Source organism: Mustela putorius, unplaced genomic scaffold, assembly GCF_011764305.1.
Source record: "Mustela putorius furo isolate JIRA1106 unplaced genomic scaffold, ASM1176430v1.1 tig00000281_pilon_pilon_pilon, whole genome shotgun sequence".
Taxonomy (NCBI): Eukaryota; Metazoa; Chordata; class Mammalia; order Carnivora; family Mustelidae; genus Mustela; species Mustela putorius.
In genome coordinates, this window is record NW_025421343.1 from 28,892,607 (window position 1) to 29,036,785 (window position 144,179).

A 144,179-nucleotide genomic window follows, 5' to 3' on the forward strand; every position below is an offset into this window, starting at 1 on the left:
CACCACAATTAATTTATGAACTCCATTAGTGATCTACCCTTGGGGGGTTTCAGTTTGGGACCTGACAAGCCACACTGCTGTGATCAATCTTGGACTTCTCTTTTGGTGCATATGTGCATACATTTCCCTTGGAAATGGGAAATGACCCCTTGCTGGGTCAGCGGGCATGTGTGCTTTCCGCTTTTGCAGAGACTCCTAGTTCTCCAAAGTGGTTTTACCAATTTACTTCCTTACCATTATATGAGAGATTGAGGAAATCTGTGTCTTATTTACACTTGAGTTTTTAGTCGTTCAAACACGGGCTATTCTGGTGGCTAATGGGTGGGAATTTTAAAACACACTCATATCCAAGTACTGTACCTTGCCCATGAATATATGCATATATAGACTAAAAATATAAAACAGGAACAGGGAGCATAGATACCAACCTTAGGATACTGATTACCTCAAGGCAGAGAGGAAAGCCTGATGGCTAGGAGATGCATTGAAAGGTTTCAACTGTACTTATAATGTTAATTTTTTTAAGCATGGGAAACAAATATGAGCAAGCAAACATTTTTACAACTGAGTGGGAATTATATATTTGTCTGTAATTTTTCTTGACATTACTTATGTTTGATATATACTATAATACATTTAAGACAAAAGTTCTTAAAGAAAAAAATGGACAAATTCACAGTGTATCTGGTTATAAAATATAACACTTGAAACTTGACTAATAGACCAGATATTCCCCCGTTCCTGTTATGGCTAGATCTAGATCTAGATCTAGATATGAGATCCAGATGTATATATAGATCTATTTACCTATATTTTGCAGGGAGGGTAATTTCTCATGCTGAGTGGATGCCTCTTGAGTGTCCGTTTAGAAATAAGAACTTCTTGTTATGCTCTTGTACTAGGAGGTTTCCATTCTACAAGGAGATTATGGTCACACGCTTGCTACACAGAACTGAAGCCATAACATATAGAGACAACAGGTTGGTAGAAAGAAGAAGCCAGGTTTTAAGTCTGCCACTGCCCCCTCCAGAGCCCTCAGTCACCTCCCTAACCCTAACCCTTTATCAAGGTGATCAGATGGAGCAAGGTTTCTCAACTTCAGCAATGTTGACATTTGGGTCTAAGTAATTTTGGCTTCAGGGGGCTTCAGGGAGCTGCCCTGGGCATTGCAGGATGTTAGTGGCACCCCTGAAATCTACCCACCAGATGCCAGGGTTCACCACCCCCTCCCTGGTGGCGGCAACCAAAGAGGTCTCCGTGTATTGCCAAATGTTCCCTGAGGGACTAATCCCTCCCACATGAGGACCATGTGAACATATAAGGAACCAACCATGGCAAGGCAGACAGCCCTGGTCACTTTTGTGTGGAACTCATCTGCTGTCTTAGGAAAAGAGGACGATTCAGTGGAACAGTAGAGGAAATTGATGATGCTTTGACCAGAGGACATTTTTGTGAGAATGGGGCAAGTGGCCCTGGTTCGTGACAGAGACTCAGGAGAGACTCAAGGAAGCGTTAAGATCAACCAAGCACACACACACCTGATCTCACTTGACTGACTGACTCTAAGCTCCCGTAAGCTGGAAATTCCCAGGCACACATTATCTCGCAAGATGGGTGAGGATTCCCAACCATACAATACCCGGAGGGCCGGGATGCAAGAATGTAATGTGCTTTTAAATGATGCAAGTAGAAAACAACATATGACCTGTCCCACAGTGGGTTCCCGGGAAGCAAGATTTAGAAGAGATTGATTGCAGTGATTTGGGGGGGTGGGGGAGCTGCTCTCAGGACAAAGAGAATAAGTGCCTTCAGGGGGCAGGGGAAGGTGCAAAGCAAGGCAGGGGACTAGCAGGAATCTAAATTCATCCTTGTGCCCTAGACAGCAGCAGGAATCGCACCACGAGGACAGGTGGACAAATCTTGAGGCAAGGGCCCATTCTTGTGCAGCTGCTGACAGTCAGTGCTTGCCTGGGAGCGGCCCTCAGGGGCGGGGGTGTAGAGGGCTTCTCACCCCCCAGGTGAGGCTGCTTCTGTTCTAGCGGAGGGCAGCTCTCCAGGTAACAGGCAGCAGATCCCAGCCACCCGCAGCCGGCACTTAGAGAACCTGGGAACTCACAGCCTAGCAAGAGGATTTCCAACAGCATCTACTACAAGGACACAGTAGAAATACGTTAGCCACTGAACTTACATTTCGTCCAGAGGCTGGGCACGTCTTGCGACAGTACGGAGCAGAGCAGTGCTGGACGCTTTCACAGCTGACCTCACTGAGTGTTAAAATACTGACAGCGGGTCCTGCTACCCTCCTTTTCTCAGTGAGGGAGACTGAGGCTCAGAGGGCGGGGTCACTGACCCACGGGAGGAGAGCTCAGATGCTGTCCGGGTGGAGAGCAAAGTGTTCCTGTGTGGGCCACGCTCCTTCCATTCCAGCCCTGGGCCCGCCCCCAACCTGGCCCTTAGGAAACACAGTGCGCATGCCCTGAGCAAGGAGACCACGTGGGATCTCCGCAGATGGGGGCGGAGCTCCTCGGAAGCCAGTGACCTCATCAGCCGAGGGAGGGTCGGGACCGCAGCTCCCAGAGGTGGCACTCTTGGACCCCAGGGCCGGGTGAGCGCCAGGGAGGAAGCCTGCTGCCAGATTTGATAGGAAAGTACAGGTACAAAGATTTGAGCAATTTGCTCAAGATCACCCAACAACGAAGTGGGAGACCCAAGATGGGACCGTATTCGTGGAGGTCACAGCTAGTGCTCTTGACGGCACCGCCACCTTCTTGTCTTGAGCCTCCCCTTTCGCATCCGTAAAATGGGTACAATTGTAACACACACCTCCTAGGTTTGCTGCAAGAGCTCCACTACATAAGAAAAGGTCAAGTGCCTTGCAAATCGCTTTAAGAATGTAAGTTGTCATTACCAGACAAGATTAAATGGGCAGAGGTGACAGATGTGAAGGACTGTCTCCTTCCAGCCTTTTGATTAAGGCCTGGGAAGAGGCCCGACGTGCTCTGCCCCGACTCCCCCTTAGCCCTCCTCTCTAGGTCGGTGGGCTGGGAAAGCCGCTTCTGTGTGAAAAGCTGAGACAGGCTAATCAATCATTTTTGTCATTTGCACCACGATATAATGACACGAAACGCTCTAAGACATATAATGACACGACATGCTTAAAGACCGCAGCCGTCTGGGTGCTGGCGATTCCCCCTCAGCCCATACCTCCTTATGGTCAGGAGTTCGACCTGACTCATTGCGGCAACCTCCCTCACACCCGTGTTTCGGAAAGCTCACTCAGGATCCTCCAGCAGTCTGTCCCCTTTAAGGTGTGCTCGAGGCCTAGAAAATACAACTGTGCACTCTTCGAAGTGCTTTCTAATCCATTCCCTTTTTCACGGCACAACAGCACAGCAGAGGAGGTATGATAATCCATGCCCATTGCATGGATGGGAACCCCAGACCACCTCGTGGGAGGAAGAACACAGGGAAATACGGGGGCCAGTTTGGTCTTTGTCGAAAGTTCGAAGGTTAGGACAATTGGCTGCACAGGGGAAGGGACCAGGTCTCCCCCAAAGGTAGGATGTGTGGGAGTTGGGGAGGTAGGGGAGGGAGGGTGGTATCTGCTGCTCAGACTCTCAGCAACGTGCTCTGCCGTCCCCGGGCTGAGGCAGGAGCCCATCAGAACAATGGGCACGGCCTGGGCCCAGCCTCCTTATGCTCCCTACTCCCAATATTCAGGGCTCAAGGTGAGGAAAGGGGACCTTGGTCTCACTCTCAGGCTGTCACTGAGGCACAGGACAGAGCTCTGCTACCTTCCTTCCTGCAAAAAGGCCTGTGTGTGGTGGGGCTGGGTGGGGGCAGGGGTTTTAGAGGGCGGCTGGAGGGATGTCCGGCTGGATGGGGGAGGCCGGGCCGTGTGGTATGAGTATTTCCCGCGGGCCACACTCAAGAAAGCTCAGCCGAAGCCATTTTGAGCCCTAGGCATAAGACTGCCCCACCCTCTCCAGGCAGTCCTCCTGGGTGACATCCAGTGGGGCCTTGTCACTGGAGAATGTGGGACTCACTCATGCTCCCTTCCCATTGCTCTCCTGTGGCCTCCGGCTCGTTCAGCTACAGCTTCTCAGGCAACTTTCGTGGCTTGGTCTTTGAGCGGTCCCTTCAATGCTCCCTCTCCAATGGCCTGGCCAGGAAGGCCTTCCCCCCAGAATACAATTTCTCTTTCTCTCTCTCCTCCTTAGCTGAGAGGATGTACAGCTTGCTATCTTCAGAGAAATCCTCTCTCTCCAATTTCTCAAATGCCATGTCAACCCTTTATTTCCTTGGGGTAGGGCACGAGCTGCAGGTGGTCCGGTTCCTAGCCACATCCTCTACGAGCCTTGCTTAGACGACTTAGCATCTCTGTCTGGGACGAGGGGATGTTTTCCACTTACTGTTTTGTTCCCATGGGTGAGGCTTAAGAAAGAAGCCCATTGCAAGATCCTGCCCTAGGACTTTGGGCCACAGTGAGGCGTATGCCTCCTTGGCCGCAGTGTTCGTATCGGGCCCTGAGATCTCTGTATCTTCTTCCCAACCACCATAACTAGATTTCCATCAGACCCCCCAGCAATCTGACCCAATTGCCTAAGAGAAGGTCCACTATGATTTACAGAGTCTGGACTTGGAGTCAGGCATCTTTGTCTTAAGCCTGCCCCTCTCACTGAAGGTCTGTGGGACCCTAAACAAGTCAGTAACCCTCTCTGGGCTTTGGTTTCTCGGCTCTGAAACAAAGCGCTTGAGCTAGATGATCTCCATGCTCCAGAATGCTGAGTCTGTCTTGGGGAATGTAAAGGGCCAGGGCTAGGCCAGTTCCAGGGGGGGGGGGCGGAATTTGCTCTCCCATCGGTGTGGGCTTCTTTGTTCCAGGTGACAAGCTTGTCATACGATCTGTCTCCTGCCTTAGGGGAATGTACTCCTGCAGTTCAGGATAGAGACAGAACAAAGGGGCAGGCCCCCGGGCCTGGGAGCCCCACAGCGATGTCCAGTCTCAGCCAAGGAAGCCACAGTTTCCAAATAGCCTTATCCCAGGATCTAAAATAGGCAGTCTATGGTTTCCAGGCTCCCTTCCACTAAAGATAAAAATATCTTGGACTCAGGGACATTTCCAGTCATAAATCAATAAGCTAGGACTATTTCTGTCCCCATCCTTTGCCTCCTGCACCCTCCATCCATCCTGTCCTTCCCATCCTGGCCTTCCAGTCACCCCAGCTCTGGAGGAGGATGGCAGATCTCCACTGCCTTCACACAACAGTTGAGCAGGCTGGCCACGCCAATGTTAGAACCCAGCCTTGCCTGCAGGTGGATAGACAGCATTCAGGGGCCTCCCACAGCCTCTGGGAGTCTGCTCAGCCCCCGTGCACTCTGGCAGGCTGATCAGCTCCTGGTCTACACCAGCTTCCTGACTGTTCTCCAAGAGTAAACACTACCGGCCGAGGAAGTCCTCTGTGTTGCTGTGGGTCAGGCTTCTCCTTCATGTGGCTGCAGAGATTAAATGAATACCTCTTAGGGCCACAGGATGGGTCAAATGACACCCTGTAGGTAAAGCACTAAATGTGGCACCTGGCCAGTTACAGACATTCAGAAAAGAAGACGAGCCCTCCTCCCTCCCGACACGAGCGGTTCCTCAAGAGTTCAGGCTGTCATGGCTGACCCACATCCTCTGAGGGCTCTTCTGAGATTTTTGTCATTCTGAAACCCTAGGTCAGCTTTAAGTCCAGCTCCTGGAGAGGGTTTTGAAGACACACTGTCTGCACTGAGATCCTCAGTCAGTTTCCTGGAAACTAACCCCAGATGCACTGGGCCCTTGAGGCTTTGGTCTCAAATCCAGTCTTCCACCGCCCTCTGCAGGTCACAGTGGGGTACTGCAGGCAGTGTTGGCCCCATTTCTTGGGCAATATACCAGGAAGACCAAGCACCCTCCCCTTGTGGACTACAGATTGTTTGTTTTTTTTTAAAGCTTTTATTTATTTTAGTTTGACAGAGACAGAAAGAAATCACAAGCAGCGTCAAAGGGAGAGGCAAACTCCCCACTGAGCAGGGAACCTGATGTGGGGCTCGATCCCAGGACTCTGGGATCATGACCTGAGCCTAAGGTGGATGTTCAACCGACTGAGCCATACAGACCCCAGACAGTTCCCAGACTAAGATGGCAGGGGGAGGCCAGCTGTCTGAGAGAACAGCCCGTCAGCATAACACAGTGATGGATTTCCATAACCATTCTGCCTTGCCTCTCTTCCTAAGCTCAGAAGAAAATTCACAGTCATCGTTCAGTCCTTGCAGGCTCACTAATGACAGTGGACACATCTCAGTCCTAGGCTGGTGCCCTAATATCCTGGAACATTCTAGAAAGTCAATGAAATGGATGTGCATGGATCTCCATGTAAACATCAGTTCAATTTCTAATGTTCTCTACCCTTCCCATGCTATAAGGCAGTGGGCGTATCCAGAATACTCTGAGGAAGGGAACTGTGTAAGAAAGTGTGTGGGGCACCTGGGTGGCTCAGTTGGGTAAGTGTCTGACTCTTTTTTTTTTTTCTTAAGATTTTATGTATTTATTTGACAGAGAGAGACACAGCGAGAGAGGGAATACAAACAGGGGGAGTAGGAGAGGGAGAAGCAGGCTCTCCGCTAAGCAGGGATCCCAGGGATCCCAGGATCCTGGGATCATGACCGGAGCTGAAGGCACATACCTAACAACTGAGCCACCCAGGCGCCCTTAGCGTCTGACTCTTGATTTTGGCTCAGGGTCGTGAGACAGAGCCCCAAACTAGACTCTGAACTGGGGCGTGAAGCCTGCTGAAGATCTTCTCCCTTTCCCTCTGCCTCTCCCCCTTCAAAGAAAGTGCGTGTGTGTGTGCATGTGTGCATAGATGAGTGTTTAGTGTGTGAGTTCTCTTGCAATGAAGTCTGGCTACGACATGGCAGATACTAGCACTCGGTGAGATTATGATGATTAGTAAGTATTTCTCACATGCCAAGCAGCTGACTATGTCATTGCTCAGTGCCATCAAACACCAGGCTCAGGTGCATGGCCTCCACTACTCTCTTTCCGTAGCCAGAACCATGGCCCTATCTGGCAGAAGGTTGGGTGTTTGAAACAGTGAAAGCAAAAGACAATGCCTCATCATGCACCTCCACCACACAGTGATGAAATCACATGTTGGAGTGACTAGAGGGATGTTTGCTCCTCTCCTGTTCTCTTTACCAATCTCAGGAACTTGGGAGGAACTAAGCAGGATTCATGAAGCCCAGAAAGTACATCCCAGTAAGGAAGCCAAGCCTCTAATAGCTGCAGATCCCTTATATAACTGGAGATTTCAGGTCATATATTTATAGACTTCTAGAGCTGGAGAAGGCCTTAGAGATTATTCCAGTCCAATCCCTCCATTCTGCAGTAAAGCAGAGAAAAGAGAAATGACAGACCACAGTTGCACAGATAGGCACACAGCTGGCAGGAGAACCCAGGCTCCTTGACTGCTATCCCTCTGGCTGATCTTGATTTTGGCAGCCTGATTTCTAGATGGAAATTACTCTGCTATCCAATGAAGATTTTTCAACCTGATTTTTTTTTTAAAGGTTTTATTTATTTGTTAGGGTGAGCGGGATAGAGAGAGGCAGACAGAGGAAGAAACAGGCTGCCCCACTGAGCAGGGAGCCTGAGGCGGGGCTTGATCCCAGGACCCTGGGAGCATGACCTGTACCACCCAGGCGCCCCAACCTGATTTTTTTTAACATACAAAGGGGAAGAGAAAGAAACCTAGCACATTGTGGGTGCTCAATAATCAGGCTGGTTGGCTTTGGATGGTATAGAATAATTTATTTTCTGCCACTTAACAAGATCAGATTCAATTAACCTTGAATTTGTTTCATTGTTCATTCTGTTCAGTGACCCAAAGGCGGTTGGAGGTTTGAATCTCACCCCACTGTCCCGCTGCAAATTGGAATATGCATCTGAAGTTATAATGTGATGTTCATTGGTTTGATGACAGGGAGGCTTTCTGAGGAAGGCACGTGGATTTAGAATTGAAGCTTCTGGAGGCTTGTGGACACCCTCCTTGAGGGACAGAGACCGTCAGCCCCTGAGATTATACAGCCTGTGAGTTAGGATGTGGCACAAATACTTCTTAACCCTATTGTAAACACATGATTAAAACAGACGTAAAAAGATTCCAATAGCTTATCAGTTACATGGGCCTAACAGTTCTGAATGGGCTTATCGTTAAGTTTATGAAGTGGGTCTTTATCCACATCTTCCAATGGATTCAGTGTTCTTCCAAACACCGTCCCGACAAGTCAGGCAGGGTCATCCACGACACGGACAGACTCATGTCCTGCGGGGCTTTTCCCACACTCCACGGAAGCTCTGGGGTTACGAAGCGTGGCTCTGCTGGGGGCTTTCTCTTCAGACCCTTACAGACCAGGGCTTGCAGTTTTCTGGTATGCCAGTGACACACTAGGAAGGAATGGCAGAGCACTCATTACAGGGGTCTCCCCACGGCACAGGATGTGCGGCCCCCTCTGACGCACGTGCCACCTCCCACTGCTGCCAACCACCCTTCTGAAGTCCCAGCTGTTGGGAACACCCCCAGGGCAGGACCCCTTAATCTCTCAGTCATTCATGTATTTATGCGAAGCGCTCTCTGTGTGGTGGGCACTCTCGGAGGCTCTGAAGGCGCGTGGATGTCCAAATACAGAAGTGGTCCCTTTACAGATGCTACTCACAATCCTGGAAAGCATGACTGGTCCCTAGAATCAGCTATGTGTGCAAAACCACGGCAGGGGTGTTAAATCACTAGATTGTTATAACAGAGTAAAGGGGCCTGGATCGGAATCTTTGCTTTGGGTATGAGGACCTGGAGGGGCTCATTACATCAGTGAGTTCTGCGTCAGACTGTTTGCAAGGAGCTAACCTGCAACCCGTGCAACCTTACGGGAAGCCATGCGACACCTCGCCTCCCAGGGAATGGAGTTTGGGGAACTTGTCAGTGTCGTGGCCATGGTGGGAAGGTTCTGGGCTGTGGGAAAGTCACTGTGGAGCCATGGGCATGCCTCGCCGTCTGGAAGCTCCACACAGACTGGTGGTCTTTACCCCATAGCTAAAGCTATTGGCAGAGGAGAGTGGCCTGCCTGCCTCCTCCTGCCCCCTCAGCCTCCTGCCCCCTCGGTGCTGAGACCTGGGATGGCAGATCCGCCTGCTCTGGAGACTGCTGGGCCCTCCCCATCCCTGGAATGCTTTGGATCCTTCAGTAGCCATTTCACCTCTAAACCCAAACCCTGAAAGGCTTTGGGTCTCAAATCTCCTCTCACGTACCCAGGGGCAAACCCAGCTTGGGCCAGCAGGAAGAAACTGTCCTTGTGTGGTCTCCTTTTTCCAGGCATTGACCACTCTAAGTATCTTCTAGGGGTTCCCCAAAATGATTCCAATGACTACAGAACCCCAGCTACACTCTGCTACGCACACGAGGTAGTAACCCATGACGCTGTAATGCGCTCATCTGGTTTCCTGAAAGATCGCCCAGACTTCACGGATACCCATACACGCTTGTATCCATGAGGCACACAGCAATCACAGAACAAACGCGCTGCCTCTAATTAATGCATTAACACCCATTTCTGTCCCTGACTCTGCAGTCATCACACAGCGGCCTTCACAAAGAAAGGTCTCAAATGTGCCAGGGATGGACACGAGAGATTTAGGCTCTTGGGGACTTTTATCTGTCACACTCATCTTCTTGGCAAACAATGAAATCTGTGCATGATACTGGGCACTGAGGAACCCTCTTCCCTCAAAGAAGGCCCAGCTGCAAGCTGTAGCTTGAAGGGAATTTCTTGCTGTTTTCCAGCAAGGGGCCGCCTCAATGGCAGAAGGAAAGCAACCTGGACCCAAGGCTGCCCAGTGGAGAGAGAGAGCCTGCCATCCCACTATCCTCTCTGTAGTGCTCACGCCTCTGCCCCGGCCTCCCCCAGAGTGTGTGAACACTTGAAGGGCCTCATACCAGGGTGGTGAACTTGTCCACACAGGCATTGCGGATCTTCTCCGGGGTGGCGGGGCTGTCGAGCCGGAAGAGCTTCTCCATCTTACAATCTGGGTTCCTAGCTCGAGCTGCACCAATGGCGTCTTTGATGGCAAAGAAGATAGAGGCTGCCAGAAAGAGGGGCGGCTCCCCGACGGCCTGGATGGACAGAGCACGAGACAGGGAATCAGGCAACGTGACCCCAGCCTCCACAGCCGGAGGGCCAGTGACGCCTGGAACCCCAGCTGGCCCCAGCAGGCTGCTCCCAGTAAGGCAGGGAGGTTGGTCAGAATCCTTCAGGAGCCGAGAACAAGCAACCCTAGGAAATGACTCAACCTCATTGGCATATTTCTTTTAACTCGCACTATGTGATTTTCTCTGATGCCATCATGCAAATAAAATGTACCATGAAAAGTTGTATTAAATAATTATAGTTAAGGGGCATCTGGGTGGCTCAGTCAGTTAAATGTCTGCCTTCGGCTTGGGTCATGATCCCAGGGTCCTGGGATCGAGTCCCACATTGGACTCCTTGCTCAGCGGGGAGTCTGCTTCTCCCTCTGCCTCTGCCTGCCAACACTCTGCCTGTTTGTGCTCTCTCTCTCGGATAAATTAATTGATTAACTAGGTTGTTTTATTTTGTCCCCCCAAAGCATAGATCAGAAACTTCCTGCATCAAAATCCCTGGGACACTTGTTAAAAATGCACATTCCAGGGCCTTACTCCAGACCTACTGAATCTAGGGATGGGTCCCACAGAAATGCATTTTTGTCATGCATCTGCAGTGAGCCCAATGCATGTCCAACCGTGAAAGTCGATGGCAAGGATCACAGAGCGTCCAGACCCAGCCACAGTAAAGTAAACCATGAGATGAGCAAATGAGTGTGTTTCACAGTTACAAGTGATCATCTGTCTTCCTTCTTTGGTCTAGGACTGTATCAGTCAGCTGACTTGATTTTTGACCGTTTTTCCATCCCTACTGGGGACGGCAAGGAAATAGAGGTTGGTTAGAATCCTTCAGGCATGCAGATCAAGTTTAAGGTCAAGTGCCAGCCACTGAAGGGGACACAGGGTTGGCACAGAGGTGTTGCCCAATCTGCAATGAATATGCTATTCTTGTGGGATAACGGGTGGAGGGGGCATATGTGGGATCATCTTTAGGACCAAGCATCAAAATGCACACGTGAGACATGGGTGAAGATCAGGCTTCGACCTTGTAGACTTCGACCGGATTAAGGAATCCCTCTGAGTGCAGCCAAAGGAGCTAGCTTTGACCACACACAAGTAGTATCATCCCAGCTCTGTTTTCTCCGGCAGGGACAGCCCACCCTTCTGCCATCCTCACCAAAGCTAGCGTCAAGCCCTCTGGTCCTTCCAGACCAACCACCAGCAGACCTGTGGTGGAGCCCCTCCTTCCCCCACAGCCTCCCACCGTGCAGACCAGAAGGCAGCACAGACCCAGGGCAACGGTACCTTGGACGCATAGATGGCCTTCTTGTTGGGACAGTCACGGAGCAGGGACACCCTGAACTCAATGGGGATGCTGCCAAATGCAGGGATCTTGTAGGTGCTGGGGCCACGGGTATGCAGGCTCCCCTCTGGGGAGTAGTGCAGCTCCTCCAGGGTGAAAAGGCCGAGGCCCTGCACAAAGGCCCCTTCCACCTGCAAGGCAGACAGAAAGCACGGTCACTCTGCTTCCCCGCCCCGGCCAAGGACAGGTACTGCTTGCCCCATCAGGCACCAGCCTCACCTGGAGTGGGCCCGGAAAGGAGTAAATATCAGCCCTCCACAACCTACCTGGCCCCCGCCCAGCCTGGGATCACCTCTCTGGGCCTTTGCCAGGCACTGAGGTAGGCAGGGAGAAGGCATCAACACTAGAGATTAGTTTTAGAACTTGTCAGCGATTCCAGGAGACTCATTCCATGGTAGGCATAATTTTTCATTAAAATCTGCCACCGAGGGGGTGGAGCTGTTCCCCCCTGTGCCGCCACTGGGGAAATGGGAACTCAGAGCTGAGAAGCAGTCTCCCAGGCTGACGGTTGCTGCGCCTGGGAGACGGGGGTCAACATGACTCCCATGTGCCAAGGGGGACCACGTGCCTGCAGGCAGTCCCGCAAGACAGGAGGAATTTCTGGGATGGTGGATTTAGGCTTTGTGGACTCCCAGCCCTGCCTGGCTCTAGGAAAAGCAGTCACCCCGCTGGGACTTACTCTGGATCTCTCGGAGGGCACCTGCCACACTCTGTGGGCCCACACGTTTGTTCTCCCAGCCTCCCTGCTCACCGCGGAACTCGGGGGACACACCCGCGGCCGAGCCCATCACCCCCCCGGGTCACCCGGGTGCCTTACCTGTCCAATATCAATGGCAGGGTTCAGACTGGAACCGACATCCATGACAATGTCCGTGCGGAGGTTCTGTAGTGGGGGGAGCGGGGGAGAACACGCAGTGTGAGAAGAAAGGAAGGTGTGGGATGACAGATGGGGCTTGGGGACCCTTGAATCACTGCATCAACCGAATGGCACTTTCAGAAGCAGAGGACCCTGGCCGTGCTCAGGCAGGGTGTTCGTGGCCCTGCCGGTCTGCACTGGCATCGTCGATGCTCAGGTTTGAGTTGGGACAGGCTGGGCAGGGGATGGTGGCGGCTACGCTCGGCTGTGATCAGGAGTCACATGCGCACACCTCCGCGTGAGTGGGAAGGATGGTTCCCAGGTCCCTGGGCTCTGAACCTGAGTCTGGGTCGATCGTGTCAGGAAGGAGACAACAAACTACGTTCCCTGGGCTGATTCCAGCCTGAGCCCCGTTTTGGGGGGGACCTGTGAGCCGATAATTGTATCTGCCTTATTAAGGGACTGACAAAAATAAAAGGAATATGACGTGACACATGACAATTATGTGAAATTCATAGTCAAGTGTGCACAAACCGCCTCGTAGGGGAACACGGCCATGCCTGTTCGTTTGCGTTCATCTGTGGCTGTTCTCCTGCTTCCGTGATGGGGGGCAGAGGAGGTGAAGCAGAGTCTTTGGGGGCCCAAAAAAGCCTCAAATATTTGCTCGCTGGTCCTTTCTAGGAAGTCTGCCAGGCTGTGATGTCAGACATTATTTTCCAAGCCAGAAAGTACGTTCTTAGTGTTTGCAAGTCGCTCGATTCTCCACCCTTCCCCCTAACTTAGTACAAAGGTTTTGCAAACCCCTTACTTTGTGATCCCCTGTTAAGCAGTCAATTTCCACTTCGGAGCAAGCCACCCCGTAGGAGAAGTAGTGGAAGGGGTTCCCTGAGTTCGTCTCAAAGCTGTAGCCAAGGTTGGGTGTCCTGGGAGAGAGAGGAGAAATCGTAACACGTGCTAAGATGAGCATTGCCCCTCACCACACACACACACACACACACACACACACACACACACACACACAGCTTGACCCACAAAATCCTAAGACTCCAAAGGTTTTTTTTTTTTTTTTCATTCAGCTGTTCTTCGTAAAAGCCCATGTACTTTTAATATTTTGAACCTGTTAATGAAATCCGGGTGTTCCAGAGCTTTCTGCCTCCTGTCTGCTCAGTTTTGCCCAAGGGTCTTATGAGAATCATTCCGCACAGCTGAGCGGCATACAGAATCAGGATGCTGGCCTCTACGTGGTAGAAATGGGGCACGCTTGTCCAAGCTCACGAAAGACATGAAGGCTGCACTCCTAAAGGATCTGCTGAGCTGGTGTTCGAGATCTAGGAACCAGAGAGCTGGCCTTTGCTGCCTCCTGGGCCACTCACCTTTCTCCAGGTGAGAGCTGAGGTCAGCAGCTCCCGCAGCCCAGGTGCACCTGGAACCACTTGCCTGCATGATTCCTTGGCTATGGGCCCCTTCTTGGTTCCAACAAAGGATGTGAGGAAAGTGTTATTGATAAAAGCAGATGCTCTCTTATATTTTTTTTCTTCTTTAATCCTGAATATCTTACACAATTCCAATTTCACATGAGTCATACGTGTGTGTGTGTGTGTGTGTCTTCTCACACCTGGAGTTTATAGTCTCCCGCACCCGTGTTTTTTTTTATTCATGACACAGAAAATCATGAGCTGATGGGATCGGAGTCTGCATGCACGTAAAACCAGCGCCGAGCTGAGGGGAAAGAATTCTCCCAGGAGAACCTGCCACCTTCTCTGACCTCGGATTTCGCCATCTTCACTTGGGTGTTCCTTTATATTACCCAGTTTTATCAACCCTGAAAACGAAGCAAGAACTTCTGAGAAAATCCGTACATGCACGTGTTTGCACAAGTCAAGTATCACGAAACCCGGAGGCACTGGCAAAATGTTTGTTTGCCTAAAATACATATTGAACTTCTTCTCCAAACCCATTGATGTGCGAAAGAAAAGGTCCTAGTTAAACTTCCCAGAGAAAGCTGGAACATGACGGCCGGTAAGAAATAGCATGACATCTTTTTACAGCCTTGGAATCGCATCTTTTCACAGCCTTGGAATCAGATCGGCGAGGTCTCTAGCTCTTCGTGTTGCTACTGAATTTCAAAGTAGCAGAAGGTATATGCTCTTTTCCGAATCTCACTTTCAGCGCCACTGACGTCTGCATTTTGAAACCAGACCACGTGCTCTAACTCCTCCCGTGGTTCTTTCCAGGGAAAGCCTCCAGGCAGAAATCCGATGCGTGGTACAGAGGAAGGGTCGTAGGTAACTTGGCCCCAGGTTCTAGGAGAACCCCAAGGGAGGGGTGGCTGGGGATGGTCCCACTAGGTTGTTAATGAGGAAACAGGCCCAGCGAGATCCCCAATCTCTCCAAGCTCAAGAAGACGCTTCCAGACCAGAACCAGAGCACAGATCTGCGGATATGACGGCTCATGCTTCTGCCTCCTTGGCACACAGATTGGCGATGCCGGGCACTTTAGAGCATCTTCAGAGTGAAACGAGCCGCAGTCCATTGAAGAGATTAAAGTTTCAGGGGAACTGCTCTTTCCCAGCCAAAGGCTGGGAGCGTCCAGTGCTGGGGGGAACTTCAGAGGTTAGGATGAGAACACAAGGTGAGGCGGGTGAGACCAACTCCGTACTTACTTATAAAAGCCGGTTGCAGACAAGCTTACTGCGTCAACGTAGGCAGCTAAGACCTGAGGAGAGGAGAGGAGACAACAGGAAGTGCTTAGCATGGTTTCCAGGATCCCTGCCCCAGCACTGAGATTTCACGGGTTCACCCTCCTCAGACCAGGTCTGTGTACCAGTGGCTCTCCCCCTGCCCCCACAAAGCTTTGCCTCACATGCTCCTGTGTGAGAAGGCACAGGATGCCTGCAGGCTAGCAGCCTCTCAGGTGGTCTTTGACCTTTGAGGAGCCTCCCCAGGCCACCAGGGAGCTCAGACCAACATAGTGAGCATCCCAACATATTGCCCATGTCACTCCCCAGCCCTAGAGCTTAGTCCCCCCATCATCTCTAAAGAACATGCTTGACATTCAGGACCCCAGGGTTCTCTCTCCCTTCAGGTCTCACACACATCCATGCCAGCCAAACTCGAGGGGCAGCTCTCTCCCAGCCCCTCCATGTCCCCACAGCTCTACACCTTTGTTCGCACGGTTCCTCCACTGTATCTGCCCAAATCCTTTCCCTCCCTCAAGGCCCAGCTCAAGCTTGCCTCTCTGTGTCTCCATGCTGAAATCCAAACTACCCAAACCAACCTAGTTTTGTGTGGTATTAACGTGTGTGGTATCTGTGAGTGTGGGAAGGGAAGTGGACGGGGTCTGAGAGAAATAGCTTGTTTTCTTTGGGTCTCTACAAGGAAGCGTATGCTATCTGACTGGGTCACGTGTGGGCTCACTCTGTATGTTACCATTGTGCCCACTTTTCCCACCCCAATGCTGAAAGATGATAAAGCGGGGCTGCCACTGAGGTGTCCGCTTGTTGGAAGAGATGGAGTCTCCCTCCAGAGAGAGACCTCCCTGCGGCTTCCCTCTGAGGGTCCCTGACACACAGGCCTCCAAACCAGAACCCAGAGAACTGGGCTCCTTCTTATTATGAGTGCTTGCCTGTGACTTCTAAAAACCACAGGAATGGTATAAACTCTTGGGAAATGTCTTTTTCCCCCACTCCTTCACAGATGGAGCCTTGGTGGACTCCAGAGTTGGAAGGGGATGTGCTACTAGGGGCAGCCCTCCCACAGCAGGAGGTTTGAAGAAAACCAGGCTCATCAAGACTGAGGACGAGTGGGGTGTGGAACCAGGCCCAGAGTCAGGCCCATTCAGCAGTCACCCCACCTTCCAAGGCTCAGGGCAGCCCATCTCCCAGTCCTCACAGGTCTGTCAAGATCCTGGATCAAAATTTTTCCTCAGGTGACTTCCCTCAACTATGACAACCACAGAGAAAGGGGCCCAGCAAGGTGGAGCCTTTACTTGTCTTGTGAAACCATACCCACCACTTCAGCTTCTCTGCCTGTGTCTAGATCGTGATCCTATTCCTGCTGCAGGAAGGACAGATAGCCTGCCTTCGACCAGCTCAGACTTACCCAGTCTTCCCAGGTGCCAGTAGGATTCTTTTTCTTGAAGGGTTCCAGCCTTTTCAGGATGGTCTGACAAGCTTCCTAAGAACACATCCACCGCATACCAGACACATTAGTCTTCTGCATTTCCTGGCCCAGGCAAAAGCCCAGGGGCCTCAGCAGGGCCAACTCCAAGCAATGCTGTGCCCATGGTGCCATTCTGACAGCCTTGCCACCCTCTCAGGAATGACTGAGGCCCAGGATAGAAGCCATAGGACCCCATCGAAGAGACCAGCATTGGCCTCTGTGGGAGAACACCCAGTTCTTAGGCTACAGATGAATTATTTGAAGGATCCCAAAGGAGATGACTTCTCCCATCGAACGCTTTTCTTAATTATATCTTCCACGTGGAAAGAGAAGCCTGTGGGTCTGACATGGCCAACCCCCAAATCCAATTCCAACCTTGTCCATAGTCTTTTGATCAGTTCTAACACTGGGGAGTATATCTTTCCAGAATGCTCCTTGTGACCCTCCAAATCTCCTCCCCATCCTACACTCAACCTCCTTGGCTCTGATGGAAGTGATTTCGGCTGTTAGGCCTCTCTTTCAGCTTGGTGTCAGGAGGAACAACATTCTCCTGGATAAGACAGCCAATGCCAAAGAGCCAACAAGAACCATTCCAGCTCCCACCCCAGGGGGCTCTCTGGGACCAGAACCCTGGGCTGGCCCTCAGCTCTGGGGGCTGCCCAGGCTCCTCACATAGACAGCCTGTCCGTTGATGTCAGCGCTGACAGAGGCAGCCGTGGGAGAGGTGTTTGGCACGGTGTTAGTGCTCGTCTCGCTGATGTAAATCTTAGAGGTGGGTATTTTCAGAGCTCTGCTGGCCACCTGGGAAAAGAGACAACATCACTTTCTCAGGGAGGGGTTAGCATGGGGCTTGGCTGCCTTTGCCCCAAGATAGACTCAGGTTCACTCTTGCAGGCAACAAAATAATTTTATAAACTATAATCCTATTGAGACTGGGATGGTCTCATACCTGTCTCAGTTTGAAGCAGAACTTTATGGAGTGACTTTGTTTTATGAAATAAGTCAAGCAGAGGGAGTCAATTATATGGTTTCACTTACTTATGGAGCATAAGGAATAACACAGAGGACATGGGGAGAAGGAGAGGAGAAGTGAGTTGGGGGAAATCGGAGAGGGAGACAAACCATGAGAGACTGTGGACTCTGAGAAAGAAACTGAGGGTTTTGGAAGGGAAGGGGGTGGGAGGTGGGTGAGCCCGGTGGTGGGTATTATGGAGGACACGTATTACATGGAGTACTGGATGTGGTGCATAAACAACAATTTTTGGAACTTGAAAATAAAATAAATAAAAATTTGTAAACCCAATGGTGACTCACAGTGCTTTTTAAAGCTAAACTTAGCTTTCTTTCTTTCTTTCTTTCTTTCTTTTTTAAATTCAATTTGGCCAGTCGGTGAGCCAAGCAGGTATGCCAGCTCTAATCCAGTTCCAATATCTGAGCTCCACTGCGGGGGGGGGGGGGGTGGGGGGGAACTGGTTACCTTCATACCCACAACACACCCACTTATACACAGTTGGGCAAGGGCATCCAAAAGATGTGACCCCCCAGCTGACCCTTGAGCCTGACCTGGTAGACCAGAGGCTCCTCACCCCTCCCCTGTCCTTGGAATGTGGGTTCCACTTGCCTTTCCTACTCCCAAAGTTGGCTCCAAGGTCATGACCTCCAAGGATGATGATGTGGCATTGAGAACACCTGCACATGACCTTGACCAAACCCAGTTAAGACCCCTCTCTCTATAAACTTTTAAGATTCAGTGGAGATCATTCATCTTGCCACCTCCCAAGGCAACCCTCTTACATAAGTTCCCTTTGCTTATGAAAACTGTGACCTGCCAACCTATGCCTGTTTTTTCTGTCTCTGAGTAGAAGGACCAGTGTCTGATCACTCCTGGGAAGCTCCCCTAGGAGCTTGCAACCAACATAATCATAAAGCCCTAGAATGCTGGCAATGGAAGTGACCTTGGGGGTTACCTGGCCAAGCCCTTTGCACAGATGAGGAAACAAAGGCCAGGAGAGGAAAAGACTTGCCCGAGACCACATGTAAACAGACGGCAGAGCCTGGCCAGAGCTGGGGCCTCTTCTGCTTGTGCAGTGCAATGCTGCTCAGCATCTCACCACACTCTCCCCCACCACCCAGCACTGTGGGGCCAGAGAGGGCTCCCAGTGTCTAGGCCGCTCACCTGGACCATCTTGGTGTGCAGGCCTTGGCCCATCTCCATGCCCCCATGGGTCAGCAGCACGGAGCCATCTGTATACACATGAATCAGGGCTCCTGCCTAAGGGAAGGATAACAAACATAAAATTCAGTAAATTCAACCCCGACTTGAGGCTTGGGACTGATGGGTCCAGATCCCAGGAGGAAGAAAACCAGAGGCAGCATTTTGGTTAGAAACCGTAGATAAAACCTGCAGCGGTTGTCAATCTCATGATTTAATCATGTAGCCCCTCAACAGTTTGCCAACATTCTCTGATTCCTCTACATGTCTCCCGTCCTCAGAAAGAAGGAGGTCAGATAAATGTTTTTGTGTGCACTCTACAGAGGAAGCCAAGGATCAGAAAGGCAGAGTGGCTCTCTGTAGTCCTACAACCAGGAAGAGGAAGAACTAGAACTTGATCCCAGATCTCTGAGTCCCATGCTGCCCTCACTGACCTGGGATATTCTGGACAAACGGAAATATGCAAGTTCAACTTCATTTAAATAGCAGAGAGCCCCTCTACTCATCTCTGTTACCAGTGACGATGACCCTTCCTTTGCAATACAGCAGACAGAGGGGGAAATGGGGCCCCAGCCCAGGGCAGAGGGACAAAATTATATAAAGCAATTACCTGGTTCAGAAAAGGAAGAGTGAAGCTTATTCCAAACTTGGTAGGAATGATGCATAATCCTCTCTTCTTCCAACAATTCTCCCTGGAGAAAAAAGAAGATTCTCATAGAACTTTCTCTATCATGTTTGTGTCAGCTCAGACATGGTATCAGACATTTTTGCAAAATTGGAACAAGTCATCCTTGGAACAGGCCACATAGTGTTCACCATAACTGAGTTGTGCCTCAGTTGGGTCAACCAAATAAGAAAGGTCAGATCTGGGTGCTGGGTCCTTCCGTGCAGCTGAAGCAGGACCCACCCCTGAGAGCCTGGACTTAGAAGTATTGTCACTTCCCCCCAGAGCGGAGTTCAGATGGGATCAGGGTGCCCCGGTGACCTTGGACTGTGACTGTCCCAGCGATGAACTGGGTCACACCTTGGTGATGATCCCAGTAACACCTTCCCTGTGCATTCTATTTGGTTTTCTGGGTAACTCAGTGAGGAAACAGAGTCAGTATAATTATCCCCACTTTATAGATGTTGAAACTGAGGCCCAAGTGATGGATTGATGGCAAAGTCGTATTTACAGACTCATATCAGAGGCAGGTATATAACTGTAGTGTTCGGGGTTCTGGGCTGGTGTTCCCCTAAGGTGGGCGAATGTAAAGACAGACCATACTGATGGGCTAGGATGCTGAGGGCCGGCTGTAAGCCCATCTGCCCCCAGGCTCAACATCATTTTAGGATCTTAAAGAGATGGCCATGAAAAGGGCTCCAAACTCAGCCCTCCCGTGTCTTATCTGTTATTAGCCTGGTATTCTGAGTTCAACCAAGAGGCTGCAGAAAATGAGACCCGAGAGATTCCCAGAACATCGGACTCCTCCCCTCCCCATGCTTACTCATTGAACTTGTCTATCTCACTCCTCCGAGCATGATACTGAGAGCTGGCTAGGCATTCATCCCAGCACCTGGACAAGGTGAACCCCTCAAGCTTCTGGTTGAAGTGTGTCAAGTCCCCTTCCTTATACAGGTTTTTCCTCCGCACCTTTGCAAAGAGAGAGACACCGAGGGCTTGCTGGTGGCAATGGATGAAGGGGTTGCAACTTCAAGGTAAGCTTCCGACCCACTCCACAGCACGTGCCTCTCCTCTGCTCCCCACCGGGAGATGCCCAAGACACAAAGCCACTGTCCCCTCAAAATAGGGGTGACTCGTGCCACCAAACTCCCGGCTGACTTACTTCCTCTGCCGGCAGCCCACAGGTCAGAGCGACTTCACTCATCCAGTACTCAGCAATGAGCATCCCCTGAGGCCCCCCAAAGCCCCGGAAGGCTGTGTTGGAGGCCAGGTTGGTCTTGCAGAGCCGCCCAGTGCCCAGGATGTTGGGGATTTTGTAACAGTTGTCCATGTGGAAGAGGGCTCTTTCCATTATCTGCAGCATAAGACACCAAAATGGGAGAGAAGAGTGCGCCGATGTCATTGGCACTTCAAAAAAGGGACTTCAAGGGCTGCACCCCCTCTGTCTTTCCCAGCAGCCCCTGGCTCCTCGGGCCCAAGTTATTTCTCGCATATCAAGGGGTATGCAACACAGGACTCCTTCCTGGGCTCCCGGTGTCTGTGTCTCTGCACCCTCTCACCTAACCCTCAAACAAAAGTACAAGGTCCTTCTAGGTCAACCACTTGCTTCCAAAAGCCACTTACTCTCTTTGGAGTGAAGTCTGTATAAGGTTCAGTGTGGAATTCAAGACTCTTTACAGTCTTCTTCAAGCATATTTTTTATCCTCTCTGTTGACTATACATTCCCCTTACCGGATATGCCTCTCCTCACCTCACCCACCTACCAACATCCCCACTCAGCTCCTCCCTGGGGAAGCTCTTCCCAGACTCTCCAGTTAGGACTGATCTCTTGCCTCTTCAAAAAGAAAAAAAAAAAATAGGTGATCTTATGATGAATTGATTTTACGTAGTTGGTGTTCCCATTAGAGTTGTATGGTAAACCGCTTAAAGAGTCAGATACTGGTGTAAGTTTGTGTTGGGCAGCATAGCAGTCCTCCCTGTTCTCCCTTCTACCCCTCGTAGAGTGCTCCCAGCTCATTTGATCAGCTCTTACACACTAACTTCCACATCTCTAATAATGCCTTACACGGAAACTTTTTTTTTTTTAAAGATTTCACTTATTTTTGTGAGAGAGAGAGGGAGAGCATGAGAGGGGAGACGGTCAGAGGGAGAAGCAGACTCCCTGCTGAGCAGAAACCAGATGTGGGACTCGATTCCAGGACTCCAGGATCATGACCTGAGCCGAAGGCAGTTGCTTAACCAACTGAGTCACCCAGGTGCCCCTGGGTGCCTCAGACTTCTTGATGTGTTCAGTTATAGACTCTTATATTGCTTTCTTGTTACAGAAAAGGGGGGTATCAGTCTCGCCTGACCCCCATTCCTGAAATCACATCACCTTCCTGTCCCCCATCCTCCCCATCTAGTCATATTTTTTTTAAAGATTTTATTTATTTATTTGTTAGAAAGAGAGAGAGAGAGAGAGAACACAGGCAGAGAGAGTGGCAGAGGGAGAAGCAGTCTCCCCACAGAACAAGGAGCCCGATGTGGGACTCGATCCCAAGACGCTGGGATCATGACCTGAGCCAAAGGCAGCCGCTTAACGAACTGAGCCACCCAGGCGTCCCCACATCTAGTCATATTTTGACCTCACCCATAGGCAGTTTGATATCATCCTGTAAACATCTGAATCACCTGGTTACACTGTGATTACTTCTCTCTTTCTTGATAGCAGCCGCCCCTGGAGCTAAGGATTATCTTCACTCTTTCATTTTCTTAGTTTTCTTTTTTTAAGATTTTATTTATTTATTTGACAGAGACAGAGACCACATGTAGGCAGAGAGGCAGGCAGAGAGAGAGGAAGGAAAACAGACTCCCCGCTGAGCAGAGAGCCCAATGCGGGGCTTGATCCCAAGACCCTGGAATCCTGACCTGAGCTGAAGGCAGAGGCTTTAACCCACTGAGTCACCCAGGCGCCCCTCATTTTCTTAGATTTCTGTGCAATTATTACTAAGTCAACTTAAAGTTTTCCCCAGTGCTAGAAATCTGCTCTCAATATGTTGGAACACTTTAAACTTTCTAGCAGTCTTATCTTTTAGAAGAAATTATTCCTGGAGACTTCTGGCTAACTGCAATTTCAATGGGCAGCCCATTTGAGTCCATGTCCCACTGTTACCTTGGGATCTTCCCTCACATTCATCCCAGATTCTCTTTGCCTCTCTCCATACTAAATCTCCCCTTCCTGGAAACTACTTCTTCCCCTTTCCTAGTCTTATACTTTCATTTTGTTGGAGTAAATTCTTGAATATCTTCTCAAAAAAATAAGGGGAGGGGCGCCTGGGCGGCTCAGTGGGTTAAAGCCTCTGTCTTCGGCTCAGGTCATGATCTCAGGGTCCTGGGATTGAGTCCCACATCAGGCTCTCTGCTCAGCAGGGAGCCTGCTTCCTCCTCTCTCTCTCTGCCTGCCTCTCTGCCTACTTGTGATCTCTGTCTGTCAAATAAATAAATAAAAATTTAAACAAATAAAAAAAATAAGAGGAGTATATAGAGAGGAACCTTTTTGAGACGTGCCTGCCTGAAATGTCTTTCTTATACTCTCATCCTTAATTAATGATTTGGCCATATATAGGATTCTAGGTTGGAAACAGGTTTTCCAGTTTCTCTCAGCATTCTGAAGGCATTTTACTGGCAAATGCAATCAGGGTCTTTCAATTCTTGGAAACAGTTCTGTTTTTCTCCTTCCTAAAAATTGTAAAATTGGGGTGCCTGGGTGATTCAATGGGTTAAAGCCTCTGCCTTCGGCTCAGGTCGTGATCTCAGGGTCCTGGGATCAAGCCCCGCATCGGGCTCTCTGCTTGGCAGGGAGCTTGCTTCCTCCTCTTTCTCTCTCTGCCTACTTGTGATCTCTGTCTGTCAAATATGTAAATAAAATCTTTAAAAAAAAATTGTAAAATCTTCTTTACCCCCAGGTTTCTCCAAGTTTGCAGTGATGAAAAACTTAGCATAGGTCTATTGTCCTTCATTGTGCTGCTTCCTGGAAAGGCTCTTTCAATCTCAGACTGTATGGCCATCAGTTTGGGGGGATTTCCCAAGTCACTTCTTGATAGTTTCCATTCTTTCTCTCTGAAACTTTGATTATTTGGATCTCCCGGATGAGTCCTTGAATTTTGTTGTATCTTCTCTCAGATTTTTCTGTATTTTTTTTCTTTACTTAGGGAGATTTGCTCAAGTTTCTTCCAACCCTTCTGCTTTCAGAGTTTTAATTCACCAGAGTTCATTTTTATTCTCTGACTGTTCCATTTTTATGGCATCCTATTCTTTCTTGAAGGTATAATAACTCATCTCTCTGAGGAGCCCAATGGCAGTTTTTATTTGTTTGTTTCGTTTGGGGTTTGGTTTACTTCCCCATGTATAGTCTCTCTTTCCCACAGGTTGCTTTTTGTGTCTTTGGTTATTTCAGTCTTAGTCATCCTAGATGCTTTTAGTATGTCTCAATTAATTCCATTTTTGCTTTCCCTTAGCACTCTATCAACTTGTACTTCTATTTCATTTTGTCTTTTATTATCTGTCTCCCCACCATACTGCGAACTTCCTGAGGGCAGAAACAAAGCCGTATATTCTTCTTTATGTTGCCACTCTAGGCACTCAATAAATGTTTGCTGAATTGAATTTAAAAGCTTCTAAGATCTTTGGGGACAAGCACCGCATCTTTTTCAACCTGATTTTTCCTACAACACCAAAAGGCATGTGTTGCAAATGGTGAGAATGCTAAATGTGTTTCTTTTTTTGAGACGTTTTCACACTAGATCTGAAGTGTGAAGTTTTCTAATTGAGTCAGTTAGCCCCTAGCAAAGAGGAGAAACACAGGCAGTGAGGATTCATGGGAACTTCCGTTTTCCCCGAAATGTGACTTATTTTTACAAGAAGAATCTATGTGTATATAACTAATATGGTTATAAAATAAAGATTCTAAAAATTATAAAGAGTAGTATCACAAAAATAACTGTTAACTTCTAGAATTAACAAAATACATATCTACATTAGACTTATAGGAGGGGCACCTATGCTTGTTAAGCATCTGCCTTCTGCTATGGTCATGCTCCCAGGGTCCTGGGATCGAGCCCCACATTGGGCTCCCAGCTCAGCAGGGAGCCTGCTTCCCCCTCTCTCTCTCCCCTGCACATGATTTCTCTCTCACACTCACAAATAAATAAATAAAATCTTTAAAAAACAAAACACACAGAAAAGACTCATAGGAGAATGTTCAGAGTAGCATTATCCATACAGGCTAAACACTGGGAATGACTCAAAAGTTCATTAAGTGGTGAATGGAAAACAAACCATGGTCTATCCATATGATGAAATACTGTCAACAGAAAAGAATGAAGGACTAACGCATACCACAACAGGGGTGAACCTAAAAACATTAATCTGAAGATAAAAAGCCAGACACAAACTATGACGTAGTACACAAGTCTATTTACATGCATCAACTACAAGAGGAAGATCTATAAAGACAAAAAGTAGATGGTAGGTGTCTAGGCCTGGGCGTTGGGAGGATAAGAACAGGAGAGATGTGAGAGATGACTTTGGGGCCATGGAAATGTTTGAAAACTAGATCATGATAATGGTTGCATGACTCTTTAAATTGACTAAAAACCATTGAACTATATCTGTACTCGAGGAACTACAGAACACTCATGAAAGAAATTGAAGAAGACACAAAAAGATGGAAGACCATTCCATGCTGTTGGATGGGAAGAATAAACATTGTTAAAATGTCTATACTGCCTAGAGCAATCTATACTTTTAATGCTATTCTGATCAAAATTCCACCGGTATTCTTCAAAGAGCTGGAGCAAATAATCCAAAAATTTTTATGGAATCAGAAGAGACCCCAAATCGCTAGGGAAATGTTGAAAAACAAAACTAAAACTGGGGGCATCACGTTACCTGATTTCAAGCTTTACTACAAAACTGTGATCACCAAGACAGTATGGTACTGGCATAAAAACAGACACATATATCAGTGGAACAGAGTAGATAGTCCAGATATGGACCCTCAACTCTATGTTCAAATAATCTTCGACAAAACAGGAAAAAATATACGGTGGAAAAAAGACAGTCTCTTCAATAAATGGTGCTGGGAAAACTGGGCAGCTATATGTAGAAGAATGAAACTCTACCATTCTCTGAACTATATACTTTAAATGAGTGAATTTTATAGTATGTAAACTATACTTCAATGAAACGGTTACTAAAAAAAAAAGAAGAAATTCAATTCATTCTTTAAAATTCAAGCATCACAAAAATGTGTTATATAGGAAATGACAGTGAGTGCCCCCCTTGTCCCAACCAATCACTGTTTAGTGTATATTCCTTTGGGATTTTCCATGCATATCATTATATCTATTATATATACATATATATGTATATGTATATATATATGTGTGTGTGTGTGTGTGTGTGTATTATAAAGGCATACATTAATTTTACATACATATACATGCAATGTCACTAAACCATACATCTAGTTTTGTAACTAACTTTGCTTGCTTGGCAAAGTATCTGGAAAAAGCAGGAAGGGTTTCCAATCAGGAAGGTAATATGATTATTTTGTGCTTTGGAGATGAGCGAAGAGTAGGGAACCCAAGGATGCAGACCGTGGGGAGGTTACCACCATAGTAACAGGCAGGAACTGAGGAGGCCCATGCCAGGGTGGCCGTGGGGCTTGCCCTTGACCCCCCAGTCACCCCCCACCCCCAGGATACAGGGGTACCTTGCACTTACGCTCTGGGAGAGATCCATGGTGTTCCCTGCATTGCTGTAGTGCTCCACCTTCAAAGCCACCACCTTCCCGTTCTTCATGAAGCCGACCTGATGAGGAGAGGGAGTTCTCACCAGGGCTCTTCCTCTGCTAACCCGAGTCATCCCCTCCCACCTAGGCTACCTGAAGGGAAGTGGACGGAACAAGACATCACACCTTGAAAATGAGGTCACCAGAGCTTAACAGGTGAAGCAGAGAGGAACTAACTTCTTTCCGGTGACTTCCATGTTCCTCAACCCTGCAAACATCTTCTCCCCACACCCCTCCCTCCTCCTACCTACTCCTGGCTTCCAGTTGTGTGAGAGGGAGTGAGGAGGCAGAGAAGGGAGGGCCGGGCAGAAAAACTGAGGAAGATACTGGAGACGTCCCTTACAGCAGACACCATGTTACGTCCCCTACAAGCAGGAGTGTGCTTTCACATCCTTGACCTTATGTAGCCATCCATAACTGAGGAACTGGGATTCAGAAGACCAAGTTTCTTTCTTTGGTTACAAAGAAAGTAACCAAAGAAAATAACTTGGTTATTTTCTTTGGGCCCACAAGAATTTGGGAATAAGGGAAAGAGGATCCTTTTGGGGGAACTCAATCGTGAAACAAAAATCAGAAGAGGTCAGGAGATGTACAAAGCCAGCTCATGGAGAGAAGGGCTCCCAGATGGGATCTGGCAGGGTATACTCGTATTTAGGGGGACAGGATGGTTATTCACAGGGACCCAGAAAAGGGGTGGTCTCACAGAGGAAGTGGCAGTGACCAATCATACACAGTCTGATGGGGCAGGTGCCCACCCTAACAACTGGGGCCTGTCCAGGCACTGGGCAGTTTCCTTTCTCATTGTAAATTACTAAGCTCTAAACAGCCATTCTGGTCTTCACCCCAGACAGTGAACGCATGAACATTAGGACATTCTGCAGGACAGATTTACCCTGGGGCTGCTGAAAAGTCATGCCACTCAGCCTGAGTGGACAAAGATCAGATATAGACCAGAGCAAACTTGCAAAAGGCATAAACACCATGCTGGGACATCACTTGGGAGGTGGCCGGCCAGCATCACCCCTCTATGTTACTGTTGGCCAATTTGAATTTTTCTCATGGCTATTTCTTCTTCGAACTTCTACAGGTACTCATGAAAAATGTTCAGAGTACATCCTTGGATTCCTGGATCTTCATCCCCAGCTTTCCCAATGAGAAGCACTGTCTCTCCCATCCCGGAATAGCCCCCAACATCTGGAACCTTGTATTTGGCCAAGAAGGGATGTCTGCCACCAGTTATCAGCATGTCCTCATCGCGATCCAGCATGCAGCGTACAGGGCGGCCAGTCCTGAGGGAGGCATCAGAGGCTTAGAACCCTGGGGTCCTCTGCAACGGCCCATTCCTGTCAGTCCCAGGGATAAAAACAGCACAGGACACTCCTCTTTCCACCAGGACAGGGAGACCTGTGCTGGGCTGCCTCACTGTCTAACTATCTATGCACTGTGCTGGACAAGGCAGGGAATAGAGGATGTAGCGTGGCCCTCAAAGCCAAGCAGGGGAGACAAGACATGAATCCATGTGTGGAACACAGAGAAACAGGTGGTATTACCCTCATCTCAATGCCCAAGAATTCTAAAAACAGAAGGCTGGGAAAAGTCAAAGCAAGGGGAATCTACTTCTAAAAGGGGAAGATCTAGAAAGCCTTCCTGGCAGAAGCAGCCTTGTTCTCCTTCCCAGGAGCTGGCAGGGAGGACTCACTTGTATGCAGCCAGGGCCACTGCTGTGGACACCACAGTGCTCCGTGTCTCTTTCCCTCCAAAGCCCCCTCCGATTCTCTTCACTCGGACCAAAATCCGGTTTGCTGGAACTCCCAGCATATTTGCAACAAAGCTCTATGGACCAAAAAAAAAAAAAAAAAAAATTACTTGCACTTGAATGTATCATCTGGACTTCCTTCAAGCCTGAACTAGAGCCTGCCCAACATCCATGAGCCTAATTACTGCTGTGACTGTGGAGACATTCCTTGATTTTGGAAGCCCCCTGTCCCCCACCTACCCAGGCAGCCCTTAAGCTGGCAGTGCTGGGGTCCAGCACTCCAGACCTTCAAATCCCCTTCTGGACCAGCCCAGATCTCCTTTTCCCATGTCCCACACAGCCACACTTGGTCTGCCTGACACTCCCCAGCTTCCTCCCTGGGTCCCGGAGCTAACCCACAGGATGCCTGATGCCTACCTGGGTCTTCATGGTGTTCTGTGTAGATACAAAAAGCTCCATCTCCCCCTGCTCGCCTTTCGGGACAGCGATGGTACACTGAGTCTCCAGGTAGAAGTGCTCTTGGCCACCAATGTACACCTCACCTAGGAGAGCAACAAGACCCCCACAGTGACCCCGACTTCACTTAGGAGAGTACACATGCCCTGGGCCCTGGGAGGAACTAACTGCTCACAGATAACCTCCAGGTTCCCAGCATGGGTGGAAAGTGGCTCAAAACCTTAGCCATCTGGGAGCCGAATCCCCAACCCCCAAAAAGAAACCAGAATGATACCTAATGCAATGGGTATGTTAAACTAGTATTGTAAAATTTTGGAAAAGTTAAAGAAGGAATTAACAGATGTGAATGCAAAGCCAAAAGTGAGAACATCTTCTGAAACCGAAGGAATCCGGCCAGCTGGAGAGCCAGCTCGCCAGTGACTTAGTGCATGAGGGACAGTGTAGGTGACAACTCCAAAAGGAGTCTGGTCAGCATCCCTGCACCACGTGGGAGCTGTGGGGGGTGGGTGAGGAGGAGAGGAGCCGGAGCACCCTGGCTGTGGATGGGTGAGGACTGACTGTGGGCCCACAGATGGGAGCCAGGATCTGTGGCTGCTACCTTCCCTGACGTCTTCCCAATTCGACACACCCCCACCCCCCAGCTCCCTAGAATCACTTAGGTCTAATCTAGCCTCAAGACAGAAGGGCAGAGATGAAGATGACAGGTGTCTTTCCCTGCCAACTGTCTATTATTTGGTTACAAATGTCAGGAGGACTCTTCTGGTAAAAATTGACTCCCCTGCTCCAGGACCCAAGGTCCAGCCCTTGAATTTAATTCATACACCAGGGCCAGCCCGTGCCCGGGACCCCATGGTAGGTACCAGCTGTACCTGAAACAACATTGTCTGCTTCCGAAAATCCCTTCGTGAGGTCTCCTTTCCCCATCTTCAGCTCAGACCCATAAAAGGAGTTGTTTTTTATAGCATCCTGAGGACCAGAAAGAAGCTTCAGTGACTGGACTTTCCGAGAAGGCAGGTCCAGGAAGAGAAGCTGCTGGAACTCCCTCTCTCTTCTCACAAAGATATCTCTACAAACGTCTTACACAGACGTAAAGTAAGCTTGCCTGTGACCTGGGGGCTTGCATTCCTCTGTTTTCTCAGAGACTGGGGGACAAACTTGGATCTTGAGGAAAAGTAGGGTCCCTCAGGGAACCAATCGGAGCTGGTAATGAGAAGGAGGAACCTCATTTGGCCCCTGGTGAACTGAGTCTGAGACCATGATGGGGAAGGTGTTAGAAGATCACACAGTCCCAGGACTGGAAATCATTTAAAAATCCTCCCCAGGGTGCCTGGGTGGCTCAGTTGATTAAGCAACTGCCTTTGGCTCAGGTCACGATCCTGAAGTCCCAGGATCAAGTCCCACATCAGGTTCCCTGCTCAGCGGGGAGTGTGCTTCTCCCTCTGAATTCTCACCTCTCATGCTCTCTCTTTCTCATTCTCTTTCTCTCTCTTTCTCAAATAAATAACACATTTTTAAAAAAATAAATAAAATAAATAAACAAATAATTAAAAATTAAAAAATAAAAATCCTCCCCAGAGGATCCCAGTGAAATTTCCTCCAGGGACAGGGAGTTCACCCTTTTCCATGCCACCCTTTCTCAGTTACCTCAATTGTGATAATGGCTGGAAGCTCTTCATAGGTGATTTTCACCCCTAGAGCAGCTCTCTGTGCATGTTCTGGGGTGTCGGTGACCACAGCACCAATGATATGCCCAACACAAGTCACCTGGGAACAGAGCCAGACCATTAAAGGATATCACATCTGCCTCACAAAACAAGTTATTTTGGATTGCTCAAAAGGTAAAGCAAGTCTTTGCCCCCACAGTTTCCTTAAGGTACATTTTAGGAATGCCCTGGGGTCTTTCCATGCCTTTGTCAACTGGTATGTTAAACTAGTATTGTAAAATACTAATTATTTAAATATTTAATTATTTTTTGGTTTATGTTTTGGGGGATGTTGGAAGAATATTACCTGTGAAGAAATGAAATCATTAAGTAATGAGAAAATGACAATCCTTATTCTATAAGGATCTAACAAAAAAACAGGTTATGGGTCTATGTGGGATTATGTGCTTCTTCATAAGTGTTTAGAATCAGTGGAACTGGAATAGGACTTGGAGATCACTAGTGTCAGGTGGGCACACTCACTTCATCTCAAAGACCAATCCTGATGATTTACTACTGGCAGTTTGCTGAGAAGTTGCCTGGGATAGAATGTGGCAATTGATTACTCATGTCTGCCATGAGCAGCACAATGGGCGGTATGGCAGCACAAAGTCTCTCTGTTGACTCAGATCCATTCCAACACCCTTGTTCTTCAGGTGAAAAGATGCAGACACAGAAGGCAAGGCACATTCATTGCTACAACACGATTAAATCTTAGTTTCATTTTCTTCTGCCACTTCACTCCCTTTTATCTTGTTTTCAGATTTACATCCAGAAGTTTCTCAAAGGCAGCAATCATGTCTTATACTTCATCTAGATGCCCAGAACCAGTAGTTCCCAAATGCTGGTTCTTTGACTACTGGTTCTTTGACTGGATGACCCATAACCTGTTTTTTTGTTAGATTTATAGAATAAGGATTGTCATTTTCTCATTACTTAATGATTTCATTTCTTCACATGTAATCTTCCAACATCCCCCAAAACATAAACCAAAAATAAAATAAAATATAAAATAAAAGAAAATTTTCCAAGAAATCACTTTGGAATATGAGGTTTCTGACACTGGAAACCCATACTATATCTAATCATCATTTCTTGAGGACCCAGTTAAGTTGTTGACTTAATTGATTAGTGCTCTGGTGGTTATACCTGGCTGATTCTCACTAGCCATTATGCTAGCAGGGGTCTTAGAGGTTCTTGAAGATTGTCAAAGTAATTTGTTCTTCTGTCAAATGGAGTCCTCGTGTCTCATGGTGGTAGCTATGGTTGCTCTTCTTCACTTGTACATTAATACAAGTGAAGTGTATTACTTGTGTATTACAAAGTGAATTTGACCCTCAGCCATAGCTCACTCATCTCCAATTTGCATTTGATCTGTATTGGAATTGTAAAGTGACTGAGAACTATTCTAAAAGTATATTTTTGGGGCACCTGGGTGGCTCAGAGGGTTAAGCCTCTGCCTTCAGCTCAGGTCATGATCTCAGGGTCCTGGGATGGAGCCCCACATTGGGATCTCTGTTGAGCAGGAAGCCTGCTTCCCCCTTCCTCTCTGCATACCTCTCTGCCTACTTGTGATCTCGATCTCTCTCTCTCTATCAAATAAATAAATAAAATCTTTTTTTTTTTAAAGTATATGGATTTTTGTAGCCACCTTCTTGAATGTTTGGAAAGTGTGTGTGCATATAACTCCATATATCAGTAGATGAATTTTCATAGAAGTGAATTATCAATACACATAGCAATGGTATTATGATTTCTACTCTGGTTAGCTTGTTTGCCATATTTTTATTTTCTTTAATAAAGGAACTTAACATTATACCCTTAAGAACATAACTGGTAGTTCAAAAACAATCACCAGTCTTTTTTAACTGTCCCTTTGGCAGGGAGCCATCCTACTGTGTGCAATTAGCAACCCTCAGTTAAAAAAACAAGTAAACACTAAGCAAAAGTTTAAAGTGCCCCCAAACAGACTCTGTCTCCTTACTGGTTGTTCTGCACTCTGGTCAGTTGCGTGATGGCCACAGTAGGTGAAAATATGGAGTCTTTTCAAGTTTAGGGATCTGGAGGCATGAGCATAAATTAAAGCTCAAGCATTCATTCCATTAACTTCACGTCTAAAAGAAATCCAAGACCTACCTCATCCTTTGCAAAGACCATTTCATCATTAAAAATTCCTGTTTTATTACTCCCAGGAACATCGTCGGCAGAGATAAAGCAGACGAACCCTGGCACCTTCTGAGCTTCTGAAATATCTATGGACCTGCAAGAATGAGCACAGTGAGGGCTGCAGGCAGGAAACCAGAGCAGAAGACCCACCACCCCACTCTGTCCTCTGACATTCCTCCCTTCTCCACCTCCTTGTCTATTCTAGTCTATCCTAGCCTATATTCTATATCCTATCTTATCCTATCCTATTCCACTCTGCAAAAACTGATTGAATGTCTAACCTGTGAAGGCCACCATGCTGAGTGCTGTGGGGGACAGAAGATGAGCAGGACTGCCCACCCCCATGGACCTTCTACTAGAGAACCAAATCGTAGTGAGTAGTATTGACTTTTTAAAAAAAATTTTTAAATTAATATATAATGTATTATTTGCTTCAGGGCTACAGGTCTGTGAATCACCAGTCTTACACAATTCACAGCACTCACCATAGCACATACCCTCCCCAGTGTCCTTACCCAGCCACCCTATTCATCCCCCCACCACCAGCAGTGCTTAGTTTGTTTCCTGAGATTAAAAGTTTCTCATGGTTTCTCTCCCTCCCTGGTCCCATCTTGTTTCATTTTTCCTCCCTTCCCCCGACAAACCCCCGCCCTGCCTCTCAAATTCCTCGTATCAGTGAGATCATATGATAATTGTCTTCTTCTGATTGACTTATTTCACTCAGCATAATACCCTTTAGTTCCATCCATGTCATTGCAAATGACAAGATTTCGTGGGGTTTTTAATGGCTGCATAATATTTCATTGTATATACATACCACATCTTCTTATCCATTCATCTGTTGATGGACATCTAGGTTCTTTCCATAGTTTGGCTATTGTGGACACTGAGCAGCACTGAGTGGCTCTTAAAAGCTCAGGCTCAAACCCACATCACAGCTAATTTCCACACAGACTCAGCACATTGGGGTGCTTGCTGTACCACAAACCGAATGGCCCTGAATATCGTCACATGGCCAGCTTTCTCTCCCCACCTTCATGGAGCTATCCCAGAATGGTGGGACACCCTGAGCCCCCAACAGGTATCCCAGGGAGAATGTCTGGAGACTATCACTTATAACAGTCTCAACCATGTACAGCTCACTCTGGCCCAGGCCCCCATGGGGGAAATTGCCCTGGGGCACCTCAGAAAAGTATGGAAACTATTCTGAGTACCAATCAACTTCCAAAGAGGCAATCCACATCAGAACCTCCCAAAAATCATTGTCATTATTCCTAGGTTACATTTGGGGAAACTCAGTGTCAGAGAATTGAGTGGCTGGTCCAAAGTCACCCAGCCAGAGAGCAGCACTGCTGGGGTGAGGGGAGAGATTAGGTTGTGAGAAGCCCAAGCCAGGTCCACTTCCACTGTACCTCCCTGCCTTCCCCATGAAGGCAGCCCAGAAAGCCTGGGCCTTTGCAGTTACTATAGAATCCCCTATCCTCCTACTACAATCACTCACATGTTGCTCGGATAGAGCCAAGTTCTCTGAATGTAGCTACAATGTGGGTCACGGTCAATGCACTCAGTATGCACTCAAGACATGGGCAGAAAATATGAACAGACACTTCTCCCAAGAAGACATACAAATGGGTAGCAGACACATGAAAAATGTTCATCATCACTAGCCATCAGGGAGATTCAAATCAAATCCTCAAGAAATTAAAAATAGAGCTTCCCTATGACCCTGCAATTGCACTCCTGGGTATTTACCCCAAGGATACAGATGTCATGAAAAGAAGGGCTATCTGTACCCCAATGTTTATAGCAGCAATGGCCACAGTTGCCAAACTATAGAAAGAACCAAGATGCCCTTCAACGGACGAATGGATAAGGAAGATGTGGTCCATATACACTATGGAGTATTATGCCTCCATCAGAAAGGATGAATACCCAACTTTTGTAGCAACATGGAAGGGACTGGAAGAGATTATGCTGAATGAAATAAGTCAAGCAGAGAGAGTCAATTATCATATGGTTTCACTTATTTGTGGAGCATAACAAATAGCATGGAGGACAAGGGGAGTTAGAGAGGAGAAGGGAGTTGGGGTAAATTGGAAGGGGAGGTGAATCATGAGAGACTATGGACTCTGAAAAACAATCTGAGGGGTTTGAAGTGGCAGGGGGGTGGGAGGTTGGGGTACCAGGTGGTGGGTATTATAGAGGGCACGGATTGCATGGAGCACTGGGTGTGGTAAAAAAAATAATGAATACTGTTTTTCTGAAAATAAATAAATTGGAAAAAAAGAACATATTGAGATACCACCTTACACCAGTTAGAATGACCAAAACTAACAAGACAGTAAACAACATGTGTTGGAGAATGTGGAGAAAGGGGAACCCTCTTACACTGTTGGTGGGAATGCAAGTTGGTGCAGCCACTTTGGAAAACAGTGTGGAGATTCCTTAAGAAATTAAAAATAGAGCTTCCCTATGACTCTGCAATTGCACTACTGGGTATTTACCCCAAAGATGCAGATGCAGTGAAAAGAAGGGCCATCTGTACCCCAATGTTTATAGCCGCAATGGCCACAGTCGCCAAACTGTGGAAAGAGTCAAGATGCCCTTCAGCGGACAAATGGATAAGGAAGATGTGGTCCATATACGCTATGGAGTATTACGCCTCCATCAGAAAGGATGAATACCCAACTTTTGTAGCAACATGGACGGGTCTGGAAGAGATGATGCTGAGTGAAATAAGTCAGGCAGAGAGAGTCAATTATCATGTGCTTTTGCTTATTTGTGGAGCCTAAGAAATAACACAGAGGACATGGGGAGATGGAGAGGAGAAGTGAGTTGGGGGAAATTGGAGGGGGAGATGAACCATGAGAGACTGGACTCTTAGAAACAAACTGAGGGTTTGGAGGGCACTGTGTGTGATGCATAAACACTGAATTCTGGAACACTGAAAAGAAATAAAAACAAAAAAAGACAAGGACAAAGGCAAACGAATTTACTCTAGAGCAAACAACCATACCATCCTAAACAAACTTCTTTTTTTTTTTTTTTTTTTTTTTGCCAGAGAGCTGGAGGGGTTTACATATCTGTTAGCTTTTATCTATGTCCGTGTGACCTTTTCCCTGAGCCTGTCTCCACGTGGCTGGGAGCAGCAGAGGAAAACCCAATGATGAGGAGACTGGGTCGCTAGTCCCTGCAGTGGCAGCCCCCAAGGAGGCTTTCCCTGCTCAGCAGGCTCTGCGTCTAATGCCCACCCACAAATCACAGTCAGCCTCTGGCCTGAACATCCAGAGCTCGTACACTGGTGGCCGAAGCTGCCTGGCTTCAAACTCTGACTTTGCTGCCGACTCTGGCTTTGCCAGCTCTGGGATCTGAGACAAGTAACTGACCGTGCCTGTGCCTGTTTCCTCACCTGGAACATGGGGGTAACAGGACCTGCCGGGAGGGTTGCTGAGAGGAGTCAACGCGCCAATCTAGGCAAAACGCTCTAAACCAAGCTGCCCTGATATTAAGTGCCATGTGAGCATTGGGAATTATTATTATGATTAGAGAGGTGGCCATTCTTGTCATCTGGGCTCTCCAAGTTCAACAAACAGGTACGAGTGACTCTTCTCTGCTAGGTCCTTTGCAGCCTCTATCACTGAGCTTCAGGAAAACATCCTGTGATGAATGGGGACACTGAGAGCTTAAGCATGACTGCCAAGCTCTCTATGGCAAAGCACTGGGGTGGGGACACAATCTCTAAGGCCATGCTCTTCCCCTAATACTGACTCAGGTGCTCCTGGAATTCTGCAATGAAATTCAGCCCAACAACAAAGTGCAGGTCTAACCTGTTGCTGTTAAAAGCTCCTCGATGCTTTTCAAGCCACATGTAATCTCCTAGTTCAGCATCCACGGCTTCCCTCCTTGGGCCCCTACCTACACGTCCAATGTCATCCCCTCACTCTCCCTGGCACGACTGAGCCCCTGACACCTCCAGCTCCTCCCCCAGCTGGTTTTAAGAGGAATTTCCATGTTCCTCTCCAGATGGGAAGGCTCTGGGGGAGCCTCCCAGGAGCCACACCCCACCCCCCGCCATGGGGTGTATTTCTTAGACTCACGTGATCTTGGCATGGGCCTTGGTGCTGGTGACCAGGCGGAGGGACAGCTCGTTCTCATAGCGGGGGATGTCATCACAGTATACAGCCTCCCCAGAAGCCTGTATGGCCGCGGACAGGTGGGGCAGGGGCCGGCCCACCATGTCTTCCTCAGACTGACCCTCTGGCACCTCCTGGAACAACACGGTCACCAGTCAAGCTGAGCTGTGGAGGACACTGTTTCCCTAAGGGCCTAGGGAAGTGCGGAGAGCTTCAGGCCAAAGCAGACCTGAGGAGTGAGGATTGAGGAGGCAGGAGGGGCCCGGGAACAGAAAGGCAGATAAGAAGTCACTGAGAAGGGAGCTCATAGTATCACTCTAAGCAGGAACAAAAAATAAATAAAGAGGAAACTCTACGTCCATTCATTGTGGGGAGGGGAGTAAAACAATTCTGCTATACGCATGCAATGGAAAAGTATGCAACTGTCAAGACAGACTTTTGAAGAATTTTAATGAGAAGGAAAGAATGCTCATGTGAAGTATTGAAATAGGACATAAAACATGGTGTGTGTGTATGATCATTTGAATTCTGTAGGAAAAATACATACATGTTATAAGCATAGTATATACATGAGAAAAAAATGAAGAGAAGTAAACAAAAATACAATGATTTTCTCATGGAGCTAGGATCTTGGGTGACTTTTGTTTTCTTCTTCATATCTTTCTGTTCTTTCCAAAATGTTCTAAAATGTATTTATAATAAAATTCTGGGTTTTGTGTTTTTCAAAGGAATAATAAAAATAATGGCTGATATTTTATTGAGTGTTTAATATAGGCCAGGAGCTATCTAAGTTATGTTCTTGTACTAAACCATTTAATACTCAGAGCCATCCTATGAAACAGATGCCAACATTATGCACACTTGTAGGTAGGCAGAGTTAACTTGCCCAAAAGGTACAGAGAGGAAATGACCTGTCCCAGGTTACAGTTATAACATGGCAGAGTCTGGATTTAAATCTTGACAGTCAGACCCCAGAGTTCACACTTTGGACCACCATACTCTAGTGCAGGGGTCCATAAATCATGGCCTGTGAGTCAGATCTGGCTCAGTGGCTGCATTTATAAATAAAGCTTTATTGATACACACACACATTCATTTATGTAATGTCTCTGGCTGCAACAAAGTTGAGAGACTGTATGGCCTACAAAATCCAAAATGTTTATAGGAAAAGCTGATCCTTTACCTACTGCTTCTCAAAAAGTTGCTGTTGATAGAAAGTTATTGTTTTGTTTTGTTTACATGGTCAGGAGAAATCCTGGCTTTGCACATCAGCTCTATGGAGGAACCAGAAAAGACAAAGTGGGAAAAAAAAAAATTGTTTGTCTTTCCAGAGAGGTGAAGATAAGAGTAATGCCAAGAGAGAAATTTAAGTAGGGAAGGGGGAAAATAGCTTCACTGACATTAACACGATTCCCATTTTCTTCACTTTATATTTATGCAAAGCTTATGAGAAGTTTTGAGCACCTGTATCCAATCCGAGTCGGACATTCGCCAATGGTTAGCATCATCCGAAATGCCCTGCAAGGGCCTGTGATATTAACCATACATTACGTGTACTCACTTGGAAGAGCTGGACGTTGGCTGGAGGGTCTTTCTTAAAGAGTAAGGTGGCACTGGCGTCGGTAGGGTCCAGCTTTGCACAGTTCTGTGGAGACAAGATAACCACGGTGATCATGACTATTTCTATCATTGATCCCACTCTTGGTTGTCGCCAAGGGTAAAAGTAACAGCTGTTCTAGGGACGCCTGGGTGGCTCGATGGGTTAAAGCCTCTGCTTTCAGCTCAGGTCATGATTCCAGGGTCCTGAGATCGAGCCCCGTGTTGGGCTCTCTGCTCAGCAGGAAGCCTGCTTCCCCCTGTCGGTCAAATAAATAAATAAACCCTCTTTTAAAAAAAAGTTTCAGCTGTTCGCATCATCTTCTCATTTAGCATTCCTTCTAGATCTGGCTGGATCGATGTCAACATCAGCGTGAGGGCTCGAGAGCTCAGTCCTTCATAACAGCCTCAACTCCTCTCCCACCGCTGCAGCCTGCACAGTGAACGGTTTGTTCTTCCTGCAACACACCAAATGGCTTCCCTCCCTCCTGCATTTACGCACTCTGCTCTTTCTTCTCCAGCCCCGCTGGAAAAGGCTTCTTCCTCCTCATTTCTATGGGAAATATTTAATGATATGGGAAATGTGCACGATATCATCTCAACAGAATCGGGGGGGGGCAAAAAACTCTCTATGCAGCCTGCCTGAACCTGTTTAGAAAAACGGTATGTTCCAGATCAAAAGCTAGGAAGATGGTGGGTCTATAGAGAGGTGGATGGAAGGAGAGAGAGGGAGAGGGAGGAAAGAGAATGACAGACAGACGGGCAGATAAATGGAGGAAGAACATCAGAGAAATAAGCAAAAATAGTAGCACTGGTTTTCTATAGGATCTGAGAGAAGAGTAATTTTAATTCTAAAAAACGTTAATTTTAAAAACTTTTTAAATTTAATTTCTTTAATTCAAAAAATGTTTTATTTTTTTCTTTTTAATTTTAATTTTTAACAGGTTTCTGTGTTTTTTTAAGTTTTCCACATTAAGTTTATTGCTTTTATTAATCAGAAGAAAAGAAGTCTTATGAATGTTCTTCAGGGAAGGATTTCAGTCAGCTGTCCCCACATCTGTAGAGCCTTCTCTCCTTCATGCTCCCCACACCACCTTCTCAGTTGTCACTCTAGGCTGGCCTTTATTAACCAGGTTCTCTCCCACATGAGGCTATCCCTTGGTGCCTAGTGCAAGGCTATACTAAAAAGGTACAAAATAAACACTTGGTGAGCCCATGTGGGGGAGGTGGGCTCCTGCTCAGCCACACCCCATCCAGAGCATACACCCTCGCAGTGATGCCTGGCCCTGGCTGTGGCAGCCCCACCTCATAATCCCATTCCACAGTCTACCTTCTCGACTCACTCCACATTCCCATTCTAACTACAAAACCACAGTTGTGTCAGCTAGCCCCTGGAAGGATCATCTGGTCTACCCACCCCCTTTGTAGCTTTCCCATGGGCAAGTTCGAGAGACCTATTCAGGTTCTCAGGTGAGGTCATGACCCAGCCAGAACCAGAACCCATGTCACTGATGCCCAGCCCAGTGCTCTGCCTCTCAGCCACCCTGTGGGCTCTCATCTCCATGTGGCTCCCTAGGCTATGCGTCCTTGGTCCTTTCTCTTCTTCCCTTGGACATCAAAAGGGAGAAGCAAATTTACCACCTGGTCCACAGGACTCCCTCATGCACACTGGCTTCTTACATCCTCAAACAAGAGTCCTGCAGGGAGTCTCTATCTTGTCCCCACCCCCACACTCACATTTTCCAAGTTTCCTTTGCCCAGTTTCTGAAGCACCGTCAGGTAGAACTTGAAGAAGAAGCTGAGGGTGAGGGTCCGCCGGAACTCCACCATGCCGCCCGGGGCATCAGGGGACAGGTGCAGCTCCTCCGCCAGGCCCGCACACATGCCCTGCAGCAGCTCCTCGTTCCAGAAACTGCCAGAGAGCAGATGGTGGGAAAGTGCCCCTGTCCAGCCCTCAGAATCATTCATGTGGGGTGGTAGGTGCAGAGTGATGGTCATAGAAACCTTGGTTCCAAACTTGGCTCAGATACATATCGTTTTGTAACTTTAGGCAAGTTACTTGCCTGAGCCTCAGTGTCCTCATCTTTAAAAAGAGATACAATAAGAAAAAGGACACAAAAATCATAATAAAATCTATTGAGTCCTTATCATATGCACTAGGCAATGTCCTAAGTGCCTTATATGAAACATCATTTTTCATTTCAATTTAAAAGTATAGCAGGGAAAATGTCTATACTCATTTTACCCATGAGAAAACTGAGGCAATAGGAAGGGTAAGTAACTTGACTTCTACAACCCAGCTGGTAAGTGGCGGAGCCAGGAACTGGAACCAAGGAGCCAAATGCCATTGGTAAGCTTTATTTATCCACATTGTATGAACTACAGAGGACCGTCCCAGTGAGGTGCTTGGGTCAGCTGCTCCCCTACCCTAGCTGCGGTCATAGCAGTAGCCAATCTAGTTCCGCAGCAGAAGTAATGGCCATAGAAACCATAGCAATAGTTGTGGAACTATTGTGGAACTAACTAACTATGCAGAGGCAGACATGGTCATAGGAGTAGTGGAAGCAACAGTAATAGTACTAGCAAAAACAGAAGTAATAGTAGAACGAGCAGCAGTAGCAACAGTAGTAGCAGTACCAGCAGCAACACAGCAACAGCAGCAGCAATCCTACAATTAGCTATAGCAGTAGTAATAGTCACGGTTGCAACCATAGTAGCAATGGCATTCATGGTAACAGCCGCAGTCATACAATCAGTAGTAATACCAGGAGTAGCAGCAGTACTAGTAACACTGGCAGTACTGGTACCAGAAGTACTAGTAGTGGTTAGCCACAGTGGGAACGCTTGTCAGAGTAGTGATGGTAGTAGGAAGAGCAAGAGTCACAGCAGGAGTGCTAGTAAGAGTAGGAGCAGTAACCGGAGGAGTATCACTCGCTGTAGTAATTGTAGTAACAGTAGCACTACTGTTACTGGAGTAATAGCACTAGTAACCGTCGCTGTGGCTATAGTCATGACAGTAACAGTGGTCATAACGGTAGCAATGGCAGAGCAGCAATGGTAAGACCAGCGAGGCGACAATGATGCCATGAGGAACCATGCCACTAGGAGACGTGGTAACCATGGCAACAGCAGGCGCAGCACCGTGGTCACAACAGTGGGACTACTGGCCGTGGGAGCGGCGGTGGTGGTTTTCTTTGGCTGGTAGCTCTTACTTGTCCGTCTGCTTCCGTGTGGTCTTGAGGGCTGAGATGGTCCTGTCGGCCATTCCACCATAGCACAGGGCCAGCTCCTTCACCTGCGCGGTTCCCGGCTGGAACAGGACCCTCATGCCGCAGGTCACCTTGGCTATGTCATCTTCTCTCCGAGAGGCCTGCTTGAATGCTGAGAAATACTCACCCTAAAAGAGAACAGAAGGGCTCTTGCTGCCCACTTTGTTTGGTGGGGCCCGCAGAGGGTGAAGCTGGAGCACGGGGACACCGGGCCGGCTGAAGGGACACCACCATCGCAAACCCGCAACGGGCCGGTGCGAGGATTCAGATATCCAGGCAGAACTGACTCTCACATTCCCGGTAAGATTCCCAGAAGCTAGGGAGGGTTGGCATTTCTCCCTGGCAGTCAGGAAGATTGAAAGTCAAGGACAAAGGAGAACGGGGTGCTCTCAGTCAATAGCTGAGAAGAGGAAAGACATTTTCAGAGGGGGTCCTCAGAGACCTCCAGCATCCACACCTTCCCATCCTGGTGCCCAGCATCCGAGCCCACCCAGGCTCTATGGGGTGGCCCGACTGCCTCTAAAGCTGGTCCAGTGAGATGCCAGAGGGTGTCAGAAGCAGCCCTTAAGCGGGCCGCCTGCACACCTGCTCTCTCTAACTTGTGCCTCCCACGTCTATTGTCTACGGTTAGAAACCTTGCTTCCCGGAAGAATGATTCACACTAGAAAGCAGGAGCCACCTTGGTGCTTTGAACATCTGTTTCCCTCTAGGCTCAAGCCAGGCTCTCTCTTTCCAGATAGGAGGGGAGAATGAGTAACTTTCCAGGTAAGAACCATCTGATATCCAGCTCTTTGGGGGTCAAGTTCTGCTCAAGGTCTGAACTCACCACAAATTCCAATTAGCATGATAGGTAGAAGTTTAAGGGAAGGCTTATTAGAGAAAACACAATGAGGCCCATTGTGGAGGTCCAAAGTGGCCACAGGCTTCTGTTCCAAGAAACCTCAGGGACTCCTGCTGATCATAAAGCTAATCCAGATTCCTGATGTTGAACATGGCCCTGAGGCAGTGAGCCCAGAGCCTGAGCTTGGCTGTGGAACAGAGTTTCTAGCTGCTCACTTCCAGGACCGTACCAGTCCGTGGGGACATTTCCTCTGGGGTACCACGAAATGCCGGTGGCAGATTGGCAGCTGTTCTTTCTTGAGAAATCCTTCCTAATTCTGGGTATGAAGATCTCCTTTCTTTTATGAAATGTTTTTGTCGTCAATGTTCCTCTATGGCAAAATAAAAACTGGACAATGCTATGCCTGTTTCCTCCTTTTTCCCTAACTCATAATTAAGCAGAAGAAAAATGTCCTGGTCCGTAAAATACAAAACTTCTTGGAATCACTATTCAATGGTCTGTAGGGACAAGCTAGGAAGTCACGAAGAAACCACCTCAGGGATGAAATGGCTTTAATTTCATTAGCATTCTCATTAAAGAGGCCAAAGTTAGCAAGAGCAAACATGTCTTGGAACACTCGCTCAAGCACTAGCTGGGGTGAGACCCATGATGCTCTCCATGACGGCTGGGTTCCCGGTCTCGCACAGATCACTTTTTAGTGAGGCCCATTACGGAATGTGTGGCTACCAAGGGAGGAGAGAGCCACACCAGGTGAGGACACATGGCCCCCATGGAACAACACAGCAAGGCAGCCAGAAATGCCCAGACCTGCCTGAACAGGGCAGGGAAACTGCCCATGAAGCAGAAATCCACCAAGCCAAACCAGAGCAAAGTCAGTGAACACCTCATCAGCAAGTGAGGCCCTGACTCACAGGGAGCGTCTACACTCAGCATGCAAACCCGTCTCCTCCAACCGCCACAGCTGGATGTGTTTTTTGCGAAACCGTGTGGCTAGCTATTGCCTGCAGATCCCTACTGGCTCCCAGACATCTGCCTGGAACCTTATGAATTCTTGATTTCAATCTTCACAGTAACCTGCACACTGGGTAACACTGTGCCCATTTTACAGAAGAAGAAACTGAGGCTCAGAAAGCGGACTTGATTTGCTCAGGATCCCCTGGCCTAGCTGTTGGTTTCACAGTCCAGGGCATGCCCTCTGTCCCCTACCTTGAAACGCCTCATTGTGCAGAGAGAAATAGGGTTGGTCAGAGGCAATGTTCAGAGACCATGTCAAAGCTGAGTGATGCTAAGTTTGGTCCCCAAGGCCGACTCTGGTCTCCTTGTCTGGAGTCTAGCCAGGGTAAGGGTAATTCGGGATGCTCCTGAGCAGCTCACCTGCCTGCTGTAGGGGATCTCGATGGAAAGCAGGATCTCCTCCGGAGCGAGCAGGGTCTTCCTGTAGCTAGGGAAGAAGGTGTGGTCCATCCGAACCGTTCTCTTGGTGCCTGAAAGAAGGCCAGAGGCAAAGTGGAGAAAGTAGCGTGAGAAAGCAGAGAACGATCCACCAGTGACTCCCCACCCTGGTCTCTGGCGCCCATGGTCAGGGGGATGGGGGTCACGGCCACAGCTGGGGCCAAGGTCTTCCATCTGAAATCCTAACTCAAGGATGTGCTGGTGTGTGTCTAATAAGGGATGGTGTATGGTCAGGGGCGGGGTGGGGCGGACTTGGGAGGATTTGCTAATTTCTACAGCATCCATACTCCTGCTGCTAGTTTCAAGCTATCAGGGTGACATCAGTGAACATGAAGTTGGAAAAAGGGTAGCAAAGAGTTGACCCAGAAGGCCTGCCATCCTCCGAAAGTCCTGCTTAAAAGGTTGGCCAGGGGCTGTCCTCTGTGAACTTGGATTTCAGCAGACTTCCCACCATTCCCTGGTGAGAATAACTCAGCCTGTCTAAACTGTTCGTACAAATAGTATGGTTTATGCCGAGCAGCTGCTTTTCTTGTGGGTGTCTGGGCTTTGGTTTGCGCCAGGCAGAGCTCCATGACCACCCCCAACAGAAGCCCTGGCTCTCGGTCTCCACAGGGCTACCCTGGCAGAGAGTACTACACAGGCATTATCTTGGTGCAACTTGTTGCTGAGGGAATGAAGGACATCCCGTATGACTCTCCCAGGAGAAGGCTCTGGAAGTCTGTGCCTAGTTTCCTCCAGATGGTACCCCATGGCCTTTTGTACTTTGCTGACTTTGCTTTGTATCCTCCCCCTTGTAAGTCATAGCCATGAGTATGACAATATGCTGAGTCCTGTGAGTCCTCCTTGACCTCCTGTGAGTCCTTCCTGAGCTCCTGTGAGTCACCAAAGCTGGCGGTGGTCTTGGGGACCCTCAGACAAGGGGTATATGGCAGCATACCATTATATCGCATTTCCAACCCACAGATAGAGCAGATGGAAAGAACCATAAGAGCATGGGCAATAGTGAAACATTCAAATAATTAGGAAGTGATGAATTTTGAGTATTTACTACCTTTCTTTTAATGTAATTTATTCTCTTGTAAGTTTAGATAATTCAATTTTTAACAGTGGCCATGTTTAACAAACACTCACAGACTCCCTAAAACCATAGCTATGGGCTGCAGCAAGCCTGTGCCTCCCAGCTCCAACACACCATTAGATAAGTAAGGATCTGCACAACAGATCCTGTTGTGAATTCTTTATAAAGAAATGGTCCAGCTCTGCTGGTCCCCAACTGGGTCCATCTCCATTGCAGTTTCCAGGGATCCAAACCCTAGGACAGCAGGATCACTGAACTTTGGGCTGGCTCTGTTTCTCCAGAAAGTGACCTATCTTGTGAGACTTCTCCCCACCTGGCTCTCTGTTCCAACTTTGACATAACGTTGCTCTCACCTGTGGACACGATGGTCAGCTTGGCTCCACTGGCCATGAGCACAGGGTTGAGGTCAGAGATGGGGCTGGCAGTGATGATGTTCCCTCCAATGGACTAGAACAAGCAGAGAGTGTGTGAGAGCCCAGCCTCCCCAGGAAACCTTGCTCTCACTGCTGCCTCCCAACCACAGGACACATGGGGGACACCTGCTGAAGGCACAAGACCAGCCTCACTTGGACTTCTAGAACAATATGCAAAACTTGGGATCCCAACACTTGGGATTGGGTCTCAGCTCTGACATTTAGCAGACAGTCATGTGGGTCATCTTCTTTAAATTTGTTCAATTTCACCCAAATTTTTCTGAAAGAACTGAGGTTGTTTATTACACAGTGAAAGCAAAAGTCTCTGAGTTTCTGCCTCCTCATTCACAATCAGAGGTGGCAGGGGCTTGGGGTAGGAGGAGGAACTGGGAGTGGGCTGGTAGCTTCGGGTCGTGTTCTAACTGAGAACATCAACAACAAAATGGAATGGAAGGGGTGGCTTTCCGCCGTCGTGAGCCCCCAATGGCCCCAGGTGTGTGAACACAGCGAACAGGGAACTTGGGACTGGTCTGAAGTCTGGCATGAACAGTCAACGGCTGGGCCTCTACCTTCCCCTCAGGGGGGTCTACCTCTCGTTCTCCCCCAATTCTGAGAGGCAGTCCCCGTCCCGATTTGGTTTCTCCCTAACTTATCTCTAACCCATTTGCTGATAGCCTCGCCAAGTCCAAGAAGAGACACGCCAGCCTCAGGCGTCAAGACTGAGTCACCAGCACATGCTTCCCAGAGCAACCCACAGGCCTCCTTCCTCAGCAGAAGCTTCAGGCTCCCTCCCAGTCCCACTGAGTCAGAATCTCTGGGAGTGGAGCCTAGGAATCTGCATTTTAACAAGCACCCCAGCCAGTTCTAAGCACTGACAGCTGAGGCCTGCTGGGTCTTTAGCAGAAGCCACACTAGACCCCTCCGCCCTTCGCCTTGTGACAAAAGGCCTGGTGCCCTGAGCCTTGAGGGCCCCTGAAGAGGGACTCACCGCCACGGACTTGACCTGTATCCCAGCAAACCAGCGGAGCTGCTCCAGGACACCTCTGAACACCTCTGTTTTGTATTCAGGAAGTTTGTCAACCGCTTCACGCAGTGTCTTTTCCACAGAGCTCAGGGGGCACGAGGCTCCAAAGGAGATACCTGGAAACACAAGCTCAGAATAACAGCGAATCCCCTCACAGCTCAGAAAACACCTTCACACACAGCCCCTATGGCACTTTACTGGTCCCTGAGGAGGGCTGGACCAGATCACACATCCTTATATGGATGAGGAATTAAGGCCCAGAGAGGTCAAGTGACTTGGCCATGCCACACAGCTAATAAAAGAGCTAGGACTCATCATAGGTCCCTTGGTCTTACAACTGCTCTCTTTCAACGCAATAAAGTCAGATCTCTGAGGGTGAAGTCCTGGCTTTTTTTTTTTTTTTTTTAAAGCCCCCAAGACCTCCCCGCACTGACTCCCTGCCCCATGAGTGATTCTAACATGTAGTCAGGATTGAGAATGAATATTGAAAAATCACACCGGCCCCCCTCGCCCCCTGCACCCTACCGTGGATGTAGGTGAATGAAGGCAATGAGAAGGCCTCCTCTCCCCATGCTGGGAGGCTTTCCTGGCACCCAGCATCCCATGGGACCCATCCCCAGCAGCCCAGCCCCTCCCTCCGGGGGCTCATGGCACACCTCTCCTTACCCTCGGGTCCGTGCTCCACTGAATTCAGCTCAGGGATCCAGGCTGGGCAGACGATCATAGGAAACAGTTTGTTCTTGAACTTCATCTCAATGCCTTGAGAAACGAGACACCTGAAGTTAGAGGCTCCTACCAGAGCAGGCCTTGGCACTTTCCTGCCACTCACACAGGATCTATGACATGTTCACAACAGCATCACTCTCCCTGGGTGGGCCTGGGGGGGGGCGGGTCTCAGGATTAGCAGACACAGGGGACAAGATAGGGGGCTCCATGTGGTTTCCACACTATCAGCCTGAACACCGTGTCTTTCTCCCCCTCCCAGGGAAAAGCTCTATCAGAATTCAAATGAGATGAACTCTTTTTTTGTTGGACCTTTGATTTTTTTATTACTCAAAAACCTTCATTTTTTCTCACTTAGCCTGCTGACTCTGTGCTTGTACCTTCGACACCTTCCCAACGATTTCTGCTCTTCAATAAGGAAGGCACACTTGATCCTGTCACAAACACAGCACATGCGGAACCACCACAGATCCCGCTGAGGTGACTTTTGGTTTTAAATGAGATGGACCTGGGTGCCTGGGTGGCTCAGTGGGTTAAAGCCTCTGCCTTCAGCTCAGGTCATGATCCCAGGGTCCTGGGATCAAGCCCCACATCGGGCTCTCTCTGCCTCCTCTCTCTCTTCCTGCCTCTCTGCCTACTTGTGATCTCTGTAAAATAAGTAAATTAAATCTTAAAAAATAAATAAATAAATGAGATGAACCTGAATTATGTGTGTGTGTCTGTGTCTCTGTGTCTGTGCGTGGGTGTGTGTGCACATGTGTGTGTGTGGCAGGGGAGGAGGAGGTAAAATACAGAAGCACAGCATACTAACATATGTCAGGACCCCACTGAAACACCTCACATATTTAACTCACTGTATCCTCACAATCGCCTTGTGAGATATTGTGATTTTTCTGTTTGTAGATGAAGCAGCTGAGGAACAGGAAAGTTAGGCTCTTGCCCAAATTACACAGCTAAGAATAGGCATGTTTCGGTCCGTGAGCAATTCTTACAAGTTGGTGTATCATAGTAACAATAGCATGAACATCTCGCACTCAGACAAAAAGGGAAACGGTGTCAGAAGAAAACATCAAGTCTGCTTCCCCATCCCCAGCATCCGCCTACACGCTTCCAGGTGCGTGGCTCTGTGGGGCTGCACATCTGTGTCCAGTTTCTGGTCTCGGCGAGTCGAGGAAAAGGGCTCCGTGAACAGACTCAGCCCTGGTCCTCAGGCCCAGCCCGCTCGGCACCTCTCCCAGCCCATCCCACAGAGCTCCAGACGGGAAGGTTCAAAAAGAAGAGTCTGCGCATTGTCCCACCCCCTGGTGTGCTGTGGAGAGTCTCCGAAGCGTGGCCCGGGCTTTGAATGTGGGCTCCAGGGACAAAGAATGCAGGTTGAGGGCAGAGGTGGCCCGTCTTCTCAAGGCTCCCTCTCTGCTCAGCTTCCCCCAAATCCCTCTCAGGTGTATATATAAGGGAGAAGGGGTGAGCCGGATGAAGTCATCTTCAGAAGTTATTTCTAACTTGAAGCTTATAAAATGTGTGTGGATTCATTCCCTTCCATTAGAGTCTAATTGTGTCCAGGATGTTCTGTTATGAACAGAATGTTATGTTATGTTATGTTATGTTATGTTATGTTATGTTATGGACATGTCATGTGTCAAAGGAGCTCAAAGATTTTTCCAAACAGTCATTCTCTACTTTAACTCATGCCACCCTGGACCCCAGGGCCATGGCCACACAGGCTATCAGGGTCACATCACAGGACGCACAGCTCCTAGGCCACCCAGCCACCCTGGTGTGTCACGTTTCTGCAGCTGGAGTCTTGGTCGCACACCTGTGCTCATGAGGGTGGGGCCTACTCTGTCCCCTGTCAACCTGAAACCAATCAGACCCTCCTCTCTGTGTCTACAGATCCAGCAAGAATCCAGGGCCCAGAGGCTCCTTCCAGAACCACAGCCAAGAGCCCCCCACAGGACTGCCTAGGGCTGCTTAAAACCATGTCAAGCTCCCCCCACCCCCAAACACCAGAGGTCCTCAAGGAAGACCTCAGCTATACCACAATCCTTTCTTCAGAGCCTTGCTGGACTTGGGACCCAGCAAAGAGGAAATGGGCCAGGCCAGCTCCAGAAATTCCTGGATTTCTGTCCCTTCGAGCACCGGGGAGTAAAGCAACACAACCTGAGTCTCCTGGGCTTATTTGCATATGGTGAGCCTCACGTCCCAGGTGCTGGCACCAACAGGGTCAGTGGCCACATCACCCCCAGAAAAGGGGAGAGGCAAGAGAATGACACTGCTGGAACCACTAACGTCTCTCAGGCACCGGCCTAGACACGTGACCCCCTTCACTCCCTCCTCTCTGAGACGGGGAGGTACGTTGGGGAAGGAACAGTGACAAGTGATCTTGGTACCCGAGCTCCTCCCATAGCACCTGGCACAGAGCCGGCGTGCGACGTGCCTATGGAGAGTCAGCAAGGGTCTCCTCAGGACCCCTTGAGGAGATACCAACCCCCCCGCCAATAGGTGAAATGGGAAATGAGTGCAACGCAGGGGAAGCCAGTGTTCTGAGGACACACGGCCAGCGAGGGGCCACCCCCGGGCACACTGTCCGCCCCGCTCTCACCGATCTCCGTGTTCCCCACCACCAGCTTGGCCTCGGGGTACTGGGCTTTGAGGTCCAGCAGCTCCTTCAGGGTGGAGGCCTGGATCCAGGTCACGCGTTCGCCTTCAAAACGCAGCTGCTTCTGAGGAACATCCTTCAGCCTCTGGAAAATGTGGCTCCTTACCTCCCTGTCCCCTGCCCACTGCGGCTCCCTGATACGCTGAAGTCTGCGACGGGATCACCTCTCCCACGGGTTTGTTGAATACAGAATTCGGGATGAAGAGACAGGTCGGGGAGAACGGACGGGAACGTCCTCGTGTTGAGGCAGGGTGTGTGTTGCAGCTCTTAGACACATTATCTCGCTTAGTCCTTAGGGGACCAGGAGGTGATGGGACCTTCACCTGGCACAAGGGGACCTGAACTGTCCTGACCAAAAGCCCGAGTTTCGAGCAGTGCCCCACCCCCCGCCAACGCCACTGTCTCCCAGAGGGGCAGTGGACAAGCTGCGGGGAGGGGCGGAGGTGGCCAAGGAAGGGTGTCAGGAGAGAATGCAACAGAAGCCGGTTCTAGTGTGTGAGGGGTGATGTGGGGCTAGGAGAGAAAACCTCCCAGATCAGACTGAGAGGGCTCTCAAGGTTACACCATCCAGGGAAAGGTATGCTGGTGGCCTGCTGCCATGCCGTTTCTTTGGGCCCGCTGGACTCACTAGGCTGTCCTCATGTGCTCAGCACCCCCCAGAATCTGCACTTGAGGCCCTGGAGTGAGGCCTGATTCTTCCCCTGCCATAAATGTTGCAGCGAAGAAGCAGGATCCCAGTGAGAGGGTGGGTGTGAGACGGTCCTCAAACAGAGCAGCAAGCCCAGGACTGTGCCCTTTGAGCACAGCCTGGTTTCTTTGTTAAATAAAGGGACTGCTCACAGGGAGGAGAATGGGTTGCTTGGGGGCTTCTACGTTAGATGTAGCCAGGAGGTCGGCAGATGCTTCTGGAACACTCCACATGGAGTAAAGTGCCAGGGAGATCCACTCTCAGTGCTCAGAGTGACATGTGTGAAGGAAGTGTGGGTCCCTTTGGAATATGTGACAGAGGGACTTGACCTCTGGGTGTCAGAAAAAGGACAAGGCCACATAGGTCCCAGTTGGTATGAAATAGAGCAGGCCTCCAGAGGCTCATGGCACAGAAACTGAGTCAGGCCTCTCCCTGGGGCATCACCTACCAGCAACTCCGGGGGGAAGATGGGCTCCTGGGTGGGATCCAGGGGCATGAACTCCTCCGGGTTGAATAAAGATGGTGAGAGAGTGACCTGCTGGAAAAGGGAACAGCTGGGTGATACCATATCTCCTCCTTTAAAATGTCCTGTAGGATCTACCCAGGCCCTTGTGCAAGCAAGCCTGTTTGCAGCCCCCTTCAGGCTTAGTGGAGGGCCAGGAAGCTCCTGGAAGGCAGGATAAAGAGTCTTGCCAGAAGACATTGCACATTCACCACCCTCACGGTCTGGGCATAACCATTTCCTCTTCTGGCCACACTGTTGGGAGTGTGAAAAGAATCTATTGCCTCCTTTAATCTAAGACTGGCCCCCAGGCTTCTGTGGAGAGGAGGACCCACTCACTTTGGAGTCTGTCTTCTGGTTCATGCAACAGTTCGGGTTGTCGCGACTTCCTCCACAACACCCGCCATCCTAGAGAGATGACAAATACACAAAATATATTTGCAAAGAGTTTTCCCAGAAGCTTTAAAAAACCTGGGTCACTAATATCCAATGAAGTCTAGCTCTGCTCCTACCCCAGCACCAGGGGGAACAGCAGATGTACGCTCCCCATCCCACTCACGTCTGCATGGACGTAAGACCTCTGCTTTAACCACTTCCCCTTTCTTGGTTGATGGAAACTAAGAAACTCATACAGAAGCAGGAGGAAATTTTAATTTTAAGAAAATTTCTCTCCAGGGGCACCCGGCTCAGTCAATTAACCATCAGACTCGATTTCACAGGGTTGTGAAATGGAGCCCCGAATCAGGCTCTGTGCTGGGTGTGGAACCTGTTTAGGATTCTCTCTCTCTCTCTTTCTCTGCCCCTCCCAGCCCTGTTCATGCACTTTCTCTCTCTTTCTAAAAAAAGAAAATTTCTCTATAAAAGTTAAGTCCTACTTTATCAAAACATATCTTTATGCCCATTTTCGCCCCTCAGGGCTTCTTCCTTGGGAAACCTCTCTGAGAGGAATCCCCATGGGTGCTCTCGGCACTCGAGAGCCTCTGCTTGGGCATCAGTCAAGTTCTAGGAGGCCTGGCTGGGCTCCTTCCAAGCCCCGGTCTTTGTGGGGCTCCTTCCAAGTAGGTCCGAGACCAGTGCTAGCTTCAGAGAGGTGTGCAGCCAGTGTGCCCGATATCCCCACCACTGCATATCAGGTCCTTCTTGCCAGAAACCTAAACACTCCTCTTTCCTCACTGAGACCCTGTCCTAAAGGGTGGGTACAGGTCTGATGACCCACCACCCCTGGGCAAGAACTGACTCGGCACTGCTCTGGGTGCCAATGGCAGAGCAGGGAGTAGTGTTCGCTGCCTCCCAGAACCGAGGCGCTGAGGAGGGGAAGGGTGTGTTCTCCTGACTGATGTGTGCCAAGAAGGCGGGAGTCTCTGCTCAGGATCTGGGAGATACTCCAGACTCCCGGAGTTATGCTGAGAGGCAAAGGTGGGAGCAACTCCCAGGCATGGGTCCAAGCCCATGTCCACAGCGGCCAGCTCCTGCAGAAGACAGCCCTCCTGCCCGTGAGTCACAGGAGACACATTGCCCAAGGAATGAATCACACCGTGACGAGTGTGCCCAGGAAAGCCCTCAAAGGGCCCGGAGGCTGACAGGATGGCCTCAGAGCATCTGAAAACACCGTCAGCCCTGTCCTCAGGAGAGGAGCCTTGGCTGCCTCAGCCCCCTGCCCACGCCACCCCATGGGCCGACCCCAGCCCCCTCCTACACCCTAAGCCCTGCCGCCGGGTCTCCAAGCACCCTACTTTGGACCTTCCCACCATGGCTTTGGCCTTCTCCTCTGTGTTAAGACAAAAAAGAAGAGAGAAATAAAGTTCCCCTAGTGTCTCTTCTCATCTTTCTTCTTGGAGACGGTGACACAGGGGACTCACTGGACCCCACCTGAAGGGAGGGAAGCCTCGTCCAGCCAGCCGTCAGCCTCCCTCACCCAGTCCTTGTGGGGAAGGACATACTTCACGGAAGTACATTTTCCAGATAAAGTGTTGGCACAGTCTTCCTTAGATCTTTTTACTTGATACTTCATGGACGTGGCCATGACACAAATTACTGTGATGTACAATAACGTGCCACTGCCCTCCATGCCCACTGAGGTTGGATAAAGCTGGGTTTGTTTGTTTGTTACCCCCTGGAGAGATTTCTCCTTTTCTCAGCAGGCTGGATGGCTAGGCTTGTGTTCATTTTTACAGTTCCTCCATGCCTTCTTTGCTCCTAACCAGACATCATCAATTCTTGCTGTGAACAGCGTGCCTCCTTCTAGCAAACCCTCCCCACTTTCCGAAGATGCATGGCGGGCTTGAGAATGAGCTAAGCATTAGAGCTGTATGTAAACTCAGAATGCAGAGGCTCCAAATAAGACCTTGGGTGGAGGGCATGTCTCCAGGGAGTAAGGTGCATGAGCTCTGAGCACACTCTCTGTCCCAGTCACTTTGGGAGCTCTGCTCTGCTCCTCGAGGCCCAGCAGCTTGATCCAGGGAGGCAACACCAGCACAGTGGAACCGGGAACCCTTTCAATGATGATCAGACTCCAGCCCGGCAAAGGACCATACCATGGATTACATTAACAAACCCTTCTCTTTTCAGAAAGTAGGAGGGCTGGTGAAATTGTATCTTTCGAGAAGCCTCTTGAGAAATAAGTACATGGACAAGATGAACAATCCTCTGTTCTCAGGAAGCCTGAGCAATGGACGGAAGTCAAACAGCGAGGAATGGAAGAAACATACTATCATCGTAATTTAGAGTTGCCGTGTATCTAATACTTAGGCTGTGCCAGTGTTTTAAGGGCTTTAGGAGGGAGGAGTACTTCCCACAAACACCATAAGAATAATTATAGGTATTATTACAATTCTGTGATATTATTTTAATTATGTATGTTTCATTACAGTTATAGCTGTATTAATATAACATTGTAATATTGTATTATTATAATCCCATTTTAGAAACAAGGAAATATACCTGAGGTCATGCATCGGGTCAGTGCAAGGATGAGATTTGAACCCGGGTCTGCACACTCCAGGTCTGTGCTTTTTGGTCATTTTCCCTTAAATCCATACCTCCTCATTCTCTGTCATCAAAAGCATTCAGCAAGATGCGCTGCCTTCCCTCCCTGTAGACCCCATCCCTGTGGCCACCCTCTGGGGTTATCTGGATACAACGCTCCTTTTCAGAATGGAGCAACCCTCAAGGTCCATGAAAGGCACAGGTGTCTGTGACTCTCCCTTTCAACCCAGAATCAAACCGAGAAGAGATGGTTTGATTAGAGTCAGGGCTAACTTGCCCCAGTTGGAGAATCAGGTGAAATCTGGGGAGACAAGCCAAGAGGGGAGAGGCCAGCCCTCTGTTCTCCCTGCAGGATGGCAGTGGTCAGGACCTGTGCGGCCAGGCTGTGGCTTCACCCCCAGAGATGTACAAACACGGCAGGGAGGCGCCAGCTGACTGGAGATCTAATTAGCAGTTTCACAAGCCCCACAGAGTGCCACCTGCAGACTGCGGCTCCGGCTCCGGCTCCGGCTCCGAGAAAGGAGAAGCTCAGGTGCTGGGGGCTGTTGTTATTTAACACCAGGCTCAGCACCTGGGCCACAGGAGCGTGTCAGACCCGAATGCCCGGGGGCAGTTAGCTCTGGGACTGCATGCCTCTTCCAGGAGCCAGCCTTCCCTGGAAGGAGGCTCTCGGCACTCCTGCTATTGCCAAGAACCCTCTGAACAAGAGGCGGGGTCCAGTGCCCGTGCCAGGTACCAAAAGAGGGACAACGGGCCAGGTGGCCCTCCTGTCTTTCTTCTCTTTCTTCCAGAGGCCCTTGGCATCTCTTCCACTGTGATTCCTGAGTGTTGCTGCTTTAGGAGCAGAGCCACAGCCACGCCGGGGCCCCCCACTTACCCTGGCAAAGGTCCGGAAGCCCTGAAGGATGGGTCTGTAGCCCGTGCAGCGGCACAGATTTCCTGGGGGCAGAGGAAAAAAGCTGCGTTGAAAGCACAGGCCCCAGGGCAGGGGAGGGGCTTGTGGCTTTGCTCCTGGCTCAGTAAGACGCTCAATTTGCTTATTCTGTTTTCTCTGCCTGGAACACCCCGTCCTCCTTTTATTCCTGATTTCAAAACTTCTAATGCTTCTTCCAGGAAGCCTTCCTAGACTGCCCAGATTGAATCAGGTGCTTCTTCTGGGCCCTCCCTTGATGCCTGATCATACATTATAAACTCTCTTCTCACTTAGAGTGCAAACTCCTTGAGGGTAGAGACTGTCTTTCATCCCCTGGGCCATCCCTGTGCTCCCTGAGCCTTGCATGGTGCCTAACACGATAGGACCCAATACAACAAATTGAATAAATGATGAATCGAAATGGTGAATGGATGGGGAACCTGTTCAATCCAGTGAACAGATACCTTATCTAGGCTCCCGGGCCCAGGAGGCAAGTTGGGAAACCTGCTCCAGCCCAAGGCTCAGAATCATGGCCACCCTCTTCCTCGTTATGCGGCCTTTGCAGAATCCTGCTCTAGTACAAGGGGAGGAGAAAGGGAGCCATGTGACTAGCCTCTGTGGAATTTCCCAAATGATCTCCTCCACGCCCACCTCCCAGGGCCACCCCATCCCAGGGCAGGAGGACACCTCAGGAAGAGAAACACTAAGGCAGGAGACCCCTGGAGGTCTCCAAACCATGCAAGTGTTCTTTAGACCGAGAGAGGGCTCAACTCCAGCCGACTGGCACCCCCAAATTGGGGCAGTCTGAGTCTTTCCTCTGGAGGGCAGTGCCTCGCTCTCTTAGCCCATTCCCGACTTGGGCTCTGGCCCTGCCCTAACCCCCACCACGCCCCATTTGCCATGCCCCCTCCTAGGTGGCGTCTGAAGGCCCCTACCTTGGAAGGCATTCTCAATCTCCTCCATGGTGGGCTCAGGCTGGTTCCGAAGCAGCGTGTACATGCTCATAACAATGCCGGGCGTGCAGAACCCGCACTGGGAGCCGTGGCTTTTGGAGATTCTCTCCTAAAATGGACAGAGGACATAGACCCACATGCTGGCAGATGCTCTCTCAGGCTCTCTGGATGACCCACAGGAAGCCCCAGCATGCCAGCAGGGAGGATGGGCGAGCAGTCCCTGCACGAAGTCGGTCCTCGGCCCAGTGGTGGCCTTGGCCAGCCACCAAGCCTCTCCGGGGCCATGGGTACCTCGCCTGCACGATGAGGGCCACCCTGGTACTTATCTCTGGAGCCGTGGTAAGGATTTAATGAGATAAGTCACGTTAAACTCCTAACTTTATTCTATCTGGCACATAGCAGGTGGTCAACCAACGTTGGTCATTCATAGGAAAGTCTCGTCGAAGAACAGTGACCATTAAAACCAGAAGGGCTTCTCACCCTCCATTCTCTGCACTGAACAGTGGAGGAAGGAGGCCCAGAGATTTAAGATATTGAACCAAGAACACGCAGAGTGAAAGGAAGAGCAGTCTCACGTTCTTTTCATATTCTAGCCTGCAATCCAACAAACCAGCATTTATTAAGAAATAAATGAACGTTTGTTTTTTCCCCAAACTAGAATATCACTACATTCTTAAATGAAGGCAATGCCAGGAATCCATGGGAACATAAGAATCTGGAAATGTACCATATAGAATTTGTTATATGCATTGAATGTCACAGAATTCTCCTTTAAACTCTGCCAGATTTTTCGTACCAGGAGATTCACCATGTCCACATTATTATTATTATTATTGTTATTATTATTATTATTTTGTCTCCTGGGAGTTTCTCTTGGTACTTAAGTAAAATTACTGAAGTATTGTATTTCCAGTGCCTAGGATATACAAATGTTCCTCCACTTTATAAATATTTACTGTGCCAGGTGTGGTAAGGGCACTGGAAACAGAGCAATGAAGAAGAGAGACAAGATCTCCAGTCTCGTGAAGTTAGGAGGAGAAATACTGACAAAAGAAACAGGAAAATTCCAGGTGGACATCAATGTTTTGCAGAGATTTAGTAGAGGCTGATGGGACCCGGAGTGACCAGTGGGCCTTTGGGAGTGCTCCGAAACAGCCTCTCTGAAGAGGTGTCTTTTAAGTTGAATTTAATAATATGACTCGAACCAGGGAAGAGTATATATGATCTAATTATGTTAGTTAAGAATCACCCCAGGGGGGGCCTGGGTGGCTCAGTGGGTTAAGGGTCCGACTCTTGATTTTGACTCAGGCCACAATCTCAGGGTCATGTGATCGAACCCCATGTCAGGCTCTGCGCTGAGCACGAAGCCTGCTTAAGATTCTCGCTCTCCTTTTCCCTCCGCCCCTGCCCTGCTCTCTCTCCCTCTCCCTCTCTGCCTCTAATTCTCTCTCTCCTTCTCTCTCTGTCTGATTCTCTCTCTTCCTCTCTCTCTCTCTGCCTCTGATTCTCTCTCTCCCTCTGCCCCTGCCCTGCTCTCTCCTTCTCTCTTAAAAAAAAAAAATTTAAGTTACTCCAGCTGTGGGTAGGGAATGAATAGGTTACAGGGGACAAGAGTAGAAATGGGGACCAGGACACAATGGTCCATGTACAGACCAAGCAGTAAGAGGGTAAAGGAAATGAAGGCTTCGCCATAGGGTTGGAAGTAAAGTAGACATGGCGTCTGGATGGATTGGGTGTGGTGCAGGAGAGAAAGAACCAAAGGTGACCCCCACATATTTATCTCCGGCAACTGGGCAGATGCTTTCGCCATTGACTCAGATGGAGGAAGACTGGGGGGAAAGGGGAAAAATAGGGTTTGTGAAGTCCGAGATGAGCCATCCATATAGTGATGTCAAGGAGGCGGTTGGAATTATGAATCTAACCTCTGAGGAGAGGTCAAAGCTGAAGACATAAATGGGAGTGCCGCTGGCCCGTAGATGGGACTGAACTCGCCTGGGCATGGGGGTTGTGCAGACGGCGAGGGGAAGGGGCCCGGCCGGAGCCCCGGGGATGCTGCCGCAATTAGGAACTTGGCAGGCCTAGAGCCGGCCCTGAGTACCAGCCTGGAGGGAGGAAGGTGAGCAAAGCATAGTGTCCTAGAAACCCCAAGGGAAAAAAACCAATGGACAAGGAGAGGTGGAATCTGGCTCTACAGCTAACGCAGGGTCCAGTAAGCACATGGGGATTAAGAATCTGTACCATTGGAAAGGGAGGGGTTTGGTGGATTCATCAGATACGGTCCCTGTGTTTAAACTCTTCCGTCTTTCATCTGCTTGTTTCCAATTACAAGCCCGAATTCACCCTCTCACCTCTCCTGCAGGTTGGACAAGTTTAGTAATTTCCCCTTTTGCTGCCTAAGAAGTGAAGCATTATGGGCGCTGTGATCTCACATGACTCGTGCCAGCTGCCCTGCCCCTCCCCCGAGAATAAGCAGCTCGCTCAGCCCCAGGCTCTAGCCCAGCACCCACATCAGGTGCCCCAAAAGGCATGATCTGAGCAGCGGGTCTCCTCAAGTGGCCAACGGGCCTGCCTCCGGCACCTTCTGTGACTGTAATGTCTGGAAGACCCCCTGCCTCAGTTTCCCCATACGAGAAGCAATGGAAATGATGGCCTTTCCTTCACACAGTGCTCTGGTCCTGTGTGTCGCCATGTTGCCTAAAAATGTCCTGATTCTTTCCACAAAACCTCAGATTACTGTTCGCTCTTGGTTCTTAATTTCAATCCACTGCCGGGCAGCCTGATACCATCAGAAAAAAAAAAAAAAAAATCTCAGTCCGACACTCAGACGCCTCTGTTCTCTCATTAAGCCCTTACTAACCTCCCTGTTAGTGGGGTAGAGGCCTAGCAGCCCACATCCGTATCCCCTGCAGGGGGCCGTCGAGAGGAGTCATGGGATTACCATTCCAGCAAGCAGGGAGTAGGTGGGCTTTTAATCAAGGGCACAGGGCATCTGAAACCTTGAACATGAGACAGCAGGGGTTTCCTAAGCACATGCAGGGGCGGGGATGGGGGGTGGGTGAGGCGCTCCCTTGCCCCCCTCCCTCCAGGTCTGGCATAGGCAGCCTGCCCTGGCCACCCGGTCATGCTGACCTCACGGTTCCCTCAGGGTCATGTCATGTCACACCCACGGTGGCCCCAGGAGGGAGCTGCAGGCCTGGGGCCCATTTTTCTGCCTCACAGCTGCACCCCTCCCCCCAACCCAGCTTCTTCCCTCCCAGGAGAAGGAGGTGAGGGACGCAGCCCGGCCACAGTGCCTCTTGCCCGGGCAGCGACACTCAGCCTCACAGCCCAGAACAAGTCTGCGGCCCTGGCTTGAGCCTCCCTGGCCTCCGGTTACCTGCACGGGATGCAGCCTCGACTTCGTGCTTCCAATCCCTTCCACCGTCGTCACAGCAACATGATGCAAAGAGCAGATGGGGGCCAGGCAGGCGTTGGCAGAAAAGTGGCTGGAGCCCCAGATTAAGGGCATTCTGTGGTCCACTCGAGCCACTGGAGACTTAGAGGGGCTTTGTCATGACCCCTCCCTCTACGTTACATTCTGGGCTCTTCCCTGGGTGTCCTTGCCTCTCTACCCTGGCCTCTGGGCTAGCAACAAAGGAGGCTCCCCACACCCCGGTGAGGCACGAGCCCCTGCAGGCTCCTGTGGGGCACTGGGCCTCCAAGCTGGAACACGAGGGTCATCCTCAGTCACCTCAGTCACCCCCACCCTGGAGGCTGAGTCAAGAGGAAATTTCTGGCAGGTTCCAAGCCCAGTGCTTGCTTCTCTGCCTGCAAGGTCCTTCCTTAGCCTCTTCAGTTTCAGAACATCCAGTCACGTTTGCCCCCCTGCTCTCACCCCCTTGTCTCCCATCCTCTGTGGGGGAAAAAGCAGGGGGCGATCCCCAGGAAACATGAGACACCAGCCCCTTAAACAGAGGTTTTTGATGTCCATTTTTTCTATTCACCATTCATCCATGTATACAAGCAGCACCAGTTTCTGAGTCCAGTCAGATGCCAGGCACTCTGCTGAGGGCCGAGGAAACAAAGGTGAGTGAGATGTTCTTCAATAGCCCACGGTCAACCCAGGAAAATGTGTGAAGCCTGGGTGAAGGTGCAATTTAGACAGCTATGGTAAGTGTTTTAGGAGGGCTGAGCACAGAACACTCTGGGACCAGCACAGACATGGGGTACCTAACCCAGTCCTGGGAAGTCAAGGAAGGCTTCCCGGAGGAGGTGTTATTTTTCCCAGTCCTGAAAAGCGAGCAAGAGCTGGCCAGGTGGTGAAGTCCTAGAAGAAAGGACATTCAAGACCTGGACAACAGCTTATGCAAAGACCAGGAAATGAGTAGGCCAAGAGTGTCAGTAGTCCACAGTTGTCCTTGCAAGGATGGAGTGCTGGGCCCATAGAGAGAGATATCTGGAGAGGAAAGGTGGGGCACACCGTGAGGGGTCCTGAGAACTAAGCAGAGATTGGACTTTACTCCAAAGGCAGTGGAGTCTGACCGAAGGATTTCATAGGACGAGAAATGAGTCTGGGTCTAGAACATTCATCTATGCATACACACACACACACACACACACACACACACACACACACACACAACATGACCCCTGCCTCATAGTCCTTGCATCACCACCAGCCAGTGGGCAAAGGATACACAATCTTGTTCTGGAAACGATCATACTTGGAAAGCATCACGGTGCAAGCCCCACAGCCGCCTTCGCCACAGCCCAGCTTGGTCCCGCTTAGCCTCACTGGGTGGTCGAGGGTTAAGGAACACAAATTCATAGAAGGATCTTTACTGGGCTGTTGGGAAGTGCATGCGCACAGCTGTAAGTATAGAGTCATCCATTGGCACACACAGGCTCGGGCCCCTCAACCCAGGGAGGCTGCAGATCCACATGGTCCCCTCATCCCGGAATTCTGCACTGTGACCTGGAAGGTGGAGAATGGGACCATCTCCACTGCACAGATGAGGAAAAGCATCAGGGTCCCATCAGACAGCACTCAAGTATTCTCCAGGACTGGAGTCCTACTGCTCTCCAATCCTGGAGATGTTTCTTGGCATCAGGAGCTTCCTGGTCTGGTCTTAGGGGATCCCAACCCTATGGTCTCACTGCGCAGGGGTATCAGGGGGATCAGTCACCTCAAAGGCTGAGCACATGGGCAACCCTCATATCACCACAGCTGGGTGTACAATGAAGCCACTCGGGCCAGACAGAGACATTGATCTGTTCTGGGACCCATTGAGTCCTGCTTGTCACCTTGAATCTTTTGGGTTGGTGAAGTTCAGGAACCAAAGTTAGAGTTGGACCAAGGGCTTTTGAATATCTTCCCATAGGATATGTGACCAGAAATGAATATAATCTTTGAGGTTGGGAGCCAGGAGTAGCAACATCTCTTACATGTACTTGCAGAAGTAGTCTGATAACTTTGAGTCTGCTAGTGTGCCTAAGTACTAGGCTATTCTAGAGAGCAGCACTGACCATGGCCCTTTTCCCTGAGACACATGGGCTCCATGGCTGCATTTCCTGCAGGCTGTAGGCCTCTGAGCCGTCCAGCTCTCTGCCGAAGGTGGAGGTCATTATCACTGGTCGCTTCCCTCATTTGCAAGATGAAATGAAACTTCATCATGAATTCTAGGCAGCCATTCATGGTCTGATCATTCAGTCATTTAAGTAATATTTATTTCTTACCTTTAATATGCTGGACATTAGTCTCTTTAAACAGATAGCATCTTATACTTGAAAAAGACTTATACCCATGGACCCAGTTGATTTTCACAATAATTTCATGAGCAGGGGAGTCCGGAGCTGCTGTTTCTCCACAGATTAAAACAAAACAAAGAAAACTGGGACCCAGGAGGTAAGGTGGGCCCAGAAAGGCAACACGGTCACTCAGGTCACCTTGTGTGAGGGCCCAGACACAATCATCCGACTCCAGATTTGCGGACTCCCCCCTTCACCGTGTGGCTCCCTCTTCTAAAACACAACTGGGAAGAGCTCTCTATACCCTAAGTTATTCCTCTGACTCCTCAGAATCTATGCAATGAGCAATAATTCAGACAACTTAATAGTCCAAAGTCTACCAGAATCTTCCAGCTGGGGGATTTTTTTTTTCAGAAGGCAGAATAGCAGTCAAGCCTGGGGTTTTCCTCTTTCCCAGAACTCTCAGAAATGAACTCTCATGGCGGTCAGCCAAAAGCCACCCAACCTTCACTTCTGTGAAAACTTTCAGTTTCAGATTTCATTTGAGATTTAACCTTCAAACTAGCAACTGCCATGATCAGGAATATCTGAGGCTCTGGGGCCTTCAAAACTTCATCAGAAAACTAGCATTGGTGTCCACAATGTCTGAAAATGTGCCTGTCTCCTCAGACCACCCCCCCGCCAGGTACAGGGGCTGGCAGTGGAGTTCTGTGCAGCCTCCTGATCCTACTGAGTCATTTCACCAGGTTCATGGGCCGTGAAACTCCAGACTCACCCTCTCTCAATAGAAAATCTAGGACAAAGTACGCTGGAGCTGGACATCATCTGATAAGAAGTACGTGAACCAGAGGGAAGGCTGTGGACTTCAGGCTTGCTTCTATGGGTACGGCAACTACACTCTGCTGTCCTGGAACAGGGCACCTGAATGAGCCACTGGACATTCCTGACTCCAGGAGTGAGGGGGATTAGTTAGCAGAAGTTGGGATGAGCGACATCCCAACAACCAACCCTGAAGAGTTTTCAGCATGACTAGAATGTTAAGAGCATGCCTCTAGGTTTCAGTCAAGCTCTGCCAGGATTGGCCCAGAATAGACGAGCAAGAAGCAGGTCCCTTCTCATGTGCCAAACTCACTTCCTCCTCTGTCAGAGGCACTGCTATGGGGATCAATGAGCCCACCTATGGAAATCACCTTGAACTCTATCTATGTACAGTAAGTGCTCAGGAATCCCCTGTCCCTTGCCTCTCAGTGTGCCATCTCCACAGTGGATGGCACTCCACACACTTCCCCACTCTGGAATCCTTTCTCAAAAAACACACCTTCCTCTGACATTCCTTCCACCTTCACAGAACTGGAAAGATTCTCTGGAAAGCCTCAGTGAAGATCTCCTGAGGGAGGCCAACTCCTCCTGAGGGGAACGGCCACACAGTTCACCAGGGCCAATGAGGGCCTTTCACAGATACTCTTTTTACAGACCCAGGATTAAACCCTAGCATCACTAGAGTCTTACCTGGAAGAAATCCTAAGAAACATCAAAAATAATCCTCTCATTCGACAGTCGATAATTTTATACCTGGAGAGCTCAAAATAGGTCCCAGGGTCACACAACTGCTGAGTGACAGAGCTACAACTAAGATGCAGGGGTCCAGAGCTCTGTCCTCCACACTTTACTGGTTTCCCACAGTCACTAGAAAATAACATAAGGCCTAGAGAATGAACCCTCACTGTCCTGCGCCACACCCTCACCCCAAAGTCAGGATACGTTTTCTTCTCAGGTAGGCCAAAAGGGTTGTTTCTGGATCTGCATTTTTCTCCACCACCTGTAAGAACAAAAACAAAAGAAAAAATGTATCCTAGGTATACTTAGCCACTGCCTCACCCAAGAGTTTGTCGAGCTAATAGGGATGTGCCCAATATATCATGAAAATGAAGGTCTTGGGGCGCCTGGATGGCTCCGTCAGTTAAGCATCTGTCTTTGGCTCAGATAATGATCTCAGGATCCTGGGATCAAGTCCCTCATTGGACTTTCTGCTCAATGGGAAGCCTGCCTCTCCTTCTCCCTCTGTCTGCTGCTCTGCCTACTTGTGCTCTCTCCCTTTCTGTCAAATAAGTGGCAGCCGCAGATCCCCATCTGTGCCCCAGGTATGTGCCATCTCAGAGAGTAGAGGGCCAGTCTGTTGGCCTGTGCTGCCAGTCATTGGCTCTGATAGCCAGCCCAATGCCAACAAAATAACACATATCAGACATGGAGAAGAAATCTCAACCCAAAAGTCCACAAATGGTTTATTCAATAAGATAGAAAAGTTGTCTATAAAGTGAGGTGCCAGTTTCTGATGCAAAGAGTCAAAGGAAATCCACAAAAACCTGCATTACTACTCCTACCCATCCTATGTTATGAAGGTAATAGGGTTTGGGTGACTGGAATGGTTAAGGAGAGAGAATATGTGACAAGAGTTTCTCTAGAGAGAGTGACACTATGAATCTTACATTTTCCTAAGGTTGAGGAGAGGAGGTATCTGCCTCATGCCTCAAACTTCATGAGGGGGCTTCCATAGCTCTACACAGGAAGCTAATATACAGCCTTTGTGAGATGGAGGATATGGTCATCTGGCATATCTGAAAGCTAGAGATAGGCTTACCAGAGAAGCTGAAGAAGAAATGGCAGTGTTGGGATCGGTGTGCACTCCCAGAGTCTGGGAGGACAGAGGATGTGAAGTGTTGGCTGTGGACCTGGTGTAGGTCATGCAAGAGAGAGTGAGCTGGTGTGGAGGTGTTTAAATCATCCCCCAAGCACTGACTATGGAAGGCTTTGGACCTCCAATAGGGTCTATACTGAGGACCTCCCTAAGGAAGGGCCATGGGCCAGAGAAAAGCACATGCCCCATGTCATGAGACTTACAATGGAATGTTCCCAGTGGTGGGAAGCCATCTTCCACCAGTACTGACTTAATGAGAAATTTCTTCTAACCCCACCTCTCTATCCTGAACTGAGGCTGTGTATAGAAACTTAGAAATGACCATAGGATTTTTTACTGATTAAGAGCAATCCAAGAAGTCATAAAACTGCCAGAATTCGCCCCCTGAAAAAAAGTTTAAGGGAAAGCGGAAAATCAAATTAGTTTCCTTTCATTAAAACACCCCACAAGTCCAGTTTGTTCAAAGTCCTAGTTACAAAGTTCACACAGGAAGCTATTTCTTTTCTCTTGGAGAACTCATAAATGCACAAATAAAGATCCCTATCACTTTGCTTGGAAATGACAGGAAGAGCCTCTTAGCTTACTGCCTTCCCCCTGAGCTATGCCTTCCTCATCTTCTAGCTCAGCTTCCATCACATCCATCCCCTGCTCTGTGCCTCCCGTGACTTCTCACGTATGCCAGGTAACATTCAAGTTCCCTGGGCTATCTTCCAAGGCCCTTTCCCATATGTCTGCAATATTCATTTTCAGCCTTTTCCCCTCCTATTTCCATATGAACCTGGTCTTCACATCCCAGAGAAAATACAATGTATACCTCTGACTCCATGCCTTCAACTATTCCATTCTTCTTCCACCTGCATTTTGACTTACAAGACCCCAAACACTTCCCCAGCAAAGGCTTTTATATCATCTCAGCCATGAGTGGTCCAACCTTCCTTGCATTGCTACAGAGAATGGCTATGCTACTCTCACAGCATGGCTGCAGGGTTGGCCCAGCAAACACATGGAACCCTCTCTGAACAGGACGCCAACGGGTATTCCAGAGGACAGACATTTTGTGGGGATATGAGCTTAGGAAATGCTGGGTTCAGCATATTGTTCTGATAAGATTTAAGCATCAAAACCAATAATATCTCTAATGGATTATAACCCATTAAATAAGATTAAAACTTATGAGTCCAAAGTGATACCTAATAAATAAACAAATTGGAGAGATGAGTAAGTTCATTCTGATGGAGGAATGCCAACTAATGAATCCAGTTAGCCATCTTGCAATCAGCACAGTAAATGAGCCAGTCTAGAATTATCCATGGGTGCTAAAACTAGTAGGTGAGAGTTTGATGATCAAGATATTCACATAGACTCAAAGGATCTTCTTACAGATCATTTGCTAACTATAAAGGATATTAAATTTATCTTGCAGTAGAGAAAACTGACAGATGCCACCTTAACCAAGTGGTCAAAATTCACATTCCAAATAATGGAGGAACCTGACCTCACATGTATCCCGATGTAATGTACTGAGAAACACTTACCACTTCTCTGGCATTCCTGCCCAAAATTCAGACTCTGAATATAATTATAAAAAAGCATAACAAAAACTCAAAATGAAAGACATTCTAAGAAATAAACATTCATAAACATCAATGTCCCAAAAGACAAGGAAAGGTAAAGTGCCATTCCAGTTTAAAGGAAACTTAAGAGACACAGCAACTGAATAAATAGTATGACCCTGAGTCCCAGGCTTGGGAGAAAAGTTATCAATGACATCATTGGGGAAATTGGAAAATGTTGCAGAAGGGCTATAGATTAGGTAATAGTATTATATAAACACTTTATTTCCTGATTTTTATAGAGACTACTTCTATAAGAATGTTGTACTTTTGGTTTAAGGGTTAGAAGGGCATGATGTTGGAAATTTACCCTCAAATGGTTCAGAAAGAAAATTTTATACTTTGTGTATTTATTTCTATTAATTTTATACATAAATAAATATGTAACATTATGTAGGTACTTATATACATCTATATATCTACGTATATACCTATACACATATCCATATATGTCTTATGCACGTGCTTATCCCATAAACACCTATTCGTTGTGTGTGTGTGTGTGTGTGTGTGTACAGGGAGAGAGAGAATGAAGGAGATAATGATAAAGCAGATGTGATAAAATGTGAACAGTTGGTAAAGGTGTGTAGCCTATTGAGTGTTTCTTTGTATGCTTTGTACAACATTTTTGTACACTTAAAATAATTTCAAAAAGCAAAAAAAATTTTAAATAATTCTCTTCAGTAGAGGATTTCCAATGGCATTTAATACTTGTGCATTCATTCTGTCCTCATTAATTGGACGCCTGCTGGATGCCAACACTGTGCTAAGTGGTTGAAGAATATCTGAAAAGAGAGGGCACATGGGTGGCTCAGTCAGTTAAGACTCATGGTTTCAGGTCATGATCTCACGGGTAGTGGGATGGAGCCCCGTGTCCAGCTCCACACTCAGAGGGGAATCTGCTGGACAGTCTCTCCCTCTGCCCCTCCCCCCACCCTCACATGTGCACATTCTCTCTCTCTCTCCTCCCTCTCCCTGTAAAATAAATAAACATTTAAAAGAAGAATATCTGAAAAGAGCATTTTGTGGGCCTAGTTTTCTGTAAAATACATTTTGTAACATATTACTTTGCCTAATTATAATCCCTCTCTTTAACTGGTCCCTAAGGTCCCGAGGGGCAGGTGCCTGGCCTTTTCTCAGAGATTATACTCACCCAGTGCCAATGTACCCCACAGGCACAGGCCTGGCAGGAGCTCGTAATGTGAGTGAGTGAGTCAAAGCCACCATGAGGCTCTCTGTAGCTGCCACCTGCTTCTGTGGGAATCACCCCCACCTTTAGCTGTGCCCCTCACACCCAGTTGGCCAGAGTCCTCCATGCACCACAGTCTCCACCAAACAGAAAGCTACTGCTGAGATACTCTAGAATCCTGCCCACAAAATGACTGTCACTACAATAACACCAAAATCCTGGGCAGCTCTTTCTTTCCTTCCAATGCTGACTCTAGAACAGAAGACATGGAAACAATCATCATCAAGGCCCATCACCACCACAGAAGCCCCCTGAGGTATTTGATCGTTGGTCTCAGGACCTCTCCAGAACCCCAGTCAGCAGAGACAGAGTCCTGGACAGACTGAAACAGGGAGAATAAGAGAATAAGGCCTACAATGAAGAGTGAGTCACCCATTCCAACAGCTTCTTTGGTAAGTTCTCTGCACAATATCCAGTAACAAGATCTTGGAAATAGAAATGGGAACGCACGTACTCACAGCCACCTTGATCTGACTGGGGATTCCTGCTTGGTCTTGTGTGCAAAGCATGGCTTTTACTCATCATCACTTCTTAGATTGCCTCTCCACCTTTCTAGCACTTTCTCAAGAAGCTACAGGCTTATGGTATCAGAGCAACTGACACTAGGAAAACTTAACAGAGATAGTGGGTTTGATATGACGATACCATCTAAAAATGTTAAATTGCTTTCCTGAAGTGGATCCGAGATACAGGAGGAAACAACCCCGCCAGGCCAGATTTCCCTCGAAACATGCCTTTTCGTGTCCAGTGCGTCTCAGCACACCATCCCTAAGGAAGAGCACGACCTCGTCCTGTCACAAACGAATTGATGGCATGGTAAATAAGAGAATCTTGGAATAAGATGTGGCCCTGGAAGTCATTGAATCCAGCTGCTCACTCAATATAAAAACCATTTAGAAAAATTCCACCGAAGATGCTTCTTGTAAGGAATACTTCTAGAAAGTCAATTCAACCATTTCTTGGATCTCTCCGAGGCAATCGCTGAATGCAGCAAAGTTGTTAGAAATGCTGGGTGTAAAATTTCACAACCACCAACAGGGAAGCTGTGCCCTACCTCTTGGTTTGCTGCCAGATGCCAATCCTCAAAAGAAATTGACATGGAGAGACACACGGAACCTGGAAAAACATGGCTGACCCCACCCTCAGCACCTCCCGGTGGCACGCCTCACATTGAACCCAGTGGTCTTCAGAGCACTGATGTTGCCATAGCTCACAGAATTCCCTTGCTAGTCACCCAGACACATCCTGACCATTTAAGCACCGGATGCCCCATGAAGCTCATTTTAGCTCTTGAGAATTACCTCAAACGTTGCCTAATTTCTCAACTCAAAAACACCAGTAAAGCAAAACAAAGAAAATTATCCTTCTTTGAGGGCCCCTTGGCACAGTCACCCCTCACACTCTCTCCACATGGCCATTTGCAAGGTAGGACTACGGCTGTCCTTTCACTGTCCCTTTCATTCCTGACCTGGGAGCTGGAGCAGACTGGAGCATCTCAGCAGGGCTCGAGGGAGGGGGATGGGGACAATGCAATAATGCTTGCACGCTCCCTCCCAGCTCCTGTGGTGAAATTTGCAAGGATTCGAACCCTTGCAGGGCCTGGAGGACTAGTCTCCATGTCTGAAGTCCCCTTCTGCTCAACACCCCACCCCCCATGCTCCCGTGTCCCTGCCTACCAACAAAGTTCATCCGAGTGGGCAATTTTTATCAAAATGTTTATATAAAATTTTTATAAAATTTATATAAAATATTTATAAAAAATATAAAATATTTATATGCAGTATTAAGTGGAGGGAGGGGGAGAAACATGCCCCTTATGAAAAAGAAAAAAAAACATCGTGGCTTGCCCCAAGATGTTAGTAATGTCCTCCTACAAGCTAGTTGTCACATTAGCCTTGAAATGCCAGAATCAAACACTATGTCTCTCTCACACCCTGGTATTAGCAAGAAAACAAGTTCCTGTTCCTTCTCTCAGCAAAGAGAACAACAAAAACCAGAGGACAAATTGGATTAAACACAGAAATAGAGGCATGGTCGGTGACCTCGGGTCTCGTGACCCTGTGCCCCTGCCTTGGCTTTGGGTCAGGGTCTCTGAAGCTGCACACCGAGTGGGAATTCAAGCCTCTCTTCTCGCTTGCCTCCCTGGACATGCCTTTGCCCCTGGAGCATCCTGTCTATGTTCCAGGTCTGAGAAGGGTTTCTTCCCCCAGTGTTACCCAAAATGCAGCAACGACTTTGGAGGGAGGGAGAGAAGAGACGGGGAATGAGTGAGAGAGGAGAGAAAGAGAAAGAACAGAGCCAATGTCTTCCAAAGAACAAACATCAGGCCCTGGGAGGGCAGCAGAGAAGTCGGACCTGAGGCCAGCTCCTTCTTACCTTCTTGCCATTCACAAAGAAAACCAACTCATCTGCTGTCATTGTTACAGGTGGGGTCCCCGAACTCCAGCTCTTCACTCCCAGAAGGCACTGACACACCGCCTGGCTCAGCAGCTTGAAAAACTACACCTCCCCCCAAAAAATGAAACTTGGCCAGCCAATAGGAGAAAAGCAGCCTAGAGCTCCAGGGCACCGGGAGGGCTTGGCAAGAGCCAGCGGTTTATGTAATGAGGAAAACGCAAACAATCTTAGGCAGGAAACCACACCTCCAATAGCTGTGTCAAAGAGCACGGAGGCCCGGGGGAGGGCCGGTGAGGGCCGGTGACCAGGTGACCCATGGTCTTAAGCACCACCCTCCTGGAACCTGCTCCATCGCCCGAAGGAGGAAGGGCCCAAGTCAGAGCCCTGGGATAAAAAGGATTCACACCTTCCCCTCCACACTTGGCATTTTCCCATTCGGGTATACAGCAACCCGGGCTCAGCACTTACACGGACGACGCATTTTCACACGGCCCGGAGGAGCTGCCACGAGGTCACGAGCCATGGAGCCCAGTGATCCAGAACCAAAATCTGGCATCTGACCTTGGCCATGTTGTCTCCAGAACTGCCGTTTTCATCCTGTAGATGGGCCTACGAATGGCACCGAGAGCAGAAGGCAGAGAGACAAATGATATGTTTCCGGAATGTGTTGTAAGTATGCCAAGAACCAAAATCTTTACTACTGTCGTGAATGAAGCACAACAAAAACTATCCTGTTGACACACCATTTCTTTTTTTTTTTAATTTTTTATTTTTTATAAACATATAATATATTTTAATCCCCCAGGGAACAGGTATGTGAATCACCAGGTTTACACACTTCACAGCACTCACCATAGTACATACCCTCCCCAATGTCCATAATCCCACCCCCTTTTCCCCAACCCCCTCCCCCCAGCAACCCTCAGTTTGTTTTGTGAGATTAAGTTTTGTGAGATCTTGTTTTGTGAGATCACTTATGGTTTGTCTCCCTCCCAATCCCATCTTGTTTCATTTATTCTTCTCCCACCCCCTTAACCCCCCCTGTAGCATCTCTACTTCCTCATATCAGGGAGATCATATGATAGTTGTCTTTCTCCACTTGACTTATTTCACTAAGCATGATGCCCTCTAGTTCCATCCACGTCGTTGCAAACGGCAAGATTTCATTTCTTTTGATGGCTGCATAGTATTCCATTGTGTATATATACCACATCTTCTTTATCCATTCATCTGTTGACACACCGTTTCTGAGGGTCTTCTCTGTTTGTTTCTCCCAGGAAACGGCCCCTGATAAGTGATCAGAGTAACTCATTAAGAATATTTCAAAATATCGAATAAATTAAAACACCCACACCTTCCAGGCCCTGGCCAAGTTGACACAGAGCTGCAAACTTTCCCCCTCCAGTACCCATTACCTGCTGGTGTGCACGGACAGGCACACAGCCCACCTGGGCAGTACCAGTGACACTTTGTGGTCAGCCCCTAGCTGGGCCTCCCCCATACACACACAGGCACAACTGCACCAGCATTCCCTCTGGTCTTTAGTCCTGGAACAGTCAGCCTCTCTGCAGTGGGTCTCTCCCCCTGATCCCCACGCAGGCTACATGGGGAAAGAAAGGAGTCTTAGGCACATGACCTCAGGGGGATGGCCCACTAGGACATTATCAGCACAATGCCTTCTCCCTCCACACACTTCATCTAAGTAGGAGATGAGATCTCACCTCTAGGGAGACAAACCATCTTCATTTGGCCCCAACTCTTCTGGTCAAAGCACTGACACTGTGACCAGTCTCTCAGTGCATGGCAAACTGGGATGGTTGATGACCATAAACCAGTGGTTCTTCACTGGGGGATTGGGAGACATAGAGGAGACATCCCCATGTCCATATGCTTCAAGGTCACGACTGAGAGATGCTACAGGTTTCTAGTAGCTAAGAGGACAGCGATGCTACTAAACAGCCTCTCAGTGTATAGGACAGCCCCCCGCAACAAAGGATTATCTGGTCTGAAGAGGTCAATAGAGTCAAGATTGAGAAACCCCGCTCTAAAAAGGAGAGAAGGAGGTGGGGAGAAGCAGAGCAGCTGATTGCGGGCAGTGTTTCGTAATAGCTCCGTCCTCCCTGACCACACACACTCACTCCTCAGGGCTAGGGAGGCGTTTCCTCCATCCACTGATCTGCCCAGTTTTGCAAGCCCCCTGCTTTCTCCTGGCTCAACTCTGGCCATATTCCCGGGAAACTCTCAAGATCCAGAGGGAGGACGGAGAAAGAAGTTCGGGTTGGGGGTTAAGTAGTTTGGCTTAAATAATAGCTCTAGTACCTGTGTGAGACTTTTGGCAAAAATCACTCTCTTGGCTTCAATCTGATCTACAAAAATGGGGTAACTGCCTCCTTTGTAAGAATCCTGCCAGGTAAGGATGAGAGAGCCATAGTTTAGGCAGCCGACCTTCAGCCCTTCTCGGTCATCTGGAGGTCAAATTCCTCTCTGTTATTGTGGAGCATTAAGAAAAACAGATGTGAGATAGATATTGAACAAAGGCTTCTGTTGTTCAGATTTCATTTCTGTGGTAACTGTGGTAACTCGGTTATTTCTGTAATACGGAAATTTGGCAAAACGCTGACTTTGTATGATTATTGATTGTCAAAATATCGGTGACCATTTCCTTCTCTGTGCTTTTCTAAAATATTACAAATTAGAGGAACCATCTCTAAAAAGCACTTTTCACCAAGCTGAAGACCTCCTGCTTATGCTTTCCATATTGAGACAAGAATTCTCAAATTTGGGCTGAATTCATGGATTTCATGCTTTGGGGTTTGGGCAACTGTAACTTACAATACATTAACTTAGCCCATTTTTTCCTAAGGAATGCCTTAGTTTATAATAGGCACTGTATTGGCGTGAGGTCTCAAGTCTGCAGGAGAGCCGGATAACCCCTGAGACCTCCAGGACAGTCCTGGAATAATTTCTGGAAATCAAGAGTTAAGAATGAAAAGGGCAGAATCCTAATTTCTGGGACAGCGAGCTCCCTTGGGGCCAAGTGCTCCCAGCAGGAAGTGATGAAGAAGCAGAAGGCTAGCCGAGGACAGAGCACAGCTGACATCCTGAAACCTCCCCCCCCCCCCAATCCTGGGTGGATTTGTGTAACATTCTTTCTGGAAGCTCCCAACCCTCTTAAAGTTCAACCCTTGCTAGAGGGAAAAACAACCTGAACTTGACAATGGCAAGACCTCTGGTATCGCAATCAGCCACCCCTCACTAACCCTGGAGGCAGCAGCCCTTTCTGCCCATGCGTCCTGTCCCTGTGCTTTAATAAACCACCATTTTGCACCAAAGATGTCTCAAGAATTGTTTCTTGGTCGTCAGCTCCAGACCTCACCCCACTGAACCTCACCTATACTCCAAACCTACACCAGAAGAACAATTCAGGAGAACTTCTGGCATGTTCCCTGGAGGCCTGGTCAGGACCGGGCGACAGCTGTCCAGCCTTCCGTGCTCTGCGGGGCTCACTTCCTTGCTATACGTCTGAATTTGCATTTTCGCCTGTACCCTACGGCATTTTATGTTCATTTTCTTCACTTAAAATAACTTTCACTCGAAAAGAAAAAAAAATCAATTTTCTTTCAAACGATTTCATTACTCACTTTGTTGTTTTTTTTTTTCTACTAGCTTTGTTTTGTTTTGTTTTGTTTTGTTTTTCTAAGCCTGGTTTCTCTGCTACAAAGGTCCAGGCCGGATAGAAGATTTTGCTGTGTTCTCAGAGCATCCCTGTGTGGCGGCACCTGTCTTCCCTTGTTCTCTCAGACGTCTAGATTATTAACTAGCCCTAATCATAGTTCTTGGCACCTGAAGAGCATGACATAATTTCATTTGATCCTTATAATAGCCCTGAGAGATGGGCAGGGAAGTTATTATTATCTTCCCTTTCTAGACAAAGAAAATGAGGGTCAAAGAGATCAACTTGCCAACAGTCTCACAGCACACCAGCCTCCTACCCACTCGGCAGCAGAGAAATCGGTTCTGAGATGGTTCTTCACTAACTGTGGAGAATAGATCTGGGATTGTCAGCATGGCATTCATGGTCCTTCTCAAATCCAGCCTCTGGATGGCCAAGTGTCTTTCTTCCATGGCTAGAGGGTGAGCCCTGGAATCAGGAGCAGAACTATGCTTGCTGCTCTGCCGCCGGTACCTAGCCTACTTCCAGGTCTGCAAGAAAGATCAACAAACGCTTACGGGACCGAGTCCACGATGCAAGGAAAGAGTTGAATTTTCAGAAATGTCTCAGCCCCTGATTTTTTTTTTTTGATTCATTAATTTTTTTTTTTTAGCATAGCTGATACAGCCTATTACATTGTTTCAGAAGAACAACACAGCGATTCAGCAGTTCTAAATATTATGCTAGGCTTATCCCATGTGTGGCTACTACCTGCCGTCACGCAACACTATCACAATATCACTGACTCTATTCCCTGTACTGTACCTTTCGTCCCCATGACTTATTCATTCCATAACTAGAAACCTGTATCTCCCACTCTCCTTCACCTGTTTTGCTCATCTCCCTACCGCCCTCCACTCCAGCAACCATCAGTTCTCTGTATGTTTAGGTCTGATTTCTGATTTTGTTTGTTTGTTCATTCATTTGTTTTTTTTTTTTTTTTTAGATTCCACATGTAAGGGAAATCATATAACACGGTATTTGTCTTTCTCAATCTGACTTATTTTACTTAGTATAATACCCCCTAACTCTTATCAAATACAGAAATTTCCCCCATTATTCCGGATATTATTGGCAACATTTAATTCCCTCACCAGCTCCTTTCCAACTAAACTTCTATCATTGATATTAAGTAACGAGATAGTATTCCTCAGCAACAAGTAAACCTTTATTACTATGGCAGAAATCAACCCTTGATATTCTTGACACATCTGGGAAGTAGATCCTTCTAGAATCAAGAAGCTGGTATTATTGAAAAAGAGACACTGAGTCAAAACTTTTAAAAGCATCTGAATTTCAGCCTGGGTCAGTTACTACGGGCATACAAGAGTTCAAGGAATAGAAAAATCCCAGAAGCAATTTGAACTCATTTTATCTGTCTGCATCTACTATGTTTTTTGAGAATGTCTTTTTTGTACTCAGTTAACTCTGTAACTCCAAAGACATTTGTGGTGATGATAATGTGTGCCAATCTGGACACAAAATCAGGTCTCTCTTTCGAATCCAAGGTGCTCCAGCACATTTAGGAAGGAGAGTCCTTACCTCTGACTCATGCAAAAGATCAACTCACATTTGCCCTGTAGATAGCATGGCCCAATGAGTAGCCACTGAAGAAAATTATTTTCACAACTTATTTACACCCCCTATGCCTCTCACCTGACTTTTTTCATTTTATCATCTGAAATAGTATACAATGCGCTCACTTAAGGTATTTATGGTTACACCCATTCTCTCTCCAGTAGAATGTAAGTATGGCAGACATGTCTACTCTTTCACCAAATATCCATGCCTTTCTTCTCTAATGAAGAGTTTCTGCTGGGAGGTCACTGCCCTGCCAGGAGAACCATTTCCTACCTTCTTATAGGTGAGGAAGGCCTCTGACTGAGTTCTGATGAATATAATGTAATGTGGGTGAATGTGATGTTCACAATATCAAGGCTCCCGTTCTCTCTCTCCACTGTCTGATCACTAATGTCAATGCCCAGGATGACCTGGGAAGCCACACACTGAAGATGGCAGAACTTCCAGTCAGTCCAGTGTTTAAAGAAACACAATGATCTGAGTGCTCTCTTCCCCTACTCTGGGAGGTCGTGGGGAAGGAAGATATTTTCCCCTACCCTTCAGAGTACTTCTAGATGGTCTAAGAATTAAATTGACAAGAGAGAGGTAAACAGGAGAAAAATATAAACAAAATTTAATTACATGTACCCAGAGGCCCAATAACAAAATTGAGACCCAAAGAAATGACCAAGTCAGGCGGTTTATATATATATATTTTTTTTAGACAAAGAAACATAAATCTGTAAGGAATGGACAGGACAAAGAAAGCTTGTGTTCAAGAGCTTCAGTTGGTAAGGAATTCTAAACAGAATTTGGACTGGGGGAGTTAACTGGTAAAAGTAGCAAAGTTCATATACACAAACTTCTTTGCCTAGAATTCTCTATCTCTGGTGACAAAGATGTCTCTTTACCTCTGGGTACATACAGGGAGAGTACTTTTCACAGGGATGATTTATTTCCTTTCTGAAGTCAAAGGCCAGGGTTGGGGATGCAGTCAGATTATTCTTCTTATATTGGTTGTTTCTTAAATAACTTTAATTCAAAATAAAATCAAAACACAAAATGAGGGGTGCCTGGTTGGCTCAGCCAAAGCCTCTGCCTTTGGCTCAGGTCATGATCTCAGGGTCCTGGGATAGAGCTCTTTGTCAGGTTCTCTGCTCAGCAGTGAGCCTGCTTCTCCCTCTCTCTCTCTGCCTGCCTCTCTGCCTACTTGTGATCTCTCTCTTTCTGTCAAATAAATAAATAAAATCTTAAAAACAACAACAACAACAACACCAAAGTGGTACATTTTGGGGCAGCCTGCCCTAGACTCCCACATTGTCTATATGAGTTTATAGAAACAAGAAATAAATTTGTATTGTGCTTACCCATTGAGATTTCTGGGTTTCTCTATTACAGCACCTAGTATTACATTCACTAATACAATAAGTTCTCCAAGGGCAGATGTTCACTTGTCTGTCTTCAGTGCAGAACACTACATGGACATGATAAACATAGTATTTACTCAAAAAATACTTTTTGAATGATGAACGAAGAATAAATGAATGAAGGACAACAAGGCCAGAACCTGGTTTTAGTTAAAGGCAAGACAGCATGGCTTGAATATCTGACTTGCCAGATATTCAAGCAATATCTTGAATATTGCTTTGCAAAGCTACATGTGCAAATGATGTCACCATGGATCTTGGGCTCCTTGGCCTTAAGTGTCCCCATCCCCACAACTTGATTTTAAGGATGGGCTCTAGAGAATCTTCTATGCTGGGCAATGGTCACATATCCATTCATTTATCAGTTTCAGTGGGATTCTGCCATATCCTAGGCCGTGTACTGGGCATTGATTAATATAGGGTCAGAGAGGCTTAAAGGGCATCACGGGCAGCTCATTGTACTTTATGTATTACCCAGGATCTCTGAGCCAGCACTGCAGACCCACAACTTACATTCCTCCTAAATATAACCACTCCCTGTGGCAGTGATGCAGAATTCGGACTTACATATTGATACCTTTGAAGTAGTTATCACTTGAAAACTTGAGAGTTTCCTTCAGCTCTCCCAGGGCTGCCCCCACCCGTTTTATTACAGTAGTCTTTGGAAAGTCAAATTAGGGTACAGGCCTCTATGGGGGAGATCACCCACCATTCCCATTCTAAATTTGTCTCGGAACCAGCATGTTCCATGGGAACATAGTGTTGTTAATGCTGTTATTTGCTTTCTCTTTTAAAAAGGAAGGAACTCTTTCACTTATGAAGAAAAAAAAAAAAAGAGCTGATTAAACCGCTATTAATATCCTGGAGCATAAAACCCCAAAGTAATCATGGGCAGAAGGCAAGCTAGCCACCTCAGACTTGTTATCTTGAAGCCACCTCAGACTTGTAATCTTGAAGTTCAGACTTGTTATCTTGAAGTACAGAGAGGCTGTGGGAACTGGACTGACCTTCTGCATAGAGGCATCTCTCCCTGTGGTCTGGTCCCTGCCTGGATGAGGCTGCTGTCTACTGATGGCACCTTCTCCTGTGTCACACTCCTAGAAGCAGCCTGCCCTTCTCTCCAGAGCCACAAAGGCCAGCTAATCATTGCATTAGAGGATTAACATTTGCGATGTTGGCCATCCACGGGAAACCCCCACATTTTGGGACCTAACATTTGCCATTTTTCTGAAACCACGGGTCTCAATCTCATGAGCTAGAAGTCTGAATCAGCACACTGACCACTTCTCCCTGAGGGATTTCAGGGGCTGCTTCTACTGGTAGTTTTGTTCTCATGCATTTGTGACAATTGGAGAAATTAAGACCTCACATCTCCTTACTGATTTAGCAACTTAAAGCTCATTTAGGAGAATACAGGGCTCTCGCTATAAAGCCTGCCATGGGAGGCCCCCAGTCCTGAGGCTGGTCTACTGGCCAAGGCTAAATCACTTCCACAGTAAGAGACATTTTAAAGAGGACAAGGATTTATGAAGATGCAAATATGTGCCAGGTCCTAGGCCAGTCGTTCTGTATGGATCTCATTTACTTTCTACAATACCCCTCTGACAGATATAATTTCTTGTTTTCTATGTGAGCAAGCTGTCTGGGCTCAGAGGGTTTCCGTAACCCCCATGCAAGGGGAAACCAGGATTTGAGCCAAGTTTCTCAGAGTCTAGAATCTCTGATAGCAATAGAGAGCAGAGGCTGGGCTTTTCCTGTGACACCTCCCCAAGAACGGCTCTTCCTAGAACTCGGAGGCAAGGGAGACACTGCATCCTTGACAAAGTCCTCCCTTCACGCTGAGGAAGAACCCGGAGGGAGAGAGTCAGTGTGGTGTCAGCAGAGGAAGAAGCAGCAGGAGCGCGGCCTCCCTAGGGCTGCGGCAGCACCGGCCCTTCAGGCCTGTCTTCTGAACAAACACGCAGAGAGGCTCTACAGCTGTTTTCACTCTTGCAGGCCATATGAGGTGCTCTGAGGACCAAGACCAGCCAGCATGCATAAATCAGGTAGCTGACTATAACCGTACTGGGAAATCCTGTGATCCCAAATAGAATATAGAATGTCACAAAGTTATAGGGATAGAACAAGACTAGGAAGTGAATCCAATCTCAACGGTCACCCATCTGACACTGACTCCTTGGGGACTGAGAAAAGGGCCTAGGTTCCAGCCTCACTCTGCCAGGAGGAGCAGATGAAATGGAACTTCTTACTCTTCTGCCACCGGTCCCTGCAGGACCCCAGACCTGGGGCATGCACAGAAGGGGGAAGGTAGGAGTGCTCATATAGGGCATACCCAGGAGGTGAACTTGGCCTCTGTTCTCTCTGGAGAGCCAGAGGTATTGATAAACTTAAGAACCTGTGGTCCTGGGGTGCCTGGGTAGCTTAGTCTGTTAAGTGGCTGCCTTTGGCTCAGGCCAGGGTCCCAGGATCCTGGGATCGAGGCCCTCATCAGGCTCCCTGCTCAGCGGGAGGCCTGCTTCTCCCTCTGCTACTCTCTCCCCAACCCCACTCACAAATAAATAAATAAAATCTTTAAAAAAAGAACCCGTGGGCCTGAGGTATCCCATACGGGAGTTGAAACCTTTCCCTCTGTGTTCCAGGAAGCGACCAAGTCTATAAGTCATAGACTCAGGCCTAAGCAGATGAGAAGGAAGACCGAAGACCCAAAGGGAGGGAGGGAGTCTAGGAAAGGATGGCAGGGACAGTTGCCTTGTGGGTGCTCCCTGGCCTCTTAGCAGGTGTCCGTCCTATCCCTGTGATTCTTGGCTGCCTCCTGTCTCCAGCTGAGTAGCCAGACCAGCAGAGTTCACAGCCCTTAATGACCCGGAACGTGCAACTGTGTGGTTTTGATCCCTATCAGTGTTCTCCCTATACTAAACGTCCCCTATTCTTCACGTCTATCTTATCGTCACCATTATTCTGAGAATCTCACATGGAAGCAGGAACTGGGGTGACAAGAATCTTGTGAATGGATCATATAGCCCCAGGATCCCCATCTCTGCTGCCAATGAAAGAGCAGCTCCAGGAAATGCATGAAACATCCTGCCTGGAGCTAAATAAAGAGTGCTTCCCGGGGCGCCTGGGTGGCTCAGTGGGTTAAGCCGCTGCCTTCGGCTCAGGTCATGATCTCAGGGTCCTGGGATCGAGTCCCACATCGGGCTCTCTGCTCAGCAGGGAGCCTGCTTCCTCCTCTCTCTCTCTCTGCCTGCCTCTCTGCCTACTTGTGATCTCTCTCTGTCAAATAAATAAATAAAATCTTAAAAAAAAAAAAAAAAAAAAAAAAAAGAGTGCTTCCCTGGTGGGTCTGTGAGCAGAGCTGGGGGCTTCCCCTCCCCCACCCCCCAATATAGATAGATGCGCGCGCGCACACACACACATATACACATATATACATACACACAAATATATATACATAAATATATAAAATACATAAATATTAAGTCTGTGCATTTATAAATATAAATTATATATACACACACATATATACACATACATATAAACACAAATATATATATACATGAATATATAAAATACACAAATATTAAGTTTGTGTATTTATAAATATAAGTTATATATACACATATGTATAAAATCTTTTCCTAGGCAAAATTTCGCAAGCCTCCCCATGACTTTGTTAGGAACAGACAGAGGCCCCACTCCACTGGTCTAGAAGATTTCAGCAGCCAAGCACTGAGTCGAGATGACTCCACAGAAGGTGTCCCAGCGTGGAAGATGAGAGGCTCAGGCGAGAGCCTCAGGATCTGCTCTTCTCTCTGACATTTCTCAGAAGACCTCTTCCCATCTGTATAAGTCCACAGACCCTTCTCGCTCTGACAGTGCTTGGGATATGCTAGGACTTTTGGGGGGGGAGAGGGGAGACCTTCTTTCCAAAGACAAGAGCTGAGCCTTGCCCAGCGTTGAACAAGTTGTCCCTTGCTCACAGGACACTGCCATTTCTTGCCTAGCATCAGGGCAGCCAAGGAAAAGAAAATATTTTCAGGGGATGGAAGTGTTCTAGTTCATGTTATTTCATTTTCATAGGTACCTGTTTGGGCCAGTACTTCCTACTGGGGACGACCCTTGCATCATCCTTTCTTTAGCAAGCCTCTGAAATGTTCAGAATGTTTTTGCTATATTGTGAAATATGTTGTCAGCCTGAGACTCCCTTAAAAGATCCTCTGGTGGATGGAAGTTTCTTGCTGGCAAGGTCTGGTGCTCCTCCAAACTCCTGATAACTCTTGCGGCAGGACTCCCCAAGGACAGAAGATGACTCATCTTAGGCCCAACTTGAGGCCAGGCGAGAGGTGGTCCTCCCCTGGACCTGCCCCTCTGAGGGCCCTCCTCTGGTCTCCCTGGGTATCTGTCCTTCCATACTGGCTGAGAAGTCCTTTGGGCATAAGAAAGGAAGCACTCATAGCCTAGGTCCCTCTGATTTACAACATGCCCCCACACACCCTGCCAAATCGGTTCCCAATTCATATCCAACACCCAACCTCACCATTTCTCCTGGCCTGTCCCTCCAAAGGAGAGCCGAGCTCCTGGTATGGCCATCCCCTGGCTTCTACGTGCCACCAAGACCAACATCAAGACCCAGCTCACCTCACAGCCTCATTTCCAGCCACCTCACCCCCACCATCCATTTTTGGCCACAACAGACTATTCTATGCTCCCTGAACTCACCACCAAACCCCAATGCCTTTGCCCAGGTCAACCCTCAGCCTGGAACTTCCTTTCCCTATTCCTTCCCCAACTGAGCCCTTTAAAGCTCCATTGAGAGACAACCAGTTCTTCCAGGCTCCTGGCCTCAGCCTCGAAGCCACACCCGAGACAATTCATTGTTCCCTCACCTGTTCCCATTGTATTGGCTGCTTACCTCTGCCATGGCATATAACACAGAGATCTGATCTCGCTTATTTTCATGTCCCCAGTGACACACAGTAGTGGTCCGTAAATATTTGCTCAGTGACCTCGGCTTGGCTGGGGAGGGCGGAAGGAAAGGCACCCATTCTTCTCATATAGTTTGCCCGAGTCTACTTCCTTCCCATCCAGGACAGAAAGTCATTTTGATCTCAAGTTTATTTATATCATTACTCTTCTCCTCTTTTCTTCCTTTTCACCATGATTGTTATTATGCAATACGGTTTGTACGTTATATTGATTCTTTCATATATATCACTTCGGGGTATCCTCAGGAATATGGGATGTCATAAGCCCCATTTTCAAGTGAAGAAATTTCATTTTCAGATGAAGGCTCACTTTCGTTTTCACCTGACATGGAGTCAAGAGCAGTTTGAACTTGAACCTCAGCCTCTAATTCCAGAGTCAGTGCTCCTTCTACTCTACTAGATCCCTGAGATTACAGCTTGAACACTGCTATTGTCCTCATGACCGAGAAGATTGTACAGACCCTGGGAACTGACCAGGGCAGAGATCTAGTCAACAACAGATTTGGACAAGCAAAGAAGAGTTGGAATGGAAACTCTCCACCTATGTAAAATAAAATGGCAACCAACAATGAAAATTACATATCGGGAATGAGTAAACCGCAATCACCGAAAATGCTGGTTTAAGTGAAGCAAGACTTTCCAGAAAACTGCAGGTCATACAGGAATCACTCACAGGATGATGCTCTGCCACAAGCAATGATTGCTGAGTGCTCTCTCAGGAGGAATATTTCAAAGGGATTTGGAATGTTTGCTAAACAGATGGAAGGGGTCCAGAAGTGGGTGAATAAAGACCGTAAGGGTAAGGAAGGGACAGATGGGAGAACGGGTCTGGCAGAGGATGAGGAAGGAATCCAGGAAGTTGCTCAAAGAAAGTCAACCCTGGGCAGAGGGAGGGTGAGCTCCACCCACCCCTGGGGCCTTGTGGTTTCCAGTAGCATGATGCCAGCATACCCATAGCCGGGTGACTCAGCTCTGGCAGGAAGGGGTCAGACCTGGGCTTATCTGCCCCCACCCCAGAAGAAGCCCTGGAAAGCTGACAATCTCCTCTAACCTCTCTTCTGGAAAGGAATAGCTATTCTGTCGGCTGCTGGAGCAAGCCTCTTCTTCCCTCCAGAAGCTTTCCCAGGATCCCACCATGCCCCCTCAGGAAGCACATGCCCCCACACTCCAGTCCCTTCCTGCGTGGATGTGGGTGGGGAAGCTCTTCCTCCCTTTTACACTGTGTAGGAAGTGACATGATGCTGTACCGGCCTTTGTAGAATGAGATAATCAAGAGGATAATGCCAAGCCCCTGTCGCCGATGCCAGTTTTCCAGGGTATAAGCAGCAGGTATCAACTCCAAGAAGCAGTAATTGCATGGCCTGAATTAAAGAGTCCAACTTTGCACCTGTTTTCACACACCTTGCACCTGCCTTCTCCCTCAGCAAACACCCGGAGATCCGGCCCTGTCCTACCAATATCCATGGAGAGGACAAGGCTTAACATACACAGATAGACCATTCAGATTCCCTCCAGGAGCTTTCTGGAGGCCCTAAAACACCCGGCAGATCCACCACCTGCGGATTAGTCCCCTCTGAGACCTTCAGACCAACTTCAGGACAGACATGGCGGCAGCAAGTGGCAGCAGTGATGCCTCTGTCTGAGCTGTGGGTGTCTGCAGCTGTCCCAGTGTATCCCCCGAATTAGGGTGTTTCTCTCACTTGAGAAGAGCACAGTTAGTTCTGGGAAGCACTCTGGGGAGAGAGGTCCCTTAGCCCGCCTTGTGGAGCAGCTCGCCACGCTCACACGGACACTAGGCCATCCCTCAGGCATCCGAAGTGTCCCTGAGAGGACAGTCCTGGGCTGGGAGCTCTGTGAATCTCTGGTTTCCCACGTCAGCCCATCACAGCTCATGCCAGAATAACCAGCGGAAGTAAGGAAAGAAGGTTTTGCTATTTTGATTCGCAAAGTTTGCCCCCTAGTCTTTTCTGTTACACTTCTAAGAAATAATTTTTATCACATAGGAACTCTTCCCAGGAGATTGAAAAATGTCCTTTAATACCAGGCCAGTAAGGAGAGCTCCCAAGGAAAGAGATTTCCAGGATGAGATTTGGAGAGGGAACTCTTAAGAGGATAGCGCTGGGATGTGCAGCGTCACTCACATTCAGTGAGGGAGAGACAAAGACAGAGACAGGCAGAGAGAGAGAATAGAATTCAAATATCTGTGTTCAGATCCCAGGCTCTTCACGCACACTCTCCACTCATAGGCAAGATTCCTACACTCTCTGAACCACAGTCACCATCTGCCTGATGAAGATAATAGTTTCCTTACCTGGCGGTTATAAGGAAATAATGTCAATTGCCAGGAAGACTGCAGGTATTCAGGAAATGTTTCTTGAAGCAGAAGTTGGAGCTTGGCAGCATTTTATAAGGTATTTTAGCCACTTTCCCAAGAACCTCCTGGACAGGGGCATCTAGCAATAAACCTTAGTTAGTCTGTAAGGTACTTCCTAGGAACAAGTTCCTGGGTCCCACACTGAGACACACCAGTGACCACCAGCAGACAGGGAGAGAATGGGGACTCCTCCTGGGAGCTTGCCTTGGGCCAGGCCACCTCAGTACGTACACAAAGTTCCTTCACCTCACCTGTGGGGAACCAAACAAAGATGGTACTATGTGATTTCTGACATCCAGGACTTCCCTGTAGGTTGGGTCCAATCCCAGAAATCCAAAGACAGCAGTAAGGACTTGGATGAGAGTCAAGGCGCCTTTGAATCAGAAGCAGAAGCTCTTCTTCCAGGCAATCTCAAGTTCTCTCTCTTTAGCGAGTCATAAATCTCTAATCTTTCCATTTTATACCTGATGTGTGACTGCTCCACTGCATTTGGACCTGAAGGCATGACTTCAGAAACCTGGGGATATATGATATGCATCACTTTTGTCACACTTTATTGACTGAAGCTGTCACATTGGCCACATCTAACTTTGAGGAAGTGAGTCTCTCAGGCAGCTTAGGTTGGGTTAAACTGTGGCCACAATCAACCCCCAAAATCTCAGTGGTTGACCGGTGATTTATTTCTTGCTCATGTGACATGCTCCCTGCTGGTCACCTAAGGCCCTGGGACCCAAGCTAAAGGAGCAGCCCCTACACGAAATATTGCCATTCTCAGGAGAGATAGAAAAGAGAATCTGTGGATTGATGCAGGGGCTCTAATGCTTCTGCCAGAAGTAGTACCCCTCCCTTCCATTCAGGCCAAAGTGAGGCCCATGTCCCATCTCTGGTATCAGAGGAATTGAATCCGTCAAATAGAGAGGCACCATGGGTCCAATGAGAAAGCTGATGAGGAAGCCGAAGGTTAGGAGGTGTGCTAAACTTCTCACAGGGAGCACCACAAGACACTGGAAAATATAATTTCACCTATAACTCAAAGTGGAGGAGAATGGAATATTAGTGCATACTAGTCACAGCCATTTAATAGCAGGGTCAATATAAAGACAGAGAGCTAAAGACTAGCACTTTGTTAGAGGGAATGATACATCCCTCCTGAATTAGGGATGAGGGGATTTGGAATAGTTACAGAAAAACAGACAGTTGATCCCATCCCATGGCTGGAAAAATTATCATTATTTATATTATATGAAATAATAAGTTCATTCAACAAATACTTACCAAGTATCTACTATGGGTCAGAAACTGTAATCACCGATATATTTGGGTGAACAAAACAGGCCTGGTCTCTACCATCACGGATATTAAACATCTTTACAGAAAACTGGCATTAAGTGAATACACACACCAGTAAAGACATATTTACAAATCAGGCTGCTACAATAGAAAATACTGGGCTGTCAAGAGACATAAAAACAAACAGAAGGCCGTACTGAGGAAGCGATGTTGGAACTGAATGTACTGAGCCGGAAGTGGTCACACAAGGCCTTCACCACTGGTGAGGTGAAGGAACTTTGTGTTCTTACTGGTCCATGCAGAGTGAACAGGGTGTGCAGACTCCCTGAAATGGAAGAGGCTGGTTATTCTCCATACTAATATGAAGAGGCACATCAGTATAGTGAATAGAGGAAAAATATTTCAAGGAGAGGTTGGCTAGAAAATCTACAACATGTAGGACCTTGAGACCATGGAAAGGGTTTTAGGTTGTGTTTCGGCTTGAGGGGGGGGAGGTTAGTTGGTTTATTTGGTTTTTTAAGATTTGTATTTATTTATTTGAGAGAAAGGAGGAGAGAGAGAGAGAGCACGCACAAGCAGGGGGAGTGGCAAAGGGAGCAGACTCCCCGCTGAGCAAGGAGCCAGACACGGGGCTTGATCTCAGAACCCCTGAGATCATGACCTGAGCCGAAGACAGATGCTTAGCCAACTGAGCCACCCAAGGGCTTCCTAGATTGTTTTGTAAGTGAAATACACCACTGATAGTTTTCAATGGAGTCTATGAATAAGTGGGAGATATTACCTTATACTCATTTATCTAATCATTCTGGCTGCTATATGGGGAGTGGATTGAAGGGGGTCAAGAGATGAAACAGGAAGACCAATTGGAGGTTAGGCAGGAGTCAGAGAAGAGGTGATGGTGGCTTGGGTTAGAGGTACGAACAGGGTTATGGACATGCTGGTAATAATTTCAAGATATGCTTTAGAGACAAAATCCATAGGAACCTGTGACTAATTAGAAAATGTTTCGAGGAGAGGGGCCAAAAGAAGAAGGTAGCAGGAAAGATGGAGTTGGTTCTACCTTGGTACAGTTTATCCACATGTAGAAGAGGGATGGATAGGTGGAAGTGGGGAAATCAATTGTTTTCTTTGGGACATATTCATGTTGAGACTTCTGTGAGCCATCCAAGTTAGCAACACCAAATAAGACGTTGAATACAAGAGTCTGGGGACCAGAAGAAAGAGCTCAGCTAAAGATGATCCTTTAAGGGTCATACTATGTAAAATATGAAGGCATGGGATAAAGATTTATCCCCTTATTCTTAAGGGGAGAAGAAGAGGGCCACAGACTGCTCCCTGAGGATCTCGCATACTAGAATTCAGGCAGAGGAGGAAGTATGAGGGTATTGGCAAAGGTGTCGGGGAAGACCAGGGACTTAGGAGAAAATCAAAGGAGTATGGCATGGCATCATAGAAGTCACGAGAAGAAGCATAGCATTTCAAGAAAGAAGGTGGAGGTTAATATTCTAGAGTGTCACAGAAGGTTCCAGTCAAAGGAGGAAGAAGAAATCACTGCTGGCTGTGGCAGCTTGAAGTGACCTAGCAAGATCAAGTCCTAAGGAATGGAGGGAGCAGAAGCAAAATTGAATACACCAAAGAAAAAAATAAGAGGTGAGGATGAGACACAGGAAGCTCTTAGAAGCACAGCTAAATAGGGAAGTGAGAGTCATGCTAACAGCTGGAGATCTGAACAACAATTTGGTGTACAGATGTTGGAGTATTTGTTGGATGGATCCAGTAAGAGCAAAGGGTTAAAGAGCGTGATGTCAGAAGCCCCAATAAAAGAGCAAATAGTCTGATAAGACAAAAATAGGATGGGGTCCAGAGGACAAATGGGGAGCCTGGCTCTGTGGAGAAGTGAACACTCCTTCCAGACACAGGAGAGAAGGAAAGTGGGGTGTTAATGCCACCAGGTGTTTGGATTTGGTAGTGGAGAGACACGGATTATATACCCTTTGGGGTTTAAAAAAATATATATATATATATAGGAGACAGTGTTTAGCTAAGGGGAACACAGTATAGTCAGTGCAGCTACAAACTAGAGAATATTCCTCGAGGAGAGCAAAATAAGCTTATCTCAGCAGTGAGGCTGGAAGCTTAGAATAAGATTGGTCATCACGGGTCACCTGGGTGGCTCAGTCAGTTAAGCGTCTGCCTTTGGCTCAGATCATAATCCCAGCATCCTGGGATCGAGCCCCACATCTGGCTCCCTGCTTGGCAGGAAACCTGCTTCTCCCTCTGCCTCTGCTGCTCTTGCTTATGTTCCCTCTCTTGCTGTATCTCTGTCAAATAAATAAATACATCTTTAAAAAAAAAAAAAGATTGGTCATCATATCTTAATGATGGGAAATAAACTGAGGGTTGCTGGAGGGGGTTTGGGGGTGTGGAGGGTTGGGGTGTGGGTGGTAAGGGGTGGTGTGATGGGGTAACTGGGTGATGGACATTAAGGAGGGCATGTGATGTAATGAGCACTGGGTGTTACATAAGACTGATGAATCACAGGGGCACATGGATGGCTCAGCGGCTTAAGCCTCTGCCTTCCGTGCAGGTCATGATCTCACGGTCCTGGGATTGAGCCCCACATGGGGCTCTCTGCTCAGCAGGGAGCCTGCTCCCCCCCCCCACCGCCTCTCTCTGCCTGCCTCTCTGCCTACTTGTGATCTCTCTCTATCAAATAAATAAAATCTTTAAAAAAAAAAAGACTAATGAATCCCAGGCCCATACTTCTGAAACCAATAATACATTATATGCTGATTAATTTAGTTTTAAATATGAAAATTTAAAATAATAAGGAGTGCCTGGGTGGCTCAGTGGGTTAAAGCCTCTGCCTTCAGCTCAGGTCATGATCTCAGGGTCCTGGGATCAAGCCCCAAATCGGGCTTCTCTGCTCAGCAGGGAGCCCGCTTCCTCCTCTCTCTCTGCCTGCTTCTCTGCCTACTTCTGATCTCTGTCTGTCAAATAAATAAATAACATCTTTTTAAAATATTTAAAATCATAATAAAATATTTTTTAAATGGAGTCACTTATGTTAAGAGCTTCACATGTATTTAAAAAAAAAAAAAGCTTGGTCATCGCAGAACCAGAAGCACATCAGCCTTCTCCATGGTGGGATTTCTGCCCAGAAACACCCAGCTGCATGCTGGCGGGCATAGAACAAGCAGAGGCTTGCTTTATGCAGGGCTGGGCTGCAAGAGGTAAATAGAACAAACAGAAAAGAGGCAAAAGAGTCAAGGTTATCTACAAGGGAGCAATAATATTAATGGGCCGTGGACCTCATCCTGGATACAGGGAAGCGAAGAAACAAGAGCTGAGGGATGCAGAGAAAGGGGCGGGCCGTCAAGGTGGATGACGTCGGGGAGGATGTAGTCCCAGTGCTGGATGTTCCAATTTGTGATTTAGGAGTTGGTGCCATTTCTGGTGGTTACCATGCAGTCGAGTCCTTTCTTTCTTTTTCTTTTTTGTTTTTTGCTGTTGTTGTTGTTGTTTTAAGAGGGAGAGCATTTGCACAAGCTTTGGTTGTAAGTGGATCCTGTAAGATCCTAGTTTTTGTAGCTGTGGAAATTTTATTGACCTTTAAAATAAAAGTAATGGCTCTGAACAGTGCAGAGAAGATAACAAAGTTTCTGGAATATATTCCCTAGGACAGCTTGGACGCGATTGTGAGCAAGGCCATCGACTTGTGGCACAAGCACTGTGGGACCCCCGTGCACTCAGCCTGATGGCTTCCAGTGCACGTGGCCTGCCAGGCCACCCTCAGCAGGGACACCACCTGCTACACTCACGGAAAAGGCTGTTCTTGCTTTGGTGCTCAAAGTATCATTTTTTCCCCAGTAAGGTTATTTAAGATACCTGGTGACGTTGTGTTTGGAGCGGCAACTTGTAGTTACACAGAAGTACAGAACTCAGCTCTGAACAGCTGCTAAAAGGGTTATTCCCACAGTACCTCCCCATTCTCCACACATCAGCCAGGGAGGGTGGGTGGTTTTTTTTTGTTTTTTTTTTAATATAATTTTTTATTTTGTATAAACATATATTTTTATCCCCAGGGGTACAGGTCTGTGAATCACCAGGTTTACACACTTCACAGCACTCACCAAAACACATACCCTCCCCAATGTCCATAATACCACCCCCTTCTCCCAAACCCCCTTCCCCCAACAACCCTCAGTTTGTTTTGTGAGATTAAGAGTCACTTATGGTTTGTCTCCCTCCCAATCCCATCTTCTTTCATTTATTCTTCTCGTACCCACTTAAGCCCCCATGTTGCATCACCACTATCATATGATCTCCCTGATATGAGGAAGTGGTGAGGGTGGGTGTTTTGATAGGCAAGCCTGCCCTGCTCCTCTCTAATTAGCACCACGGGAGGGAGAGAATCCTTAGCAGGCCCTGTGCTCAGCCACAGTGCTTGATCTCACAACCTTCAGATCATGACCTGAGCTGAAATCAAGAGTTGGCTGCTTGCAATGGCCACGGTCACCAAACTGTGGAAAGAACCAAAATGGCCTTCAGTGGATGAATGGATAAGGAAGATGTGGTCCATATACACTATGGAGTATTATGCCTCCATCAGAAAGGATGAATACCCAACTTTTGTAGCAACATGGACGGGACTGGAAGAGATGATGCTGAGTGAAATAAGTCAAGCAGAGAGAGTCAATTATCATATGATTTCACTTATTTGTGGAGCATAACAAATAGCATGGAGGACATGGAGATTTAGAGAGGAGAAGGGAGTTGGGGTAAATTGGAAGGGGAGGTGAACCATGAGAGACTATGGACTCTGAAAAACAATCTGAGGGGTTTGAAGTGGCATGGGGGTGGGAGTTTGGGGTACCAGGTGGTGGGTATTATAGAGAGCACGGATTGCATGGAGCACTGGGTGTGGTGAAAAAATAATGAATACTGTTATGCTGAAGATAAATAAAAAATAAATAATAAAAAAAAGAGTTGGCTGCTTAATGGATAGAGCCACCCAGTCACCCCCTTTCTTTCTTTCTAATTCTCATACCACGGGATGCACAGATCTTAGTTTGTAGGTCAGTGAGGTTGGTTTTTTTTTAAGATTTTTATTTATTTATTTGACAGACAGAGATCACACATAGGCAGAGAGGCAGACAGAGAGAGAGGAAAGGAAGCAGGCACCCTGCTGAGCAGAGAGCCGGACACAGGGCTCAATCCCAGGACCCTGAGATCATAACCCGAGCTAAAGGCAGAGGCTTTAACCCACTGAGCCACCCAGGCGCCCCAGGTCAGTGAGTTTTGACAAATGAATCCACTCGCTTTTCCCCCATCACTTCTCTCATCCTAAGAAATTCTTTAATGCCCCTTTCCAGTCAAGTCTGCCCTCCAAAATGGCAACCACAGTTCTGATTTCTATCGTAGGAGAGGACGTGTGTCTGTTTTGGAAGTGGAGCCCTACAATATGTATACTTTTGTGTATGTTTGTATGTGATTTCTTTCACTCAGCGTACTGTTTTACTCACCATGCTGTTGAGTGCTCTAGTTATCTACTGATTTTCATGGTTGAATGGTATTGCCTTGTCAGACTACAGTACAATTCACTTATCCATTCTTCTGTTGGTAATATTGGTTTTTGTTTGTTTGTTTGTTTGTTTTGTTTTGTTTTGTTACAGTTTAGGGCTATCCTGAATAAAACACCTCTGAACATTCACGTGCAAATCTTTATTGTGGGCTATGTTTTCATTTCTCTTGGGTAAATAACCAGTGGCAGACATTCTGGAGAGAATTCCAAAATAAGCATATGTTTAACTTCCTAAGAAACTGCTAGATGGTTTTTCAAGGTGGACGTAATATGTAATACCCCCCCGGGGGGGGGGGCAATGTACAGAAGTTACAGCTACTCTACACCTTAAAGATGTGTCAATCTTTTTAATTTTAACCACTTAAGTAGGTGTAAAGCATTACTTTATTGTGGTTTTAGTTTTCACTCCCTTGATAACTAATGACACTAAGCATCTTTTCAGAAGCTTACTGGACACTTGTAGTTCTTCTTTAGTGCCTTTAATTGGGGGTTTTTTCTTTGTATTACTGAGCTGTGGAAATTCTGTATCTATTCTGAGGTTAAGTATCTGTAGACGTATCTACATACGTACATCTCAAATACATCTTCCCAGTCCGCAGCTCCTCTATTAATTTTCTTAATGGTATCTTCTGATAAGGAGTTTGTTTGTTTTGTTTTTTAAGAGAGAGTATGTGCGTGTGCACACAAGCTGGGAGGAGTGTGGTGGGCAGAGGGAGAGGAAGAGAGAATCGGAAGTGAGAGAGAATCTGACATGAGGCTTGAACTCATAACCCTGAGATCATGACCTGAGCTGAAATCAAGAGCCAGACACTTAACCAACTGAGTCACTGAGGCACCCCTAATAAGTTTTTAAATTTTGTTTCAGTATAATTTATTATTTTATGGTTAATGAATTTTGTTCCATTTAAGAAAACTTTGCCCATTCCAAGGTAACAAAACTATTGTGTTTTCTTATTTTAGCTTTTGTGTTTCTATATATGATCTGCTTCAAATTAATTTTTATATTTTATTTTATTTTACACTATGAGGTAGGACTGGGGTTCGTTTTTTTCCAGGCAATAATCTGATTGTTTTAGCACCTTTTGTAAAAACTTTATATCTCAGGGGCACCTGGGTGGCTCAGTGGATTAAAGCCTCTGCCTTCGGCTCAGGTCATGATCTCAGGGTCCTGGGATCGAGCCCCGCATCGGGCTCTCTGATCAGCAGGGAGCCTACTTCTCCCTCTCTCTCTGCCTGCCTCTCTGCCTACTTGTGATCCCTCTCTATCAAATAAATAAAATCTTAAAAAAAAAAAAAACCCTCTCATATCCCATTGAATTCCTTTGGCAACTTGTTAAAAATCCATTGACCGTGCATGTGTGGGCCTATTTCTGGACTTTCTATTCTATTAGATTTGTCTATTTGTCTATTCTTCTGCCCATGCCACTTTATCTTAATTATTGTACTTTTATAAATTCTTAAAGTTAGGAAGCAAAAACTGTTCTTTTTCAAGATTGTTTTGGCTATTCTAAATGCCTTTTCTATTTTTACTTAAGTGTTAAAACCAGCTTAGCAACTTCTAAAAAAAGAAAAAAATCTACTGGGATTATATTTGGGGTTATATTTCTGTAGAACAATTTGGAGAGAATTCACATCTTACCTTACCTGTTGAGGCTTCTCATCATGAACATGGCATATCTCTCCCATTTACTCACATATTTAATTTCTCTCCATAATATTGTATAATTGTGAGGATAAAAGACTTGAATGTCTTTAGTAAGATTTATTCCTAGGTATTTTAAATTTTTGGTGTTGTTGTAAGTGGTAATTCTCTTAAAATTTTATTTTCCAATCTTTCATTGCCAATATATAGAGATACAATCAATTTTTGTACAATGACCTTGTATCTTATGACTTTGGTAAATTTACTGGTTCTACTATTTTTTTTATTTCTGAGGATAAAGCATTTTAATTATTAATCTCCAATATTATGCCTTTCGTTTCTCTTACCTTTTACCTTATTACATGGATTCTTATCTCGAGAACGATGTTAAGCAGAAGTGACAAGAGCAGGAATCCCTGCCTTGCTCCTGTTTTTAGGGAAGTAAGAGTTAGTTTTCATACCACTCTGATCCTCCCACTCAACAGTACGATCCTCCAAAGTAGAAATTATGACTTATTCATAGTTGTGTTCTCCACTGTGCCTGACATAGAAGAGTTTATGGCATCTAAGAAGAACTTAGTAAATATTTATTGATGTATCACATGAAGGACAGAAGGTGGAAATGCCTCAGGACCTCTGTTTTAAATCCTGGCTACATTTGGTGCTGATCTCCTAAAATGAAGAGTCAGTTCATAGACAGCCACTGATGAAATTTTTTTATTTTTTAAAAAGGAATTAATAGTTTCATAGTGTGAGTTTTATGCAAATATCTTGTTAGAATATCTAGACATGTCCTGGGTAATGTTATCATTTTGACCAGGAGGCAAAGTAAGACATATTGCCTTAAAGCAGGATCATTGGTTGAACCCAACAGTACAAAAAGAATTCTTGAGACGTTTTATGGCATTTTAAAAAAGGTGTTTTTATTATAGCACAGGGACAGGACCTGTGAACAGAAAGAGCTTCATCTGTGACTGGTTACATGGAGTTTCACCTTCGTGAAGGTGACATTAGAGCTCCAGGAAATTCAATCCATAGGCTCCTGGAGGTCTGACTATATTAAGATTGTGTTTTCCTTGTAAATCATTAAGACAGTTACAAACTATTGTAGAATTTCATGCCCTACATGACTGCGATTTTTATCAGCTGACCATTTGTTTTTTCTCTGCCTTCATTCTGAGACAGTTGCTAGTGCCTGAGGAATGTTATCTCTAGGCCACCTTAAGTGGGGGCGGGAGGCTTAAAGGTATCAAGTGTATCTTGCCCTCAGCTTGTAGTGGGCATTGCACCCATTTTATAGATGAGTAGATTGAGGTTAAGCTACTGTCCCCAAACACACAGCTCCTAAGTGCTAGAGGCAAGACCCAAACTGGATCTAAGTCCATAATATGTGAACTCCACCTCCAAACTCTACCCACGCAATGGTGAGGGGGCGTCCTGGCCAGCCTTCTCCAGATTATCCCCATGAGCTGGGCTGAGTCAGCAGATCAGGAACCACACCTGTGTGTCACCACTGTCACCCAAAATTTAGACTAGTGCCTAACACTAAATTTTATAAGTGAAATGATATGCTTTCCTGGTGAATTCCAACCATGATGCTGATATTTGTTTATTTCACTTTGCAGTAACTGAACATGTTTTTTAAATGAAATAGTTTACTCTGATACTGAATTCACCCATTTCTCCCGAGAATTCCAGGGAACTTATCAGTTTTTGCTTTATGTTTTTGAAACTGTGTTGAAGTATATTTCTAATAATTTAAGCTTTTTAAATACTATGTAGAGACCACTGTACTCCAGAAGATGCTCTTTGTTTCATGGTCTGTTTTATTGAAATTAATATATTGTCTTCAGCCTCCTTTTGTGTAAGATTTTTGTGGGCATAATCTTTTTCTAGACTTTACTTTTAACCTTCACGTGCCTTTAAGTTTGGGGCCTAACTTTGGTAAAAGCACGTGGCTGAATTTTGTGTGACTGTTTCAAAACCATTCTAAATGCCGGGGCCTGGATATCTCAGTCGGTTAAGTGCCATTGGCTCAGGTCACTATCCCAGAGGATAGGGATAGCTTGATAGGGATCAAGCTCCAGCAGGGAGCCTGATTCTCCCTCTCCTTCTGCCCCTTATTTATTTGAGAGCTCTCTCTCTCTCTCAAATAAATAAATACAACCTTTAAAAAGAAAAAAGAAAATCATTCTAAGTCTATCTTAGCTAGTATATTTAAGTCATTAACATTTTATTAATTATGTAAATATTTGGGCTTGTTCCTGCCACTTTACTTTGTGCTTTCTTTTGTATGATTTTTCTTCTTCTTTTTTAATATTCATTTTCTGGCCCATTTGTTTTCTTATTCCATTTCTATCTCTTTTCTTTTTTCTGGTTTAGAAGTTTTATATCCATTTCAATTCTTTTACTGGTTGTCCTTAAATGTTGTTAGATAGGTGTTTTTAAAACTCTGCTTTGTTTGGGGGTGCCTGGGTGGCTCAGTGGGTTAAGCCGCTGCCTTCGGCTCAGGTCATGATCTCAGGGTCCTGGGATCGAGTCCCGCATCAGGCTCCCTGCTGAGCAGAGAGCCTGTTCCCTCTCTCTCTCTCTGCCTGCCTCTCCATCTACTTGTGATTCCTGTCAAATAAATAAATAAAATCTTAAAAAAAAAAAAAAACTCTGCTTTGTTTCACTTTTAAATGTTCTATTCTCTTTCAAAACAGCTGAAGTTTTAAAACTTCCACCTTTTCTAAGAACAATCTGTCAAAAACCTGGCAGTAAAAGTAACAGAAAAACAACAGAACTGTTAAGCTCTGTGAAATACACTGTACGCAAATTGCAGATGCTTATAAAACAGGAACTATCTAGACTTCAAAACCTTCATAAAGTAAAGACAAAAATGTTGATTTGCTGAGAAAAAAAAAACAAAAAACAGAAAATTACTCCTTTTATCTGAAAAAAGGGGGGGGCACTTTTTAAACCAGAACAAACTTTTGCAACCTAATCCAAGCTCTTTATTTTTTTTTAAGATTTTATTTATTTATTTATTTATTTATTTATTTATTTATTTGACAAAGAGAGATCACAAGTAGACAGAGAGGCAGGCAGAGAGAGAGGGAAGCAGGCTCCCTGCTGAGCAGAAAGCCCCGATGTGGGACTCGATCCCAGGACCCTAGATCATGACCTGAGCCGAAGGCAGTGGCTTAACCCACTGAGCCACCCAGGTGCCCCTCTAAGCTCTTTAATTTAGAGATGGGAAATACAAATTCCAGGAGGTGAACATAATTTGCCCAAAATGTCAATTTGTGGACCTAAGATAATTTGTTTTTCTGCAACTTTCCTGGATGGAGATGCAAGAGAAAGTCCAAGCATGAAATAAAAACTAAGAAAGCAAGACCTGTTCTTACATCAGCTCGCCACCCAAGTAGGACTAATAGACCACTTACATCAGTCAGGGTAAAGGTAAGCCTCTGGCAAATAAAAAAGCCAGTTTGAGGACAGTTACTGCCACCTGACTGGTTTTTTTTTTTCATTTATTTATTTTCAGAATAACAGTATCATTATTTTTTCACCATACCCAGTGCTCCATGCAATCCGTGCCCTCTATAATATCCACCACCTGGTACCCCGACCTCCCACCCCCCCCCGCCACTTCAAACCCCTCAGATTGTTTTTCAGAGTCCATAGTCTCTCATGATTCATCTCCCCTTCCAATTTACCCCAACCCCCTTCTCTCTAACTCCCCATGTCCTCCATGCTTTTTGTTATGCTCCACAAATAAGTGAAACCATATGATAAATGACTCTCTCTGCTTGACTTATTTCACTCAGCATCATCTCTTCCAGTCCTGTCCATGTTGCTACAAAAGTTCGGTATTCGTCCTTTCTGATGGAGGCATAATACTCCATAGTGTATATGGACCACATCTTCCTTATCCATTCATCCGTTGAAGGGCATCTTGGTTCTTTCCACAGTTTGGCGACCGTGGCCATTGCTGCTATAAACACTGGGGTACAGATAGCCCTTCTTTTCACTACATCTGTATCTTTGGGGTAAATACCCAGGAGTACAATGGCAGGGTCATAGGGAAGCTCTATTTTTAATTTCTTGAGGAATCTCCACACTGTTCTCCAAAGAGGCTGCACCAATTTGCATTCCCACCAACAATGGAAGAGGGTTCCCCTTTCTCCACATCCTCTCCAACACATGTTGTTTCCTGTCTTGCTAATTTGGGCCATTCTAACTGGTATAAGGTGATATCTCAATGTAGTTTTTTTTTTTTAAGATTTTATGTATCTATTTGACAGAGATCACAAGTAGATGGAGAGGCAGGCAGAGAGAGAGAGGGAAGCAGGCTCCCTGCTGAGCAGAGAGCCCGATGCAGGGCTCGATCCCAGGACCCTGAGATCATGACCTGAGCCGAAGGCAGCGGCTTAACCCACTGAGCCACCCAGGTGCCCCTCTCAATGTAGTTTTAATTTTAATCTCCCTGATGGCTAGTGATGATGAACATTTTTTCATGTGTCTGATAGCCATTTGTATGTCTTTATTGGAGAAGTGTCTGTCCATATCTTCTGGTAATGAAGAAGTCAAACTCTCTCTCTTTGCAGATGACATGATTCTTTATATGGAAAACCCAAAAGACTCCACCCCCAAACTACTAGAACTCATACAGCAATTCAGCAACGTGGCAGGATACAAAGTCAATGTACAGAAATCAGTGGCTTTTCTAACAATGAAAATACAGAAAGGGAAATTAGAGAATCGATTCCATTTACTATAGCACCAAGAACCATAAGATACCTGGGAATAAACCTAACCAAAGAGGTAAAGGATCTGTACTCAAGGAACTACAGAGCACTCATGAAAGAAATTGAAGAAGACACAAAAAGATGGAAGACCATTCCATGCTCTTGGATTGGAAGAATAAACATTGTTAAAATGTCTATACTGCCTAGAGCAATCTATACTTTCAATGTTATTCCAATCAAAATTCCACTGGTATTCTTCAAAGAGCTGGAGCAAATAATCCTAAAATTTGTATGGAATCAGAAGAGACCCCGAATCACTAAGGAAATGTTGAAAAACAAAACTAAAACTGGGGGCATCATGTTACCTGATTTCAAGCTTTACTACAAAGCTGTGATCACCAATACAGCATGGTACTGGCATAAAAACAGACACATAGACCAGTGGAACAGAGTAGATAGTCCAAATATGGACCCTCAACTCTATGGTCAAATAATTTTCGACAAAACAGGAAAAAATATACAGTGGAAAAAAGACAGTCTCTTCAATAAATGGTGCTGGGAAAACTGGGCAGCTATATGTAGAAGAATGAAACTCGACCATTCTCTTACACTGTACACAAAGATAAACTCAAAATGGATAAAATACCTCAATGTGAGACAGGAATCCATCAGAATCCTAGAGGAGAACATAGGCAGTAATCTCTTTGATATCAGCCACAGCAACTTCTTTCAAGATATGTCTCCAAAGGCAAAGGAAACAAAAGTGAAGATGAACTTTTGGGACTTCATCAAAATCAAAAGCTTCTGCACAGCAAAGGAAACAGTCAAGAAAACAAAGAGGCAACCCACGGAATGGGAGAAGATATTTGCAAATGGCAGTACAGACAAAAGGTTGATATCCAGGATCTATAATGAACTCCTCAAACTCAACACACACAAAACAGACAATCATATCAAAAAATGGGCAGAAGATATGGACAGACACCTGACTTGTTTTTATTTGCCAATGATAAGCCTGAAAACTAGACAGCTGCTGCCAGGGTGGCAGTGGAGGCCTCCAGTATCAACAAAATCCAAATAACTAGTTCTCGAGAAGGGAGGTCAGAAGACCTTTCTACACACTGAGAGCTTTTAATTTATGGCCTCTTTATTGAACTAACAAAGCATTACCTATTAATCTCTAATGGCTATTCATAAAGGTCATTAGCTATATCCATAAAAATTTGAGCTTCCAAAGTCCATGAAGAAAACCAGCCATTGCTTTCTAGACACAACTCCTATACAAATCAGAGGAAGACTTAAATACCACTTTCCAGACCGACATTTTGCAGAATACCAGTTCTAATAGGTGTTTAAGGGGTCTCTGGGAGAAAGTGTTTTAGGATCAAGTACACATGTGAAATGCTGGATTAAACAAAGCTTAATAATTTTCAGTGCAGGCCTTATCAGAGGCTCTTCTGTGCTTACCATGCTTCTTTACATATAGAGGATTTTCTAGCTGCTTTGAACAACAGAATCTTTTTCTCACAAGTGCGTTCATGGAACACATGTTGAAAACCATGCTTTAAAGAACTACAAACTTTTGCAAACAACACAATATCTTTCTCACTGAATTTCCTTATTATTGTGGAAAATGCATAACATAAAACTTAACATCATCACTATTTTCAGTTGCACAGTTGAGTGACATTAAGTACATTCATGTTGTTGTACAACCATTTCCACAATCCATGCACAGAACTCTTTTCATCCGGTAATACTGAAACTCTGGACCCATAAAACTGTTCCCCATAACCCCCAACCCCCGGCCCTGGCAAGCGCCATTTCTGTCTCTGTGACTTGACTACTCTAGGTACGTCACATAAGTAGGATCGTGTAGTATGCTTGTGACTGGCTTACTTTACTTAGCATAATGTCTTCAGGGTTCATCTGTGTTGGGGTGAAGCTGGAGATCGAGGTTCTTGTCTCACAGAGTCAAAGAATGAATCTCATGGACAAAGGAGAGTGAGCAAAGCATTTAGAGCTTATTAAGCAAGGATACAGAAAAAGATTTCTTTGAGAGGGGTCCCAACAGAGTTGCCACTGAGGGCTTTTAGGGTTAATCTTTTATAGGAAGCTAACCAGAGAATTTAAATCTTCTTGACTTCTATACTGGGGACACCATTGATTAAGGACTAGCAATAAATCTTTAATGGCTTAGCTCTTTTTACCATCTAGTTATTTTCTGTTGACCACAGAAAACAGTCATAAGTAAGACTTGCCCCTCAGACACCTAGGGCTGGGTGGTCTGGAGTGTTTCTGAGTCTGATCAAGGAGCCCCCTATGTCTCCCTACCTAGCCCTACCTGTTCCTAACTCAGAGGTGTGTGTCAGACTTTCCCTCCTTTGTAAGGCCAAACGACATTCCACTGTATGCATATACCACATTCCCTGTGGATGGACACTGGGCTGCAGCCTTTTGGCTGTCATGAATAATGCTGCCATGACTCACCAAGCTTTATTTACTATACATCTTATTCTAATTCTATTCATGAAGTTGAAAAAACTTAATCCAAAACTTTTCTTTCACCCATAAAATTCTTCCTGCTGTGAAGTGTGTAAACCAGGTGATTCATAGACCTGTACCCCTGGGGATAAAAATAAATGTTTATAAAAAATAAAAAATTTAAAAAATATATATGAAAAAAAAATCTTCCTGATGAACAAGGATTTAGGATTCTACTAAGGCTCTTAAAAAGCTTTAGATAGCCCACTGACAAAATTTCTCACAGAAACTCTGTCCCACTCTTCAGGGGAAGCCTCTGGTAGCCATATAGAACCTTCCAGAGAGCACACATGGCTGTCTTGCTATCCCTACTCCCCTGTTCCACTTTGTCCTTTTCCACAGCAAGAAATGGCTCCTGCTCCATAGCTTCAATCCCAGGTGGAAATTTCTCAGAAGCCTTGTGTAGGCACCAGGCAGCGAGCTATGTGAGTTCACCTTGAGGATTTGGGTTTTGTTTTGTTTCTAGTTGGAAGAAGATAGTCTCCTCTTCAGGGAAAGGGCCTTTCACCAATTATTTAAAACCCTGCAATTAGCTTCTTTAGTGGGATGGAATTTTATTGCTCTCCATCAAAGTTCTTTTAAGACCTTAAAGAACAAAGAGGAGGTGCATGTGCTTTTTAAAGGCAGAGAAACATGAACTGGCATGACCTATTGTCATGGGGAAAGAAAGCACAAGGCTGCTTTTAGGAAATAGCAGGAAACCATGTTGGCCAGTCATACAACACAGTGAGGGAGTGAAGGAGTCTAAGAAATATGGAGGAGAGAATAGCTTCCCTCTCCAGCTTCTGGAAAGTTAAATTAGCACTTTCCAAGAGCACAAAAGTAATTTCAGAAGTTGAAGCATCTGTTTCAAGTGCAGGACACTAGGGTCTAATCAGCTGTGTTGTCCTTGTTACCCTCCTTTTCTTTAAGCCCAACTTTGCAGCTCCGGACTGCCCTGATCCCAGGGTCTGAACTCTCCAGCTCACCCAGCATAAACTCTTTTGAAATTTAAGTAAAAGTGTGTTGAGCTTGATTCTGCATAGAAGAGTGCTCAGAACTCTCCTTCCATTGCTATTGCTGGGAATCCTCAGAAGCTTGATTTCTCCTGGTCCTCACTTGATCCAGCTCCTCCTCTCACAGAAATCTTGTCCTTTGTGACATCTTCCTTCCTACAGCATTTTTCTTCTCCACCTTGCAGCCACCCAAACCTTGGAGTTCAGTCCCATTCTCTTGTTTTCCCCAAGCATCACCATACAAGCAATTGTGAAGAAGAGAGTTTTGTTGAAGATCTTGGGACATTGGCAAGGAGCTAAGATCCCCCCACAAATTCCCCAAGATTGGATCCAAAACCTGTCACCTGTCTCTGCTTCTCAGCCATGTCGATCTTGCTAGTTCCTTTCCTCAACATACCTTCTCTCTTTTCCTGAGATTTTTCCTTGTGTCTTTGGTAGAAGGCAGAGGATGCAGGGGATGGAAGCTGTCCTTGCCTTGTCCTTCTGTGGCTGCTTTTGTCATTTGTGCAGAATGGTTTAGCCTTCTTTTACCGATGCCCACCAATCCAGGAAATTCTCCAAGAGCTACTCTTTCATGTAAAAAAATTGTACATTGAGATGTTTTACTAAATGTAGTCCATTCCATAAGAGCCAGAGTTTACTCTTTATTATCAATAACAAGCTTACTTCTTTTGATAAGAGCTGATCTTTGCTCAAATATTGCATACTCTTCTGAAGATAACCAGGGTTGGACAGAAATTAGCACAAAGTCCTGGGTGAGCCTCTTGCTGGTAGATTGCCTAGGCAGATGTAATCAATGCTCACATTGCAATTTCCCCCTTGCCTACCTGTACTTTTGTGCCTTATCTCTGTGCCAATAGTTCCCAAACTGCTCTTAGAAGCCCAGTTACATTTTCCCAACAAGCATGGACTCTAAGGGCCACTGATTAAGGATACTCCCTTCTGTCCCTAAGGCAAGGCTAAGATGTTAGAGACAGTGCTAATATTTATATCCTGATAACACACAGGATTGGCTTCAAAAAGATGTGCAATACCAAAAACCAAGTAAGGGAATTACAAGAGAAAGTCTACTCTTTTGGTGTAGCCTGTAGAGTTAAAATTCCATGGGGTTAAAAAAAAAAATTCCATGGGGTAATTTTCCAGTTTTCTTATGGATTAATTTGAGCTCCCCTCCCTGTTCCCTGCAGTTCTTCACATTTTCACAGCAAACATTCCACCTGATTGGCAAACAGCATTAATGGATCCAGAGAGGAAAGAACCTCTGCTCCAGGAGGATCTCAACTCAACTTGTCAGCACTGACCTCTTGGTTTTAGGGTGTAGCCAGACCAGAAAAACTCTTTAAGTCTCAAGTGCTGAAAAGATGGCAGAGCTGTATTTCCTTGGCGTTTTTTCTGACCATTCCTCTTTCATTCATGATTTTATTAATTTGAGCCCTTTCTCTTTTCTTTTTGATAAGTCTCTAGGGGTTTATTGATCTTATTAATTCTTTCATAGAATCAGCTTTGATTTTTACTGATCTGTTCTACTCTTCTCCTAGTTTCTATTTCATTGATTTCTGCTCTAATCTTTATTATTTCTCTTCTCCTGCGTGGTATAGGCTTTATATGCTTTTCTTTCTCCATCCTTTAGTGTAAGTTTAGCTTATATATTTGAGATTTTCTAATTTTTTTTGAAAGACTTGTATTGCAATGTACTTCCCCCTTAGGACTGCCTTTGCTGTGTCCCAAAGATTTTGAACAGTTGTGTTTTTATTCTCACTCATTTTAAAGTTTTAAAATTATTCTTTAATTACCTAGTTGACCCATTCACTCTTCAGTAGGATGCTCTTTAAGTGTTTACATTAAACTCTCATGGTTTGTCTTCAAGTGTTTACATTCCTTCAAATTTCCTCTTGTGATTGAGTTCAAATACCAAAGCAGTGTGATCAGAAAATATGCAGGGAAAAATCCAGGTCTTTTGGCATTGGTTGAGACCTGACTTGTGACACAGTATGTGACCTATTCTGGAGAATGTTCTGTATGCACTTGCAAAAAATGTGTTCTGTTGTTTTAGGATGGAATGCTCTGTATATATCTGTGAAGTCCTTCTGGTCCAGTGCATCATTCAAACCCCTTGTTTCCTTGTTGACCTTCTGCTTAGGTGATCTGTCCATTGCTGTGAGTGGGAGGTTGAAGTCCCATATTATTCATGTATTATTATCAATATGTCTCTTTACTTCAATTCTTAATTGGTTGATAAAACTGGCTGCTCCCAAATTAAGAGCATAAATATTTACAATTGTTAGATCTTCTTATTGAATTAACCCTTTAAATATGATGTAACATCCCTCTTTAGGTATCTAAGATCTACAAAGAATTTCTCAAACTCAATACTCAAAACAAAAACAAAAACAAAAAACAGTCAAGAAAAGGGCAAAAGACATGAGCAGACATTTCTCCTAAGAAGACATACAAATGGCCAACAGACACGAAAAAATGCTCCACATCACTTGACATCAAGGAAATACAAATAAAAACCACAATGAGATACCACCTTACACTGGTAAGAATGACTAAAAATAATTAGGCAGGAAATAACAAATATTGGCAAAGATGTGGATAAAGGAAAGCCCTCTTAGGCTGTTGGTGGGAATGCAATTTGGTATAGCCAGTCTGGTAAATGGTATAGAAGTTGCTCAAGACATTAGAAATAGAGCAACCTTATGATCCAGCAATTACCCCAAAGATACAGATGTAGTGAAAAAAAGAGGCATATGAACCTCAATGTTCATAGCAGCAATGTCCACAATAACCAAACTGTGGAAAGAGCTGAGATGTCCTTCAATAGATAAATGGGTAAAGAAGATGTGACATATATATTTACAATGGAATATTACTCAGCCATCAGAAATGGTGATCAGTTACCATTTACATTGACATGGATGGAACTAAAGGGTATTACACTGACTGAAATAAGTCAATCAGAGAAAGACAATTATCATATGGCTTCACTAATATGTGGAACATCAGAAACAGGGCAGAGGACCAGAGGAAGGAAGGGCAAAGAGAGGGAGACAAACCATGAGAGACTCTTAACTGTGGGAAACAAACTGAAGGTTCTGGAGGGAAGGTGGGTGGGGGGATCGGGAAACTGGGTGATGGGCATTAAGAAGGGCACATGATGTGATGAACACTGGGTGTTATATGCAACTGATAAATTATTAAACACTACATCTAAACTGAGGATGTACTATAGCTTGGCTAATTGAATTTAAATTTTTTTAAAAAGATGGCAGAGCTGTCTCTGCCCTCCTTTTTTCCCAAATGTTAAGTGTGCATGCCTGTTGAATCTTTAAAACACTTATTCTATGGATGCTATACATGCTGGTGAATGTTCAATGAGGACCAAGATATTTAAATGGTCTCAAAATATCTTCCCACAAATTATTTACTAGTTACAAAGAAAAAAAACAAACAACTTCACAAAAGAGAAACTTGACAGATACCACCTTAAGCCAGTGATCAAATCAAACATCTGTGATAATGGACAAGTCAGTATTCTGTGCCTCCTAATACAATGCACCATGAAGGACACATCATTTTGGCGGCGTTCTCATCAGAAATGCATCATCTGACTGTAACTATAAGGACTCAGCAGACAAACACCAACTGAGAGATGTCCTTCAAAACAACTGGTCTGTACACTTCAAAAATGTCGAGGTCATGAAAGAGAAAGAAAGGCTAAGGAGCAGGTCCAAGTTAAAGGAAACTAAGGTGGCATCAAAATTACATGCAACCTGTGATCCTAGTTGGATCCTGGGTTGGGAAAAAAAATAGCCATAATCGACATTATCAGGACAATTGGCACAAATGCATATGGATTGTGGATTATATCAATGTGAAATTTCCTTATTTGGATCATTGTACTGTGACACAGAGAATATCCTTATTCTTAAGAAACTCACACTGAAGTATTTAAGAATAAAAGCACATGATATGAATGGCATTCTCTTGAATGGTTCAGAAAAATAATAATGTGTGTGGGAGGGGGAAAAGCAAAGGGAAAAGGAAAATCTTGATATGCTTCCACACATCCAGGGAGGCAAGATAGCAGAAGAGTAGGGGATGTAGTTTCATCTGGTCCCTTGAATTTAGCTAGATGACTATCAAACCATTCTGAACCCCCATGAATTCAACCTGAGATATAAAAAAAAAAATCTGGAACTCTACAAGTAGAAAAGAAACACTTTTTACAAGATAGGAGGTATGGAGAAGTGAATCTGAGGGTAGATATCAGAAGATAAATGGAGGGTAAATGGAGCCTCCATAGCCAGCTACTGGAAAGTGATAGAGCCCAGGAGGCTAAAATCAGAACCCTTAAAAATCTGCTCCAGTGAGAGACATCCCTGCCTGAAAGATGCTCAGGGGATGAAATAGGCAGAATTCTAGGTATCTCAGTGTGGTCTCAGGATCCCAGGAGTCACAGAACTAACAGGGCTGCCTATTAGTAGAGTTACTCAGTAGAGTTAATATGCAGTAGAACAGGGAAACTGGTTATGGTCAGCGAGCCCAGGAGGGGTCTCTCAGCTAGGTTTGCCATAAACTGGGGGCCAGGCGGGATCAGGTAACCAATCTCCAACCAATACAGTAGCAGACTGGAACCCAGGGACCCTCTGAGATCTCCCAGGAGGAATAAAACAGGTGCATGCACAACTGGGCAACAGCTCTCAGTGTGGTGGCCCTGTAAATGACAGTATGAGGCAACCCTTCTCCTTCCCCTGGGAAGGGCAGAGTGTGTGTGCACACAATCCAGCCACCAGTCCCAGCCCCAGGGCCCTACAAAGGGCAGTAATGCAGGACCTTCTGACTTCCCCCAGGAGGATCACTGTGGGCATGCACTGCAGGAATCTGCAGAGTTAGGCACACAAAAGTAAAGACTATCTATCCGAGAGGGTTTACTATAGGGAGGATGGTGATATTTTGCTCTGGAGCTAGAGATTGGGGAATGGCCATTTTCATTCTGACCCTCTAAAGAGGCATGGAAAGCCTTCAGGAAACACAAGCCACACAGAGGATAAGCATACAGAGAGCCCAGTCCCCTGACAAGGAGCAGTGCAACTCAGGCCAGGCAAAGACACCTGAGAAGGAGTGCAGCTGGCCCCTCCCCCAGAAGACCAACTGGAAGAACAAGTGCACTGCACATTTATGGATCCTACAAGACCCTAAAATTCCAGCACTAGGGGAAATGATTATAAAGAATTTAAGGGTTTTTTTCTCATGATTCATTTATCTTTCAGTTTAAAATTGTCTTTTTCTTTCTTTTTTCCTTTTCCAACTAGTTTTTTTATTTTATAAATTCTTCACTTTTAAGTTGTTTTTTAACTTTCATTTTTTAGATCTATATTTTACAGATATACTTTTCATTTTTGACCTCCTATCACTCTATTGAATTTTATTTTTGTTTTCTTTGCAATTTTGGGATTTAGTGTCTTGTAACACAGAGACAAATGGATCACCCTGTTTTGTCCATCCTGTGAGATTATATTCTCTTCCCTAAACCCTCACTTTTTTTCTTTTCAGTTTTGGTTTCTGACTGCTCCAGAATTGTCTAGTGTGTATTTTGCTTGGGTCGTCATTGATATTTTGATTCTGTTCACTCATTCATCCATTCTTCTCTGGGTGCAAAATGACTAGAAGGAAGAATTCACAACAAAAGAAAGAACCAGAATTAGGTTCTTTGTTCTCTGCCACAGATCTAATCCATATTGATATAAGTATAATGTCAGAGATGGAATTCAGGATAACAATTACAAAGTTAATAGCTGGGCTTAAAAAAAAAGCATAAAAGACACTAGATTATCTCTTAGTACGAAAATGAGATATAATCAGACCAAAATTAAAAATGTTCTAGTTGAGATATTCTAACAGTTAGGGTAAATGAGGCAGGAGAGAGAGAGAGTCAGTGACATAAAAGACAGGTTGATAGAAAGGAGGGAGGTTGAGGAAAAGAGAAAACTAATAGCCCATGAGAAGAGGCTTCAACAAATCAGTGATACTATACAACAAAACAACATCAGAATTATTGGGGTACCTGAGGATGAAGAGAGAGAGGGCCAGAAGGAATATTTGAACAAGTAGTAGCTGAGAACTTCCCCAATCTGGAGAAGGAAACAGGCATTCATGTCCAAGAGGTAGAGATGACCCCTCCCAAAAATCAATAAAAATAGATCAACACACCAACATATAATAGTGAAACTTGAAATTTTCAGAGAAAATCCTGAAAGTAGCTCAACACAAGGAGTTCCTAACTTACAGAGGTAAGAACATTAGACTAACATCAGTCTTATCCACAGACACCTGGCAGGCCAGAAAGGGTTGCCATGATATATTCAAGGCACTAAATGAAAAATCATGTAGACAAGAATACTTTATCCAGCAAGGCTGTCATTAAGTATGGAAAGGAGAGATAGAGAGTTTCCAGGACATACAGAAACTGAAAGAATATGTGACCACGAAGCCAGCCCTGCAAGAATTATTAAGGGTGATCCTATAAGTGAAGAGAGACCCCAGGAGTAACATAGATCAAAAAGGAAAAGAGACAATTTACAGAAACAGGAACTTTACAGGTAATACAATGACACTAAATTCATATCTTTCAATAGTTACTCTGAATGTAAATGGGCTAAATGTTCCAATCAAATGACACAGGATATCAAATTGGATAAAAAAGCAAGACCCATCCATATACTGACTACAAGAGACTCATCTTAGACCTAAAGACACCTCCATGCAGAAAGTGAAGGGTGGAGAACAATTCACCATGCTAATGGACCTCTAAAGAAAGCTGGAGTAGTAATCCTAATATCAGACAAATTAGATTTTAAACCAAGACTGTAGTAAGAGATAAAGAAGGACACTATATCATACTTAAAGGGTCTATCCAACATGAATATCTAACAATTGTTAATATCTCAAGCTTCTAACTTTGAGAGCAGCCAATTATATCAACCAATTAATAACCAAAATAAAGAGACACATTGATAATAATACATAAATAATAGGGGACTTCCACCTCCCACTCACAACAATGGACAGATCACCTAAGCAGAAGATCAACAAGGAAACAGCGGGTTTTTTTGTTTGTTTGTTTGTTTGTTTAAAGATTTTATTTCTTTTATTTGACAGACAGAGATCACAAGTAGGCAGAGAGGCAGGCAGAGAGAAAGAAGGAAGCAGGCCCCCTGTTGAGCAGAGAGCCCAATGCGAGGCTCAATCCCAGGACACTGGGATCATGACCCAAGCTGAAGGCAGAGGCTTTAACCCACTGAGCCACCCAGGCGCCCCTGGAAACAATGGTTTTGAATGACACACTGGACCAGGTGGACTTCACAGATATATACAGAGCATTCCATCCTAAAAAAAATAGAATACACATTTTTCTCAAGTGTACACAGAACATTCTCCAGTATAGATCACATATTGGGTCACAAGTCAGGTTTCAACCAATACCAAAAGATTGGGATTTTTCCCTGCATATTTTCTGACCACACTGCTTTGATAGTTGAACTCAATCACAAGAGGAAATTTGAAGGAATGTAAACACTTGGAGGTTAAAGAGCATCCTACTGAAGAGTGAATGGGTCAACTAGGCAATTAAAAAGAATTTTTAAAACTTTACGGAAATGAGTGAGAATGAAAACACAACTGTTCAAAACCTTTGGGATACAGCAAAGGCAGTCCTAAGGGGAAATTACATTGCAATACAAGTCTTTCTAAAAAAAAAAAAAAAATTAGAAAATCTCAAATACATAAACTAACCTTACACTAAAGGAGCTGGAGAAAGAATAGCAAATAGAGCCTACACCAAGCAGGAGAAGAGAAATAATAAAGATTAGAGCAGAAATCAATGAAATAGAAACCAGGAGAAGAGTAGAACAGATCAATAAAACTAGATGCTTGTTCTTTGAAAGAATTAATAAGATCAACAAACCCCTAGCCAAACTCATCAATAAGAAAAGAGAAAGGATTGAAATTAATAAGATCATGAATGAAAGAGGAGAATCACACAACAGCAATAAAATACAATTTTAATAACATATTATGAGCAACTATATACCAGCAAATTATGCAATCTGGAAGAAATAGATGTATTCCTGGAAACTTACAAACTACCAAAACTGGAACAGGAAAAATAGAAAATCTGATCAGAACAATAACCCACGGGGAAGTTTAAGCAGTAATCAAAAACCTCCCAAAAAACAAGGGTCTAGAGCCAGATGGCTTCCCTGGGGAAATCTACCAAACATTTAAAGAAAAAATCATACCCATTCTACTGAAGCCATTTCAAAAAATAGAAATGGAAGGAAAACTTCCAAACTTGTTCTATGAGGTCAGCATTACCTTGATCCTGAAACCAGACAAAGACCCCCATTAAAAAAGATAATTACATCCCAATTTCCCTGATGAACATGGATGTCAAATTACTCACCAAGATACTAGCCAATAGGATTCAACAGTATATTAAAAGGATTATGCACCACAACCAAGTAGGATTTATTCCTAGGATGCGAATGTGGTTCAACATCAGCAAATCAATCAATGTGATAATTCACATAATAAAAGAAAAGACACGAGCCATGTGATCTTCTCAATTGATTCAGAAAAAGCATTTCACAAAGAACAGCATCCTTTCTTGATTAAAACTCTTCACAGTGTAGGGTTAGAGAGAACATACCTCAATATCATAAAAGTCATCTATGAAAAGCCCACAGCAAGTATTCTTGATGGGGAAAAATTAAGAGCTTTTCCCCTAAGGTCGAGAACATGACAGGAATGCCCACTCTCACCACTGTTGTTCAATATAGTACCATAAGTCCTAGCCTCAGTAATAGGCAACAATAACAACAACAACAAAAAAGGCATTCAAACTGGTAAAGAAGAAGTCAAACTCTCACTCTTCACAAATGACATGATACTTTATGTGGAAAACTGATGGGATTGGGAGGGAGACAAACCATAAGTGACTCTTAATCTCACAACAAACTGAGGGTTGCCGGGGGGAGGGGGTTTGGGAGAAGGGGGTGGGATTATGGACATTGGGGAGGGTATGTGATTTGGTGAGTGCTGTGAAGTGTGTAAACCTGGTGATTCACAGACCTGTACCCCTGGGGATAAAAATATATGTTTATAAAAAATAAAAAATTAAAAAAAAAAAAAAAAAAGAAATACTGGAAAGACAAAAAAGAAATACTGGAAGGACAAATGGGCAACACACTGAAAGCACTTGGGAAGTAGTTTCTACAGATGAACCCAGGATATGCGTTTATGACAAAAGGACTATGTTGGCCTTTTTTCTAAGAGTACTTTCTTGTATGTTCGGAATTTGACATTGTTCATTTTATAGGTCGCAAAATAAAAACCATTCACAGTAAAAAAAAAAAAAAAAAAAAAAAAAAAAAAAAAAAAAAAAAAAAAAAAAAAAAAAAAAAAGAAAACTGAAAAGACCCTATCCCAAAATTACTAGAACTCATACAGTGATTCAGCAATGTGTCAGGATACAAAATCAATGCACAGAAATCAGTTGCATTTCTACACACTAATAATGAGACAGAAGAGAGAGAAATTAAGGAGTTCATCTCATTTACAAATGAACCCCAAATGATAAGATACCTAGGAATAAACCTAACTAAAGAGGTAAAGGATCTGTACTCTAAAAACTACAGAACATTTATGAAAGGAATTGAGGAAGACACAAAGAGATGAAAAAACATTCCATGCTCATGGATTAGAAGAATAAATATTGTTCAAACATCTATGCTGCCCAGAGCTATCTACACACTCAATGTAATCCCTATCAAAACACCACTGAAATTTTTCACAGAGCTGGAACAAACAATCCTAAAATTTGTATGGAACCAGAAAAGAGCTCGTATAGCCAAAAGAATTTTAAAAAAGAAAACAAAGCTTGGGGCATCACAATGCCTAATTTCAAGATCTATTACAAAGCTCATCAAGACAGAATGGTCCTCTCACAAAAACAGACACGTAGATCAATGAAACAGAATAGAGAACCCAGAAATGGACCCTCAACTCTGTGGCCAAATAGTCATCAACAAAGCAGGAAAGAGCATCAAAGGGAAAAAAGACAGTCTCTTCAACAATTGTTGTTGGGAAAATTGGACAGCCACATAGAGAAGAATGAAACTGGACCATTATATTATACTATACATAAAGATAAACTCAATAATTTAGGATTATTGAGGATAAATTACCTAAATGTAAGACAGGAATCCATCAAAATTCTAGAGGAGGACAAAAGCAACAACCTCTTTGACCACAGCTGCAGCAATTCCTTGTAAGACATGTCTCTAAAAACAAGGGAAACAGAAGCAAAAATGAACTATTGGGACTTCATTAAGATAAAAAGCTTCTGCACAGCAAGGGAAATAGTCAACAAAACTAAAAGACAACCTATGGAATTGAAGAAGATATTTACAAATTAAATATCAGATAAAGAGCTGGTATCCAAGGTCTATAAAGTACTTATCACACTCAACACCCAAAAAATAAACCACTCAAGAGATGGGCATAAGACATGAGCAGACATTTCTCCAAAGAAGACATACAAATGGCCAAAAGACATGAGAAAATGCTCCCTATCACTTGCCATCAGGGAAATACAAATCAAAACTATAATGAGAAGCCACCTTACACTAGTCAGAATGACTAAAAACAAGGATACAGGAAACAAAAATTGTTGGCAAAGAAGTGGAGAAAGGGGAACCCTCTTACACTGCTGTTGGGAATGCAAGCTGGTGCAGCCATTCTAGATAATAGTATGGAGGTTCCTCAAGAAGTTAGAAATAGAGCAACCCTATGATCCAGAAAAAACTCCAAAGATACAAATGTAATGAAACAAAAGGACACATGCATTCCAATGTTCATAGCAGCAATGTCAACAACAGCCAACATGTGGAAGAAGCCGAGATGTCCTTCAACAGAAGAATGGATAAAGACGACGTGAGGTTTTATATACACACACACACACATATACACATATGTATATATGCATATATATACATATATATGTGTATCTCCACACAATGGAATATTACTCAGCCATCATAAAGGATGAATACTTACCATTTACATTGATGTGGATGGAACTGGAAGGGATTATGCTGAGTGAAATAAGTCAAGCAGAGAAAGACAATTATATGGCTTCACTCATATATGGAATATAAGAAATAGTGCAGAGGATTATAAGGGAAGGGAGGGAAAACCGAATGGGAAGAAATCAAAGAGGGAGACAAACCATAAGAGACTTAACTCTGGGAAGCAAAATGAAGGTTGCTGAAGGGGAGGTGGGCGGGGGATGTGATGAGCACTCGCCATTATATGCAACTGATGAATTATTGAATATTACATCTGAAACTAATGATGGACTATATGTTGGCTAATTTAATTTAAATAAAAATAAATAAATAAAAAAGAAAAAGAAAAGCTTATTCCAACTGTGATCTTGTCTATTTGGTTCCAGTTTTGGTTTTGGTGCACAACTTTGCATGTTCCCTGAGCACATGCTTAGTCTGCCTGTTTCAGTAATCCATCCAGTGTCAGCTAACAGTGTCCTTCTGCCCCCTCCAGCCTAGAACATGGTATAGCTTTTGTCAGGGCTGGGATTAGGGTATGCAAATGAGGCACCCAGGCTGTGCACATTTAATAGGGTGAAAAACTCAGCAATCAACACAAAAACTAGTTCAGTGCAAGATTTTTAAATCAAAACTAATGCCAAGTGATGAACAAAATATGAAAATTTTAAATAGACAGGATCTAATACTCCCATGATGAGGCAGAGGTTTTTTATGGTGAGTTTTTTCCAGAAAGAGATTTTGGAGTTGCTATTGATGACTTTGCTTTTGTCAAGCCAGGAAAGTAAAATTGTAATAAATTCTTCTGGGAGACATAAATAAAATATTTAAACTTAAAATCATGTGAGTTTTAATGCTCTTGTTTATCAGCTTTTCACTATTCCTTCAACTTCTTTTAATGGTCTAGAAAAACAACATTAATAGATAGGTAAAAATATGTTTGTGGGGTGGACATTTTTCCTTCAGCACCAGGTATGGATATCCCCAGCTCAGTGAGGTGCTGGCTTTGGTTAATAAGGAAGAATGTAACTCAGCTTTGACCCCCAGGACCTGGGGATGGTAGAGATAGAGAGGTACAGCTCAGAAGACTTCAGAAGCCATGTCTATGCTTCTTCACACAGCACTGAGTGGAACCAGAGGAGAGGAAGACAGAGTAAAAACTACAGAACAACTGAATGGATAAGTAAGGCACCTGCACAGATGGACTAGGAGCTTCCCAGGAGGCTGATGGTCCATGATGGGAAATGAGATCAAGAGCTGCAAGATTAGGTATCACAGTGATGGGACAATCAATTTATGGTAGGACAGTGAATAGAACAGGCCCACACCACCTAGTCTGAGTCTGGTTTCCTGCCAGATGTAGGGGGTGTAGTACCTTCCAACAAATCCTTTTCCTCTTTTTTTTTTTTAAAGATTTTATTTATTTATTTGACAGATAGAGATCACAGGTAGGTAGAGAGGCTGGCAGAGAGAGAGAGAGAGAGAGAGAGAGAGAGAAGCAGGCTCACCGCCGAGCAGACAGCCCGATGTGGGACTCGATCCCAGGACCTTGAGACCATGACCTGAGCCGAAGGCAGTGGCTTAACCCACTGAGCCACCCAGGCACCCCCCTTTTCCTCTTGAATGCCTGACTCTGCAGGTGGAAAAGGAGCAGGATGGTTTAGTCTCAGCAGCTTTCTCTGTCACTTTCCTTTCTTACAAATCCCCACCCCACCCAATATCCTTCTCTTCTTTCATTGTAACCCTCTGGCCCCCATATCTACATCCTTCATTCTATCTGTGGGGAAAATGAGAGTAGAATGGGGGCAAAAGTATGTTCCCATTGTGCAGTCTCAGTAAAAAATTCAGTAAGTCAGATCCTTAAATTTAATTCTTTAATCAAGACTTTTCATGTTCAAACCTTAGAAAAGCATCTTCATGGAAATGGCAGGTGGAGATTGATGTGGAAATATAAAAACCCTGACTTGCAATTAAAAAAAAAACTCTTATTTGCAAAACCTCTGCAGAAAGGCAGATTATGAATGTTTACTGGCTTAAGACATTGACTACCACACCCTTAACACACCAATTTTTCCTTCCTTTATAAATATAATCCAAAATACCCTGAGAATATCCATGAAGTCATCAAGGGAAGAGGACCTAAAAGGGGAGATCAGACCTCATGATAATCAGTAGGATGGTAGGATTAGATTTTTGCCATCATAAATTATATACTTTCCAAATAGACTATTTGAAATGGGTGTGGATAACATATATACAAAAGAGGACATATTTATCCAGCAAATATTAAAGATCTATAAGGGTTCACAGCATTTGTCCAAGGGAGAAATGTATATATATATATTGGATATATCTCTATAAAAGAATCAAGGTGAAAAGTCAACATCCATTCTTGCAAATTAGGCATATATGTAACATATCTCAACAAAACAAAACCCACTGATGACAAGTCCATAGCTATCATCGCTCTTACTGCTGAAATGTTGAAAACTTTTACTCTAAGGTCAGTAACAAGATATAGGTACCCACTCTCACTACCTCGTTCAACATAGTACCAAACATCCAGCTAAAGTAATCAGGCATGAAAAAGAAAGAAAAAGTATCAGAATTAGAAAGGAAGAAACAAAATTGTCTCTACTTCAAAATGATACGACTTATTTTATATACAGAAAATTTTAAAGATACAATAAAAAATTATTAGATCTGGGCACCTGGGTGTATCAGTTGTTTAAGCACCCAACTCTTGATTTCAGCTTAGGTCATGATCTCAGGGTCATGAGATTGAGCCCCATAACAGACTGTTCATAAAGCCTGCTTAGGATTCTCTCTCTCTCTCTCTCTTTCTCTCCCTCTCCCTCCTCCCCTCCTCTCCTTCTTCATGCACAAGAGAACATGCTCCCTCTTTCTCTGTCTTTCAAAACAAACAACAAAACCACAAAACATGTTAGAACTAATGAATTAATTTAGTAAAGTTATAGGATATAAAATTAACACAATAATCAGTAGAATTTCTATACATTAACAACAAATATTCTGAAAAAGAAATAAAGAAATCAATCCCATTTACAATAGCACCAAAAATAATAAAATACTACGGAATAAATTTAAATAAGGAGATGAAAGATTTCTACTCTGAAAATTACAAGACACTGATGAAAGAAATCAAAGAAGATACATATAAATGGAAAAGTGTTCCATGATAATGGATTAAAATGATTAATATTGTTAAAATGTCAATACTACCAAAAGCCATCTATAGAGTCTATGTTATCCCTATCAAGATTTCAATGGCATTTCCAAAGGAGTGGAAAAAAAACACCCCTAGAATTTATATGAATCCATGAAAGACCCTGACTAGTCAAAGAAATCCTAAGAAAAAAGAACAAAGCAGGACCCATCACATTTCCTGATTTCAGGCTGTACTATAAAGCTATAGGCATCAAAACAGTACAGTACTGGCATAAAAATAGATAGACCAATAAAAGAGAACTGAGAGTCCAGAAAGAAACCCAAGCTTATATTTGACAAAGGAACCAAGAATACTCAAAGGAGAAAAAGTTTATTCAATAAATCATCTGGGGGGAGAAGCAAGATGGTGGAGGAGTATGATACCTAAATATCATTGGGTCCCAAGAGTTCAGCTAGATAGTTCCCAAACCATTATGAACACCTAAAAACTCAACAGGAGATGGAAGAGAAGAAGAGCAGAAATTATAGGAACAGAAAAGTGACCACTTTCTGGAAGGTAGGATGTGTAGAGAAGTGAATCTGAGGCAACACACAGAAAGATAGACCGTGGGGAGAGGGGCGGCTCCTGGCAAGTGAGAGAGTAGCAGAGCATGAAGTTGGAACTTTTAGAAGTCAGTTCCACTGAGCAATGGAGCTTTAGAGGCTAAGCCAGGGGTGGAGCCCTCACAGGGACAGTGTGGTCTCAGGACCTGTAGGGTCACAGAAAGACCAGGGGTGTCTAAATGTGGCAGAGCTGCCAGGTATCTGAGTGGGGATGTCAGCTACAGAGACAGAGCCAAGGAGTGGACTTTCAGCTCAGGGTTACCTTAAACCATGATCCACAGCACTTTAGGCCACTGCTCTTCAAGCAGAGACCCCATATATGGCAGATCTGGAGAGACCCCTCACCTTCATCTTCTGGGAGGAACACCACAAGAGCATGCAGCAGGAATCTGCTGGGTTTGGAGACTCCAAATGGGGCCATGCACCAGATATAGAAATGTTTGGTCAAGGGCTGGGTGAGCACGGTGTATGGCCAGAGACCAAGGAGATAGGAGTGATTGACTGCTTTTCTCTGAGGGTGAAATAAGGAATAGGGTCCCAAGCTCTTAGCTCCTCCAAGACCAGAGATTGGGAGGCTGCCATCTTCATTCCTGTCCTCCAAAACTGTATGGAAAGTGTTCAGGGAACAAAAGCTCCTGAGAGTGAACCAGAGCAGATTGCTTAGCCTGGCCCCTGGCAAGGGCAGTATGATTCTGCCTCAGGCAAAGACATTTGAGCATCACTGCAACAGCCCACCCCCCTCCCCACAAGAAGATCAGCAAGAGCATCCAGCCAAGACAAAGTTCATTGATCAATGAGAACTGGAGAACTCCAGAGGTAGGGGAATGCAACACATAGAATTCATGGCTTTTTTCCCATGATTCTTTAGTCTTTCAAAGTTAAATTGTTTAAATTTTATTTTTTTTCTTATTCTATTTTTAAAAATTTTCCTCATTCCTATTTTACCTTATTTAACTATTTTATCTTATCAATACCTTTTTAAAAAATCTTTTTAAATTTTCATTGTTATAGTCTTATTCGATCCCTTCATTGTACTTAAACTTATTTTTTGTATACATATAGGTTTTTCTTTCTTTAAAATTTTGGGATACAGTTTCTTCTAGCAGATCAAAATATGCCCTAAATCTAGCACATGGCTTTGTTCTAGTTTCCAACCTGACCACATTCTTTCCTCTTTTTGTCTTTATTCAACCGACTTCCTATACTATCAATTCATCTTTTAAAGCCTTTCTGAATTTTCATCTTTACAGTCATATTCCATCCCTTTATCGTGTTTATCTTTATTTTTGTATACATATAAGTTTTGTATATATGTTTTACTTTCTTTAAAATTTTGGGAGGCAGTTTCTTCTAACAGACCAAAATACACCCAAAATCAAATGTATGGCTCTGTTCTATTCACCTGTCATTCATATACATATCTATCTATATCTATATATCTTGCTCTTTTAGTGCTCTGAATATATCATGTCAGTTCTTTCGGGCCTATATATATATATATATTTTTTACTTTTTATTTTTTTCCCCTCCTTTCTTCTTCCCCCACTGCCAGTTTCAGGTCTCTTCTGATTTAGTTAGTGTATATTTTTCTGGGGTTGTTGCTACCCTTTTAGTATTTTGTTCTCTCATTCATCTATTTTTATCTAAATAAAATGATAGGGTGGAAAAACTCATCTCAAAAAAAAAAAAAAAAAAAAAAGAACAAGAAGCAGTACCAACAGCTAAGGACCTAATCAATACAGACATTAGTAAGATGTCAGAACTAGAGTTCTGAATGATGATAATCAAGGTGCTAACTGGGTTTGAAAAAAGCATGGAAGATACTAGAGAATCTCTTTCTGGAGAAATAAAAGAACTAAAATCGAGCCAAGGTGAAATCAAAAAAGCTATTAATGAGGTACAATAAGAAATGGAGCCTCTTACTACTATGATAAATGAGGCAGAAGAGAGTAGTGATACAGAAGACCAAATGATGGAGAATAAAGAAGCTGAGCAAAAGAGAGATAAACAACTACTGGATCACGAGGGGAGAATTTGGGAGATAAGTGATACCATCATATGAAATAATATTAGAATAATTGGGATCCCAGAAAAAGAAGAAAGAGAAAGGGGCAGATGGTATATTGGAGCAAATTATAGCAGAGAACTTCCCTAATTTGGTGAAGGGAACAAGCACCAAAATCCAGGAAGCACAGAGTACCCCATTCAAAATCAATAAAAATAAGTCAACACTCCATCATCTAATAGTAAAACTTACAAGTCTCAGTGACAAAAAGAAAATCCTGAAAGCAGCTTGAGACAAGAGGTCTGTAACATACAATGGTGGAAATGTTAGACTGAAACACATCAACAATAATACAATAATAGTAGCAGAATTTAACAGCTCCCTCATTGAAATGGACAGATCATCTAAGCAAAAAATTGACAAGGAAATAAAGGCTTTAAATGATACACTGGACCAGATGGACATCACAGATCTGTTCAGGACATTCCATCCCAAAGCAACAGAATACACATTCTCCCCTAGTGCACATGGAACATTCTCCAGAACAGATCACATCCTGGGTCACAAATCAAGTCTCAACTGGTACCAAAAGATCAGGATCATTCCCTGTATATTTTCAGACCACAATGCTTGGAAACTAGAATTCAACCACAAGGGGATAAAAGGAACTCAAATACATGGAGGCTAAAGAGCATCCTACTAAAGAGTGAATGAATGGGTCAACCAGGAAATAAAGGAATTGAAAAAATTCATGGAAATAAATGAATAAGAAAACACAACTGTTCAAAATCTGTGGAACACAGCAAAAGCAGTCCTGAGAATAAAGTATATAGCAATACAAGGCTTTCTCAAGAAACAAGAAAGGTCTCAAGTATACAACCTATCCCTACACCTAAAGGAGCTGGAGAAAGAATGGCAAAGAAAGCCTAAACCCAGCAAGAGAAGAGAAATAATTAATATCAGAGCAGAAATTGATGAAATAGAAACCAACAGAACAGTAGAAAAAAATCAATGAAACTTGGGAGCTGGTTCTTTGAAATTAGTAAGATTGATAAACCACTGGCCAGACTTATGAAAAAGAAAAGAGAGAAGATCCAAATTAATAAATCATGAATGAAAGAAGAGAGATCACAACCAACACCAAAAAAAATACAAACAATTAAAAGAACATATTATGAGCAACTATATACACCAGCAAATTTGACAATCTGGAAGAAATGGATGCATTACTAGATACATATAGACTACAAAAACTGAACCAGGAAGAAGTATAAAACAGAACAGACCCCAAATCAGTAAGGATATTGAAGCAGTCACCAAAAATCTCCCAACAAACAAGATCCCATGGCTTCCCAGGAGAATTCTACCAAGCATTTTTTTTAATTTAATGTAATATTTTCAGTGTTCCAAGATTCATTGTTTATGCACCACACCCAGTGTTCTATGCAACATGCACCTTCCTTAGTACCCTCCACCAGACTCACCTAAACCCCCATTCCTCTCCCCTCCAAAGCCCTGTTTGTTTCTCAGAGTTCACAGTCCCTCATGGTTCGTTTTCCCCTCTGATTTCCCCCAGTTCACTGTACCAAACATTTAAAGAGTTAATATTTATCCTCCTGAAACTTCCAAAAAATAGAAATGGAAGGAAAACTTCCAAACTCATTTAATGAGGCCAGTGTTACCTTGATTCCAAAACCAAACAAAAACCCCATGAAAAAGAATTGCAGACCAATATCTTTGATGAACACAGATGCAAAAATTACCAAATTACTAGCCAAAATGATCCAACAGTATATTAAAAGGATTATTCACCATGACCAATTGGGATTTATTCCTGGGCTGCAAGGTTGGTTCAATATCTACAAATCAATCAATGTGACACAATGCATTAATAAAAGAAAGAACAAGAACCATATGATACTCTCAATAGATGCTGAAAAACATTTGACAAAGTAAAGCATCCTTTCTTGATCAAAACTCTTCACAGGGTAGGGATAGAGGGTACATACCTCAATATCATCAAAGCCATCTATGAAAAACCCACAGCGAATATCATTCTCAATGGGGGAAAACTGAGAGCTTTTCCCCTAAGGTCAGGAATACCGCAGGGATTTCAACTATCACTACTGCCATTCAACATAGTACTAGAAGTCCTAGCCTCAGCAATCAGACAACAAAAAGAAATAAAATGCATCCAAATCAGTGAAGAAGAAATCAAACTCTCAATCTTTGCAGATGATGTGACGCTTTAGGTGGAAAACCCAAAATAGTCCACTCCAAACTGCTAGAACTCATACAGGAATTCAGTAAAGTGTCAGAATAAAAATTAATGCACAGAAATCAGTTACATTTCTATACACCAACAGTAAGACAGAAGAAAGAGAAATTAAGGAGTCAATCCCATTTACAATTGCACCTAAAACCATAAGATACCTAGGAATAAACTTAACCAAAGAAGCAAAGAATCTGTACTCAGAAAACTATAAAGTACTCATGAAAAAAATTGAGGAAGACACAAAGAAATGGAAAAACATTCTATGCTCATGGACTAGAAGAACAAATATTGTGAAAATGGGTATGCTACCTAAAACTATCTACACATTTAATGCAATCCCTAACAAAATACCACTATTTTTTCCCAAATACATGGGAAAAAATAATCCTAAAATTTATATTGAACCAGAAAAGATCCCAAATAGCCAGAGGAATGTTGAAAAAGAAAACCAAAGTTGGTGGCATCACAATTCCAGACTTCAAGCTCTATTACAAAGCTGTCATCATCAAGACAGTATGGTACTGGCACAAAAACAGACACATAGATCAATGGAGCAGAATAGAGAGCCCAGGAATGGACACTCAACTCTATGGAAACTAATCTTTGACAAAGCAGGAAAGAATGTCCAATGCAAAAAAGACAGTCTCTTAAAAATGGCATTGGGAAAATTGGACAGCCCCATGCAGAAGAATGAAACTGGACCATTTCCTTACACCACCCACAAAAGAAGACTCAAAATGGATGAGAGACCTCAATGTGAGATAGGAATCCACCAAAATCCTTGAGGAGAACACAGCCAGCAACATCTTTGACCTCAGCCACAGAAACTTCTCTCTAGAAACATCACCAAAAAAAGAAAAGCAAAGACAAAAAAAAAAATGAACAATTGTGATCTCATCAAGATCAAAAACTTTTGCACAGCAAACAGTTAACAAAACCAAAAGACAACCAACAGAATGGAAAGCAGTTATTTGCAAATGACGTATCAGTTAAGAGCTACTATCCAAAATCTATAAAGAGCTTATCAAATTCAATACCCAAAGAACAAATAATCCAATCAAGAAATGGGCAGAAGACATAAACAGACATTTGTGCAAAGAATTCATCCAGATGGCCAACAGACACATGAAAAAGTGCTCAACATCAATAAACATCAGGGAAATACAAATCAAAACTACAGTGAGATACTACCTCACAACAGTCAGAATGGCTAAAATTAACAAGTCAGGAAACAACAGATGCTGGCGAGGAGGCAGAGAAGGGGGAGCCTTCCTACACTAGTGGTGGGAATGCAAGCTGGTGCAGCCACTCTGGAAAACAGTATGGAGGTTCACCAGAAAGTTGAAAATAGAGCTAGCCTACGACCCAGCAATTGCAGTACTGGGTATTTACCCTAAAGATAAAAATGTAGTGATTTGCAATGACGTGGATGGGACTAGAGGGTTTTATGCTGAGCAAAATAAGTCAATCAGAGAAAGACAATTATCATATGATCTCTCTGGTATGAGGAATTTGAGAGGCAGGGTGGAGGATTGTAAGGGGAAAGGAGAAGGAAAAATGAAACAAGATGGGACTGGGGAGAGAAACAAACCATAAGAGACTCTTAATCTCAGGAAAGAAACTGAAGGTTTCTGGGGGTTGGGGGAGGAGGGATAGAGTGGCTGGGTTATGGACACTGGGGAGTGCATGTGCTATGGTGAATTGTGTGAGACTGAGGATTTACAGACCTGTACCCTTGAAGCAAATAATACATTATATGTTAATATAAATCAATCAATCAATCATTTGGGATTATTTAATGTTCATATGTAAAAGAATGAAACTGGACCCATACCTTATATCACTCACAAAAGTCAAAAAGGATCAAAGACTTAAATATAAGACCTGAAACCATGAAGAACTCCTAGAAGAAAACATAGGAACAAAGCAGTCTGACATGGGTCTTGGTAAGGATTTTTTGGATATGACACTTAGAGCACAAGCAACAAAATAAAAAATAAACAAGTGAGACTTCATTGAACTAAGAAACTTCTGTGCAGCAAAAGGAACCATCAACAAAGTGAAAAGACAACCTACAGAATGGGAAAGTATATATGTAAATCATACATCTGATAAGGGGGTTATATTCAAAATAATAAAGAACTCTTACAACTCAATAATAATAATAACCCAATTAAAAAATGGACCAAAAAAACTGAATAGATCATTTCTCTGAAGAAGAGCTATGAAAGACCAACAGGCAAATGAAAAGATGCCCAACATCACTAATCATCATGGAAATACAAATTAAAACCACAATTAAATATCACCTCACACCACCTAGAATGGCCATTATCAAAAAGGCAAGAGATGACAAATGCTGATGAGGATGTGGAGAAAAGGGAACCCTTGTGCACTTTTCTTGGGATTATAAATTGGGGCCACTGCCATGGGAAACAGTATGGAAGGTATACAAAAAATTAAAAAATAGAGCTACCATATGACCCAGCCTTTCTACTTCTAGGAATATAACCAAAGGAAATGAAAACATTAACTTGGAAAGATATCTGAACCCCCCCCCACCCCATACTCATAGCAACATTATTTGCAATAACCAAGATATAGGAAAAAACCTAAGTGTCCATGAATGGTTGAACAGATGAAGAAGGAGAGAGACAGATACAATGGAATATTATTCAGACATTAAAAAAATAAGGAAATCTTGTTTGTGAAACAAATCAGATTGAGAAAGACAAATATCATAAGATCTCACTTATCGAATAAGTGGAATAAAAACAAAACTTGTAGAAAATAGACCAGACTTCTGTAGACTTGTGGTTACCAGAGGTGGAGGGTAGAGGGGGTAGGAAATGGAGGAAAGTGGTTAAAAGTTACACACTTCTGGTCATAAGATAAATAAGCACTAGGGATGTAATATGACACATGGTGACCACAGCTAAAACTGCTATGTGATATACAGGAAAACTGCCTAAGAGAATAATAAATCCTGAGAGTTCTCATCACAAGGAGAAAACTGTTGTCTCTCTTTTCTTTCTTTTCCTTTTATGTATCTATAAAAGAAGATGGATGTTAGCTGAGCCTGCTGTGGTTATCATTTCATGATATGGTATCCCCCCCTTATCTGCAGTTTTAAACTCTTATCTTCCAGAGAGTTCCTCACCACTCAGGTCCCTGAGCCCCCATTTGTGACACTCTTCCTGTCTCTCACCCCCATCTCTGTGTCCCTGAGCTTTGCACACACCTCCATCACCATACATGTTCTTCTCCACTGCAGGTGTCTGTGTATCTCTTCCTTCCACTCCACGCTGGGGCAAGAGAAACTGTGACTTATTCATGTCCTCAGCATCAGCGGAGTAAACACTCAGCTCCAGCGATCCCCTGTTTATCTGCTGTTTTGCTTCCTGTGGTTCCAGTTACTCATGGTCAGCTCTGTGGTCTGGAGGCAGATGATCCTCATGACATACAATAAGAAGGTCAATAGTAGCCTAACTTTATGTCACAGTGCCTACATCCCTCCTCTCATTTCATCTCATCATGTAGGCATTTTATCATTTCATATCATCACAAGAATAAGAGTAATTATGGTACAGTAAGGTATTTTGAGAAACAGAGGGACCATATTCACCTAACTTTTATTATGATATGTTATAATTGTTTTATTATTTTATTTACTATTATTATTTACTATTTTATTATTGTATTACTATACAATAATAATATTATTATGTCTTTCTTGCCTAACTTATAAATTAAGCTTTATCATGGGTGTGTATGTATAGGAAACAATATAGTACATATAAGTTTCAGTACTATCATCAGTTTCAGGCATCCATGGGGGGTGTCTTAGAACATATCCTCCATGGATGAGGGGGACCACTGTTGATGGATTTCAAATCATCACGTTGTTCACCTCAACCTTGTACAATGATGTGTGTCAATTATTTCTCAATAAAACTAGAAAAAGGGCACCTGGGTGGCTCAGTTGGTTAAGCAGCTGCCTTCGGCTCAGGTCATGATCCCAGAGTCCTGGGATCAAGCCCCGCATCAGGCTCCCTGCTCAGCAGAGAACCTACTTCTTCCTCTCCCTCTGCCTGCTGCTCTGTCTACTTCTGCTCTCTCTCTATCTCTCTGTCAATAAATAAATAAATAACACCTAGAAAAAAAGACCCAAAGTATTTTTCCAGGAGAATAAAAATATACATAGGAGTGAAAGTGGTTGTCCAGGGGAATAAAAACATGAAGGACTCAGTGTTGACGGAGATTGTATCTTTAGAACCAACTGGACTGGGACTGGCCTGGGAAAACTAGAATGTAAGGTCACGCTCCACATATACCACATTTAAGTGCGTCAGCTACTCTGACTCATTTACCAACAAACCCATAGCATTGCCAGATTTGAGTCAGGCTGAGAGAGTAAGAAAACCTCTGCAATTAGTCCAATTAGTGAAAGCTGCTCAGCCACTTGGGCCTTATAACCCAGAAGATTCCAAGATGTGCACAGTGTCTGTAGCAGATAAGGACACTACATGGACTCTCCAGCACTTCTCAGATACAATACAGACCCTAAGGTTTTGGAGCAAAGCCATGTCCTTGTCCTTCTTCAAGAAACAGCTTCTGTCTTACTACTGAACCCTGAATGCTCAGCTATGGGGCCCAAGGTACAATTTAATCACAGTAGCTCATTACAAATCAGGTATTCTCTGAATTTCAGTTTACGACTGGATGTGCAAATTGAGTAGAAATTGTTCTGAAGCATAAATAAGTTGGATGAACCCGTGGCTCAGTCTCCCAGGACACCTACCCCAGCTGTTTTGCTCTTACAGTTGCAGTCACCTCTGATTAAGTTTGCAAAAATGCTCAGTCATTCTCTAAGCCCTGCTGCATTCCAGCCAGGCCAACAGGCAAGTGAAGGGAGGATGTAGAACGAGTCACCGTCCATGCATCTTTCAAAGTCTTTGGCAGTAACACTAACTACTGCATTTCACTCGGGCATTGGTAGGAGAGGAAGTCCCAGCACCTTCTTCTTGGATCTTCCTACCTTAACAGCCATTGGTTCACAAATCAGAGAGCCAACATGGTGATTTTGCCAGTTCCCAGTGGGTCTAGTCCAGCCATACACTCAGGAACTTGGGAAAGAACCCAAGGGAAATTCAGACTTACTAGGATTGTAAGGGCCTATTTAGCCAGAGCGGCTCCATTTCGGTTGAATAGCCATTTTGTTGTTTATGCAGTAAAACTTAAACTGACCCTGCCCCCTCCCCCCAGGGGAACTTATTTAAAAGCAAGTCGGGGAAACCAGTAAAATGTGGTCGACCAGTCCCTGATAACAGAGCCCAAATACAAGGGAGGGTCAGGTCAGGTCAGGTGGAGATAACAGCCCGAATGCAGGGATGAGTCTGGTCAGGTGGAGACATCCAATCATGGAGCGCGCATACTGTCTCCAGAGCTACCAATGAGTGTGGGCCCCGCCTTTTGGGCGCCTTTTGGTTGCCAATTCCGACCAAGGTGATAGTCTAGTTCAAATAGCTACTATGGGATGAATTGTAATTCAATTGGCCACCAGTGTGTGACCTAGCATGACTGTGCAGCTTCCTCTGTGCTTTGCAATCTCATTCACCACCTGTGTGTGTGGCCAGGCTCAACCACATGGCCTTTGCTCTATAAAAGTTAGTCTATGAGGCCGGGAGTGGTCACCCTCTCTTTAAGAGGTGGCCCCAACCGGTTGGTCTGATTCTTGATGCTTGGTGCAAAATAAAGCTTTGCTTGACCTTCGCTTTGTATCAGTCTTGCTCCTTTGATCACGGACCTATCAAGCTTAGACCCATACTCCATTTATCACCCAACTTCCATAAGTCCTAACTCTCAGAGGCTATGGATGCATTTCAGGTCCTCAGGAATTAACACTAATTCTGATTTATTGACTACAATTCCTAAAGATATTGCTATTTCTCTTGCCTCAATTCACCATCATCCTGATATATGGATCCAGGTCCTTTGGGGGAAATTGCATTAGAATATTTATATTATGCAATTGTGACAGCATCACCGCTCCTTCTTCAAGGAGACTCAGTCTATTTTTCATTCAAGAGGCTCCAGATCAATGAACTGGCTTGAGTGGGTTAACAGTGAGAGGACATGGGGTTATGGGGGAACCACAAGCTCTGCCTATTTTCTAGACTGCAAATGTTTTTGACTATATTTGCTGCTTTAGTCCAGTCCCAAGGACACTGATGAAATAACCACAAAGAGGCATAACATTCAGATTGCTGTTCCACCCATACTGACCAATTTAGGAGCTAGGTCCCTGTTGTCCCAGGCACAAAAGTGGTCCTGCTTGGTCTCAGCGACTCTGAGGGTACATTATAATGGGGGCACTTATCACCCCCATCCCCAGCTAGCAGGAGATAGATAGTACAGAGCATTACAAAATTATGGCATCTCACTCGTCAAGGCAGTTTTTCACTAATTTTGGTCCACTTGGAGACACGGTGGAAGAGGGGAGAGTCACAACTGCAAAATTTATTCTAACCTTCAGTTCCCTAAGTCTTTGGATTCCTTCTTTCCCATTATACCAAGGAAGTTATGGCACCTCATCTTCATTGAGTTACACCCCTGCTGAGTCAAGGCTTTAGCCAATAAAACAAGCAAATGGAGAGTAACCATGCCAGCTGCTCAAGATACCACAGAGCTTTCAAAATCCCTGGCAATTGCACCTACATCAGCAAATGTAGTTCCACCCAACGGGATGTGCCATTATCATCATTGGTAACAAATATCAGTGAGGATTTAGTCAGAAAAACAGAAATTACCTTAGACATTTTCAGCATGAAGAGATTTAATACAGGAGATACTATTTCAAAGTGTTAAAAGGACTAGAGAACTAAAGTGGGGAGAGGAGGAGAGAGGTACTGTTACCCAGAGATCAGTCACTGCAAAAGTTGCTATCCATCTGTATCAGTCTTCCCAGGCCACCATAACAAAGTTGCACAGTGACTGCCACCATCAAGGGGAATGCTCATGGTTGCTAGGATTGGGATGACAGCTATGGAAGTTCCAGAAGAGGGATTTGCTTGATTAATTGACTGTGATGTGTAAGAGAGAATTGTGGTGGCTCCAAGATGGCCCTGTGGTGAATCTTAACACCAAGGCTAGAGTGGCCCTTAATCCATGGACCTCTCTACTCTCTCCACACTCACCCCCATAGGGATCTCACCTAATCTCATGGATTTAAATACTATACATTTCTGGATAGACCTCCAGCCCTGATATGTAACTCATATATAGTATCTTCAGACTGCTACATCCAACTGTCTTCCCAACATTTTCACTTAAATGACTAACAGATTAATCAAAGTTATTATATACCAAGCTGGACTTCATTCTATTTTTACCTTTTTAAAAATGTTTCTGATATTTTTATTGGTATCCTCCCATCACAGTTTCAATCCATTTCTCATGCCAAATAAACACCGTGACATTATCCTTGACTTTGCATCTTTGTCTCAACAACGAGATTTTAGCTCTACTTTTTTTTTTTTTTTTGGCTCTACTTTTAAAAGACAATATAAATCCAACCACTCCTCACTCTCTCCACCCCACCACTCTGGTTCTTGCCACCACCCTACCTCACCTAGGCCACTGCCCTAACCCCTGGCTGGTTGGCTTCATTTTATACTTGAGCCCTTATTGTCTATTGTGCACAAAGCAAGCTTAACCATTCTTTTCTTTTCCTTTCTTTTTCTTTTTTTAAAAATTTATTTATTTTAGAGAAAGAGAGCCCCCTGAGAGGGGCAGGGATATTGTGAGAGAATTTCAAGCAGACTCTATGCTGAGCGCAGAGCTGGATAGGGAGCTTGATCTCACAACCCTGAGATCACGACCTGACCTGAAACCAAGAGTCAGAAGCTTAACAGACTGCACCACCCAAATGCCCTGCAGATCTGTTAACACCTAAATCAGATCATGTCTGTCACCTGCCCACTTCCTGTTCCTCAATGGATAAAACATGTGGTCTTGTCCATCACTCACTAAATCACCAGACTAAATCAAGGAAACAAAAAATCCTTCCTAATACTCCCAAACCATCAAGACATAAGCCTAGGCATTTAAGAGGTGTGCCAGATCTCTGTGGAGCTCAAACTTGATTCTCAGCCTTTTAAAATGATACATCTCAGCCTGTTGTCCTCTCCCAACCCTTCTAGCCCCACACCTCCCTGGAAGCAATTTCCAACAAATCCCTAAAGTGAACAGGTCATAATCCATCAAACCTGTTTTTCCTCACTTTTCCTTATTCCCCAGGTAGTGATAGAAAGAACATGAGTTTGGGAAGTAGCCCACCAATCTCTCAGAATCTCATACCTTTTATCTACAATATGGACACAATACCTACTTATCAGGCATTTATGACATATAAATGGGATAAAATATACAAAATGCCTGGTTATAGTCAGTTTGCAGTAAATGTTTCCTTTCCCTCTCTCTTACCCCAATATCTGCTTACTTCCCCTTTCTTCTTCTTTTATCCCATTTTCTTCTTGAATCAAGTCGACTTTGTACTCATTCAGCCAAACGAGATCCTGCCAAAATAAAATGGAAATTGAAGCAAATGGCCAAGTTTTGACGCTCTTGAACCTTCCTTTTAATGCTGTGAAGTAATACTTTGCAGTTAAAGTAGCAAACAATCCCATTTGGAACTAACTTAATTATTTGGTCTCACTTTACTCGAAGAGATCAGGTTTTTACTCCCTTACCTGTCCAGAGTGAATTACTGTAAGAGTGACCAGTTATTTCTGTTGCCAGAAGTAATAAGTTCTCAGAAACATGGTGGCTCAGAGACAGGAACTCAATGTGGAACTGAATTCATTTGATAGGATACTTAAATTTCATTGCTTGTACAGAAACTCTATTGTGTTGAAATATGAATGTATTTGGCTCATGCCATATTTTTATTTATAAAATATAGCTTAGTAGAGTGAAAAAGAAAAAAAATCATATATAGACCTTTTAAAAGTAACCTGGTTTTAAAATGTGCTCCTCTGTTTTATGAAAGAAACATGGGAAGCAGTACATAAACTTTTGTAAGGAGATGAAGACCCCTGAAAAAGTTAGGTTTCTAGAGATCTTTATATGTGGAAAAATATGGTCGTAAATCCAACCAACAAACTCCCGGCAGACAAGGTAAACTGTGGCCTAGCTTTTTACAGAGCAGAACCCTGATCACGCCTGCAAAGTGTTATCAGGGAACTGAAATGAATTTAATGAATCATCTATCTAGTTTTCTTTGTTTATGATCATCATCCCTACATGTTATTCATCTCTGATTTAATAATAGAGTAAATTTTTGTGTGGAGTTTTCAAAAACCTCATTTTCTGTTTCTCTTATAAAGAAGCAGTTGTTCAGGCTCACATGTATGCCCTTGGCATCCTAATTACAAGGAGCTGAGGCTACCAAACCCAATATTTGCAAAGCCTGGTACCATCCCTTACTGGAAGCACAGCTCAGGAAGGAGCTAGATCTGCAAGAAAGGTGAGTGATGGCCCAGCTTCCGGGGGCTTGACTCGACTCAACTGGAATAATTCTGTGGTGTAGAATAGTGACACCTGCCTCCTATCAACCCTGATAACCTGGAGAGCTTTAAGCAGAAATAACCCATCCAACTGAAATAAATGTGTCTGACCAAGGGAGAAAAAAAAATCACTGAGCTAGTTTGGGTGATTTGATCATTGAGATCTTTCCATAGTCCTTGGACCAAATATGCTCTAACTTCTCTTTCTAACTGCTGTATAAATACAAGCAAATCAGGAAGCTTATTAGCCATGTGTTTACAATTTACCAGCAGGGGCAAAAAGGAGCTACCACAGATACTAAAAGGAACCAGTCTTCACAGGGAACTCGACTTCATTTTCCTTTATTTAGAGGTTGAGGTGGAGCTATGTGAAGCCCACATTTTCTGACTATTACAATAGTATCTATATTTTTGCAACTGCAATTATTAATTCTACAACACTTAAAAAAAAAGGCACCAGCATGTTTCCAGACAATTCTATAACACACATTACTACAAGGTCTGTGCAGGTAATAGTAAATAAATAAAAAACAAACAAATAATAAATAGGAAAGCAAATAAGCAAAGCATTCCAGGGACCTTCTTAGAGATCAGTAGGCAGCAGTAGGGACCATGGCAAACCACACAGCAGATGGGATGGTAAGTGCCTAGAATAAGTGGGGTAGCTACCACTTAGCTCCCAGTTAGTGTTGTCATGTAAAAAGTCATGTTGTTGTTTTGTTTTGTTTTGTTTTCTATTTATGTTAGTCACCGTACAGTACATCATTAGTTTTTTTTAATTTATTTTTTATTTTCAGCATAACATTATTCATTATTTTTGCACCACACCCAGTGCTCCATGCAATCCATGCCCTCTATAATTCCCACCACCTGGTAACCTGACCTCCCACCCCCCGCCCCTTCAAACCCCTCAGATTGTTTTTCAGAGTCCATAGTCTCTCATGGTTCACCTCCCCTTCCAATTTCCCCCAACTCCCTTCTCCTCTCTATCTCCCCATGTCCTCCATGTTATTTGTTATGCTTCACAAATAAGTGAATCCATATGATAATTGACTCTCTCTGCTTGACTTATTTCACTCAGCATAATCTCTTCCAGTCCCATCCATGTTGCTACAAAAGTTGGCTATTCGTTCTTTCTGATGGAGGCATAATACTCCATAGTGTATATAGACCACATCTTCCTTATCCATTTGTCCGTTGAAGGGCATCTTGGTTCTTTCCACAGTTTGGCGACACATCATTAGTTTTTTTTATGTAATGTTCTAAGATTCATTGTTTGTGTTCAATACCCAGTGCTCCATGCAACACATGCCCTCCTTAATACCCATTAGTGAGCCAACTCATCCCCCCACCCCCCTCCCCTCTAAAACCTTCAGTTTGTTTCCCATAGTCCATAATCTCTCATGGTTCATCTCCCCCTCGGATTCCCGCCCCCTTCATTTTCCCCTTCCTTCTCCTAATGTCCTCCATGCTATTCCTTATGTTCCACAAATAAGTGAAACCATTTAATTGACCTTCTCTGCTTGACTTATTTCACTCAGCATAATCTCCTCCAGTCCCATCCATGTTGATGCAAAAGTTGGGTATTCATCCATTCTGATAGCTGAGTAATATTCCGTTACATATATGGACCACATCTTCTTTATCCATTCGTCTGTTGAAGGGTATCTCAGCTCTTTCCACAGTTTGGTTATTGTCAGGTTTTAAGAGTATACTAGGGGTGCCTGGGTGGCTCAGTGGGTTAAGCCTCTGCCCTCGACTTGCCTGTGGCTCTGCCTACTTGTGATCTCTCTCTCTCTCTCTCTCTGTGTCAAATAAATAAATAAAATCTTTTTTTTTAACAAAAAAAAGAGTATACTAAAATCCAGGTTGGGTGCCTAGGATGCTCAGTTAGTTAAGCACCAGCCTTCAGCTCAGGTCACGATCCCCAAGTCCCAGGATTGAGCCCCACATCAGGTTCTCTGCTCAGTGGGGAGTCTTCTCCCTCTGCCCCTCATCCCTCTCATTCTCTCTCTCTAAAATAAATAAATAAAATCTTTCTTAAAAATCTGGGTTTTTTAATTTTTTTTCACTTATTATAGACATAATTTAGTTTAAATAAGCAAAATATTCCTGAGACTCCATAGTTTGCAAACTCTAATTAAGCCAAACATTCTAACAATGCTGATACCCCTGATGTTGAGGAGCAGGTTAGGTCCCAGGCCAGTCATGGACATGGAGACCACAGGAAGACAAGGTATGAAAAGGGGATAATGAGTTCAGCTTAGAACCACCAAGTTTGGGAAAGGCAATCAGGGACCTGAGGGCATTTTCCTGGGGAGTATACCCATGCCTAGGAGGCAAACTAGAGACTGAGAATTAGCAGCCCAAGAAGTAGGAGGAAAACCAAGAGGGGGAAATCACACACATAAAAGAGAAGAGAGGTTAGGAGGGAAGGTTCAGGTGGAGTGAAATGTTACACGAGGCAAAATCTTTTACTTGGTATTCAGTGTGGGCTACCGTAACAAAACTACCACAGTCTGGTGGCTTAAACAACAGAAATGTATTTCACTCACAATTCTGGAGACTGTGAAGTCCTAAGAACAAGGACAGCTCATTCAGTTCCTGGTGAGGACCTGGTTATGTCTTCACATGATGGAGGGAGAGAGAAAGAACAAAGTTCTCGCCTCTTCTTATCCCACCATAAAGGTTCCACCTTCATAACCTAACCAGCTCACAAAGGACCCACCCCCTGATACCATCACAGTGGGCATTAAGGCTTCAACATATGAATTTTGGGGAGGGGCATAAACATGCAGTCCATAACACTTGGTAGAGACAGGAAAAGTTCTGCTGGATTTGGCCATTATGAAGTCCTCAGTGGTGACTGTAGCAAGCATGGAGGACAGACTGACAGATCAACCCGACTGACCCAGCCTGCAGCTATTTGCAGAACCCTGTGTGGTCCCCCTCACATCATGCCATGAACAGTCTGTGTGACAGCTAACATGTCATGGAGGTGATAGTGTGTCACCTCCAAGTTTGTGTTATGGAGGACTGTGGCATCCCATTGTCTTTATTAGATGCATTCTCTCTCTTTGTCTCACTCTCTAGTCTTTTGTTCCAGGGGAGGCAAGCTTCCATGTTGTCAGCAGCCCCATGAAGAAGGCTCACTTAGTGAGAACTGAAGCCTCTGAGCCAAACCGGTAAGAACCAAGGCCTGCCAGCAACCATGTGAGGGAATGTGGAAGTCTCCTTCCATCTCAGTTGACCCTTGAGATGACTGTAGCTCTCCCTTACTGCAAGCTTGTGAGAAATCCTGAGCCAGAACACCCAGCCACTTCCAAAGTCCTGATTCCTGTAAGATAGCAATTATTTGTTGTTGTAAACTGCTATGTATTGAAGTAATCGGTTACACAGCAAACTAATACTGTGAGAGCCATTTTGGTGGAGGGATGGGGTAGAATCCAAGACACGGTAGGCTAAATAGTGGTTTAGACAAGAGGAAATGGAAAAGGGAAATGCAGATGAACTCTTTCAAGAACTTGACTGTAAGGAATGGGTGGGTGATTGACAAAAATAGCAAAGATTTAGCATTAGGAAAGAGTTGGATGGTGGTTGTTTTTTTTTTTTTTTTCATGGAAGAAGTTTGATCATATTCTTATTTGGGGAATTAAAAAAAAACAAGAGAGAAAAAGTTTGGTGGTAAAGATCATGGGGGCATGTCAATGCATCCATGTCCTCGTGGAGGCAGAGGAAAGGGGACACAGTCTGCTGGCAGCAGGAGGACAGTGAAAGCACAGAGAATCAAAGCTGTGAAGGGAAGAAACAGGCCCTTAATGGCTCAGCCTTTTTTTTTTTTAAAGATTTTATTTATTTGACAGACAGAGATTACAAGTAGGCAGAGAGGCAGGCAGAGAGAGAGGAAGGGAAGCAGGCGCCCTGCCAAGCAGAGAGCCCGATGCGGGGCTCAATCTCAGAACCCTGGGATCATGACCTGAGCCAAAGGCAGAGGCTTTAACCCACTGAGCCACCCAGGTGCCCCAAGGCTCAGCCATTTTTGACTCTACCTCTTGCTGGTTCTAGACCACTGCTATAAATACGCCATCTCTAAGTTGCCTGTCTTTCTAGGTTCCAAGATCTTTTATGTGCTCCCACATCTCCACCCCAGGAGAAAAGTAGGGGCCCTAGTATCAAACTGTAAGAAAGGAATAAATCTACAGTATGAATAGTTTCTGCTCTGGTCAGGGCATGTTATTTGGTATGATCAGAGCTAGAAATGTCTAAGGGTGTGGAGACACAATGTTTTGCAGTGATGATAGAAGGACATTCTCCAGGCTATGATGAAGTCATTCCATAAAAAATGGATGCATGATTCCAATCCGATCAGTTCAGATTTTATGGTATTCTCTTTCAGCCTGAACTTTCCTTCTTTCACGCTTCTATTCACCATTTTCCTCCACCTCATATTTCTTCACCCTGTCCTGTGCACTGGCTTTGCGTGATCGCTTTTAACCAGTTCAAAGTCTTCCCTCTTTGTTTCCTAATGCCATCCCCTGTTTGACATCTCTTCCTCTGATTCCTGTAGCATTTTCTTTGAACATCGTATTTTTGTGTTTGTGCTTTATATTAGTTATTTGTATAATTATACTATTGCCCCAGTGACGCTATCATACTTTTCTGATTCAGAGACTATGCCACGTTCACCTTCATACTGAAAGGTATAGCACCTCTCGCATAATAATCCGGTTACATGAAATACTGTTTGTAAAGTGCTTCTAACATAATCCTGGACACGTGGTGGGTTCTCCTTTGTGGTTTCCCTTCACTTTTCACTGGATGGAAGGGTTAATGTCTGGGAGGACAAATGGATGTGTGGACTGACCAACTAAAGAAAGAACTCTGGCAATCTTATCTATCCTTGGAGCACCCCAATAAGGAGAATGATGTATACTTTAGGAATATCTTATCTCACTTCTCCATCCCTGTGGGGAGCACTTGAGACAGTCACACTGAAGATCATTTTACTTCTAACAGCTAGTTTGTGTTCGTTGGGAACTGGTTTAAGGTCATCCTGATAATATACATCCAGTACCCCTGCAGTTATAGCTCTGGGCTTCAGAGGTCTCTGGGACTATGAGTTTTCCACTCCAAACCTGCCAAAAGGAGGAAAAGTCCCCCAAGTTGACGACTGCAGAAGAAGCAAGAATCCATCCGAGTCCAGGGAAGGCTTTCTTACTCATCACAGAATTCATTTTCATAGCTTCTTTGTGAGATCAGTTGGGCAAGCAGTAGTGCTATTGCACAATAAAGTTTTGATTAAATTTCATTCTGCCAAAATATATATGTTCATTGTGTTGGTAGACATTTGCTTTTCTCAGGGACATAGTCAACTGTGCTTGTGGTTTTATTCTTCTTTGAACAGAGTTCCTCTTCCTCTGGCCTTGAAGTAAAAACAAAACCAGGGGGTACACAGGAGGTCAAAGATATAAAGGAAGAGAGCGAAAATCTGCAACAATGTACATAAGCCTGCAGTTTCTAGAATGTCAGCTATGCCCGACACTTGACCAGTTGTCACTTTGACCCTCATCACAACCCCCACAAATATTGTAATCCTTATATCACAGACAGGAAAACAAAAACTTAACAACATCACTCAAGCTTACACAGCTAGAAAGCAGCCAAGTTAGGACTTCACCCCTCTCCAAAGCTTTAATTAGCATTTACCATTACACCAGGCTACATTTCCAACTGGTGAAGGTGAATAGAACCTTCCCGGTACTTTTATTAAATTGCAAGAGCAGCAACAAGTCTTTGAAACTTAGTCTTTTTGTAAAAAAAAAAAAAAAAAAAAAACCTCTCTCACATAATGTACTTTTCTCATTTACTTGTTATGGCAAACTGTTTTTAATGTAGGGAAAACTATGGGGAATAATAACACAAGATATATCTCCGTCCCCACTGGCAGACTTAACAAATTCTGACAATTTAATTCTGACAATTTGCCATTTTCTTCGAGGTCTTTTGTTTAAAGCAAATTAACCATACAGTTGAAATCTCTAATATGACTTTTCCTAATCCCGTGTACCATCCCAGAAATAGCAGTTATTCTGAAATTGGCTTCTATCATGCCCCAATTTTTTGTTTAGTTTTAGGATTTATTTGCTTATTTATTTTTTTGAGAGAGAGAAAGAGACAGAGGAGAGGCAGAGTGAGGGAGAGAGAATCTTCAAGCCAGCTTCACTGAGAGTAGAGCCCACCCCAGGGCTCCATCCCAGGACCCTAGGATCATGACCTGAGCCAAAATCCAGTCAGCCGCTTAACGGACTAGGCCATCCAGGTTCCCCAAGGTCTGTGTTTTTATACTTTTACTGTTTTTTATACTTTTATAGTTTTTATACTTTTATACATATATTTATGTATATCCATAAAGAACATTTGTTATTTTTTCTGTGTTTTTAAAACATTGAGCAATTGGTACTGCACTTCATACAACATTCTACAACCTGTATTTCTGTTCAACATACTCCCCATGTACTGGAGCTTTCTTCTTGGTTATGTATGTAGGACGACGAATTGGTTTATCTTAACTCCGTATAAATAAGAATGTCCTTGCACGGACACAAAGTATCAATTATCCTGTTGATAAACATAGAAGCTATTTCTAAATTTGTGATTGCATTTGTGAAAGCAACTACAAGTGTTCTTGGACATGTGCTCTTGAGTACGTAGCATTGTCTTGCAGAAATACGGTGACACTGGCACTCCAGACCCTGGGGGGAGGGAAGCGAGGCATAAGAGGCATTGCTTTCAGTGCAAAATGGAAGAGGTTACCAAGAAACTCAGTAATCAAGGTAAATAATATTTTATTGCAGCATTTAAGAGACAAATTAATGGGGGGGAAATCCACGAGGAACAAAATATCAAGGGTCAGTAACACTTGCCAATCCATCTTAAAACCTAAGAGACTATGGACTCTGAAAAACAATCTGAGGGGTTTGAAGTGGCGGGGGTGTGGGAGGTTGGGGTACCAAGTGGTGGGTATTATAGAGGGCACAGATTGCATGGAGCACTGGGTGTGGTGAAAAAATAATGAATACTGCTTTTTCTGAAAACAAATAAATTGAAAAAATTTTAAAAAAAGAAAGCTAAAAAAAAAACCTAAGACAAAAGCAAAAATAAGTAATATTGATTTTGTCCGCTTTTTGGAAATTCATAACACATATTACTATATTAAAGGCTTTGAAGAATACTGCAGAAAAGATCCCTATTCAGCTTTGCTTAATCCTACAGATCCCAAATGTATTTGACCACACAGTCATTTGTAAACAACATCGTATATAACAGTAGAATATTTTTCAGGACAAGCTAATACGGTCTAGCTTTTTTTTTCTTTTTCTTTCTTTCTTTTCTTTTTTTTTTTTTTGACTGATAAACCAAGGCAGCAAAAGTCAAAAAGATCTTTCTAGTTGAGCAAGCATAAATCAATAAAAAATGTTATAAAGGTAGGCGTTCTTTTCTTCACTAATAACTATGTTATAATGAATAGTTTTTCATCTTTCCTTAGTTATTTTTGCAGACTTAGGTCATTATGATTATTAATTCTGTGAATACAATTGTATAAATCGTTAAACCTACACTGGCTGCAAGGAAAAATAATACCCTTCATTTCTGCTAACTGTATGAGGAAATGAAGACCTAAAAACCTGATCTTGCTGAAAGTTAAGAGTTAGAAGATCTGGACAAAATGGAAAACACCTGCCTCATGCTCTGGAGACAGAGGGAAAGCAGGCAGAATTTGGAGGAGCATTGAAATCTGTACAAGGAAGCCTCTGTTTTTTGTGGCTTTCCTCCAAAAGCAGTAACTTGAAGATGGGTCAATAGAAAGTAAATCATCTGAATGACAGGGGAAAAAAAAACAAGCAAACAACAACAACAACAAAAAAGCAAACAGAGCTTCATGGATATATATGGAACAATTTCCAAAGGTCTAACATGCATAAATGTAGTTAAAGATGGAGGAGAGAAAGAAACGGATAGTGAAAAGGGTCTCGAGAAATAAAGGACAGAAGCTTCCAATTGGTTAATGAGTCAAATTTACAGATTCCATAGGTTCATGAACCCCAAACAGAATAAATCTGAAGAAAATCAGACTTCGGTCATCATGCTTAAAGATAAAGAGAAAATCATGGAATCATTATTTCTGAGAAAATAGCACATTACATTCAACATCTGTATGAATGATTACAACTTCTCAACAGAAACTGAGGAGCTCTCAGACAGTGACCTAACTTTAGAGCACAGACAGGAGGAAAAATACCTGTATCCCCCCCCTTCAAACATCTTCCATTAATGAAAGCAAGATAAAGATATTTTCAAACAGTGGGAAACTAAGAGTGTTCGTTGCCTGCATACTTGCTCTACAAGAAATGTTACTGTGAGCTCTTTAGGTTGAAGGGAAAGAGCACCACAGGGAAATTCAGAAAGAGAAAGTACAGAGATTTATATACAGGACTGTTTGGGAGGGGAGGGTGGTTTGTTTTTTCTTTTCTTTTTTTCTTTTACTCCTTTTCGGAGCCAGTATATTTATTTTGTTCTATTCTTTAAAATGGCGAATATTCTAGGAAGTTGTGATGTTCTATCATATTTCCACGGCTTCACACACATTGTCCTTTCTGCCTGGGAATGCTCTTACCCAATTTGTCCGCTTAGAAAACTTTGGCACATGCTTTCAGTTTTATCACAGAATGTATGATATCATCAGTAACACCCTCTGTGATGTAATTAGCCAGCTTTAGGGTCCCTCTTCATATGTTCACACTGCATACATAACATGAGCCCCAAAGAAGCAATGAAAGGATTGGTTCACAGCTTTTTGTTTGCTTATGCTTTCCAACTAGACTGTATGTTCTTAGAGGAAAGAGAATGATGCCCAGAAAGAACTAGCTTCCTACTTACTCCTACTTAGTGAATGAATGAATGAATGTAACAAAACCTAACATTTAAGGCAAACAAAAAGTGTTCATTTGTTTTTTCTCTCTCTTTTATCTAAAAAGAGAAAGACATACACATGAATAGTTTATATATATATATATATTCTGTATAGTTTTTATATAGATATATATCTGTGCTTAAAATTATATATGCATAAAATTATATATGGTGTATAAGTATATAATCTTAATATTTAAATGATTTTTTAAAGACTTTATTTATTTATTAGACAGAGATCACAGGTAGGCAGAGAGGCAGGCAGAGAGAGAGGAGGAAGCAGGCTCCCTGCTGAGCAGAGAGCCCGATGCGGGGCTCTATCCCAGGACCCTGGGATCATGACCTGAGCCGAAGGCAGAGGCTTTAACCCACTGAGTCACCCAGGCACCCTTAATTTTTAAATGATTTTTAAAGAATTTCCATATGCAGTATTTAAAAATTTACCTTCTGATTACCATATACCATGATTCACATATTGAGGGATGAAAAGATGATGTGTTAAAGGTGCAGAAATACAGCAAAATTTAAGTATTATTTTTTTATCATTTTATCTTTTCATCATAAGTGTAGTCTTTAATAAAACTGTTTCTTCTCTTAATTTCCTTCGAATGTTCCTTATTTTTTAAAAGATTTTATTTATTTATTTGACAGACAGAAGATCACAAGTAGGCAGAGAGGCAGGCACAGAGAGAGAGGAGGAAGAAGGCTCCCTGCTGACCAGAGAGCCTGATGCAGGGCTCTATCCCAGGACCCTGGGATCATGACCCCAGGTGAAGGCAGAGGCTTTAACCCACTGAGCCACCCAGGTGCCCCTCTAATGCTTTTTAAAGACAAACTTTGACATTGTCTCATAGAGTTTACTAGCACGTAGATGTAATATGCATAAGAACTACAACATAAAGCGCAGTAGGAGCACAAGTAGATGGACTTACATCATTGCAAGGATTACACATGTGTGAAGGAGTCTAAGACTAGCTCTAAGTAATCACCTCTAAGATTAACTGGTGAGACTCTGAAAAACTAAGGATGTATATTATAATCCTTAAAACTAAAAATATAACACAAAGATATATCACTAAAAATCCAATGGATAACATTAAAACTGGGTGTGGTGCATAAACAATGAATCTTGGAACATGGGAAAAATAAAGTTAAATTTTAAAAAATGGAATTCTAAAATGTATAGAATATAAATAATGCAAAAGAAGGCAGGAAAAAAAAAGACAACAAGGGAATAGTGAGAAGAGGGAACAAACCAAGTAACAAATTAGTAGACCTAAATCTAAACTAATATATTAGTGCTATCAAATGGACTAAATGTGCCAAAATGATCAAAATGGATTTTTTTAAAGCCAAGATTAAATTTTTTTAATATAATTTTTTATTTTTTATAAACATATATTTTTATCCCCAGGGGTACAGGTCTGTGAATCACCAGGTTTACACACTTCACAGCACTCACCAAAACACATACCCTCCCCAATGTCCATAATACCACCCCTTTCTCCCAAACCCCCTCCCCCCAGTGGGTACGAGAAGAATAAATGAAAGCCAAGATTAAATTTATGCTGTCTATAAGAGACATCTTTTGAACCTAGTGCCATATTTTAAATAGAAAGACAGAACGATTGAAAATAAATACATGGGAAAATACATATCATGTAAATAGAATAAGAAGGCCATGATGCATATATTAATATCAGCTAAAACAGATTCAGATAAGAGTAGAATTTTGCCAAGGATAGAAAACGCATTTCATAATGTTAGTTATCTATTGGCTTTTCATAGGGTATAACAATCATGTATATATACCTAAGGGCCCCAAAATAGAAGGGGAAACTGAGAGAATTAAAATAGAAATGGGGTATTTACCCCAAAGATACAAATGTAGTGATTCGAAGGGGCACCTGCACTCCAATGTTTATAGCAGCATGTCCACAATAGCCAAACTATGGAAAGAGCCCAGATGCCCATCAGCAGATGAATGGATAAAGATGTGGTATATTTATACAGCTAGCGAGCTAGCTGACAAATAAGCTAGCTAGCTAGATTACTCAGCCATAAAAAATGAAATCTTGCCATTTGCAACAATGTGAATGGAACTAGAAGGTATTATGTTAAGCAAAATAAGTGAATCAGAGGAAGAGAATTATCATATGATCTCACTGATAGGGGGAATTTGAGAAACAAAGCAGAGAAAGAGGAAGAGAGGAAAAAATTAAACAAGATGAAACCAGAGAGGGAGACAAATCATAAGAGACTCTTAATCTCAGGAAACAAACTGAAGGTTGCTGGAGGGTAAGGGAGAGGTGGGGTGGGTGGATGATGGACATGGTGGAGGGTATGTGTTGTAGTGAACCTTGGGTCTTCTGTAAGACTGATGAAACACAGACCTGTACCTCTGAAACAAATAATACATTATATGTTAATAAAAAAATTTAACAAATAACAAAAGACAAATACAAAAAAACTAACAAAAAATAAACAAATCAATTAAAATAAATAAATAAATTTATTTTTTATTATGTTATATTAATCATATAGTACATCATTAGTTTTTGATGTAGTGTTCCATGATTTGTTGTTTGCGTATAACACCAGCACTCCATGTAATCCATGCCCTCTTTAATATTCATCACCAGAAAGAAAAAATATAAGGAATTAAAACAGAAATGGACATAATACATAAACCTACTACCTAATCATAGTAGGAGGAGTTAACACTCTTTTCTCAGAATTTGGTGGAATAAGAACAACTAGATTTTTAAAAAGTGAAAAATAGAGGATCTACTATTAATCACTTGCATTTAATTTCTACTTGTAACTCATTATAGCCAATGATAGGAGAATACACATTCTCTTCAAGGGCTCATGGATCATTTATAAGCAAAGACCACATTTTAGCTCATAACAAGAGTTTCAATAAATTTAAAATGATTCAATCCATACAAAGTATGTTCTCTTACCACAGTGGAATCAAATTAGAAACCAATAACAGAAAGATATTTACAAATTTTCTAAAAATTCATATGTAAAAAGTGTTAACCTCAACTCATACCTCACATCTTAGAGAAAAAAAAAACTCAAAAAAATCCACTCAAAGTGGATTATAGACCTAAATGAAAAAAATATAAAGCTATAACATATCTAGAAGAAAACATAGGGGAAAAAAATCCTTTGTTTAAGGAAAAAGTTCTTAGGGTACTATCTAAGAAGTATGGTTCATAAAAGAAAAAATATATTAGACTCCATCAAAGCTAAATTTTTTTATGTTAAAGACACTTTAAAAATAATAAAAAGATAAGCCACAGACTATGAGAAAATATTTTCATTACATACTTTTGACCAAGCATTTGTATTCTAAATATATAACTCAATATATAACCCTCAAAACTCCACAATGAGAACACCCAAGTTCTTTTGAATGCAAATGACTGAAAAGCTTCACCAGTAAGGAAAACAGATTTGACAAGCATATGGAAAGATACCATCGTTAGTCATTTAGAAAATACCAATATAAAAACATTTTTTTAAATTATGATATTACTATTACTATATTATATTGGTCTACTACTATACATATTAAGATTGGTTTCTTGGGGCTCCTGGGTGGTTAAAGCCCCTGCCTTTGGCTTGGGTCATGATCCCAGGGTCCTGGGATTGAGCCCCACATCGGGCTCTCTGCTCAGCGAGGAGTCTGCTTCCCTCTCTCTCTGTGCCTGCCTATCTGCCTACTTGTGATCTCTGTCTGTTGAATAAATAAATAAAATCTTAAAAAAAAAAAAAAAGCTTGGTTTCTTTAAAGTAACAATATCAAGTCCTAATGAAGATGCAGAACGGAAACTCTAATACATTGTTGCCCGCAACACAGAATAATGTAGCCACTTTGGAAAATCAGTTTGGCAGTTTCTTAACAAACATTTGCGTAGCATAATCCACAAACCAATCCTATGTATTTACCCAAGAGAACTGAAACTTCTGTTCACACACAAATCTGTACACAAATATTTTTAGCTGCTTTATTTATATCCGTCCAAAACTAGAAAGAGCCTGAAAATCCATCAGTGTGTGAAATGGTAAATAAAACACAATGTACTTGGGCAAACTGAATGCAATTACTTGGCAATAATAAGGAATCAACTGATCACACTGATGGATCCCAGGACCATTCCGCTGAGTGACAGAAACCACATACAACAGAGTGCACAGTGTATGATTCCATTTAGGTAAAATGCAAACTAACCTACAGTGAAAAAAAAAGCCTATCAGTGACTGTGTGATGAGGAGTGGAAGGAAGGATGCTCGCAAAAAGGCATGAGGAATCTTTTGGGAATGAGGAAATAGTTTGTATCTTGATTGAAAGGGCAATTTCATGGGTGTATGTAACTGTCAAACTCGTGGTATTTAACACTTCAAAGAGGTCCAGTTGTTTTTTTTCAAAGAGGTCCAGTTTATTGCAAATAAAGTATTTCTCCTCAAGTTGGTATGGAAAAGACAGCTCTAATAATCATTTTGCCGTCTTATGATGTGGTTCTTCCCCTAAAAATGAATAAAACATAAAAACTTTTGTCTAATAAGCTGATTTGCATCAGCTAATATACCATCTGATTTGCATCAGCTAATATACCATCTTCCTAGAAGTCTCCTCTCATGAATCACCATGTTTCCATCTTTTTTCTTCCACCAGCTCCCCTGAGTGCAAGTAGTTAAGTTTTGTTGCCCAGAATTTGGTGCTTCAGGCGATTCTGTTTTCCCTGGAATTGAACTAAACTTCTTCAATTCTGCATTTTTCCAGCAACTCATATCCAGATGTTACTCGATTAGTTTCAGAGCTCAATGCAACTGAATTATTGATGCCTGGAGAGACCCTATTCGGATTCCCATAAGCCTCCTGGAACAACAGGCCAGATTGGCCCAGGGAAATTTGTCAGCCCAGAATCCTGTCCAAATGCCTAGCACTCAGAGTCACAAACTCAGAGCAGGGTTGAGAGAACACTAGTCCAGTCCCCAGCTTCCATTCCACCTGACCCTCACCACGAAGTCACCTTCCAGCCTCTTCCCGAACACTCCAGTGATGAGAAGCTGACAACCAGGTTTGCTGTCTTCCTTATGATGAATCAAATCTCTCTCCCTTGAAGTTTACTCCTTGTTTCCTTTTTGGCCTCTCTCCCCACTTGCGGGGATGCCCAGAGTTCTCAATTCAACTTCTCTTGGTCCACGGCCCTTTCTGCACATCTAGGAAACTCCCACTAGAGGGCACTCCGAGCACTACTCAGTCCCTCCTGGGCAGGCTCCTTGGCATCTTCTCTGCCCTATGATAGTGTCAGCCCACCTAACCTCTGCCAAGAGATCCATAACTGTCATTTCAGATTACTTAGTGCTTTAAACCCAAGTAAAGGTAGATAGCTACCTAGGAGTAGCTGGATTATATGGTAACCCTATATTTAACATTTTCAGCAACTGCCAAACTGTTTTCCGAAGATGTGGCACCATTTTATGTTCCCACTAACAGTCAATGAGGGTTCTGATTTCTTCCCATCTCCTCACTTGTTATTGTCTGTCTTCTTAAATTGAAGATATTCTGATAAGCATGGAATAGTATCTCACTGTGGTTTTGATTTCCATTTCCCTGATGATTAATGATGTTGAGCATATTTTATATCTTTACTGGACATTTCTGTATCTCCCATGAAGAAATGTCGATTCAAATCTTTTATCCTTTTTTAATTGGGTTGTCTATTTATTATTGAGTTGTAAAGGTTCTTTATGTATTCTGGATATAAATCCCTTATCAGATATATGATTTGCAAATATTGCTTCTCAGCCTTTCGGTTGCCATTTTACTTTCTTGGCAGTGTCCTTTGAAGTACAAATTTGTAATTTGGATAAAATTTCACTTGCCAATCTCCTCTTTTATTGCTTGCATTTTTAGTGTCATTTCTAAGAAATCATTGCCTAACCCAACATCATAAAGATTTATTCCTGTTTTGCTTCTACATGTTTTTATATTTTAACGCTTACATTTACCTTCATAATTCACTTCCAGTTAATTTTTGTTTATTGTGAGAGATAGGGGTTCAAGTCCATTCTCCTGCACGTGGATATCCTGTTGTCTCAATATAGATTTGCTGAATGAATGAATGAAAAGTTTGATACGACTTGTCTTCAAAGATACCAAGCATCTAAGTTTTAACTATGATTCTTATAGGCTAAAGGAAAATAAGGAATCTATTTGACTGGTGCCAGACAGAACAAATTCACCTAATATATTTCTAAGGCTTTTTTTTTTTTTTTCCTAAGGCTTTTACAATGAAGAAGAGA

At 44.5% G+C, this 144,179-nt stretch overlaps 1 protein-coding gene across 2 annotated transcripts; it reads right to left on the bottom strand.

The window, feature by feature from the left end:
* Positions 1–7,813: 7,813 nt before the first annotated feature.
* On the bottom strand, positions 7,814–69,443 carry XDH (xanthine dehydrogenase). Of its 2 annotated transcripts, none has more exons than XM_004777900.3 (36): positions 69,255–69,443; positions 63,083–63,140; positions 60,271–60,367; positions 58,971–59,079; positions 55,577–55,703; positions 54,606–54,667; positions 51,083–51,151; positions 50,690–50,776; positions 49,497–49,638; positions 46,838–46,930; positions 46,136–46,287; positions 45,088–45,181; positions 43,579–43,688; positions 41,307–41,491; positions 39,832–40,006; positions 38,060–38,143; positions 36,463–36,632; positions 32,336–32,459; positions 30,141–30,260; positions 29,366–29,462; positions 28,458–28,582; positions 27,984–28,117; positions 27,486–27,573; positions 26,218–26,304; positions 20,615–20,806; positions 20,276–20,421; positions 19,399–19,480; positions 18,753–18,848; positions 17,249–17,377; positions 16,517–16,591; positions 15,079–15,131; positions 13,224–13,338; positions 12,377–12,442; positions 11,502–11,690; positions 10,014–10,190; positions 7,814–8,470 (listed from the first exon to the last, which is right to left on the bottom strand). In XM_004777900.3, the coding sequence occupies exons 1-36, from the start codon at positions 69,294–69,296 to the stop codon at positions 8,420–8,422; spliced, it is 4,002 nt and encodes a 1,333-aa protein (XP_004777957.1). In that variant the 5' UTR covers positions 69,297–69,443; the 3' UTR covers positions 7,814–8,419. The 2 variants fall into 2 exon arrangements, with proteins under 2 accessions (XP_004777957.1, XP_004777956.1); XM_004777899.3 differs by having other exon boundaries at positions 50,690–50,779.
* Between the last annotated feature and the right edge of the window lie 74,736 nt (positions 69,444–144,179).

Coding starts and splice junctions, on each gene's coding strand:
- XDH (XM_004777899.3), bottom strand. CDS start 69,296: ATGACAGCAGATGAGTTGGTTTTCTTTGTGAATGGCAAGAAG. Junction 55,704..58,970: donor CGAGGCTGCATCCCGTGCAG/GTAACCGGAGGC, acceptor TGTCCATTTTAG/GAGAGAATCTCCAAAAGCCA. Junction 19,481..20,275: donor GAGATAGACAAGTTCAATGA/GTAAGCATGGGG, acceptor TTTTTTCTCCAG/GGAGAATTGTTGGAAGAAGA.